The 144,179-nt window shown below is 41.6% G+C and overlaps 2 non-coding genes and 1 pseudogene across 2 annotated transcripts; all 3 read left to right on the forward strand.

Annotated features, from left to right (window-relative positions):
* Positions 1 to 4,809: 4,809 nt before the first annotated feature.
* LOC141421565 (zinc finger protein DPF3-like) lies at positions 4,810 to 120,872 on the forward strand (annotated as a pseudogene).
* LOC141422228 (small nucleolar RNA SNORA31) lies at positions 25,541 to 25,670 on the forward strand. Its single transcript, XR_012446832.1, has one exon. It is a non-coding gene; the product is annotated as a small nucleolar RNA SNORA31 (small nucleolar RNA).
* On the forward strand, positions 45,507 to 45,569 carry LOC141422234 (small nucleolar RNA Z39). Its single transcript, XR_012446835.1, has one exon. It is a non-coding gene; the product is annotated as a small nucleolar RNA Z39 (small nucleolar RNA).
* Positions 120,873 to 144,179: the final 23,307 nt, after the last annotated feature.

Genomic DNA, 144,179 nt, shown 5'->3' on the forward strand with positions numbered 1-144,179 from the left:
ACAGCTGCAAAAATTTTACCTGAAGTCAACATGAAATTTACTACATCAATTCCCTATTCTTGAAGAGAACTTACTTCCTTTTTGCCATTATAAAGAAACTAGGGGGCTAGTGGTATAGCTCAGAGATAGAATGTGTGCTTAGTGTTGCAAAGGCCTTGAGTTTGTTGAGTCGCAACAAAGCAAGAGGGAAGAAAGGAAGGAAGAGTAACTCTGATGTTAGCTAGCCCATTTTTCAAAAGTAGTTTTGTCCAGTTATAAAACTACTCTTAACAGGGTGTCATGATCCACTCCTGGAAGCTCCGGCACTTAGGAAGTGGAGACAGGAGACTCTCATGTTTGAGGCCAGCCAGGGCTATGTAGTGAGTTGCAGTGCAGCCTGAGCTACATTGCAAGATCCTGTCTCAAAATGAAAACGATCGTAAAATATATATGTATGAAATATTAAGTACCAAAAGATAAAATAAATAACCTCTGTACTCTCCCCCACCAAGAAATAACTAGTTAACATCTCCATCTAGGTTTTTATCTATTTTTTTAATAAAATTTGAGGAGGCGCCAAGCATGTAGTACAGGCAGGCAAGTTTAAGGCCAACCTGGAGTACAGTAAGACTATCTCAAAAAAAAAAAAGAAATTGAGGCATACATCTCAGGCATCAAACTGTATGCCTTATTTAGTATATGATGAACATTAATTCAATGTATTGTGCTTACTTAAAACTTCTTTATATTACACTTGACTCACAGCTGTAAAATTTCAATGAGTCAATTATGATCAATAATGCAGATATGATACAATGTACACAACATATTGTTTCATTTACAGTTAAGCATTTGGCCACTACAGGTATTGTAGAGTGAAACATAGTGAAGTTTCCAGAGCCCTTCCCACGTCATCACACTGTACCTATGAGTTTTGTATGAGTCAGACATTGCAACTCCAAAGCACAACACAAATGCCATTAAACTAAAATGACAGTGGTTTACATGCAGAAAACCCATCATGCCAAAAGTCCCATCTGAGTCCCTGTGGCTGTAGTGCAGTGTTTCTTATACTATCTATGGTTAAAGACTAGGGATTTTGTTTTTAATATTTGATAACATTGTGAACTGATTATTTTGTCATAAAATGTAATAAAACTGAATAAAGCAGCTATAAAAATGAAATTAATAAAAGCCCAAATTGTTTGTTATTAAAGTCAATGCATAAAATTACCCTGTCAAATTGCTAGTAAAGTTTAGGGTTAAACTCTTAATTTCTGCTCTTGTCACAGACTAAACCAGTGGGCCACACTGAACAGCACTGCTCTAAGACAAAGAACTAGAAGCAATGAAACCATGTTAGCAAATCCCTCCCTTGATTTTTCTTTCTCATTTGTGTAACAGGAATGATCCTCAGGAAACAAGGCCATGGGAGGCACAGGCCCTGTGACAGGCTCTCAGGAGGGAGCTCCCCAGGTGGGTATGGAGCCACAGTGAGGCCACAGAACTAACAGGAGCTGAAAGAGGGACAAAGAAAAATGGCAAAAATGGTCTAAATATGTACAGAATGCAAGCTTGGTTATTCCATCAATGATTAGAATGGAGTTGCCTATCAAACCCACAAACATGGTATTAAACTAAACCCAGGGCAGTGGCTTATCTTGTGTAGACCCCGTTTCTTCATTGTTCTTTGCTCAGAAAGAGGAAAAAAAAAAAAAGAACCTACTACTTATTGCCTAATAAGCTCACTCCTATCTCCAAAGGAAAATCCCCCCTCTCATCATCTACCTCACCCCAAGATCTTTGTCCTCAGAAAACTCACCCCCTGCCTCCAGAGAAAGGAAAACAAGGGGCAGAGGGCAGGCTAGGCCCATTTTTATTGCAGAGCCTAGGCCTCTGAGTGTGATAATGCTTTCCTTGTCTACTTATTATGAAGATCAAGTAAGAAAAGGGAGTAAAAGTACTTTCAAAAATTTTAACTTGGCCAGGTATGGTAGCTTATGCCTTTCTTTAATCCCAGCACTCAGGAGGCCAAAGCACAAAGATCATGAGTTCAAGGCCAGCTTGGGCTATATAGTAAGACCTTGTCTGAAAAAATTAATATTGGGGTGGATTCTAATAACACCACAATGATCTCCAAGTCCCATCTTAATGTTTGACTTTTTGACAAGAGTTCTAAGTATAAGCAATAATTTTCATTCCTAATGTTCCCAAAACATTTAATATTTAAATAGTAAATTGAATGTTTAAAATATTTTGTCTACCTGAACTTGAATCCAGCACCACAGAAATCAATAAAAGCTATTTGTTAGCACAAGTCAGGCAATCTCTATTCCATTGCAAGACCTTTGGGCATTCTCATTCCTCATCCTGGAAGGTTTTTCTTTCCCCTTTCCTATACCTGATTAATCCCAACACTATCTTAGGTGTTGGCTGAAGGGACTCTTCAGAGCACCGGGAGAACTACAATTTGTATTTAGGAGGGGTCTGAAACAGAGGGAAAGCTAAACCAGGAAATGTACTCACATTTGCCTAGATTTTACCTTTATTGGGGATGACATGGGAGACAGCTGAAGCCTCAAGTCAGAATTTCCCCAGCCATCCTATCTAGTCTTCCAAAATTGGGATCTTTCCCAAAACTGTTTGGTTCTTTCATATCACTACTTACACTAGTTTTATTTACTATAACCTGTCACTCTTCGTGGTAGCTTGAAAGGATGGGGGCTTTTATTCATCACTGCATCCCAGTACCTAGAAAGTACTCAGTAAGTAACAGATATTTTTAAGTTGAATGATATAAAGTATGACAGAAGTTTTTTTGCAAGAACAATAGTGATCTATACTTAGACTCATCAGCTCGTGTTGTGGGCTAATCAGATACAAGACAGTTTGGGAAGGGAGATAGGGAAAGGTGAAGATCTTGCTCCAGAAGCCTTCCTCGTGAGAGTTTCTCCGGATGTTCCTTCCACAGCCAATGAAGTAAGACCAAAAGAGATGACCCAGATAAGGCCATAGATCTTGAAGCCTGGAGCCGATCATGTGAAAATACCAGCTCTAAAGCCAGTGCTTGGGGCTTCTTAAGGGGCCAAGAGCCCTGAGACATATGCCTAGGAAACAAAAAGCCAAAATAGCAACACTGCCTTAAGAACCAGAAGGAAAAATTCAGAAAGGGAGAATGTAGATTTGCATATCCCACTGATTATTATAGTAGAGAAGGAGTTAAAGGCGGCTTTATTCCAAGGACAAAAATACACCAATCAAGAAGAAAGCATCTCACACACACACATCATCATCACCACCACCATTGTCCCTAAGCTCTTTGATACTTCAACCTCCTCTTACAATTGGAACTCCTTCCTGTGGCTCATCATAATCAGATATTCCTCTCTCTCCCTCCCTCTATTTTCCCCATCTCAGCTAAAATGTTCCCTCCTCATAGAGCCTTCCCTGATTATCCAAGCTGGTATTTCAGTCTTGTTTTCCTTCATGGAACCCATGCCTGGCACGTAATAGACAATACATATGTCGAATTAATGAAAATATTCATTCTTTTTCTCATTCAAAGATTTAATCCAGGACACAATGTTAATCCCCAGTGGATGACTAATAAAAAGAAGACTAGAAAGCCTTGTGCATTAGAATGAAGACCTGAATAAAGACATTTAAGCCAGTTGCTGGTGGCTCACACCTGTAATCCCAGCTACTCAGGAGGCAGAGATCAGGAGGATCTCAGTACAAAGCCAGCCCCAGCAAACAATTCATAAGACCTGATCTCTGGAAAAAAAAATCACGCAAAAGGCGGGGGAGGCACCTGCCTAGTATGCATGAGACCCTAAATTCAACCCCAGTTCCGCCAAAAAAAAACAAACCCAAAAACCTTGACCCAAAGTAGGAACATCTGAACCCTACAGAAACCAGCTGACCAGCTAGTCATGACTTGGGGGGGCTTCAGCACAAATTACCCTTGCTTAAATTTTCTAAATCACCAACTTATGACAAGCATATTTATATTAGCCTCTTGGCATATAAACAGGGACTAGCATCCATTGGGTTACCTGGCAGGTAACTCATTCTTACATTTTTCATATTTTTAATAAGTTCCTCGTCTGTTGAAAAGTAGCGAGAAAGAAAATGGAAGGGGATGTCACTGCCTACTAGATGCCTATCAGCAATTTCCCCTTTTTATCTTTTTTAAAAATGTTCATCTTAGCTACCCTCTCTGGGCTTCAGGGGAGGTGGGCCCAGAACCATTGGTGGCCCTAAGTCATCGGTTTTCAATGAGTTGATTGATTTTGCCTCCCAAGGAATAGTCAGCAATTTCTAGAGAATTTTTCAGTTGCCGCTACTTCAGGCGAAGCACTGTTGTCATCTGGAAGGGAATGAGCAGGGATGCTGCTCATTATCCTACCATGCATGGTCTCCTTACAACAAAGAATTATCCCACGCAAAAATGTCCATAATGCCAAGATTGAGAAACCCTGCCCTAAGGTAAACAGTGTGGTCCAATCTCCTTGTTAATGATTGGCTCCAGTAAGGGTATGTGAGGTAGTTTAGTCAATAAAACTCAGAAAGAAGTCTGTGATTTTGCTGGAAAAAGTGTTTTTCTTACCTTTAAAAGGAGGCATTCTGGAGCAGGGATTGTAGCTCAGTTAAGTGTTTGCCTAGCATGCATGAGGCCCTGGATTTGGGAAAAAAAAAAAAAGAGGCATTCATTCCCTGTTGAAATATATTTCATACTTTTCTAAATATAATCCTATTTACCATCGATCACATAAACACAAAGAGAGAGAAAGACAGAGAGGGAGAGATGGAGATGCAGAGAAAGGGAGATGGAGAGACCCAGAGAGAAACTTGTAAGAGGAACCGGTTCCTTATCTGCTGCTCGATGTCTTTCATTGCATATTGTGGTGTCTGGAACCATGGCTGTTTGAAATCCTGAGAGACTAAGAGGAGTGAGCTGAAGAGATGTAACAGGAGTCAAAGCAGCAGGATAGGAGCTACCTGCATCCTGCTGACATCGCTGAACTCTGAGCTAACCAATCCGTGAGCCTGATGACAAAATGAATTCTGTTGCTATTTAAGTAATTCGTAGGGCTTTTAACTTTTTTGTGGCTGAAAACATCCTGATCGATGTATATTTTATGTTTTGTTTGATATGGTGATAGAAATTAAAATGGGGGAGACCCAGGCCTACGCCTTTGGGAGTGAACTCTACAACTGTCCAGTAATAAATTTTTTTTCTTTTTTGTGTTTCCAGAATAATTTTGAATTAATGGTTCCAGAGGTTGGTAAAATCAGAGGAAAAGAAAAAGCCTTTGCTTATTAACGCTTATGATTGTGTCTGTAAGTAAATGAGCAAGAACCCATGTGACATTTTGAAATCTTTAAGGACGTGACATTTCCCAGTAATTGAAATTGAATTCCAGGGAGCCTGCAGCGTTACATGAGACTAGCTGGTCTGCCCTCACTCTTCTTAAACTCTAGCACACCTACTTTATAGACACCAGCTACCGCAAAGGAGGAGCTGCCTGGCTAAAATAACCTAGTTATGTGAGCTTGCTAAAATGGTCCAGGGAATAGATTTTGCTCAGAGTTGAGTTCTTTGGAAAAGCCAGGAACTTCTAATGCAGTTTTAGAGTTTGCTGACATTTTCTTACCAGGCATAATGAAGCTTTTAATGTCAAGCCTTGCTTTCAGATACTAAATTCAAAAAGCGCAGAGCTCAGATATCAGCATTTTCTTACTCAAAAAAAAGGAAAAAGAAACATGATTGTATGAATTAGTATTGAACCAGAATTCAGGTTGCCTTCAGAGTTTTGCTTTGGAAATGTTTATGGTGCTTCCACTTTGTTTAGGGGGTGAAGGGGAAGGTACGGGGACTTGAACTCAGGATCTCATGCTTGCTAGGCAGGCACTCTATCACATAAGCCATTCTGCCAGCCCTAGCTTGTCTGAACTGCACCTCTATCTGTGCTCCATCTGTCACTCTTGCAGAAAATCCCACTGATGTTTCACACTTTGCCTCTTGCCTCTTCAGCAAGATGAAATCTGACAATAATCCATATGCGTATCATTAAAGAAGTAGTCCTTACTTGAGAAGTGGAGGCAGGAGGGTTGCAAGTTCACGACCAGTCTGGGACTGGTGGAATGAATCAAGTGGTGAGTGCTTGCCTAGCAAGCTTGAGACCCTAAATTCAATCCCCGATCATAATTTTTTTAAATGTACAGAATAATGACCTCATAAACTTACCGCAGTTATGGCATCTATTGCTCTCTGCTATGGTTTGGACATGGTTTGTCCTCAAAAGCTTCATGTATTGGCCACTTGACCCCCAGTGTAGCAATATTGAAAGGTGGCAGGACCCAATAAAATAAAGAAAAACAAAAGGAAACAAGGCAAGAGATAAGGCCTAATGGGAGGTGACTGGCTCATGACTGTCCCAAACAAGGAATTCTTGCTGTTCTTTCTGAGGGGTTAGCTCTCACAGGAGTGGAACAGTTCTCAGAGAGTGACTTGTTATTAAAAGAATGAGCCTGGCCTCTCACTTCCTCTCTTGCCACCTAAGTGCCCTCATATATGATCCCACCATATGATGCCATCCCTCAGCAAGGGGTCCCTCACCAGATGCAGTGCTATGCTGTTTGAGCCTTCTGTTGAGCCTTTCAGCCACTACAATTGTGACCCAAATTTTCCACCCAGCCCCCAGTATTTTACTATAGCAACAGAAAATGGACAAAGGCACTCCCCTTTGTCCACTTTCTCTAGTTCTCTTGTCTCAGAGCCAACATTTTCACTGTCACATTAGGTGCTCCTCAATGCCCCATTGCCTCAGTGACTTCTGCCATCTGTTACTTTCACTGCTGCTGCACTGCTAGCATTCTGTTTCCTTCTCTTTTCTGCCTCTGTCCCTCCTCTATCTCCCATATTTTGTTTACTTTCTTGCTAATACGCTTGATTTTTATAGTCACCATCACCGAGGAAGATGCATATCGCTCTGTATATGATACCATTTCCCTTCCCTATGGAAGCATAGGTTCAAATCCTCTCCCTGCCTCAGCTTGTTCCTCCCTTCCCTGCTGTGTGGGGGCTACTTTTGCAAGTGCATGCATTTCTTTTTTACATTGCCAGTACTGCCAAAGCTCTAGCTCTCAGTCCTCTGAATAAAATGAATGTGTGATTAATTTGTGTGGGTACTAGATCCATTCTTAAGTTCATTAAATACGTCTCTAAATGTCCTAAATATGTTTTCACATCTGTGCCATTATGAGCATTGGCACACTCAAGTTCTAATTTTCTGCTTTCAGGAGGAAGTAGTGTTCTGATAATAAAAACCCTGTTGGAACATCACAAAGGAAAAAAATGTTAAGCTCCAAAATGACTGGCTAAGCTGGCCTTCCCTCAAGAGGCTATGCAAAGTGTAAAATGAGTAAAATGGTACTCGTCACCTCTTCCATGTCAGTCATTGCTCTGCACACGGCACCCAGAGAAGAAGTAACACAGTGGTTTAGACAACAGCTCCCCTCCACCTTCTGCAGCATCACTGCCCGGTGACTTCTTCCCTGACTCCCTGAACAAATCAGTTGTGCTCAGGGTCTGTGATCTCATGATGCTTTGTTTCCACTTTTGCTGTTACGTATAACACATGTCTGTGGGGCTCATCTTTGTACAGAGCACCTGCTCTCCCTTTGTGAGCTGTGGTGAATCTGTAAGTGGATGAATGATGAAAGAGGACAATTGCATTTACTACGTCAAACTATGCAGAGGTAAAGATACTTCATTAAGTGCCACATTTGTTGATTTTACATAGATGGAACAAAATTAAAGCGTATGACCCTCCTGAAAGGGCATCGGTTTGTGATCCTCCCCTGAGTAGTTCACTGGACTTTATTTCCAGAATGTTACCACAGTGTGTCTTGTTGGCCTTTCCCAAGGCTCACGTGGCTCTTGGTGCCTTTTCATAGCTAACACTTCTTACACGTTTTCTCCAGAGAGTCTGACGCCAAATGGTATCAAGTGGACCTTAGTACCATGGATGAGATTATAATTTGCACATTGTTGTCAAAGATAAATTATGTGAAGTCAATTTAAAAATCACTAAGTTACATTTTAATGAGTTCGTGGCAAGGGATGTTTTAAAAGCACAATTTAATATTCGTGTAGGCAGCAACTGAACCAGACAGTTTTAAATCTCCTTCCAGTCTGAGCTCCTCTCCTGCTTGTTCCCTGTCATTCTCATATAACTGAAATCCACAGCAAAGCTGACAAGTACCTAATTGTTTTAATAAGCCATTTTCCAATACTAAAGAAAACATAAGCTGGGTGCCAGTGGCTCACACCTATAATCCTAGCTACTCAGAAGACAGGGATCAGGAGGATCACAGTTCAAAGCCAGCCTAGGCAAATATATCTTGAGACCCTATCTCGAAAATATCCAAAAGAAAACAGGGCTGGCGGAGTGGCTCAAGTGTAGAGCACCAACCTACAAGTGTGAAGCCCTGAGTTCAAACCTCAGTACTGCCATATGCATATATATATATATATATATATACAATTTTACATATGTTTATAATGCATATATATGTATATATATATATATAATTTCCTTTATCATGTGCCCCTAGTTAGTTACTGGGGGAAAAGAATGAACAAGGAGGATCTGGACAGACAGAATGGAAGACTACATGAGAAATCAGGTATGGTAGTGCACACCTATAATTCCAGCAACAGGAAACAGGAGGATCACCAGTTCAACCCAGCCTGGGGAAAGTTAAGGAGACCCCACTCGAAAACGAAATAAAAACAAAAGGGCTGGGGCCATAGCTCAAGTGGCTGAGTGCTTGCCTAGCCCACACAAAGCCCAGGGTTTGCACCCTAGTACTGTGTACAAACACATGCACAAAGATGACAACATCAGAATATGTGCATACAATGAAACAAGAAAGCACAGTTAGTACTGGTGGAGGGCCTCAAGTGGTAGAGCACCTGCCCAACAAATGTGAGGCCCTGAGATCAAATCCTAATACGAGAGAAACTTTCAATCTTTTTTTTTTTTTGGCAGCACAGAGTTTAAACTCAGTCCACGTGAAGCCACTCCACCAGCCCAGCTACATGCCAACAAAACACGTGAATACACACAATTCTAAGATATAGGGAAGCTACAATTATAATAGAAGTATAAAGATGTAGGTGGAAAAGATCTACAAGGACTTCAGAATAAAAGTTACCCCCAGGAACAATGGGAGCAGAGAGGTCTAAACTGGAGCACAAAGGAGGACATCAATTGTATCTATATCATCTTTCTTCTTTTTTTCGTTGTCAGTACTGGGTTTGATCTCAGGGCCTCGTGCTTGCTAGGCAGGTGTTCTAGCACTAGAGTCACACCCCTAGCCCTTTTTTACTTTAGGTATTTTTCAAGTAGGGTCTCAAATTTTTGTTCAGTAGGCCTCGGACTGTGCCTTCTATGTAGCTGGGATTATAAGTGTGCCCCACCACTCCACTCCCGGCTTGTTGATTGAGCTGGGATCACTAGCTTTTACCCTGGCTGGCCTCCAGCTGCCAACCTGTTGGTCTCCATCTCCCAAGTAGCTAGAAATTATACGCATGAGTCACCATGCACAGTTAACATCTTAAGTAAGGAAATACTTGAACCCAATATAGCTTATTAACATTTTTAAAATCTAAGTGATAAATGCATGGATATTTGTCAAGTTACTCTGAATCTTTTTTGTATCTGCAATATGTCTTGTAAATGTAACAAGCAAATGGGAAATTTTTACTTGAAATGTTTAGGAGAGGTTGGATGTGAAAAGAACCCTGTTAGTAATACTGACATGAAGCAAAAAATGTTAAATTCATTCTTATTTTCTCTTATCCAAAAGCACTCATGAAACCCAGACTACCAGCTAAACATAAAAATCTTACTGTCTGAAACAAATAATTTGGGCTGTAGCTATGGCTCAAGAGGTAGAGCAAACCTCCTAGCAAGCACAAGGCCCTGAGTTCAAACTTCAGTACTACAATAAATAACTAGAATAGAATAAAATAAATACATAAAATAGATTATTCTTCGTTAGGTGGAGGAAATGAAGCTAAGATTCCTGTCTGGGTTTATCCTGGCCTTTCTGCTCTAATTCCACTAAAAAGATAATAACAAATTCCAGGCATTAATAAGCCACCTGGAATTTGAACTCTAGAGGCAAATGCTTCTGTAACATAGTAAAGAGCATACACACAACTGGCAATGTGACAGAATATCAAAGCTTTAGCTGGGCACTGGTGGCTCGTGCCTGTAATCCTAGCTACTCAGGAGATAGATCAGGTGGACCTGACCTATCAGGTACGAAACTAGACCCAAGCAAATAGTTCATGAGACTCTACCTCGAAGAAAAACCATCACAAAAACAGGGCTGGCCGAGTGGCTCAAGTTGTAAGAGAGCCTCCCCAGCAAGTGTTAGGTCCTGAGTTCAACCCCAGTGCTGCCAAAGGAAAAAAAGAAAAAGAAAGTAGAAAAATTCTTTTTTGGGGGTGCTAGAGATTAAACTGAAGGCCTTGCACATTCGTAGACCATTGCTCTACCTCTGAGCTACACCCCCAGCCTCCAAAGTTATTTTCTCACTCTTAAATCATCCTCCTATCCGTTTTCCTTCGGGTTGGTTCCATACCTTCTGGAATTGTCTGCAAATAATGCACAGAAATGCACAGCTGACCTTTTACAAAGCAGTACCGCAAAATAATCAAACACAGAGGAGGAGCCAGAGAGCCAAGAAACACAAAAGGATGAACCCACTCCACTCCATCCTGGGTCTGTTTTGGTGGGACTGGGGTTTGAACTCAGGGCTTCACACTTGCAAAGTAGTTGCTGTATTGCTTGAGCCATGCCTCCATCCAAGATCTTTTTGGAGATATAGCAAAGGCGTTGTGTCGGCCACCATACCAAATGTCAAATTCTTGACCTCTGCTTCACTGCAAAATAAGATTGTCGTGCTAATGAAGCCTCAGCGAGCTCTCAACAAGACACTGATAATTATCCAAATTTTTTATTTTTGCCTAAAAGGTTTCAAAGTCTGATGGAAACTGATTGAGTTCATGCTACAGTCTTAGGGCTCTGTTCTCTGCTGTAAGAACAAGGGTGTGCGGATAAAGTGACTCTTGGGGACTCAGGATGGCTCTGCAGGGAAGCTCCGAGAGCATTACATTGCCTGCTTTGTGGTGTACATACTCCCCTTAAGGTCAATGTCAAGCTACTCATATGAAGACAACGTGGAATTGGGAAGAGATGTGTCTAACCAGCTCTCATTGCACACTGCAGTTAGGAACTTTTGATGAGGAATTTACAGTAAGGGGTTAGAAAGCAATGTATCCTGTTCTTGGGCTTTTCTGCCCTTCTATAACAACTGACCCCTGACAGGAGGATCAGGAAGGACCACCTGGACCAGCGGCTCCCAGTTCAGTTGGCAAGTGGATCCTCAGTGTCTATCATCCTGAGGAGCACTAGGACAAATTCTCTCCTGTTCCTATAGGAGAGCCACATGAAGATGGGATTGGCTGAGGGAGGGATCCTTTCTCTTACGCCTCGCCTGTCTGGAGGTAGCATGTGAGCCGTTCTGGACACTGGACCCCAGACCTCCATGGCATTCGAGTTGGATATTCCTTCTTCCTTGTGATCTGGTCATCCAGCACATTCCCAAGCGATTCTTCTCAGGCCTCTAAGAACGCATTTGGATTGTCAGGAACTTAAGAATCCCTTTCCAAACACCTAAAATGTATGCATTTTTCTCTCTTTAAATTATTAAGATTTCTCTCAGCCCAAAGAACTCTCAACTGATGATCATGAAGCTTCTTTTATAGGGAACAAATTAGCCTTGATAATGCCAGCAGTTCTTTTCAATTGTCTGAAAGAATTTTGGTTTTGATGTTACAGTGGTTTAGATCTTCACATCTGCACTGGAAAGATTCTGATCTCTATTCATAGGTGAATTACCTCTAAATTGTTGTTGGTTTTTTGTTTGCTTGTTTTGGTGAAAATTCATTTCTTTTCCTTGGTGCAATTTTGACTTTCTTTTGTGTGTGTGTGGCACCAGGGTTTGAACTCAGGGCCTCATACTTGCTAGGCAGGCACTCTACCACTTGAGCCACTCAACCAGCCCTTCTTGATGCAATTTTAAAACAACTCAAAGTTTCTGCCAGTTTTTGTTCTCTCCCATCCTGGTTTTTTGTTTGTTGTTTGTTTTGTTTTAATAATTGCAGTGACAATCTTACTCATTTGGAGGCTCTTAACATAGTCATTAAGTATACCAATTAATTTACCTTTATCAGTTAATTTTTTTTCTCAGTACTGGGGTTTGGACTCAGGGCTTCCTGCTTGCTAGGCAGGCACTCTACTACTTGAGCCATTCCCTGTGTCAGTTAATTTACTATACATTCTTCATGTATCTTTCAACAAGTAATTCTGCTATATTAATCTATTTTTTCACTCTCCTCTGGGGTATCCAGTTCTCTGTTTTTATAATTTCTTTAATTTAATTTTTGGGAGAGGGCACAGTCTTGCTGTGTAACTCAGGCTGCCCTCACCCTCAGGTTCCTCCTGCCTCAGGGCCCTGGTGTGGGATACACACACTTGGCAGGTGCCACGGTGCATGGCCTGCTGTGGATGTTTTCTCCCCAGGAGCAGCACCCTACATTCCCACCTTAGCACACTTTCACCCAGAGACTGCTTCCAGCTGTTTTTATGGCTTAGAACTTGTCCCATTTGTAGTTCAGCATCTCGGACCCTTTTTTCTGTTGGGTAAGTTCACTCACTCTTCCATCCCATCCTTCACCTTCTTGGGTGCTCAGCTTTGTGCCTTCTTGAAAATCAGAATTTTCCACCCAAGCTTCTTTTAGAACTTCTGAAGTTGTTTTCACTCTTGTCATGTATTTTTGAAAGCTGTTTTGGTTGCAGCTACTTGAAATCTTATGTAGGGTGCATTTTTTTTTTGGCATGTTTTCAGTTTATTTTTTGTTTTGTTTTTGTGGTTGTTCTGGTTTTTGGTGGTATTGGGATTTTTAACTCAGCGCCTCATGCTTCCTAGGCAGGCACTCTACCACTTGAGCCACTCTACCAGCCTGAAATCTTATGTTTTGATGTAGCTTCTAAAGACTGAACCTTTCTTATAGTGACCATTGTCAGTTCACATAGACAGTAACAATTACCAATGTTAATAACAACCTCTGATTTTGATGGTTGTATCGTGATTATATAGGAGAGTGTCTTAATATACCCCGCAAAAGCATTTGGGAGTGGTTGACAAGTTATTCCAAATGGTTTAAGATTTTTAAAAGTTTTCTGTGTTGTACTTGCAACTTATCTGTGTTTCAGTTTTCTTTAATTTTACTTTTGGAGTTGTTTTTAGGTTCACAATAAAATTAAGCAAAAAGTACAGTTTCCGTACACCCCCTGTCCATACACATATAGCCTACCTGTTATGGACACCCCATACCACAGTGGTACATTGGTTACAACTTATGAGTGTACACTTATATCATTATCATCTAAAGTTCATAGTTTACTTTATGGTTCATTCTTGGTTTTTGCACCTTCTCCAAATATGGACACATGTTCTATGCAGCATTGTGGTATTGTATAGAATGTTTTCACAGCCCTAAACTTCCTGTGTCCTGCCTAGTCATCCTCTCCCCCGACCCCCTGCCCAATCGCTGGTAACCACTAATCACAAGTTCAAGGCCAGCCTGAGTTACACAGTGAGACCCTATCTCCAAACAAAATACCAAACAAACAAAAAGTGTATTTCAAGAATGTGCAGTCCAGACGCTGGCAGTGAAAGCATTATTTTCAAATGATTCCTGCATGCAGTGATGAAATGTTTAATGGCACAGAAGACCCTCAGGTGCTGCTGTTCAGAATGATAATTTTGGGGGGGCACCACTACTGAATGGAGCACTCCCCACAAGGCAGGAGTGTTTGGGCTACCTGAGCATCGACTCAGTCTAGAACCTAGTCCTGCAGCCATCAGAAGCCCAGGCCTTGTCCAGATCAATGAGTAGCTCCATCTTGTTGACAATGAAACTGGAGTGATCCCCAGAGATTGATTGATTTTAGTTGATTTTAAGCGAGTAAGAGTGATTTGGTCTTGCTTATGTGGCTGATCTGGCCTGGGCTGAGTTGCTCTAACTAATCTTGGTTAGGCTTGCTCATGTGTCTTGGGCTCAGCTGATGTAAGCTGGGATGTGATAGCTCAAGTTCAAAGTATTTCTGGGGCAGCTGGGAGTCAGTTGAGTAGGCTGACCCCAACTGTGCACCAGCTCTCCCCTCCTCCTAGAACAACGGGAAAAGCCAGTCATGTTTTCCATTGGTCATAAGGTCATAGAGGAGAGAAGAAAGCCTTTGGAGGGTAGTTATCCAGTTTGTACTTTTCATTAATTATTATTAGTTGTACACATTTGTGGGGTATAATGTGATCATTTAATACATGCACACAGTTCCTATTTGTATTTTGAAATTTTTATAGCTGTACGATGTCAGAAACCATTCTAGTGGCCTTTTCTCTCCAAGAAGTCCTCAGGAAAAGGAAAGGTGTGTGACCTGAGACGTGGATGTCCGTTTCTTCTTTTGTCCTAGGCTTCAATCCATCAGCGCCAGAACCGTATCATCTTTGCCAAAATCTGTACCTGCAACATACCTGCCCTGCATTCTCCCTTTTACTCTGTATAACTCCATTTTGAAACAAGAGCTTGAATCTAATTCGTAGAATCTCTTAGGGTGCAGACACCCTAAGAGAAAGGAAAGGTGGGGAAAGAAGTTTGGGGTTCTCTATTGAGAAGACAAGATTTCTCCTGTGTGGAGCCATGATAGATAATAGGAAGAGACCATTTGGAAGATTTTGGGTAGCCACGAATGCAGATTTTCATTGTATTCATCATAATTATCTCATGTGATCTGGCAACTCAGGACCTAACTGCTCAGCTATAGACTGAGCACCAAGAAAATCAAAACTCTTTGAAGGTTCCCTACCTCTGCTTAGCCTCCTCTCTGTGGGGAAATTCAGGCTGGCTATTTAGCCAGAGCTGCCTCAAAAGAGAACAATTACTACACTTATGGCAGGGACTTTATGCTCAGTAGTGCAGAGCTCCCCAGGCACACTACCAACTGTGACAAAAGATGTGGAGTCTCATTGGTGCAGATTGGATTCATCACAAATTTCCTGGAGGCGTGATCAAGCAGTAGAGTGCCCACTTTGCAAATGTGAAGTCCTGAGTTCAAGCCCTGATTCCACCAAAAGGCAACATAACAATAAGCATTCCAGATGGAGTATTTTAGTCTTACCTACAGATCATGAAAAATGGTGGAGATCCATAGCACCCTCATAAACTACATATTGTTATCAGAACAAAAAGTACAAAAAGATGTTCATATTGAGAAGAAGACACAATAAAGATGCCTGGACCACAAAAATACACATACTCCTCAAATTCACAAGAATATCCGTTGAAGGACTAGGGGTGTGACACAAGTGAGCACTTGCCTAGCAAGAACATAGGTCTGAGTTCAAACTCAGTACTACCCCCACGTCCAAAATCCTTTCAGTGAATGTAAAACTGCAAATGGTTAAACTTTGATAAGAATCTAGGCTCTGAAACTTCCATCAGAATCTTCCATCAGAAGAGAACACGTCTAGCGCATGCTTAAGAGCACTGGTGAATTTGTAGTGCCATGGTATCTAAAGCCTGAGGAACAGGAGCAGAGCCCTGTGCCACAGCAGCTTCCTGCTAAAAAATGCAAATCATGGGCTGACAAAGTGGCTCAAGGGGTAGAACACCTGCCTGGCAAGTGTGAAGCCCTGAGTTCAAACTCCAGTACTGAAAAAAATGCAAATAATTTTTACTTCAAGTTGATTATAAAGTACTTTCATGAAAATATATTTTAAGTCCCATTTCACAGACTTAAAAAAAAACTTTGAGTTGGCCTATAGAACTCTACTAGAGACTGAGTGGCCCAATTTACTCCCCTTTCAGAGAATCTGAAAGTGAGGGAGTAGCAGCTAACAGAAAAAGTTGGGTTCCAGAAATAGAAGACAGGCTAAGAATACAGAGTAGAGAGCCAAAGTTATCTGCTTAGAGGCGGTATTTACACAACTGTCGTGTCAGTAGACTTCCACACTATCTGGATTCTAGCTTTTTATGGAGCCTTCACAGAACTCCCATCACATAAAATGGCCTGAACTCATATCTGCTTCTGCAATCTGGAAAAGTCCAACCCATTGCACCCTCGACAAATGATGAAATGCAACACAGGGTAGGCAATTCTAAGTGTCCATAGGTTGTCCATTGGATTTGAGCTCCTAGAAGGACCCAGTTCCAGTTAACTTGCGTATCATCCCAAAGATGTAGTACTTATGGGAAGTACTCAGGAGATGCTTGTTGACAGTTGAAATGAGGGCACTAAGTGCTATGGTATCCAGAGTGTGGAACAACCACTATTATAAGCTCAGTGTGAAATGTATTCTGGTTGTCCTCCCACCCCGGCTCCATCGTCTGTTCTTTCTCTGGCCTCCTCTGTCCCTTAAAAAGATGATATCCAAGGAGGACCTCATGCTCGGTGCTCCCTTATCCTGTGGTTTCCTACTGGGAATGGCCAAAGAGGAGCATGACCCCTGCTAATGGGAGGAAGGAGACAGATGGGAATTTATTTCCCTCCACTGTGCATGCTTCTGACAGGGGTTGTGCTACTCCACGGCCATAGCTACTGTGGGGAGTCTCTCCATGGCTCCAGCTCCCCAGGTCTCTGGTGTCACTGCTTCCTTCCCGTGTCTCTTCAGGCCTGCAATAGCAATAGTTTCCAGCTTTTGCTAATCGCTGGGTAGTTCACAGTCTTTGTTGGATCCCTTATTCCTATTCACTATTTTCCTCTGAACATAGTGTCTTCATTAAACTCTTCCATGCAACCATTAAGTGTGTCATCCATTTCTTGCCAGGATCTTGACTGATACATTGTATTCACATTCTAGAAAGAAGAGCTAGTTCTGTACTTCTCCTTACTGCTTGACCTTTTAAGTGGGTCATGTTCACAGGGTCTGAAAGGAGGCACAATGCAGCCTTGTACTTCTAGCATTGCAGATGCAGGGCGTGACTCCTCTATCAGCCTCTACTCCCCCAAGTTCTCCCACTGAGGCCAGATTTCAACCTCTGTCTCTTCCCTACGGCTAGATTCCCTCTCTTTTTAAATCTTTTCTGGGGCTAGTGAAATGGCTCAAGTGGTAGATCGCCTGCCTAACAAGTTTGACATTCTGAATTCATACCACAATCAAGAAAGAAAAAAAAAAAATCTCCCTTTCTCCCGACTCCAAGGATCCATGCTTCTTGTACCAACTGTCAGTCTTCCAACATAACCTGGTTCCTTCAATCTGGAGGATCAAGGTGGAAGACGGGAAAAAAAAAAAAAAAAGGTATCCTAGGTGGTTTTCCCTCAGGTTGTGGCATCTGTAGCCTGAAGGTGTTTCCTACACTGGTGGAAGGTTTGCTATAGGCTGACCTAATAAGCATCTGATTCTGGGAAAAGGAAGAATGTGGAGGGGACTCTATCCTACCGCCTTAGAAACTACTTCTTTGAGAAAAATCGAACTTCAGTTTAGTTTTGTGTGTGTGTGTGTGTGTGTGTGTGTGTGTGTGTGTTGTTGTTGGGGCTTGAACTCAGGGCCTACACCTTGAGCCACTCCACCAACCCTTTTTTTTAATTTATTATTTTATTTTATTATTCATATGTGCATACAAGACTTGGGTCATTTCTCCCCCTGCCCCCACCCCCTCCCTTACCACCCACTCCGCCCCCTCCCTCTCCCCCCACCCCCTCAATACCCAGCAGAAACTATTTTGCCCTTATTTCTAATTTTGTTGTAGAGAGAGTATAAGCAATAATAGGAAGGAACAAGGGTTTTTGCTGTTTGAGATAAGGATAGCTATAGTGTGAGAGTCCTCTCATTGCTTTCCTGTACATAGGTGTTACTTTCTAAATTAATTTTTCTTGAACTGACCTTTTCTTTAGTTCCTGATCCCCTTCTCCTATTGGCCTCTGTCGCCTTAAAGTTTCTGCATTAGTTTCTCTGCATTGAGGGCAACAAATGCTATCTTGTTTTTTGGGTGTCTTACCTATCCTCTACCTCCCTTTGTGCTCTCAGTTTATCATGTGATCAAAGTCCAATCCCCTTGTTGTGTTTGCCCTTGATCTAAAGTCCACATAGGAGGGAGAACATATGGTTTCCACCAACCCTTTTTAGTGATGGATTTTTTTCAAGATATTTGGCCAGGCTGGCTTCAAACTGCTATTCTCCTGATCTCTGCCTCCTGAGAAGCTAGGATTACAGGCATGAGCTCTGGTGTCTGGCTTCTTCTCCCTTCCTTCCTTCCTTCCTTCCTTCCTTCCTTTCTTCTTTCTTTCTTTCTTTCTTTCTCTCACTCTCTCTTTTTTAGGTTGTACTGGGGTTTGAACTCAGGGCTTTGCACTTGCTTAGCTTTGAAGAAGAGATAAGATTAAATAAGGACTAGTGGAGTGGCTCAAGTGTTAGAGCACCTGCCAAGCAAGCATGAGGCCTTAGTTCTAACCCCAGTTTCACCAAAAAAAAAAAAAAAAAGACTAAATAATGTGTAAGAAGAAAGAGGACATTTTAGAAAGCAGGGAAGCAGATGGAAAGTGCAAGAAGATGGGAATGTGGTATTTGGGAAGACATGAGTACATCGTGTTGGATGATGTAAGAAGGAGAGGAAGATGGATTGGAGAGCTGAGTAAACCACCTATTTGGGAGGTCACACATGCCAGGATAAGGGTTTTAAAGGAGACTTGAAAGGTTCTTAGCAAGGCAGAATTTCAGAATTCACAAATTAAGAGCACTGAAAGGGAAGAAAGAATAGGTTAGAAATAAATGCAATTACCTAGATGTGACATTGTGAAGGGTGGTCCTTGAAAACATTGCAAAAGAAGAAACTACACATTAGTTACAGCAAAATGTGGTAGGAAGAAGAAAGTAGAAGGTAGGATCAGTGCAGTGTTCTGAGATGGAGAGACTGAGCATGATGTTCTTAGGCAAGAACAAAAGACTTCTTACAGAGAGATGTGGTTTGGGATGAAAGATCTTTAGGTCGGAGACCTAAATTGGATGGAAGGTACAGGAGTGAGCAGTACCTCTAAGAAAGATTACACATTAAATCAAGGGGTCAATAACGAAGTATTGCCATTTGTAACAACATGGACCAATTAGGAGGACAGTAAGTGAAATAAGCCAGTCCCAGGAAAACAAATACCACACAATCTCACTGTGATATAGAATCTTAACAAAAAGTCAAACTCAGAAGCAGAGAGTAGAAAGTGAATAGCAGGGGCTGAGACTGGAGGAGGACTGGGAAGATGTTAGTCAAAAGACAGAAAAATTTGAGTTAGATAAGAGGAGAATATCCAAGAGATCCATTGTATAACATAGTGACTGTAGTTAGTAACAGTGTGTTGCATGCTTGGAAATTGCTGAGAGTGGAGTTGCAGTGTTCTCACCACAAAAATATATGTATGTGAAATAGTACATCTGTTAATATCTCACTTCGGAACATCATGTTATATACCATAAATATGTACAATTTTGTCAATTAAAGAAATTAAATTTAAAAATAAGGTTAAAATAACAACAAACTAATCCTTTATACATGCCCACTTTTCCAGAGCTAGAGGAGAAAACAGAGCCATGAAGGGATCACTACAGAATTGGGCAAAGAAAAAAACAGGTAGCATAAGAAATCCAAAAAGGAAATCTAATACTCCCATCCGTAAGCGTGTAATAGATTTTGTGTATTCTTTTTCCAAGGAAGGAAGGAAGGGAGGGAGGGAGGAAGGAAGGAAGGAAGAAAGGAAGGAAGGAAAAAAAGGAGAGAGGGAGAGAGGAAGGGAGGGAGGGAAGAAGGAAGGAAGGAAAGAAGGAAGGAAGGAAAAAGGGCAAGAGGGAGGGAAGAAGGAAGGAAGGAAGGGAGAAATGCACGAAGGAGCTAGTTTCCAGAAAGGCTAATATTCACATTGGAATTTCAAAACATCCACTTCAGCCTATCCAAAATGACTCTTCAAGGTTTTGAAAATAAAGTTAGACAATACAGCAGTGAAGTAAAGAGTGTGAAAAAGTTATTAAATTGGGACCACTTGTCAAGAAAAAAACTTCTCTGAGGCCAGGCGCAGTGTCTCACACCTATAACCTCAGCTAACTGGGAGGCAGAAATTAAGAGGATAGAGGCTTGAGGCCAGATTGGGCAAAAAGTTATCAAGACCCCATCTGAATCAACAAGATAGATGTGGTGGTGCATGCTTGTGATCCCAGTGATACTTAGGAGGGATGCTTAGGAGTATCATGGCCTGTGGCCAGCCCTGGGCATAAACTAGAGCCGCTACCTAAGAAAAAAAAAGAACCGGAGGAGTGGGTCAAGTGGCAGAGCACCTGCTTAGGATTTTACAATATGTCCAGGCTAGCTTCAAACTCTTTGGTTCAATAGATCTTCCTGCCTCAGCCTCTCAGGCAGCTGGACTAAAGGCCTGTACCACTGTATCTGGCTTGATGTATATTATTGAACGCTGATATAACTCTGAAGTCATTGCAAAGTAATTCAGTTAAGTGTGTTTGGATGCATTTAACAGAAAACCCAATGGAAATAAGCTTCAATAATATTGCTGAATGTTTGTTGGCTCACTTTCCTGAAAAGGCCACAAGTTCTGTAGGCTTTAGAGTTGGTCCAATCTGAGGGAAATAACCCACAAGTCTCTTGGTCCCATCTTTCTCCACCAGCCAGCTGTATCCTCGGCCTGGTTTCTCTAAAAGTGTCAGGTGTCCGTGTTTTCATTTGATACTGTATTCTTCCTTGAGGTAAGGGTGCCTCTACCAAACTTACGTCAATTACTTACGTCAATAAGAATCTAACCTGGGGTCAGGGAAGCCATACATTGATTGTCTTAGGTACTCATTGAACCAATCGCTCCCATCACGATGAAATTATCTAGAATGGCCCTAAGTCAAAGGCTGCCTCTAGATGTGAGGTGTGTGGTCAGTTTCACTCACCTGTCATACTGGTTGGTAGTGAGAGAAGGTGTAAATGAAGGTTGAAAAATAAAGAGAATCCACAGAAGGATATTCAACGTTTTCATGAGGATGTGATTGGGAAGTCAAAACATCAGTGCTTAAACAAAGTCGTTCTTTCTCCTAAAAGTCTACACTTTTAAAGTACAGAATTGGTACCAAACTCTCTCTGTTGTCATTTGGAGCCCAGAATCTCCTTCTAGCTCCTGATCCTGATGGCATTCCTAGGGCACAGTCCTAGTCCTCATTATCCACGGAGGGTCTCTGCTCCAGGCATCAGGGTCACATTGAAAGGAAGGGTCCCAATAGCTGTTAGTCATCACACCTTTGTCATGTGGTCACGCCAACCTTATTGTAAGTATTCTAGGAAGCAAAGCTTTATTCTGGAGTAGTCTTTTTCCTGGCTAAATATCTTATTACTGTGAAATGAGGGGGAAATAAAGTTTAGAGAATAACAGGCACTTTCTGCTACGCTGAAGAAATGAGATTTATTGGAGTTGATTGAATGATGTCAGGCAAGGTGACATGATTAGTGAATTACTTGGGAAAGTGGTTACTCACTTGTCATCCAGCAAACGAGAGGGAGGTGACATAACAGAAAAATTCCAACTTCAAGGAATGAAGTAATGAAAAAGGGAACAGAAAGATAGGAGTTAAGATAACTGTGTTTTCATTCCATTTCTAATAGTGGGGCCATCTGTACCAAGTTGCATAAGCTTAATAAGCTTGTGACCTATCTATAAAATGGAGATAAAAAAATATCTCTTACTCCACAGAGCTAGGCAAGATGACTTGAGTTGAGCTGTAAGTGCTTTGTGAGCAGCAATGCTCATACAGATCAAAGCTATTGTTATTAATAATGAAGTTTATAAGATGTGGTGAATGTGTCAGGAATACATTAATAGAGTGGAAAGTGAGATCTGAGAATTCCATTGTCTTCCTAAGATTGTTCTTTTAACACAATTGATATTTGTGGTTAATTGAATCAAAACTTTCCTTGTCATTTTTTCCCAGTCAATCAGATCTCATTTGTCAAATTACTCAGGTGAGCAATATTCTCACTGGGCCCATAACAAACCCATGAACACAAGACCAGAAATTCCATATTCCAAAATTTCTGTTCTATTTATAGCATTAATTTCTAAAGTAAAATACATTTCTCAAAAGTAGAATGCAATTGAATAATTGTAGTCCTAAATTTCACTTCTAATGTCCTCTTTTGGGTAAGGATTGGGACTGGGGTTTGACTCAGGGTTTCGTGCTTGTGAAGTAGGCACGCTACCTCTTGTGCCATACCTCCAATCCATTTTGCTCTGGTTATTTTGGAGATGTAGGTCTCATGATCTATTTTCCCCTCGCTGCCCTTAAACCTCGATCCTCCCAATTTCAGCCTCCCAAGTGGCTAGGATTACAGATGTGAGCCACCAACACCCAGCTTCATCTGCAGTCTCTCTGACATAAAGAGTGGGAATTAGTTGAAAGAAAATGTCTCATCTGCTCTGCACAGTGCAACTGACCAGCTGTACTAGGAAGAGCAATTGGCCTCATTCCCACTCTGCAGTGGCTCAGTGAGGGTCTTGTCTGCAAGGCACATTAACTGAGTGTATTAAGACAATGGGAGCCAGGGTTCTCCTTGTCTGAGAAGGGAGGTGACAACAAGGAAGAGGAGAAAAGAAACCTGGAAGCTGTAATCTCCTGGTAGAGATGAGCACATCAACTACCCAGATAAAAGCCTCTGAGAACCTTCACAGAAAAGATGAGAGATCATTGGAGAAATGCCTCATTCCAGGGCTGGGACAGGAGGATCGCAAGTTCAAGGTCAACTGGGGCTACATAGCAAGACCTTGTCTCAAAAAGAAACAACAGGAGTCTCTACTCCCATTTCCCGCATGTGGGGCAGGAAATGTTTCTCATTTTTCCCCCCATTCCTCCCCACTTTTATCCTCTTATACTAAATGTCGTTGCTAATAACTTTACTATTACTTTTACCGTAAAAAAAGAAACAACAAAAAACTGACAAAATGTTCCTGCAACATCCTATTTTGAGTGAAAGTAAGAAAACACAGTACTCAAAGAATGAGGAGGATGTGCTAGAAAAGCAAGAGCTAGTTTGAAGGACTAGTTTTACTGGGATTTTACATGTTAATTATAGAATATAATTTATGCATCTAAAATGAGAGGGAGAAGGAGAGAATTAATGAGACAAATACGGTGAAAGATTAACCGTTGATTAGGGAATCTGGGTAAAGGGTTAAAAGTCATTTGTATTATTTTTATACATAAATTTGCTTTATTTTATGTGAGTAAATTCTTTATGTCAGACAAAAATTCATTTCTTTGTTAGAACAGTTCTACAAACTCATGTTTGCAGTAAAATAAATCACTACCTGTGAAGGCACAGGAGAAAGGAATGCAGAAATGTAAGAGTTCTTGCTTCTTTTCAACTTAATTGTAGAAGCAGGGATGTGGTCCTTATGTTTCTGACAATTGCAGTGTTACTCGGGAGGGTGTGTGGCCGTGATGCCCAGTACTTTAAGAGCTCCTCAAGCTGTGACATCTTAGCCGTTTGGACACAGAGCTCTTTGTGCCATGAGGCCAGGCTCAGGAGAAAGCTCTTTACCTGATCGAGTACACAGGCTGTCCAAACATGGTGATTTCCACTAGGTGCCCAGAGTCTACCTTGTCCACCTCTGGCAAGGCCTGGCTCATCTACGCCATTTCCAGGATGATGGGTCTGTCTGGGACAAAGATCATGTCCACTCAGTTCCTTGGACTCACCATCTCAGGAAGTGAGTCCAAGTGGCTGAAGCTGTACCCTGAGCAGCCTCTCCAGTGGGGGAGAGGCCCACCATACTGGAGCTAGCAGCCAAAAGAGCAAGCTTTGAGGCTCCCTCTGACTTCCTCCAGTCATGGGTATTATTTTTTCAATTTTCTATGAGATTGAAATTATTTCAAGAGTTGATTTTGAAAGCATAATGTAAATGATATTAAATTCTTGTTCGCTGAAAGTTACAGGGCTTAATCCCAGTACTGCCAAAAATGAAGGAAGGAAAGAAAGAAGGAAGGGTCTATAAAGATAACAGTGGCAAAACAGTTTTTAGATCTTCTCAAATGCTTACATATAAACAGAGAAATTGGAGAACAAAAGTCAAACTCATGGGTAACATTTACAAGATGATGAGCTGGCAAGGCATCCTCACAAGCCACAAAACACAAGCAGGTAGAAATACCCAACCACAAGCCCTGCAGGATGTTTCTGTTTGCATGGACAGGGAAGCAAGTGGGTGTTTGATGGTTCTGAGAACAGGGAGAGTACCAGGGAGCAACAGGTATCCCCTGCAAAGCACAAAGGGTCAATCTGTGAGTGGCAACTGAAAACTGGGAAGGATTCTGCCCACTTCAATAGCAGGCGATTGCTAGGGGACCCAGTAAGAATGAAAGGGCTGGGAGCAGCCTGGCCCTGATGAAATGCCCATCCTAACTGGCCAAGTCTCACCTCCAGCACACAGCTCTGAGAGAAGCTGCTGAGTGAGGAGTCAAAATTGATCAAGATGGAGACAACACAGATGAAGCAGAGAAGGTCCAGATAAAAAGTGAACAGTGAGCAGTGGTAGAGGCTTGCCTAGCATATGTGAGGCCCCAGGTTCCATCCCCAGTGCTACCAAAAAAAAAAAAAAAAAAAAAAAAAAAGAAAAGAAAAAAGAAAAAAGAGAAAGCAAAGAAAGAAAAAGAAACAGTGAGTGAGGAGAACAGAGCCAGGAAATCTTAAAAAGAAAGAAACTCTATGTTTTAAAACATTACACAAAGCCAAGGATTACTTCGGTGACATTAGAAAACCTATTTGAACCAAGTCTCCTTCTAAAATGCTCAGGAGAACTAAATTTACTTAAGGTCAAGAAAGAGAAAAATACTGAGGTGAATCTCAAAAAAATAGAAAAGAAAAAGAAAGAGAAGCAGAGTAACAGTCCAAAAAAAAAGTAAACTGTTAAGACAAACTCAAGAAACAGATCAAGCCAGGCACCACTCATGATGCCTGAAGTACTAACTACTTGGGAGGCAGAGATCAGGAGGATTTCAGTTTGAGGCCAGCCTGAGCAAAAAGTTAGGGAGACTTTCCCCCATCTCAACCAATAAAAGGTGGGGTTGGTGGCATGCACCTGTCATCCCAGCTATGCAGGAAGGATAAAATAGGATGATCAAGGTCCAGGTCCACCTGAGCAAAAAATTCAAAGCCTTTATGAAAACTATGAAAGGAGAAAGGGCTGGGGGCTCAGCTCATGTGGTAGAGGATCTGATAAGCAAGCAGATGAGCAGAACTAGAGTTCAAACCCTAGTACTGCCAAAACAAAGAAAAAGGTCAAAATGATAATGCAATTTTTCAAAATGAGCTAAAAAGTTTAAAGAAACCAGTACCAAATATGAAGAATGAACTTAAATCTAATTTGGAAAAACTCAAGAACTGGATGGCAGGCATCTACTGGTAGGCCTTGAACAATTTGCTGTTGCTCTTTTGGTTTGCGCTAAGGTGTAAAAGAAAATGGTCCCTGAGCTTTCTGTCTATCTTTGTGGCAGCGCAGATTGAATTGGGGAATATGTCCATAGTAACAAAAATAATACATGGCAGAACTCAAGGAGAGTCTGAAGGGAAAAAAATAATTTTATAAGTAAACACTAAACTAGTAGGAAAAGGAGCAAAGCAACAACACACAACACTTTAAGAGAAATAGTAGATGAAATGAACTTTTTTTGGTAGTGCTGAGGATTAAACCCAGGGCCTCAAGTGTGTTAAGCAGGTGCTCTACCACTAAACTACAGCTCCAGTCCCCGAAAGGAGACAATTTTAAAACTCAAAAGAAATTAATATCTTTTTTACAAAAAGAAAAAACAAAAATATTCAAGAAAAAGTGTCGAGTATTAAAGATAAGTAAAGAAGATGAAACATACATACAGTGGGAATTCCTTTTAAAAAGAAATGCAATGGAGGGAGAAAAACAAATACTAAATACTATAATTCAAGTTGTTTTGTGGTATTGAGGTTGAACTCAGGGCCTCACACTTGCTAGGCAGGTGCTCTACCATTTGAGCCACTCCACCAGCCCATTTTTGTGTTGGGTATTTTTGAGATAGAGTCTTGCAAATTATTTGCCCTGAGCACCCAGCTAATTCAAGTTTTTTGTGGTAGCTCACTATGCATGAGGCCCTGGACTTAATATCTATATAGGAAGGAAAGAAGGGAGGGAGGGACAGAGGGAAGAAAGGAAAACTTTCTCATGATCAAAAAAAATTGAGTTGGATACCGGAGGCTCAGGCCTAGAATATTAGCTACTTGGGAGGCTAAGATCAGGAATGTTGAGGTTAGAGACCAGCCTGGGCAAAGAGTTTGGGAAATCCCATTTCCAAAAATGACCAGAGCAAAACAGACTGGAGGTGTGGCTCAAGTAGTAGAGCACCTGCCTTGCAAATTTGAAGCCCAGTTTTAACCCCAGTCTCACCAACAAAATTAAAATTTGAAATTACATATTGAAAGAGTACTACAAGTAGTTGAGAACATTGATTAGAACAACCAGCAGGAAAAACTATTACTGAGATGGGTGCAGTGTGTAGCAGATGCCTTTAAGCTCACCTACTCAGAGTCTAAGACAGAAGGATCACGAGTTCAAGGTCCCTGGACAGCATGGCAAGACCTTGTCTCAAAAGAAACAAATAAATAAAATAAAAATACTGGACTTTAAAGAAAACAGATTCTTTGGCATTATAAAGGAAAGGTGATTGATTATCTTCAGACTTGAACACCAACATGTTATGCCAGAAGAAAACTGAGTGATGTCTGTTTAAGATACTCAGGAAAACAAAATGTCAGCTAGCCAGTTTATACCTTGAATAAGTGACTTTAAAGTATAAAACGTCCAGACCAGACAAGTTGTTACTGAACTTGAAGCACATCATTCCTAAGAAATATAGAGAGTGAATTTCAGTAAGATTGACTGAGAGGCAGTAACATAAGAGTAGGGGAGACCATAAATGAATACTTGCTTAAAGAACTGAGATGACATGATATATAAGTGGGAGGAAGATGATATGATTTATTGGTTATATGATCTGACAGTAGATATTACACAACTATTTTAAAATGGGAGACTAGCGTGATGACTCACACCTGTAATTCCAGCTACTCAAGAGGCAGAGATCAGGAGGATCGAGATTCAAGGCCAGCCTAGGCAGAAAGTTAGTGAGACCATCATCTGAACAAGCAAGCTGGGCTTTGTGGCTTGACTTGGGGTCCCAGGTGTGGAGGTGGATCATGGTCAGAGGCCAGTCTCAGACATATTAGAAAAATAACTAAACCAAAAAAGGCTCAGATGGTAAAGTGCCTGCCTAATAAGCAAGAGGCCCTGAGTTCAAACCCCAGTACTCCCAACAGCAGCAACAACAAAAAAGACACAAGACTCACGGCAGTAGCTGTTCCTGTCTCTGAGAGCAGCAGGTAAGGAGATCTACTGCATTTGTCATTTTAGGATAGCCTCTCCTCAATGATGTCTGGGACTTTGTTCTATTTATCACTCTTTTCCCAGTGCCTAAGACAGTGTCTGATACAGAGGAGGTGCTTAAAATGATTGGGAGTGAATAAATGATTTAATTCTCAACACGGAAAATAGACCAAATTAAAGACCTTTCCAGAAAGTTGAAATTAATTTGTAAATTTTGTGAAAACAAAAACACAAACAAAGCTATGGCCTCATTAACAGATGCAAAGATTGTAAAGTAATTCACCATGCTGTCACCTCCGGGTCACATTGTGGCCCAGTGAGTATGTTTCATATTACTGAATTTCTAGCAATAAACTGCAGGATAGTTATTTAAAGAAAATTATGATATACAAGTGCTAACCTCTATTACTTTAATGAATAATGTATAAATTAACTGCTCCTAGAAAATTGCCTAAACTTCATTTTATTGTCTAAAAATGTACTTTTGTACCTTACAGTTCTCGGACGGCAGTAAAACAGAGTTAATTAAGATCACAGGCTTTGGAGGTAGGCAGTAACACCCCATTCTGCTCACTTCCTCCTATTCTTTTGGAGGAAATTTGAATTCTACAACATACAGTGAGGTCAGGCTAGCAAAGGAGCCAGAGAGCCTCAGTTGAGTTAAATACAAACCAGAGGCTCCGCCACAACAACTGTACTTGCATGGGGTCCCACACTTCTACTTATTTCAGTTTGGCATTTTGACAGAAAAAAAAGGTGATCTCATGAGAGTACAGCCTTGAACTAAATTTAGAGTACCACATTTCATTTCCAGTGTTACCTCTGATAAGCCCTGTGCCCACGGGAAAATTATTTAACCTACATTGCTTTCATTTCTGTGTTTATATTACGACAAAACCCTGATCCTCAGGGAATCAGATAAAATGAGAAAAAATAGCATATTGGGCTAGTCTTTGTCTCAGCACATTCGGGAAGCGGTAGGGTGTGTGGGCTAAAAGTAAATGCAGATTCCAGTTCCGATGTGTCATTAGAAGGCTGGAAACTTGGGCCACAGTATTCACTCTGTGGTTAGAATCCTTTCTGCATTGACTTTCCATTCGTATAATGAAATACCTGGGATAATTAACTTGGAAACTGAGGATTATTTTGGCTCACAATTTCGGAGGATTAATCCGTGATCAATTGTCCCTGCTGTTTTGGGCCTGTGGTGAAGCAGTGTCATGGCTGGAGCCTGTGGCAGAGCAGTCCTGCTCACCTCAGGGCCAGCAAGCAAAAGAAGACTGGATAGACCCACCTTCCCAAGGGCGCCACACTGAGACCAGGCTTTTAGTGTGTGGGCTTTGGGGTCATTTGGCGAAACCATAGCACTTTCAGACTCTTTTTTAAAAAGTCTAAGAATCTAGCTTTACTCTGGGTATTGTGCAAGTCTAAAACCTTTCTGTAAATTGCTCCTTCTATTGTGACATGTTAAGGTCTTGAAGGAACCAATAACTACCACTCCTCTTCAAATTCTGACCCAAAGGATAAAGTATAGGATAAAATATAAGACACTAGAGATTGGGAGGAGGAAACATCACTTTTATTATTAATAAAGAGTACAGTAAATAATAGGACATCTACCTGTGGCCAAGTGGACCGCTCCAACCCGAACTCCACATTAAGAAGATAGTTTGGCTCATCCACGCCTAGACGTTTCTGGACTAACCCACCCAAATTCGCATGGAGTCGAGTATAAGTCAAATTTATGGAAGCGATGAGCAAAGGAAAGTATGGATTCCCTGATGAAAGCTAGATTTCCAGAGAAAGAAAGAGGATGGCATTAGGCTATACGTGCCCATTTTCTCCTCCAAATTCACCCATTCATTAAATTGTTTGAGTGGAGTGAGGCATGAATACAACCAAAAATGTTACTAGGTGAGTCTCCACATTGAGGGAGTCATCATGTTGAGAAACAAATGCTTCCTGGGCTCCCAATGTTTCCCAGATTTTTGTTTTCTTTATTCATTGATCTTAAAAGTCAAGATGGGGAAGAGTCAGCACAATTTGCTTCTACCTTCATGCAGTTGCTTTTCCAACCACAAATGACCGAAGTTTCTTCAAAATCATTCCAAAAATGAGTAGTGTTGATATTTGAGATATCTACTCCAAGTTCTTCTTCTTCTTTTTTTTTGTCTTCTCTTTTTTTGGTGCTCGCACATACTAGGCAAGTGCTCTACCACTGAGCTACATCCCAGCCCTACCCTAAATTCTTGAAATGAATAACTAAACTCTTTTGGCCACTGGTATTTGTAAAAGTCAGATTTCAATCAGGAGAAAGAACAAGTCTGTGGGTTGTGTTACAAGGAATTGACTTATGCAATTTTGGGGCTAGCTGAGCCCCTGTTCCCATAACTGCTCTATTGAGATATCACTCACATACAGTTCACGAATTTAAAGTATTCAGTTCAGTTGATTATATTATACAGCTGTCCTCAGGATCCACAAGGCATTGGTTCCAATCCAAGATCCATCACAGATAACAAAATCCATAGATAAAATGGCATACTATTTGTATATAGCCTACATCCATCCTGCCATATCTTTCAATCAGCTCTACCTTACTTATAATTCCTAATAACACATAAATGCTGCATAGTTGTTATTCTGTATTGTGGCTCATGCCTGTAATCTTAGCTACTCAGGAGGAAGAGATCAGGAGGATCACGGTTCGAAGCCAGTCCAAGGAAATCATTCATGAGACCCTAGCTGGTGGCTCACACCAGTAATCCTAGCTACTTATGAGACAGAGATCAGGAGGATCACGGTTTGAATGCAGCCTGGGCAAATAGTTTGCAAGGCCCTATCTTAAAAAAATCACAAAAAAGAGCTGGTGGAGTGGCTCATAGGCTCTGAGTTCAAACCCCAGTACCTAAAAAAAAAAGTTCTAATCTAAATGTATGTACTATAAAGCTGATCTCATAGAAGTAGAGAATAGAACAGAGCTTCCCTGAGCTTGGTAAGGATGTAAGGGAGAGGACTGGAGAGAGAATAGTTAATGGGTGTGGGGGCTGTTAGTTGGATTGGAGGAATAACCTCTAATGTTATGTGGCAGAGCATGGTAACTACAGTTGACAACAATTAATTGACTATTCCAAAATACCTAAGGGAGAGATAGGGATGTATTCAGTGGTAGAGTGCCTGCTTAATTTGTGTGAGACTCTGGGTTTGATCCTCAGCACTTCAAATAAAAAAGAAAAACAAAAAAGCTAGCAGGAAATACTTTGTGCACAACACAAAGAAAGGGTAAATGTCTGAGGTGATAGATACGGCACTTACTCTGGTCTGATCATTGCGTATTGTACACATGTATTGAAATGTCATACTTTCCCCTATAAATATGTACCATCACTATGTGTCAAATAAAAATAATGACCCAATGGGAATTTGATCAGTGAAATGAAGACTGTGGGAACTTCTATAAGACAATGACTTGGTTTTTTTTTTTTTTTCCAACATTAAGTAGAAGGAAATAAAATAGAGAGGGAAGAGAGATGTAGGTTAGCATTAGCCCCTGGTGCTTTCTGCAGCAAGGTTCTGTATTTACTCTACGCAGGTGGATATTCGTCAATAGACATGTGGCTATCACAACCAGAGAAATGAGATTAAATTAGACTGAAAAGATAGGCCAAATGCTAAATATAGATCTTATAGAAATCCCAGGTCAAAGGCTGGAAGTGTGGCTCAAGCCGTAGAGTACCTGCTTTGCAAGTGCAAAACCCTGAGGACAAACCCCAATACCACCACCAAAACCAAAATTCCTACAGTATTCCCTTTGTGGGAGTTGGGGACACTAAAAGGGCGACATCCTTGGCTGTGAGTGAGTGATTGTAGAAGTTGTGTGATTGGTACACGGGGCTTTAATCTACTTTCTTTCAACCAAAGAATATGATTGAAATTTTCAATAACTGAAAGATGTTTTTCTTTGTTTGTTTGGTTTGCATGGTTTTTTGTTTTTATTTTTGCTTTGCTTTTTTTTTTGTTTGTTTGTTTGTTTTTGCAGTGCTGGGGATTGAGTCCAGGGCCTGTACCTGATAGGCAAGAACTCTACAACTGAGCTATATACCTAGCTTGAAAGTTGTTCTTTTGGGGGAGTGTTTCCCATTTTTATTAGCATATATTCATGTACAGAGGGAACTGTGACAGTTCTGGATAGCCTGACATTGTTAGCTCACCCCCACCATCTTCTCTTCTCAATTCCCTCCCCTCCCCCACTTTAAATAATTGCAAGGTTTCATCATTGTATTTCGTATATGTCTATGAAGCCCTCCAACCATCTCCTCCTTCATCTCCTCCGTTCACCCTCCTCACTCCCACAAGTATGCCTTGCTGCCCCCGTACCTATTTTACAGTCCTGTCTCTCATTTTTAATTCCAAAGTCAGTGTTCAAAGGGGTTTCTTGATGTATCCCAGATGTGAATATACTGTACATTGGTCAGTTCAACCCCCTCTATTACTCTCCCTTACCCTTTCTCCCCTCCCCACTATTATTCAACAGTTTTCAGCACATATTATTAAGTCATCTACCTGCACAGATACAATGTGTTTCGATATTGTTGACTATCATTGTCTTTTCCTTTCCCTCCTCCCTCAAGTTCCAGAGAGTAGTTCCACTATTACAACTATGTTCTCTATATGAACATGTGTCTGATCATGTTTTGGTACTGGGATTGAACTCAGGGCCTTGTGCTTGAGTCATGTCCCCAGCCCTTTTTGTTTCAGATATTTTTCCGATAGTGTCTTGCATTTATATCCGGGCCAGCCTAGACTGGGATCCTCCTATTTACACATCCCACATAACGGGGAGGACAAGCATGAACCATCAACTTTCTATTGATTGAGATGAGGGTCTGCCTAACTTTTATCTCAGGCTGGCAAGTAGCTAGAATTACAGGCACGAGCTATCTCTCCCAGCGTATTTTTGAGGACAGTACTGGGATTTGAACTTGGGGCCTTGTACTTGGTAGACAAGTGCTGCTCCACCACTTGAAACAAGTCCCCAGCCGTAAAGTTTTTTAAAAGGTATTTGCATGGTAATTTTCCCACGTTACCTCATTAAATCATCATTTAATCATCACCTCACTCTTGTGAGGTAACTAAAATGACACCTCAGATGAGGATCTGCAACTTAGAGAGGTTAAGTTCCATGCTTGAGACCACACAGCAAGCAAGAGGCAGCACTCAAATCCAGGCTCTACCTTCATGTTCTTCTAGTGCCCCACACTTTGTATGCCAAGCTGTAAAATCACCATTGGTTGCTTGTTGGAGAGTAAGGCAAGAAGAATCAGGGAATCGTATGAGTCACCATTGCTCTTGTTCAGAATGATGGATCTGCAGCATGTGCTTCCCTAATTAGGAAGAGATTAATACCAACCACCAGCTGCTTTGCATTTAATAGGGAGAAGACAGACCATGTTACTAGCCAGGATAGATTTATAAGTTCCAGATGTGGAAGAGATCTATTAACTATAGTCTATACACTACTGACAATGATGATAAAATCAATTTAAGACATCGAGTTCATTAACTGAAATTACTGTTCTCAGCACTCAAAGAGCGTTATGAGAACGCTCCTTTTCCTTCAAGACATAGGCAGTGTGTGCTGACTAATGTGTCAGGGTAATATCTGAAACAAGGACGAATAATGAACTCATACCTGGATCTGGTTCATGCATCTGTTGTCAAATTATTTTTGTCTTTGATTGCTTATAGCTTCCTAAAAGGCCCCGTGCCTACTGGCTTATGATTTCCAATTGGCATTTACATTTCGTACATAAAAGATTTCACTACAAGGACAAAGCTCAGCCAATGCTTTAAGAAAATATTTCACTCCTTGACAATTATAACACAATGAAGTATCTTTCTTAAGATAAAAAATTTAACCACATAATATCATTCATTATAGCTAGACCTGTGGGCTTAGGCCTCATAATAGCATATGCAAAATGTAGATGAATAGTGACATATAACTTCACATACTGTAAAAAGATTTGCAAACTTTTTACTAGTTTTGTGTCAAAATGAAAGGAACAAAAAACCATGGGCTAATAAAGATAGGATTTCAGCAGTAAGAAAAACGGGGTGAAGTCAATTTTCAATTCCACTACGTGTCCTATAGGACTTGATTTTGAGAGGGAGACAGTAATGACCTTCAAGAACTTCAACTTTTTGCCCAGAACAAATGCCTGCTTCCCAAGCAGCTGCACTAATTGTAACATCTCCCTTATGGAAGGCAGCAGCCATTTCCCATTTCAGGTCTGAGTTTACCCACTTCACCTGAGGGCCAAAGTCTATGGAAGGAGTTAGGATCAGAGAGTCAGGTTAGACTGTAAATGGCAGGCAGAGATTTGTGGAACAGTAACTTCCAATAATTCAATGACCAAGAAATATTAAGTAAATGGGAGCTGTGGCAACACAAATTGTAACCAAGAATGCCTTGAAGCTGCTTGGAGAAGTGGCTTATGACTATGATAATCCTGGTTTTCTCCAATTTTATTTTGTCTTTCTATGCACCTTGAGTTGATACTTATTTGTTTTCTCTACAGTCTTCTTAAAAAAAAAAGTGTGGAGAAAAGGGTTGAAGGCTTCACCATCTTCTGAAAATCATGAAATATTTAAAGGTAAAATGGCTAGCTTTTTATAGAATTAAACTTTTCTAAAGTGGATAGGCTCTCTTTAAAGGAAATTTCACATAAATTGAAGAAACATTCATCTCAAAGCAAAAACTCATTTAGGAACGTAAGAGGATGGAAGAATATAACCCCTATCCCCATATAGTGTAGTAAATTACCAGTAGGTTTTATACCATTATAAAATGTTTTACAAAAAAGGTTGAATGTGTAAAATAAGAAAACAGCCTTTTGAACTTAAGGCCTTCCTACGAAGCCCAAAATCCTGAGTTCAAACTCCAGTATGGGAAAGGAAAAGGAAAAACAGAAAGGGCAAAGGGAAAGGGAAGGAAGAAAAGTCCCCAGATTGTTTCTTTTCAAAGATGTAAACTCATCATTCATTTATGTGAAGAAGCCATTCCTGACTTACCACACCTGCTACACTAATCGCTCACTCTGTAATTTATTGCTTATTTATGTAGGACAGCTCAGCAGAAGTCACATCTGGTTATCCTACAGGTTTGAAGTTGCAGCTTATTTTTATTTTTATTTATTTATTTATTTATTTTTATTTATTTAATTTTTTTATTACTCATATGTGCATACAATGCTTGGGTCATTTCTCACCCCTGCCGCCACCCCCTCCCTTACCACCCACTCTGTCCCCTCCCTCTCCCCCCGACCCCCTCGATACCAGGAAGAAACTATTTTGCCCTTATCTCTAATTTTGTTGAAGAGAGAGTATAAGCAATAATAGGAAGGAACAAGTGTGTTTGCTGGTTGAGATAAGGATAGCTATACAAGGAGTTGACTCACATTAATTTCCTGTGCGTGTGTGTTACCTTCTAGGTTATTCTTTTTGATCTAACCTTTTCTCTAGTACCTGTTCCCCTTTTCCTATTGGCCTCAGTTGCTTTTAAGGTATCTGCTTTAGTTTCTCTATGTTGAGGGCAACAAATGCTAGCTAATTTTTTAGGTGTCTTACCTATCCTCACCCCTTCCTTGTGTGCTCTCGCTTTTATCATGTGCTCATAGTCCAATCCCCTTGTTGTGTTTGCCCTTGATCTAATGTCCACATATGAGGGAGAACATAAGATATTTGGTCCTTTGGGCCAGGCTAACCTCACTCAGAATGATGTTCTCCAATTCCATCCATTTACCAGCGAATGATAACATTTCGTTCTTCCTAATGGCAGTTGCAGTTTATTTTTAGCTGGGATGGCATGAGAGTTTAATGCCTTGGATAAGCTTACACTGCAAAAAATTTTTAGCCAGAACTACGTTACAGCTAGTATTTTCCGGAAATGTTAGACTGACTGATAAGGAAGAGAAAGTCAACACTGTTTCCAAAGGAGGAGGAGGAAGACAGGAAGGAGGAAACATCAATCTGACCCCCAGATTCGCTGTGAACCCTGGCCCTGGTACAGTTATTAATGGCGTATTAAATAACTCAGTTTTGTGCAATTAGCAAAAACGTACAATGAAAAATATCTGGCTGTTACACACAGCATTTAGCACAGTTTCCCAAACATGTTTTCTGAGTTTAATTTGACTTTACGTTTTGCCCCTCTCATTACTTGGCAGGCAAAGTGTGTGATCTAAATAGAATCCTGATGTAGGATTACCAAGTTTCTGGACTATTAGCACAATTTGCTTTTAATTTCAGCATTGTGAAGCAAAACTAAACAACCACAAAACAAACTACGTTTGCAGCTTAAGATGGAAAAATCATTTTACTACTAAAACTGAATATGAGCCCTCCCCGCTTAAATTTCTGAGCATGACAACACACACCACAGCATGCACGGATTGGGTGCCACAAGTAATAGGGTAATAAATTGTATGCGACTGTACCAAAATCATACAATCCCAAAAGAAATCGCCATAGACAGGAACATGTGAGTAAACAAAAACCTTCCTTCACTGCCGGCTGGGTAGAGATTGTATGATATTAGCCATTTTGAAGAGCAGTTTGGCAGTGTTCTGTTAAGAGGTGTACAGACCTTACAATGAGGAGCTTCACTTTGCTGGATAACCTAGAGAAACCCTGAGATGTGCATGAGGACATATATTCAAAGTGATGTTATTTTTTCCTAGAGAAAAAAGAAGAGGGACTTAATTCAATGTTCATTAATTTTAGAATAGAAAAATAATTCATTAAAGGGAATTCTATTCCGCAGCTAAGATGGATATTCCATCTGCATGTGTCAACATGGGGAAGTTTTGAAGTGATGTTGAATAACAACAGTGCATTGCAGAACGATATGCACACAATGATGCAATTTGTATGAACTTTAAAAAAATTTCAATGTGTCACAAAACCATAGAAGTATCCTGTTTAAGGTGCTTTTCAAAATCAGAGCCAATACCTTGGTATAGTGTAGGCCTAATTTGGGTTCTTTTAAAAGTAAAGAATGAGAGCTGGGTGCCTGTGGCTCATGCCTATAATCCTAGCTACTTGAGAGGTGGAGATGGGGAGAATATGGTTCAAGGCCAGCCCTGGCAAATAGTTCTCCAGATCCCCAGCTACAAAATAGCCAGAGCGAAATGGACAGGAGGAGTGGCTCAAGTGGTAGAGTGCCTGCTTTACAAGTGTGAAGCCCTGAGTTCAAATCCCAGTCCTACAGAAAGAAAGAAAGAAAAGAAGGCCCTGAGTTCAAGCCCCAGTACTCAAAAAAAGAAAAGAAAAGAAGAAGAAGAAATGAGCCAGGCACGTTCGGCTGAGATTAGGAGGATCATGGTTCCAGAACAGCCTGGGCAAAAATGTTCGAGAGACCCCATCTCAACAGAAAAAGCAGGGTGTGGTGTCATGTGCCTGTTGTCTTGGTTACACAGTTAAACATAAAACAGGAGGATGATGGTCCACAATGGCCTGGACAAAAAAGTAAGACACTACCTTCAAAATAGCCAGAGCAAAAGGGCTGGAGGCGTGACTCTTAATTTGTAAGAGCCTGCCTTACAAATTGTGAAACAGTAACAAAAAAAGTTCAGACAAGGTCTCATTGGATTCATTACTCTTCTTGTGGACTGTTTCCATTTTTCCTGTCCAAGCGGACCCTAACACCCCCAGTGCTCATTGTCATCTGCAGAAGCAGTCATGGTGGGGGTTGACGCCAACAAATATCTGCTCAAGGTGTACAGAAAGAGGCGTTATGGCCTTGAAAAAAACCTCTCCTGAGGTTGAAGTAGGTTACAATGATGCCACTTGATCATGAGTCAGTGACCTTATTGCAGGCAAATTCAATGGACAGGCCTTCTCTGTTCTTTACTAGCAACATTAATCAGGAGGCTGGAACAGTCTGTGAGGAGTTTCTCTGCTCACAGGGTGTGTGCAGTCTTACTATTGTGACAATGGGAAGTTAATCTGTGTCAGGAAGATGCTTGCAGATCCTGTGGTGCCTTATTTTTTTAAAACAATGTTAACAATGAATTTTTGTTTCACTCTTTTTGTTGTTTTTTTTTTTCTCGAAGGACAAAGGAAAACATTTAAACCTTTGAAGCATCTGAGAAAGGTTTTAGGAACATAGAGGATCCCTAAAAATGACTGCATAGGACTTCAAGGTGGTGGTTTCCTTAGCGAGGTGGAGAGGAATGAAATGGGAGGGTATACAAGAAGCTTCAGTTGTGTTTCTAACATTTATTCACTTTTCCTTTTTGTGAATTGGGGTTTGAACTCAGGGCCTCATGCTTGCTAGGCAGGTTTTTCCACTTGAGCCACTCCAACAGCCTTTGTTTTTGTGTTGGATTTTTTGGAGATAGGGTCTTGGGAACTATTTGCCCAGGCTGATTTGAACCATGATCCTCTTGATCTCTGTCTCCTGGGTGGCTAGGATTACAGGTGAGCACTGCAGCTCCCAACTAGAAATACTTTAACAATGATAATAGCTTTCATTTATATAGAGGTTCCCAATTTTCAGAACATTTTCTCATTCATTAATTCCATTTTATCCTTAATGCAACTCCATTTGATATGGCTGTAGACACATATTATCATCTCATATATATATATATATCACAATATATATACTTACATATGTATACACACACACATACAAACTCAGGTTCAGGCCACCATGATGTGATTTGTCAAAAGATAAACATTGAATAAGTGATTTAATCAAGACTCAAATCCACTTTTAACTCTTTGCCAAAACTTTTTTTCATTTATTAAAATAACAAAGATGATATTATATATCTGAATCATTCCAACTAAATTTATTTAGGCATTTTTTAACATACAAGAAGACTTTGGGCTGGCAGAGTGTCTCATGTGGTAGAGCACCAGCCTAGCAAGTGTGTGGCCCTGAGTTCAAACTCCAGGTACTGCCAAAAAAAGAAAAAAGGGGCATTTTAATCATTGTTCTTAGAAATTATAAAACTATACATGTTATGAACATGAGATTAACACTGCTGTGTTAATCAGATTTCCAGTAGTGTAACAAAAATACACAAGATAATGAAGGTAAAAGTAGGAAAGGTTTATTGGAGCTCAAGTCTTAGTGATTTCAGCCCTTGGTCAGGTGTACTTGTTGCTTATGGGCCTGGGCCATATTATAGTGAGGGCAGGTGGTAGAACAAGCTGCTCACATCATAGTGGTGGAGGAACAAAGAGCAAGAGAGAAGGAAGGCAAAATCCCAGTGTCTCCTTCTAAGACAAGCCCCCATAGAACCTGAAGACTTCCAACTAAGCTCCACCTGTTAAGGTTCCACCATCTTTCCATAGCACTATGAGATAGGGACCAGCCTTTAACACAGGGCCACCGGGGAACACTTACTGACATCATAGCAACTGCTTTCTCTTATCTTTTTCTAAAATCTTTGAGTATACTCTGTTGTGTTTCTAATTTCTTAAGAGAGACACATATTTTATTAACCTGGAGACTTCTAATGTAAGAATTTTAGGTTCATATTAGCAAATGCCACATTTGCTATGTCCTGTAAGTTTTGATATGCACTCTTTCCATTTTCACTGAATTTTAGTTATCCCCATTTTCAATGTAATTTCTTTTTAACTGTGAGTTATTTAACAAGGAGTTAAGATTTATCATTTTGCTATAATTTCTGCCTTTATTGAATACCTATTCTTTGAAGTTTGTCGGTGCTTCCTTCACGGCCTGATATGTGATCATTTGTAACTGTCCCATGCGTGCTAGAAAAAAATGTGCGTTCTCTCACTGCAGGTATTCATTTTGTATTCATGTTTTTGAGATTGGCCAATGTCTTTATCTTATTCTGCTCTGAGTTTTGGTATCAGGGTTATACTCACCTCATAAAATGAACTGGAGTGGACTTTTCTTTTTGTTCCCCTCTAAACTGGGAACATTGAAAAAAAATTAGAAAATATGTGTCCCTTAAAGTGCTGGTAGAATTCAGTGGGTTTCATTCATGTAAAAGAATAAGAGAAAAGCAGATACTTATCTTCTACCTCAATTTGTTTATGGGCTATAGATGCAGTAGCTTTTCTAGTATTGAGTCAGCTTTTGTGAAGTCATCATTTTTCTAGGGTCTGTGAAATCTCAATTGTCATATTTTTGTTCATAGGATTTGCTTAAGATTTCTGAAATCTCTTCCACATCTTATTGTTTCTTCTTCCTCTGGCTGAAACTTTCTAGAGATTTCTTTATTCTGTTAGTCTTTTCAAAGAAGGAGATGTTGGCTTCATTACTCTTTTCCATCTTATCTTTGTTTCCTATTTTATCATTTCCTATTTCCAATTTGACTGTGTCCTTCTTACACTTTCTTTCAATAATCTGTTGTATTTCTTAGCAAGGATATTTCTTCATTACGATCATATCAACCAAAGTTTCAGATTTATTTCTAAAACTGAACTCGATCCCACAAGTTTGCTTAATTAAAATTTCTAGCTTTATTCCCATGGCCCATAGTTAGATGTTGATATAAAAATGTACCAGTGTGCATTTTTGTTTCCTTGTGATACTGACTATGGTCATATAAGCACATATTATACAATTATTGTGTATGATAAAATTGTCATTATACCATTCAAATTCCCATATCATTTTAGTTTTTGCCTATTTCATCTACTCATGATGACAGAAAAGGTTTTTAAGTTTTGTTTGTTTTGCAGTAATGAGGCTTTCACTCACGGCCTACACGTTGAGTCACTTCACCAGCCCATTTTCATGATGGCTTGTTTTTCCAAAAAGGTCTTTTAAATTCCGTACCAAGATTGTAAATTTGTAAATGTTTCCTTACTACTCCCTTTTGAATACATAAATTTCAGTTAAACTACCAGGCATTTAAATGTTCACAATTCTGTCTGGGGGCTGGTACCAGTGGGAGGGGTGTATAAGGAAAGGGTGTAGAAGGGTGAATATGGTGAAAATACTATGTGGTCATATCTGAAAATGGAAAAGTGAGACCTGTTGAAACTATTCCAGGAATGGTATCAGGGGATAAAGGAGAATGATGGAAGGGGTGACATTAACTAAGATGTATTGTAAGCACTTTTGCAAATGTCAAAATGTACCCATAGTACAACAAGCATATGAAAATAAAGACTTCAAAAGATATAAGATAAAGGATGTAATAAAATAAAAATTGAGAATTCCTCTCTTTTGTGTCATCTTTTCCTTTGATCATTATGTAACAAAACTCTACTCTTAAGAGGATTTTTCAGTGTATCTTATCCTTTATTAATATTACTCTAGCAGTTTACTTAACATTTTTCCTTTGGGAACATATTGGTGTCATTATGTTCTAGGGATATTACTTGTAAATAGTGTGGAACACAATTTTTATGAACCTAGTCTAAAGCATATGTTAAAATTTATTACACATACTACTAAATTATTTGAACATAATTTTAACATTCTCATTTTTCATCATAATCATTTTCATTTGATAAAAACAAAGCTGAGAGAATTCATTGGCAGCACATCTGCACTATGAGAAGGATTAAAGGAACTTCCTAAGACTGCAGGAAAATGAGAACAAATGGCAATTCAGTTCCACACAGGAACAAAGCAGGCTATCTGCTGTGTCTGCAAAACCAGATAAAGTACCAGAACTGTTAGGAGACTCCCTGATGCCACATTAATCAATACCTTAGATAAGGTGTCCTGCATGCCTTGATGATTCCAGAACTGATGTGTTGTGATTAAGCTTCTATAGCCTTAGGAAAATTAGCCCACCAAACCTCATTCCTTTCACCTTGCATCAAAGAATTGTTAAAGCTTGATTTTTACCTGAGTCTTTTCTTTGTGCTGACCTATAAAATAACCACTCTGGGTCAGGTCAGGCGCCCGCATTTCCCATCAGGAACGGGCAGTCCTCCCATCCCCAGCTTTTCTGTTTTATGTCAATACTCTGTGTGTTTTATTTCTCATTCCCCAATGCTCTTAGTCACATTCACGCAGCATACCCACAAAGGGCTTGGGCAATATCCTAATGAAGTGAAAATAAGAAGAAAATATGAAAGATAGAATAATAAAAAGGAAAGTCTCTCTTCAGCATTTTGATGAAGTACCAGTGGAATCTGTCTGATGGAAGCAGACGAACTGTGTTGTGGTGCAAGAGGAATTAACCCTGGCAGGTTAAGTGTGAATAAATTGGCTTTTCTACCATGAAATCTAAGTGTAGATTCAGGAATAAACAACATTAACCGCCCCCCCAAAAAAGAATAGCACTTTCTTTGGCTCTATCTATGAGGATGCCTAGATGAGCTTTAGGACATCTGAGATGTCGCTGTCCATTTTATGAAAGACAGTGTCTACTCCTGGCCAAGGTCTGGCCACTACCATGTAAATCTCCCTGGGGGGTGGTTACCCAACACTCCACGCACCCCTCACCCCCAGCTCCGCAGTGGTCTGCTCTGGTGTCAGTGTTCTAGGCAGAACTTTGAGTGTTTGTTGTCTTTCGAGGCTCAGCCTGGCCTTGGCAACCGCCAAAGCAGCCTTGAAGCGATGGATGGGCCCCAAGCTGTCCCTCCCATGCACTTGGGGCTGGTCCTGCAGGAATTTGGCAGGGTTATGACAACAGACCCTGCAGAACTGAGGCAAAAGCCCCATGATTTCCCATGGGAACTGTGATGTGTGTGACTATTATTGGACTTTTCTCTATCCCATTGTTGTTGTGGAGAAGTTTTCAATCGGTTAGAAGCCGGCTTTACGCTCAAAGAGAAACACAGCTTGCTCTAAAGCTTTCTACACTGATTGAAGAAAAATGTGAGCTACTTGACAAACAGCCTTGTGGAGAAACAGCGAGATGCAGCCTGTGGACAGCTGGACATCTCCAAGTGTAAACTGGAGGAAGTACTCCTGCTGGAAATGGAGCTGCTAGAAGAGAAATGCAAGCATTATACACAAGTTGAATTGAATGTGGAAATGTCAAAAACCACACAGTGCCTAGAAGATGAACTAAAACCTCTCACACCCAAAGTAGCTGCAGCCAAAACAACCTTAAGCACACTTCGAGTCAGTGAAGCGAATCTTAAGGACTCAACAGCACAGGCTCAGAGTGAAAATATCCAGCTGGAGGAAAGCTGCAAACAGCTGCTCCAAGAAGCTGCAGTGTGGAAGGAACAAGTGAGTCACCTTAATAAACACAAAGTAACACTTGAGGAGCCTGCGATATCTGCAGCACGAATTCTAAAAGACAAAGACGATCACCTCAGGTGGCTAACTGAAGGCATTCGAAAGCTGAAAGTCTGGGCCTTTGTTCTGGAAGAACACGGAACACATGACGGTGACTTGGACACAGCGACGAACCCTGGCCCAGAAAATCCTGCTCACTTAGATACTCAGACCAAAGGAGCTCTGCAGCACCTGATGTTCGCTGTGACGTTAAATGCGTCTTTAAAATCCCTGGTACGAGAAAGAGACCAAGTTTACACTGAGCTGCGTGAAGTCGAGAGAGCAAGCAAAGACCTGACAGAACGCATTAAAAATGTCCAGAGCGAACAAGTCATTTTACAGTCTCAACATGCACTGTTCGAAATTGAGAAGGAGAAGCTTCGGCACACAACTACAATCATTCCCGAAGTGTTTGAAGAAGGACTGAAATTCTACAGGAAATTAATGGTCGAGGATCACCGCCAGCGAGACACAGAGGAGAAACTTCCCAAAGTAAAAGAAAACATCAGCCGCAAGACTGCACAGCTGCAGACCTATAAAAAGGTAGCCAGAGAGCTCGAAGAAAAACTGGAGAGAACCAAACTTAATCACCAAAGGGAGATTATTTCCTACGAGAAGAAAGCTCACTTTAACTGGCTGGAGGCCCGGGATGCTGAAGAACATCTGCAGTATCTTAGGCAAGTCAACGCCAACAGCAGACAAAAGGTAATGGAAATGGAGGTGGAACTGAAACGTTTAGAAGAAGACCCAAATGCATTTGGGGTTTCAAATGCAGCATGCGGCAGGGAGCATTTTCCACGTGGTCCCTCACCAGTGGCTCAACCTTCATGGGAAAGGAGAGCGTTCCTCTCTCCTATTGTGTTGGAAGGTCCACTCAGACCTCCACCTTTGCTTCAGCAGGGAGGAGAAGAAGACTCAAGAAGCCCCAATAATCCACTGGAGCATCACACTGGCAAGGAAAGAGGGGACTCGAGCTGTGATGGGTTGACTGGCCACCATGGAGCACCTCCTGAGAATGGGTCCCTGTGTCCCCCCACGCAAACAGAGGGGAAGGGTGATGGTCCCTCCATCAGGAAAACCATTTACTGACCCAGCTCCTCCTGCACACAATTCAAATGTGCCTGTTGAAAGCAAGGCAGTGGGCCCTGGTTTTGTTCCTCCACTCAGAGGTCCCTTGCACCCAGTGGATAGAAAAAACATCTATGGAGCTCAAGACTTTTTTCCACCAGAAGCTAGTTTCCCAAACCATCCAAAAAGCCCACGTCTGGGAAAAGAGCCTGATTTTCCTGCTCCACCTCCTCCAGGGGATGTGTGTGGATCCCCTGAAGATAGCGCTCCAGCAGGGGAGGTTTTCCCACATGATGAAGAAAGCAATTTCGTTAGTAGAGGGGAGTCAATTCCTCCACCTGCCGCAGAAAATTTCACTGGACATCGTGAAGACAACTCCCTCCCTGGGAACACGTTCCCAGAGGAGCCCGGCTGCTCCTTTACTAGTGCCGGGAATGCCATTCCTCCTCCTCCTCGAGGAAACACGCGTGGGTCTCCTGAAACTAAGTTTCCATCAGAGGCTGTGTCCCCAAATTCTCTGGGGATCCATCCCAGCGGAAGGGGGCCTCCTTTCCTCCTTGCTCCACCAGGAACCATAGCCCGAGCTCCTGAAGCTTCTTCACGATCAGAAGCTGGATTCCCAAAGTCTCTGTGGAGCAAGTTTCTAAGAAGGGGGTCCCCTTTTCTCCTTCCTCCACCAGGAACCATGGCTGGAGCTCCTGAGGCAGCCTTCCCGCCAGGGGATGTAGTCACCAAGTCTCTGTGGAGCCAGCTCTTAAGAAGGGGGCCTCCTTTTCTTCTGCCTTCACCAGCTACTATGGCTGGAGCTTGTCACCCTTCTTTTCTGTTCCCCAAGCACGCATATCGCCAGCTCAGGAGACAGGGCCTCCCTTTCCTGCATTCTTTCCAGGAAAAAGGTCTGGGATACCTTGGTTTTATTTTTCAGCAGGGGATTTCCCTGGCCCAGCACATCCTCCCCTCCCAGTGAGAAATGTCTGTTGACTGAGTGGTTTCCCCAGTCATCTTCCCCCAAGAGCTGGATGTCCCCACTGTGTCCACATTGTCAAAGTGGAAGTGAGGATTCTGCAGGTCGATTCCACCTTGAAATGATCCAGCTACTGAACTTTAAAACCAGGAGAAGAAACCTGGCAACATTAGGATCTTCTTCCAAAGTCCTTCGGACTGCTCTCGTGTTTTCAAGATTAATAGAATTATAATTCTCATGATAGTATAGTATAGATGATTTAACTGTGAATCCTATTGTTTTATTTCCATTTATTTTATTTAGGTGGTATATTTTATTTTCATTTAAATCTAGATAGTATAAGCATTTTAGTTTTATTATTTAATCTATTATTACATAAACAGTAACTGGAGTTTGATGTATGTAACTTGCACTGGGGTTATTTTAAACCCCAGCAGCTTTGCCTTCATACCAAGTATTGTATTTACTATAACTGAAGACCAGAGAGGAGGGAAGATCTCCTTTGAAAATATTTTTGACTTCTTTCTCAGTTTGAGTTTAAATTACTACTGCTTTTACTCACTACACTTTACCTCAAAAAATTTTTTTTAAAACTTCACCTCAAAATAAAACCTAATAGCATTATAATTGTCAAGATGCTATTTCATAAATTTATGATTTAAATTCAAATCTTTTTGCATATGATGAAGCAAATGAGTATGAATAAAGTCATGATACTGTAAATGCTTTCTAAAAAATGACTGTTTACTCCAATTGTATTTTATTTTCATTTAATTCTAGATAGTATAACTATTTTAATTTGCTTATTTAATCCACTATTGCAGAAATAATAATTGGAGTTTTATGGATGTAATCTTGCATGGGGATATTTTAAACTCCAAAGTCTCTGTCTTTATTCTGTATTGTAGACCAATGTGAAAGTGATGTCTCTTTTTAAGGTATTTTGACTCTCTCTCATTTTCAGTTTAAATTCACTACTGCTATTTGGTCATTATACTTTATGTGAAATTGACGCTTAATTGAATTATAACACACAATTATATAATGTAATAAATATATAAATATTTAATTTATTATTTATTTTTAATATTAATTTTAATATTTAAAATATATAATATATAATATATTATATTAATACTATTATATATTAATACTATTATATATTAACAATATATTATATATTAATAATATATTATTAATATATAATATTGTACTATTAATATAATATGACATAGTATAATATTATTATGCATAATATAATATTAGATATATAATATATTATACATAATATAATATAACATACATATTATAATATAACATTATTATAATATAATATTAATATAATATAATAATGTTAATATTATTATAATAGTATAATATATTAATGCAATATATTATAATATAATATTATTGTATATACTATTATAATATATATAACATTATTTATATATAATATAATATATAATATATATGATATATAAATATAATAATATATACTATTATATATTATATATAATATAATTATATATATTATATATATTAGTAATATATTAATGTTATATTATTATGATGTATTATATGTAATATAATATATTATATTATTAATATTATTAAGAATATTTAAATATTAATGTTAATATTAATTTTAATATTTTATAAATATAATATTTAATACATTTTATAATTTAAATATGAGTTGATTTTATTCATGTGGTACATTTTACTTTCATTTATTCTAGATAGTATAACTATTCTAATTTGATTATTTCATCTACTGTACAAAAAAATTGGAGTTTTGTCTATGTAATCTTGCAGTGGGGTATTTTAAATCCAAAGGCTCTGTCTTTATTCCAGGAAATGCATTTATTCTAATTGTAGACAAATGTGAAAATAAAACTCTCCTTTCAAAGGACTTTTGACTTCTTCTCATTTTCAGTTTGCATTACTGCTGTTATTTAGTCATTACACTTTTTCTCAAATTGAAGCTTAGTACAATAATAATTCTTAGGATGGCATTTTATAAATACATGATTTAAATATGAATCTTATAATTTTATTTTCACTCTGTTTTGTTTAGATAGTGCATTTTAATTTCATTTTATTTCCAGAAAGTTTATTTTAATTTGATTATTTAAACCACAATTACATAACAAATAATTGGAGTTTTATGTACATCATCTTGCAGTGGGGCTCTTTCAAACTCCAAAGGCTGTGTCTTTATGCCAAGAAATGTATTCACTATAATTGTAGACCAATGAGAAAGTGCTTTATGCTCAATTAAATAACTTTTAATTGAATTAAAAGATAAAGTGCCCAGAGATCATTCAAGGTGATCATTAATTAATTCAGAAACAAACTCTGGATCATAAAACAAGACTCAGTACATTTAGAAGGAAAGAATACAATTAGAAAGAAATAGCTGCACTGGAAAGTTTTACTATGTTTTTTTTTGTATTTATTTTTTATTTTTCAAATTAAAAAAAATTATTTTATTGTTGTGCTGGGTAGGTGTAAATAATGGTCCTTACAAAGGTTCTTGTAACACATGAAATACATCAGACTTGAGTTCTCCCCCTCGTCCCCTTTGAGGAATAGTTTCAACTGCCATCTTTGTTCCATTTATGTTCATGTGTCCACAGTATTTGCACCATATTCACCTCTACCCCCTTTCCCCACCTCTCCTCCCACCTTCCAGTGGTTTCAACCCCCTCCACCCACTGAAAGGACCTGTTCCTCCCTCCTTTTTCTGATTTTGCAAACGAAAAGGAAAATAAATGACATTTTTGCTTATTTAAAATAGCTGCACAGGGAATTTCCTGTGCACTTCCATGTATATATGTGTTATAGCCCAATTTGCTTCATTTCCTCTATTTTTCCTCTTTCAATTTTAGTCCCTTTCTTATGGGTGTTTCAACCAGTTTAAAAATTCTATATTCATTCTGGTATAGAGAGTGTATCAAGCACATTCCCCTCAGCTTCCTTCTTGTATACTCCCTGGCTCCTGTGTGACCTCCCCTTGGTGCATCCTCTTTTCATTACTGCTACACTTGTGTCAGGTCTATATTCCGCATATGAGAGAAAACATGAGGCTTTTCACCTTCTGAATCTGGCTGCCTTCACTTACCATGATGTTCGCCAGCTGGGCGCAGGAGGCTCAGACCTGTATCCTCTCAGGAGGCAGAGAGCAGGAGGATTGAGGTTCAAAGCACGCCTGGAGAAATAGTTCCTGTCTCCAAAAACCCATCACAAAAAATGGTGCTGGAGTGGCTCAAGATGTAGGTCATGAGTTCAAACCTCAGTACCCCAATCCCTCTCCCCCACATAAAAAAGCTCTCTCTTTTTGCAAAACAGCAGGTGTAGCATAGTATTGCATGGGTTTTTTTTTTCTTTTTCTCATTGCTGGTGTTTGAACTCAGGCTTGGTAGGCAGGTGTCCTACCACTTGAGCCCCTCCACCAGTCCAGTAACGGCCTCTACATGAGTCACACAGTAAGTCCTTGGTCAGTATCAAAATCAAGTATCATGGACTGGGGGTTTGGCTCAAGTGGTAGAGCTCTGCTTTGCAAGTGGGAAGCCTGGAGTTCAAATCCCAATGCTGCCAAAAAAAAAAAAAAAGACCAATGTCATTTCAAGTAAGATACATCACAAGTTTCTTGGAACAAAAACTCTAATGGGGTCTAGAGTTAATGAAGAGCTTTGGCAGACTGTGAGCCCCTTCCTGCAACAGTGCTTTAGGATAGGGTCTTATTTTGATTTAGAGACAAGGTATGATTGTGTCCAATGGTGATCCAATAGGGAAGTACATCTGCATGTTTCAGTGCTGCCACTAAGTAATTATGAATCAGTGAGTAAATAATTGAAATCAGTAGGTTTTCCAATGTGTACACCCATGCTTTAGTGTTGTGTGAACATCTTTATCTTCAGGACAAATGAGACCACCCGCTACCCAGGAGGCTGAGCTCAGGAGAATCACCTTTTGGGATGTTGGCTGCATCCTTCGCACATGTGAGTGCAGCCCTCTGGAGAGGTGCACCTGACAGCCCTGAGGGTCTGGATGGTTTCTCTCCAGTTAGCGACATAGTGACTCTAACCACGGTGTACCACCTTGCCCAGCAAGACCAATGGCAACAGTGGAAGCTTCTTTCTTCCAGAAACCTCTTTGGTGTGTCAGTTCTGATTGCACTGTAACACCAACCTTCAATTCATCATCAGTGGTGACAATGGGCTTAGGGTCAACTTCAACCAAGCCAAATCTCAAAGAAGGGGATCTAGAGGTTGCTGGGCAGCCACCAGCAGATGGTCACTTGTTGCTACTTAATGCTTTCTCAAGTGCACTGTGTATGGCTATCATCTTAGCCTTTTTTTTTTTTTTTTTCTGTCAGGACTATGGTTGGAACTCAAGCCCTCATGCTTCATAGACAGCTGCTCTACCACGGGAGCTCCTACACTTTCCCCTGTAGGAGGAAATTTTTTGGGGTGGGAATTTCTCAAGATAGGATAATGCAAACTATTTGCCTGGGCTGACTTGGAACCTTGATTCTTCTGACCTCTGCCTCCGGAGTAGTTAGGATTACAGGGGTGAGCCACCAGCCCAGCTCATCTTAATCTCTTAGTTCCCTAGGGCCTAGACTCTGGGTTCAATGGGGATAATCTATATCTGTGTCATTCATTACCTTATCCTTTGGGCCTAACTCAATTCCTGGCACATGGTAGGCCGTTAGAGAATATTTGTAGAAGTAAAAAGGTGACAAAACAACCTACCTTGCAACTTCACTCCTGCTCACCGGCTCCAAATCGGTTGTAGAATGAGCATCATCAAGGGTCTTTCCCGTAATATCTTCATCCAAAATGAGCACAGGAGAGGCCGATGCACGGGGAGAAAGACCATGTTTAGGAGAAACATTTGCTGATATTGCTGATAGATATTGTCCATAGAAATTATTCAACACACCATGTACATTTGTGAATTCTAAACTATTACAGTAATGATCGAACTCAAAACTCATTTACACTGTTATTCAAAGAGGAGCTGAGGTCGGAAAATGTAAGCCTTTACTTCTTTCTCCTCTTCCCTGACCTTGAGCCATGTCTGGGTAGCCACTTTCTGGGTCACTGCAAATGGCTCCCCCTGTGCCACCTGCTGCATAAAGAGAGTTGCCAGATAAAGTTTAGGATGCCCCGTTGCATGTGAATTTCAGATATACAGTTGTTTGGTTATCTTAAGAATGTTCTAGATACTGCATGGGACCAGGTATTTCATGGATTACACTAAAAATGGTGTGCCACTTATCTCAAATTCACACTTAACTGGACATTCTCTTCTATTTATTACTGTTCTTCTGTATTTCTTTTTTCTAAATCTGGTAACCTTACAGGTAATTTCACATACCTGTACTACTTTTGTTTGCTAAAGCGCAAAATCCTGGGCTTTCTGGAGCATAAAATTCCTGACAGCAGTGCTTTTACTCTTGAAGCCTCCTCTTTCATCCTTAAGGAGTCCTTAAAAAGTAGCCCTGTGGAACCACCAAAGCTCAGAACCGCAGTGGAGTGATGTCAGGACTGTAGAAGCCCTTTGTCTTCTTTTCACATGGTCTCTTCCTACTTCCCCTCAAGTCAGCCCTGTCCTGACTTCCATGACAGTCACTCTCTGGCATTTCTTTAGATTTGATGTCTATGAATGCATCGAGGAACAATACAGTTGTTTTCATTATTTTTGTTTTGTCTTATTTTCTTTTGTTGGCTTTTAGTTTGGTTTGGTAGCCCAGGCTGGCCTCAAAGTTACCTTCCTCCTGCTTCAGCCTCCTAAGTGCTAGAATTATAGACATCACCACCAAGCCTGGCTTATTTTTGAACTTTATATAAAAGGTTACATATAAGTAACCATTGTGACTTCCTTTCCCGTTAATATTGTGTTCTGAAATTTATCCATGTTAATACACACAGCTGTGGGTTTTTAACTCTCATTCTGTACCATGTTAATACGCAGTTGTACTAAGATCTACTCATCCACATGTTTTAAGTTTATTAAATAAGCTAAAACACAATTCCAAAACCAGTTCATTCTGTTCAGGAAAAGTGCTGACCCTGAGTGCCCCCTCTGAAAATGTTGATTACTGTGCTCAGCAACAGGGCAAAGTTTATGATGGCGTGTATGCAGTGGTTCTCACTCATAGTCTCAGTTCTTTTTGCAGTGCTGGAGGTTGGAACACTGTAGTTTTTACGGAGGTTTACGTGCATATAGGAAAATGTGCGCGTCTTAAGCCTATAGCTGGATTATTTTCTACATGCATGTGCCTTATGGAACCACCACCCACATCGAAATTTAGAACATTTCCAGCATCCTTTTAACACAACTGTCTTGTAACTACATACTACTTCTGACTGCCAGCTACAAGAGTATCTGCTCTTAAGTTTTGAACATTCGCCTAATTTGTAGCTGTATGCTGTTGGTTTCTGGGTTTTGTGTGCCAGCACTTGGTGAGTATGCTGTACTGCTAGCCGGTTCCTTCATAGAAAGGCTCAAGCAATAGATTTTCAAAATGACCAGAAGCCAATGCCTGTGGCGTGTGCCTGTAATCCTAGCTAATCAGGAGGCAGAGATCAGGAGGATCATGGTTCAGAGCCTGCCTGGGCAAATAGGTTGTGAGACCCAATCTTGAAAACACCCTTCACAAGAAAAGGCTGGTGGAGTGGCTCAAGGTGTAGGTTCTGAGTTCAAGCCCCAGTACTGAAAAAAACCAAAAAGACAAGTGATGGCTGGGAGGAGTGGCACAAGTGGTAGAGTGCTTGCCTAGAAAGTGTGTGGGCCTCACCTCAAACTCAAGTGCTGCCAAAAAAAAAGTAAAAATAAAAGTGAAAAGAAATTTCAAAACCAAAATGACAAGGAATAAAAGTGACAATTCAATCAGATGAGTGATATTTCTACTAAAAAAAGTGAGAGATTTACCTTCCAAAATAGGATTTAAGGGCTGGAGTTGTGGCTAAAGTGGTACAGTACCTGCCTATGAAGCACCAGGCCCTGAGTTCAAACCCCAGTACTGCCAATAAAGTAATTGACTAATAAGATACAATAAATAGAATAGTGAAAAAGATGACTTAAGATCAGGCAGATAATGACATTGCATATACTTATACTTAAGTTGAGTGTAACTTTCTGCTTTTGTATTTAGTATGTAAAGAGGAAAATGTCTAGGTATGGTGGTCCACATACAATACCAGCAGTTGGGGCACTGGGAGGCACAGGCAGGAGAATTTCAAGTGGAGGCCAGCCTGGGCTTCATGAGACCCAGTCTCTAAAAAAAATCCAGAGGTGGAGGGGTAAGTTAGATCATGATAAAATTTTAAACTTTCATAGTGGAAAATCAATACATTCTGGGTAGATCAGATAAAACTTGAACAGGAAAAATATATTAAATTAGTAAAAGAAAGTATAAATGGGTGATTTGGGGAAAAGAACTATATACTGGGAAGTATAGGGGATGGTTGAATGAAGAAGAGTTAAGTTTTAACATTAAGGGTTTTTTCCTGTGACACTGGGGCTTGAACTCAGGGCCTTCACATTGATCCACTCCATCAGCCTATTTTTGTGAAAAGTTTTTTCCAGATAGGATCTCATGGAACTATTTGCCCAGGCTGGCTTTGAACCTCGATCAGCCTGATCTCTGCCTCCTAAGTAACTAGGATTCCAGGCATGAACCACCAGTGCCCAGCAAACTTGTTTTATTCTCAATTTTCTTTTTTGAGCCAGGGTCTTTCTTTTTTTCCCATGCTGACCTAAAGCTTCTGATCTTCCTCCCTCTGCGTCCTGCATGCTGAGATTAAACCTGTACCACTAGGCCTAGCCAAATTAAATTAAATTAACCTATTTACTCACCCATTCATTCTTTTTTTTTTTTTTTTTAGGGACAGGATCTTCCTATGAGCCCAGACTGGCCTAGAATCAGACCCTGTAGCCTCAGCCTCCAGAGTGCTGGATTAATGCCATGGGCCATCATGTTAGTCCTATTCAAAGTCTTATATTATGTGAGTGGGATATTTTCTAACAAAAATTAGATGATTTTAAAAGAAGTCTATTTTAACATAGATGTTTCAAGATGTGGTTGATATCGATATTTTAAGATGTAGTTACTAAAGAACTCATATTAGAATATGCTCCTGGTCATTAGGTCTTTACTTTTAAAATTCACTATTAAATCTCTTCCCATATCATAGACACCTACTAAAAATAGTAAACAAAACCAAAACTCCCTGTAAGTGCAAAGACCTGAGCTCAAACCTCAGTCCCACAAAACAAACAAACAAACCCCTTAGGTATTTAGATGAACAAGGAATTTACCCAACAAAAAGATACTTTGAAAATAACTAGACAGAAACACTAACAATTATTAGCAAGTGTTACAAAGTAATATTAATGAATATTTGATCTTTCAGTAAAGGAAATCATTCAAAGAAATGTCCTTTGATCCATTAAAACCATTTCCAACACTTTGCTGAGATAAGTCACAGATCCTGTATGTAATCTCTATCACACGATATGCACATTTAGTCAGAAAATCTAAACTATATGTACACAGCATGTATGTATCCAGACCCCGAATAAAGAAAGATTCACTGTAGTCATTTGGCATGGCCGCACACTTCTGTAATCCCAACACTTCCATGCTGGAGGCAAGAGGATCCTGAGCTACAGGCCAGCCTGGGCTGCATAGTGACACCTGTCTCAAAAAATTAAAAAAAATAGGGAATTCCAAGATGGTGGCTAGAGGTAGGAAGCAGAAAGCGACCCTCCTATAGTGAAATCTTGGAGAGACGCTGGAGACACACTTTGCAGGCATAATCACCGAGAAAAGGCATAACTTTGACTCCTCCACATCTCCAGCTGGCGCAGAGAATCTCCACTTCACGTTAAACAGAGAACCTAGGAGGGCCCCCGGGGCCGCCAGTGGCCGGCGCCCATACGGCCTGGGAAGACGCGGACCAGGTGAGCTTCACGGTACCGCAGTAGCCCCACAGACAAGCCTGGGCCAGAGCAGCATAGCCCCCTGGACAGACTGACCTCCACCCGGGAAAAAAAGAGAAACTGAGTACTAAGCAATAAGAACAGTTAAGACACACTGGAAAGAGGGTGGGGCGCCCTGAGCGCTGAAGATTGGGGGAAGGGAATCCTTCCTGGGACTGTAAATAAACGAGCCGGGCGGGCCGGAGAGGCTCTGGGGGGAGCGGGGCGCGCCCAGCAACCAGGAGCGGGGACGCTTGTGAGAGGAGGGAAGACCCACTTCCCACGTGAACTGTAAATAAACACACAGGCCTGACAACGCGGGGCAGTGTCACCTTTCCCAGTGCTTGGAAAGGGAAAAGCCTGTAGCAGAGGCTCCCGCACAGGAGAACTCTGAACAAACAAAGCCTGTGGGACCAGGTGAGTGCTAGCTCACCCCAGAGATCTGCATAAATAACGCCGCCAGCTACAGGCGGAGAGCAGCAGGCAGGCCACAGTTGCAGATACCACTCTCAGAACTGCCTCCAGATGCTTTTTTTTCTTTTTCTCCCTACCTTTGATGAGAGAACAACCGAATTACACCTGCAAGCCAAAAAACTTACTGAAACTGTATTGCATTTGAACTGGGGACACTTGGTGGGGCTTTTTTTTTTTTTTATCTTCTGTGTGTGTGTGAGTGTAGTTTTGTTCTACTTTATGCATCCCCTTTGATGAGACAACTACAGAACAACATCTGAGGCACCAACTCCAGGACTGGAGATTGAGATGGACATCCAAATTATTAAGACTGAAATTGCATTGCATATAAACTTGGAAGTTTTTTGTTTGTTTTTTTTTTTAAATTTTCTATTTTCCATTTTATTTTAATTCATTTTTATATATAGATATTACTTTCATATACTTATTTTTTATTTTTTTATCTTTGATTTTCAATCCTCTCTCTGTCTCTCTATTGTCTGTTCAGCTTACTGTCGATTAGCACACTAACACTCCCTGTTTATACCTTTGAAACTCTCTTGTCTGATACCTTGTTCTGCTTTCTCCCTCTTGTCTGTATATTTGTTTTCCCCTTTTCTTTAACTTCTTGCTTTCCATCTCAGCTCACCCTTCCATTCTCAATATTACCATTGTTATTATTACAAGCTAGAAAATACTTAATTACACACAGTACAGGGACAGTAACAACACCAAGGACAATGACAGGAAGACAGAAAAAACAAGGAAACCAGTTTCCCCACAGCAAAAAATTAGTACAGGAACCAGAGGGGAATGAAGAGAACAGAAACTCAGATCCAGACTCCAACAAAATGAAGATAAACTATGCCAAAGGACCCAATGAAGCCCACAAGAATAATTTAAAAGAAGACATACTACAAGTACTCAATGAGAATTTTATAGAGATGATACTGGATAGGGTCAACCAAAATGTACAGGAGACACTCAAGAAATTCCAAGACAATAAATTTAGAGAATTTGAAAAAGCAAAAGAAGAAATAAAGGAAACCATAGAAGCACTGTATAAACACCAAAGTGAAAGAGAGAACACAATGAATAAATGGATAAATGAACTCAGGACAAAAATAGACAACAATAAAGAAGAAAACAGCCAGGATATGGAAAACCTCAGAAAAAAGAACGAAACAGAACTGCAAAACAAAATGGAAGGCCAATCCAGCAGAATAGAACAAACAGAAGACAGAATCTCAGAACTTGAAGATGAAATGGTAATTAAAGGAAAAACTGAAGAACTATTAATTAAACAACTCAAGACCTGTGAAAAGAAAATGCAAGAACTCACTGACTCCATCAAAAGACCAAACTTGAGAATCATGGGCATCGAAGAAGGAGAAGAGGTGCAAGCGAAGGGAATGCGTAATATATTCAACAAAATAATAACAGAAAATTTCCCAAATCTAGAGAAAGATATTCCCATACAAATGCAAGAGGCCTCCAGGACACCAAACAGACCAGATCAAAATAGAACTACTCCACGACATATCATCATTAAAACAAGTTCAGAAACTAAGGAAAGAATATTGAAGGCTGTAAGAGAGAAAAAACAAGTAACATACAAAGGTAAACCCATCAAAATCACAGCAGACTTCTCAACAGAAACATTAAAAGCAAGAAGAGCGTGGGGTGAGATCTTCCGGGCACTGAATGAAAATAACTTCAACCCCAGGATACTCTACCCAGCAAAGCTATCATTCAAAATAGATGGAGCAATAAAAGTCTTCCATGATAAGCAGAAACTAAAACAATATGTGACCACAAAGCCACCATTACAAAAGATTCTGCAAGGGATCCTGCACACAGAAAGTGACACCCAACTTAACCATGAAAAGGCAGGCAGCACCAAACCACAGGATAACAAAAAGCAAGACAGAAGAGAGTAACATCAAGTTAGGTACATACAATCAAACCTTCAAACAACTAAGAAAACTAAATGGCAGGAATCACCACATACCTATCAGTACTAATGCTTAATGTAAATGGACTTAAATCAACCATCAAAAGACACCGTTTGACAAAATGGATTAAAAAAGAAGATCCAACAATTTGTTGCTTACAGGAGACTCATCTCACCGACAGAAATAAGCATATGCTTAGGATGAAAGGCTGGAAGAAGATTTACCAAGCCAATGGCCCCCGAAAACAAGCAGGAGTAGCAATACTTATCTCTGACAAAGTAGACTTCAAACCTACATTGATCAAACGAGATAAAGAAGGACATTCCATACTAATAAAAGGGGAAATAGACCAAAAGGAAATAATAATCATCAATCTGTACGCACCCAATATCAACACACCCAATTTCATCAAACATACCCTGAAAGACCTAAAAGCATATATAAACGCCAACACAGTGGTTGTGGGAGACTTTAACACTCCATTATCATCAATAGATAGGTCATCCAAACAAAAACTCAATAAAGAAATCCAAGATCTAAAATATGCAATAGATCAAGTGGACCTAGTAGATGTCTACAGAACATTTCATCCAACTTCTACACAATATACATTCTTCTCAGCAGCCCATGGAACCTTCTCCAAAATAGATCATATCCTAGGGCACAAAGCAAGCCTCAGCAAATACAAGAAAATAGAAATAATACCATGCATACTATCTGATCACAATGCAGTAAAAGTAGAACTCAACAACAAAAGTAAAGACAAAAAACATGCAGACAGCTGGAAACTAAATAACTCATTACTTAATGAAGAATGGATCATCGATGCAATAAAAGAGGAAATTAAAATGTTCCTGGAAGTCAATGAAAATGAAAACACAACCTACCGGAACCTATGGGACACAGCTAAGGCAGTCTTGAGAGGAAAGTTTATAGCCATGAGTGCATATATTAAAAAGATTGAAAGATCCCAAATCAATGACCTAATGATACATCTCAAACTCCTAGAAAAACAAGAACAAGCAAATCCCAAAACAAATAGAAGGAGAGAAATAATAAAAATAAGAGCTGAAATCAACGAAATAGAAACCAAAAAAACCATACAAAGAATTAATGAAACAAAAAGTTGGTTCTTTGAAAAAATAAACAAGATTGATAGACCCCTGACAAACCTGACTAAAATGAGGAGAGAAAAAACCCAAATTAGTAGAATTAGGAATGCAAAAGGGGAGATAACAACAAACACCATGGAAGTCCAGGAAATCATCAGAGACTACTTTGAGAACCTATATTCAAATAAATTTGAAAATCTAAAAGAAATGGACAGATTTCTAGATACATATGATCATCCAAAACTGAACCAAGAGGAAATTAATCACTTGAATAGACCTATAACACAAAATGAAATTGAAGCAGCAATCAAGAGTCTCCCCAAAAAAGAAAAGTCCAGGACCTCATGGATTCTCTGCTGAATTCTATCAGACCTTTAAAGAAGAACTGATACCAACCCTCCTTAAACTGTTCCATGAAATAGAAAGGGAAGGAAAACTGCCAAACACATTTTATGAAGCCAGTATTACACTTATCCCAAAACCAGGCAAAGACACCTCCAAAAAGGAGAACTATAGGCCAATTTCCTTAATGAACATTGATGCAAAAATCCTCAACAAAATAATGGCAAATCGATTTCAGCAACACATCAAAAAGATTATTCACCACGACCAGGTAGGCTTCATCCCAGGGATGCAGGGGTGGTTCAACATACGAAAATCAATAAACGTAATAAACCACATTAACAGAAGCACAGACAAAAACCACTTGATCATCTCAATAGATGCAGAAAAAGCCTTTGATAAGATCCAACATCATTTCATGATAAAAGCTCTAAGAAAACTAGGAATAGAAGGAAAGTTCCTCAACATTATAAAAGCTATATATGACAAACCTACAGCCAGCATTATACTTAACAGAGAAAAATTAAAACCGTTCCCTCTAAAATCAGGAACCAGACAAGGATGCCCACTATCTCCACTCCTATTCAACATAGTACTGGAATTCCTAGCCAGAGCAATTAGGCAAGAAGAAGGAATAAAAGGAATACAAATAGGTAAAGAAACTGTCAAAATATCCCTATTTGCAGATGACATGATCCTATACCTTAAAGACCCAAAAAACTCTACTCAGAAGCTTCTAGACATCATCAATAGCTATAGCAAGGTAGCAGGATATAAAATCAACATAGAAAAATCATTAGCATTTCTATACACTAACAATGAGCAAACGGAAAAAGAATGTATGAAAACAATTCCATTTACAATAGCCTCAAACAAAATCAAATACCTAGGTGTAAACCTAACAAAAGATGTGAAAGACCTCTACAAGGAAAACTATAAACTTCTGAAGAAAGAGATTGAGGAAGACTATAGAAAGTGGAGAGATCGCCCATGCTCATGGATTGGTAGAATCAACATAGTAAAAATGTCGATACTCCCCAAAGTAATCTACATGTTTAATGCAATTCCCATCAAAATTCCAATGACATTCATTAAAGAGATTGAAAAATCTACCATTAAATTTATATGGAAACACAAGAGGCCACGAATAGCCAAGGCAATACTCAGTCAAAAGAACAATGCAGGAGGTATCACAATACCTGACTTCAAACTATATTACAAAGCAATAACAATAAAAACAGCATGGTACTGGCACAAAAACAGACATGAAGACCAGTGGAACAGAATAGAAGATCCAGATATGAAGCCACACAACTATGAGCAACTTATCTTTGACAAAGGAGCTAAAAATATACGATGGAGAAATAGCAGCCTCTTCAACAAAAACTGCTGGGAAAACTGGTTAGCAGTCTGCAAAAAACTGAAACTAGATCCATGTATATTACCCTATACCAAGATTAACTCAAAATGGATCAAGGGTCTTAATATCAGACCCCAAACTCTTAAGTTGATACAAGAAAGAATAGGAAATACTCTGGAGTTAGTAGGTACAGGTAAGAACTTTCTCAATGAAACCCCAGCAGCACAGCAACTAAGAGATAGCATAGATAAATGGGACCTCATAAAACTAAAAAGCTTCTGTTCATCAAAAGGAGTGGTCTCTAAACTGAAGAGAACACCCACAGAGTGGGAGAAAATATTTGCCAATTATACATCAGACAAAGGACTGATAACCAGAATATACAGGGAACTTAAAAAACTAAATTCTCCCAAAACTAATGAACCAATAAAGAAATGGGCATGTGAACTAAACAGAACTTTCTCAAAAGAAGAAATTCAAATGGCCAGAAAACACATGAAAAAATGCTCACCATCTCTAGCAATAAAGGAAATGCAAATTAAAACCATACTAAGGAAATGCAAATTACCCCTGTTAGAATAGCCATCATCAGCAACACCACCAACAACAGGTGTTGGCGAGGATGCGGGGAAAAAGGAACCCTCTTACACTGTTGGTGGGAATGTAGACTAGTACAACCACTCTGGAAAAAAATTTGGAGGCTACTTAAAAAGCTGGACATCGATCTACCATTTGATCCAGCAATACCACTCTTGGGGATATACCCAAAAGACTGTTACTCCAGAGGCACCTGCACATCCATGTTTATTGCGGCACTATTCACAATAGCCAAGTTATGGAAACAGCCAAGGTGCCCCAGCACTGACGAATGGATTAAGAAAATGTGGTATCTATACACAATGGAATTCTATGCAGCCATGAAGAAGAACGAAATGTTATCATTCGCTGGTAAATGGATGGAACTGGAGAACATCATTGTGAGTGAGGTTAGCCTGGCCCAAAAGACCAAAAATCATATGTTCTCCCTCATATGTGGACATTAGATCAAGGGCAAACACAACAAGGGGATTGGACTATGAGCACATGATAAAAGCGAGAGCACACAAGGGAGGGGTGAGGATAGGTAAGACACCTAAAAAACTAGCTAGCATTTGTTGCCCTTAATGCAGAGAAACTAAAGCAGATACCTTAAAGCAACTGAGGCCAATAGGAGAAGGGGACCAGGAACTAGAGAAAAGGTTAGATCAAAAAGAATTAACCTAGAAGGTAACACCCATGCACAGGAAATCAATGTGAGTCAATGCCCTGTATAGCTATCCTTATCTCAACCAGCAAAACCCCTTGTTCCTTCCTATTATTGCTTATACTCTCTCTACAACAAAATTAGAGATAAGGGCAAAATAGTTTCTGCTGGGTATTGAGGGGGGGGAGCGGGAGGGGGTGGAGTGGGTGGTAAGGGAGGGGGTGGGGGCAGGGGGGAGAAATGAACCAAGCCTTGTATGCACATATGAATAATAAAAGAAAAATGAAAAAAAAAATTTAAAAAAATATATAGCCCTCAACCACATAGGCTTAACAGAGGGTGAAATGTTTCAGGAATTAGTGAATTCTTTCATCTTTTGTTCTCATTTTTCACTTATGGGAAATATTTACTTATCTATGAACTCTAGTTATTGTCCAAAGAAATGTTCCTTCAGTTCTTTTCAACTTTTAGGTACTAAATTTCCATCTGACTTATTAATTGCATCCATTTCTCTGTTCCATTTGGTTATTTTTTAGTTTTTGGCTGTCATGGGGTTTGAAATCAGGGCTTCATGCTTGCTTTGCAGGCACTTTACTACCTGAGCCACTCCACCAGCCCTCCCCACTCTGTTTGGTTTTCTTTTATCTTTGTTTTTCTTTTGTGTAAATGTTTCTTTTTTACACATAAGTATATAGTAGTTGAATTTTTCAGCTTTCGCTATTTGCAACTATTCTAAGCTACTATTTCTTTGTATAAAAAGCATTATTACAACACTAGTGGAAATTACAATGTAAGAAAGCTTACACAGTCAAAGCCAGAAACTTTTAAAAAACTGTTTTCTTATGATTTCACAGCACCATAAAAAATGAATGTTTGTCACCATATAGAAAAATCTAGTAAAAATTTCAGTTAACACATTTATTGCATTTCTCAGACAGATCCTAAGGGAAGAGTCCTTTCCAGCCTTTAATGACTTGCAAAAGAAAGCAAGAATAAGTGGGTGAATTTTATACTTAAATTTGCATGAGTTCTACTTTCTTAACATCACAAAATAAACATTTAGGGAAGAAAAAGGATGAATCAGACCACTGGTCCTGTGTTGTGAAGAATGTGAAATCTGACCACCCTTTAAACAAGTAGCATCTGTTGGGACTCATCTGTAATGTTCCAGGGAACATCCAACAATTCATAGTGGTGAGCAGCTAACATGCAACTTTCTTTTCTTCATTCTTGCTAATTTTTTCCTTTCTTTCTCAATATTTTGATTTATAATCCAAGGACATTAGTTAACAATCCAAGGATACCATCATTGTTGAAAATCTTTTTTTCCCAGGTACTCATGTTATTCATCTTTATCTTAACAAAATTTCCATGAGGAAAATATTGCCAGCCTTGTTTTACAGAGTAGGAATCAAGGCTCAGAAAAGATTAAATCACTTGCTTAAAGCCACATGGATTATCACCAGCAAGGTTAATACTTAATGCTGAGTCTGTGGAGCCAAAGCCCATAGTCTGTCTACACTAATTTGATTTTCACCACAATCTTGTGAAGTAGAAACTGATATTGTCTGTGCATTACAATGAATTTGAGAACAGAATTTGAGCACCTTCAGGACTAGAGCTCACGTTGTATGGTACTCAGCTGCGCTTGCTGTCACAGAATACCTAAAATAATCAATGTAAAAGGGGGAAAGCTTTATTTGGGCTCATGCTTTCAGAGGTTTCAGTCCCTAGTCCTCGGCCCTGTTGATTTGGACCTGAGATGGCACAGTACATGGCAGGAGCGCATGCAGAGGACACCTGTTCCCCTCATGGTCACTGGGAAGCAAAGAGACAGAGGAAAGGGCCAGGGTCCCCATATCTGCTTCAGTGGCACCCTCCCCGGTGACCTGACTTCCTCCCACCAGGCCCCACCCCATAAAGTTTCTACCACCTCCCGGGAGCTCCCCAGGCTGGGGACCAAACCTTCAACACTTGGGCCTTAGGAGGACTCAAGAGCCAAACTATAGCAGTAAGTCAACTCAAACTCCAATCTCAACCTTTATGTGTCCAATATTCTGTGAATGAATGAAGATTCCTGTTGCTCCTTTTCGCTATTCAGTTTCAAGATTTCAGGATCCATTTCATTGTGTCTACAGGGGAATTCCATCAGATGAGGACCATCAGGAACACACCTGAAGTTCAGCAAAGTTTGAGTGGCTGCTTGCTGGGCTATGAGAGTATCCCACCATCCTGCAGAATCCTGAGGGGCCGGGAGATCTGGACAACAGATGTTGGGGAGGGTGTCACAGCATCTGGACTTGTGCTGAATGATGCTGAGGGACCAGGGGAAGCAGGGTCAGCTCTGGATGAGTATTGTCATGAAGCAGGGGCAGGTTGACTCTGGAGCTGACAGAACAAGCAGAGCTGGGGACATCAGAGGAAAGAACAGTGAACATTGAAAAGGAGAGAGGATGCAAAGCCCAAGGAGAAACACTGTTCACCTGAATTTGGCCTCTCGCCTTAGAAACATTTTAAAGGTTCTCTTAGAACATGTAGCCTTATCACCTGTTTCCCTAGAAACTCCAATTTTTTTGTCTTTTAAAAAAATTTTTTTTTATTCATTTATTCACATGTGCATACATTGTTTAGGTCATTTCTCCACCCTCCCCCCTTCCTATATCCTCTCTCCCCCTCCACCGCTCAGTTCCAGGCTGGGCCTGTGGGGGATATTTCACATACAAATCATAACATTCTACCCCTGGCATCAAAAGGCTCATAGCTAGTCCAGGTTAAAGAATCCTCAAAGTCTGAACAATTCCAACACTGTTCAAAATTTCAAGTCCAAAGACTCCTCTGAGTCTCAAGGCAAACTGTTAGCTGTGAGCCCCTGTAAAAATAAAATGGAAAAACTAAGTTACATACTTCCAAGATATAATGGTACAGAATGCACATTCCCTCTCCAAAACAGAGGACTAGGAGAATAGCAAGGAAGAATCTGACCAAAGTGGGACAGGAATTCAGCAGAGCAAACATTAAATCCTGGTGGCCCATATCTAACATCAGGGAATGTAGTAGCAGGATGTGATCTTCCAAGGTCTTGGCTAGCACCACCTATATGGTCTTGTCAGCAGCAGCCCTCAGGGCCTGTCTCTTGAGCTGCTCCACTTGTTGCCTGCAGCTTTCCTCAGCAGACATTTCACACTCCTAGCACCTCCAACTTCCTTGAGTCTCCATTGAAATTTAGGCTTCTCCCACACAACTTCATGTCTTACCTTCTCAGGGCTACATAAAGGGACTCCAACCCTGTCTCACATTGCCTGGCCTCTCAGGCTTTCCTTTGAAATCTGGGTGGAAGCCTCCAGGATCCTGTAACTCTCATTCAGTACGCTTGCAGAACCAGCATCACATAGATAATGCCAAGGTTGGCTGTCAGCTCAAGCAGTAGCTGGGCCCCTTTGGACCATGGTACAGTGGCCTCTGAGTGCCCGGTGGTTCAACTGGGAAAACACTTCCCTAGGCTGCCTAGTGCACGTAGAGTACCCCAACACTCTGGTCTAAAGGAAAGTCTTTCAAACAGCTTTACATGCTTGACTGTGCAATGACTGGGGTCTCACTGTTTCCTGGGGCCCCAGGCATCTTTCCTACTGCCCCACTGAAAAGTACTTGGTGGTTTCTCCTCCTCTTCCTCCTCCTTCACATGTGGTGTGGGGTTTGAACTCAGGGCCTTGTGCTCACCAGGCAGGTGCTCTACCACTTTAGCCACACCCTCAGTCCTTTTTGGCTTTAGATATTTTTTGAATAGGGTCTTGCATTTATGCTTGGGTGGACCTGGACCTTGATTCTCCTATTTACTCTTCCTATGTAGCTGGGATGACAGGCATGTGCCACCACGTCCAGCTTTTATTGATTTAGATGACATCTCATGAGCTTTTTGTTCTGTCTGTCCTTGAACTGTGATCCTCCCCATCTCTGCTTCCCAAGTAAGATTACAGGGATGAGCCACCACACCTGGCATTGGTTTCTTTTTAATGGCATTAATCTCTTTAAGAACCTCAATTTCCTTGGCCCCAACATTACACATGCTTCTTTTCTGACCAAATTGCTCGATTGAAAAATCTTTTTCTCTGCTTTTTGTTCCAAATTGTCACTTAAATCTGGCTAAAAGCAGCTGGCAAAAACACCACAACCTGAATGCTGGGATACCTTAAAATCTTCTCTACCAGATTAATTAGTACATCACCTTTAAACTCAGCCTCCCACAAAGTCTAGGACATGAACAATAGGTAGACAAGTTCTTTGCCACTATGTAACATGAAAGGTTTCTAGTCCAGTTCTCTGAAGAGTCCTTCCTCAGTCCCATCTGAAACTTCATGAGCATAGTACTTACTACCCACATTGCTATCAGCCTTCTGATCTGAGCTCCCACCAGAATTGCCCATTAAACTCTGCTTGCAGCTTTCTAAATTTTCTGTAGCCCATGTCCATGAATCATTTCCAAAGGCTCTGAACCACATTGTCAGTTAGTCACAGCAATGACTACCAAAATTTTCTGTTGACTTCTGTTGCTATGACAAATACTTGAGAGAAACAAGTTAAGGGAGTAAAGATTTAGTTCGGCTCACAATTTCAGAGGTCTCAGCCTGTGGTCACATGGCTCCGTGTTTCCGGGCCTGTGGAAGGCAAAGTAATATGGTAGAGAGGGCACAGTGGAGCAGAGCTGATCACCTCATGATGGCCAAGAGGCAGAGAAGCGTAATAAGAAGGGACCAGTGCTAAGATGTACCCTTCAATGACATACCCTTCAAAGGCACACCCCCAGTGATCCACCTCCTCCAACTAGACTCTACTTTCCACAGTTCTACCACCTCCTAGCAGTCTACTCAGATTTTTAATTCATCCATGAGTGAAGCCATTGATATAGTCAGAGCTCTTATTATCCAGTCACTTTCCCCAAAGTCCCACCTCTGAACACTGCTTCACTGGGAACCAAGCCTTTCAATACATGAGCCTTATTCAGGGGATACTTCATATCCAAACTAAAACACTCGTGTACACTGTTATTCTTCCAGCAATATTAGGACCCTCAGCTACTCACTCTTGAGTACTCTGAGAGCTGGCCCTGAGTTCAGGTCAGATGACTGACCCCTGCATTTGGACACAGACCAATTCTTCTATTTGAGAAGTTGGTAACTAAACCAAGGGTGGTGAATGACATCCAGGGTGACAGATAATTCTGCCACAGGGGAAGAAAACACTACTCACGGGATGAGGTCCTAGGGGGCATCACTGTGATACCTGTTTGCATCTCTGCCGTCCCTTTCTAATTTATTCATCCCACAAATTGTCAGTAACCATTTCCAGCACATAAGCAAGCACATAGATGATCCAGCAATGGACCTGCAGGAGTTGATCACTTAATGTGGGGAAGAGAGGCAGTGTGCACATTGATCAGTGAGAAGGATCATAACAGTGATGTCAGCAGAGTGCCTTCCACATGGTCATTGCTAGCTGGGAATTGAGAGATGGCCCTGGGAGAACCTTCACCTCAGAACCAATCCTAAATTCTAAAGAGTGTTAGCGAACCAGATGCGTGAGCTGTTAGTTCCTCCATGCCATTTGCCAAGATGTAAGGATGCTTTGAGTTCATTGCCACAAGAGAGTAGCAACTGAAACAAAAAGGATTTCTTTGAAAATAAAGCAAAGCTGTTTGCTGTCAGTTTCCGTACTGGCCATTGCCAGACCAAAAACGCATTCCTCACCCTGCTGGCTTGCCATATCACAACTTCAAACTCCACGGTGTAAAGTGCAATTGTAGCCCTTTCCTCACTCGCTTGGATAGGTACTTTGTATGGCCAACAATCAATACAGATAAATATAATTGAGAATGCTTGCAAGAAACTTTTCTTCAGAGGAATTGGATCCTGCTTATTTAAACAGGATCCTGCTTCTTTAAACAAACAGGATCTCTACTCTTTTCTCTACTCTTCATTTCTGAAGTTTTAATTTCTTACAGTATTTGAGTTCTTAACTCGATAGGATATTCTACCAATGGTCTTTTGTTGGCGAATACTGTGAAGGATTGTCAGGATCTTTAACTTCTTCATTCTCATACAATCACAGGGGACAGGGCATTGGAGATAATAAGATTCTTTGGTGTCTTGGAGATTTTATGAATGGAGAGGAAATCAGATATTGCAGGAAATCTCTAAGAAGATAGGAGATAACAGAGGAGGAGACTGGATGCCCTGAGTGTTTTGGGGGGTTGATGTATTTGGGATTCTTTGATCACTTTTATGCAGGAAGCTACCTAAGTTGTGATTGTATCAGTGCATTTTACATCTCGTTCATATCAATTGTGAAACTTAGCTTGGGTTTGCTTTCAGCTCCTAAATTTAATAACCACACCTCTAATTTATGTTCACCATTTGAAAGGTTTTCATCTGTCTCATGCTTGTAGTAAGAAATTACTAAAAATGGCAAAGATGGCAATTGGAGAGGATACTCCAAAGGGACACTGGTACTTCTGGAATTGGGTGAAGCACATTTTATAGGCAGTGTAAGATTTTTGCAGGTGTACTGGGTTTGGGAGACTATCTGTAGAGACAATCGGTATGCCATGCAGCTGTCTTCGAGATCTAGTGGCTGAGGAAAGTCCATACTCAACAGACCACAGAGGGTGCCCAGCTCCTCAGCCTCCCCCAAACAGCCAACACTTTTCTTGCAGAGAATTATTTGCCTCCTTGACGATGGCAATGAATGAGTTAGAAACTGATTAAACAATCCAAGTAGCAACTGATATATGGGTTAACCCTCTGTAATGTAATTCTGCTAGCTTTTGTCTTCCGCCTTCCCCAGGTAAGTTTTCTATTCCTGGAGGTAAAGCAAAGGCATGGAGGAAAGTGAAGGCCAGAGGGAATCATATTAAAGTGGGTGAATCCGTTTATCGTTTACTGTCTGGCTGGTATTTCTGCTCACATATCTGCTTCCTTTTACAGATTTGCAGCCTGTGAGACCCTGATTAATGTTAGCCCGTAAATAATGAAAGATTGCAGCAGACCTTGGGGATCCTGAGGAGGAAGATTCCCTGCTGGTAAAGGCTGATCCCACAAATGGAAAGACTTCTTTTTAGTCACAATCAGGAAGCGTGAATGTGACAGAGAAATGTCCAAGTTAGGGAGAGAGAAACACAGGAAAATGGAAGCATTTCTCCCCTGCAAGCAACCTGTCCAAGGCTTTTCAACCAGTCCCTACAAATTGAGAATGATTTGGGTGCTCAAAGACATGAGCTGTTCCCATAAGGCTTTGTTTTCAAGGTCATATCCCAAGGTCTTTTTTGCCTTTGTTTAAGGACTTCAGCAGGGATGGGTTACAGAGTTAGTGTAGTCAGTTACGTGTGAGGGTCTTAAGCCTAAACCCAGGCTCACTAACTTACCATTTGACCCATCTCTGGCAGGATTCCGAGCTAAGCATCTAGCAAACCCGATTGCAGTTCTGATTCTAGGCACTTGGGGACTGCAGATTAACTTGTCCTAGTGTTTTTCATGATCTACGAGTCTGGACTTCGGGGTGTAGAGGGTGAATGAGAACACATACCTCTGTTCCTGTCAAGATGCTCAATAATGTCCCCAAACTTTCTCCTGTGACTTCCTGGAAATGACCAGCCACTGACCCATCCTTCCTTCCTCTCTCTCTCCTTCCCTCCCTCCCTCTCTTAGGGACAGGAGGAATATGTCCTGAATAAGAACATCTTTCTAAATGCTAGGTCCAGCCATTGGCCATTCTCTTCCTCTAGTCACCACTGTTTATGGTTTCCATCTGACGTGTGGGTCCTTGGCTTGGAGGGCTGATTAGTTGTACAGGGTTGCAAGAAGTTCACTTGACTAATATTCATTCAGAATAGTCTGTTCATCTAGAGATGCAATCAGAGGAGCAAATTAGTTTCTATAAAAGCGTAGAACTGGGGGACATTGCAAAAACCAAACTCTGGAAGAATGGCAAGGCATTAGTAGCATTGAACCAAGAAGGAGCAAAAAGAAAATCCTACTCAGTATCACAACTTGGTTGTAACAAAATTGTACGTTCTAAACTTCATATTCTTTCTGGAGTCAATTCTGCTACATTGTGGGAGGAGAAGAAGGGGCAGTAGGAACACATCTCAGCCTAAAATTGGAAGTTTTTTTAATGTTTCCACAGCCCAGAAAGGACCAGATGGGAAAGTCATTCCCAATAACTACTGTGACTTCTGCTTGGGGGGGCTCTAACATGAACAAGAAGAGTGGGCAGCCTGAAGAGCTGGTGTCCTGTGCAGACTGTGGACGCTCTGGTGAGTGTGGCCCCTTCCTGCATTGTGTGCCCGCAGACCAGGAAGGCTTCCACTTGCATTTCTCCTGCCATCTCGTGGTGGTGGGGTGGGACAGTGGAGTGGTGATGACTTTGAGTGGAGAGGGCTGTGTCTGGCTGTTCCATGGGGTGGACATTACTTTGTGTGTGTTGCTGTGGTCAGTAGCGAGGTAGAGTAGAAACACCTGGTTTCTTGTTTGGATGATGCACATGTAACAAAAAGATATGTTTGTTCTGTGGAAGCATCTAGGGCAACCTGGGGAGTACAGAAACATGAATATTGGAAAAACAGCCACATCTTGAATTGTGGGAATCAGAGACCTCTGGGTTCCCGGGTGGTGGCATCAGCATGCCACCTCCATTGGCCACTCATCTCATTTTTCATGTGGGACAGAAAAAAGAATACTTACAAATCAAGCAGGCACAAGGACAGGCATTCCTGGGGCTAATCTGGAGTTGACTTGGCTTACTGTTGTCACTTTTAACCTATCCAAAGACTGAAATAGTAACAATACATTTCCTTCATTCTTCAGATGAGTTCAGGTCTTTGTTGTGGTTTTGGCTTTCAGCTCTAACCAAACCATTTAGTTTCGCCTGAACATGGCTCACTGCCGCTACCATTTTCCTATTGTTTTATCTCATAACTAGACTAAAGCAGACGGTAGGGAGGAGAGAGGATTTCAGACTCATCTTTAGTCTTAGCAACTGCTGACTAGTAAGTGAAACATCTGGCTTGGGTGGTTGGTTCCAGCATGAGGAGTCATTTCTCCTACCACCTTTTCATCCAGTATCATTTCCATTATTCCCAAGAGGACAGAGATGACCACATTTTGGTTTGCCATAGTGACCCAGATCTTTCTTGCCAGGTCTACAAATCTTACTTGAGCCTTTTTATGCTTTGATGCCAGGATTGTTTAGGGTTTAAGACTTCCTTGAATGGCAAACCAGTAATTGGAAAGGGACTTGGCCTCCATTACACACAGCCCTCAACATTTACCTCTCAAGGGCCCTGCCAGCATGTCCTTTTTGCATAGTTCTGTCAATTAATTTATAGACCAGACATGATACCTTATGTTGAACTTTTTACTCTACTGGTGCCAACTTCTGAGATGGGGCCCTTGTGATACTGGACTCTGGTTTTTAGATATTTGTAAAGAAAATAAAACCAATGAAATTAAACTCAGTGTTATTTAAGAGCAAGCAATCAGTCAATCTCCACTGCCAGAAGCAAGATCACATGGTAGAGGAATGTTCTAAGCAGGGTGTACGGGCTGCTGTAGGCTTGGAAGGGTTAGAGAAAGCATCTGAAGATGTCTCCATTGCAAACTGCTATAATTTCCCCCTTTTCTGTCCTACAAAAGATGGGGTGCTTGAATCTGTTGAATCTGATCTATGGGCATCAGAAGTGGGAAGTTGGTTATTTCTACATCAAGCCTCTTTCCACAACCTTTGTTCAGGTTCTGTCTGCTACGTGCCTCAAGGGCCATTTTACACCAGCCTAGATATTCTCACTGCAATTGCTGATGATTAATTTTGGTGGCTCACTTAGTCAAGGTCTGACTCAGAAGTTCCTGAAATAGTTGATACCTTGGGAAAGCACAGGTGGCATTAGCCCATGGGGTGTGCCTGTTAAGGCAGGTGGGTGGATATTTCTCTGGGGCCTCCCCAAGGCCCCTCCCGAGAAGTATTAGCCTGAAGAGCTGCCTTTTCCTGCCCATCCACCCCATTGCCTCTGTTTCCTGGAGAAAGTGGGATGTCTAAAATTGCCACCAGAAGAGGTGCACTACCGCCTTGTGGGGAGGCATCCTGGGACCTGGGAGAGTGTGAGCAAGATTCAGCCTGAGTTTCACAGATTTCAGGAGACTGTAATTTATTAGGATTTTTAAAATTCAATTTTTCACCTTCTTAGTGTTGTAAGTTAGATTTGTTAATCCAAACTTTCTGGAATAACCAAGACTTGGACATATTTAGTGGTGTGGGGTGTGTGTGTGTGTGTGTGTGTGTGTATGTGTGTGTATGTGTGTACCTACATGTGGAGTATAGATCACAGAAATTTCCTCCATTGGTTAAAAAAATGAGAAACTCTTTTATTACCTACCACTTATCAGATTTTACAACTTCTTTTTGCTTTCAGTGCAAATGAACTACATGGTGTCAGGGTAGAATTGAAAGGGTTCTGAAAGAATGGGATTAGAAGCAGGTAAAAATAAAAATAAAATGGATGGAGGTTTAACCACTTGAATGGGTTATCTGACAGTGATACCTTTGTAAAGCTGACAGTCAAAGTGACAGACAAACATTGTTCAGAGACACATCAACGGAAAACATCAAAGAAATACCAAGGAGGCTTAAAACCCACTGAGAAAAACCACTGTGTGGGGCAGGGGAGGGAGGGAGTGTGCACGCATCTGTGTGCATGCGGGAGAGAAGGGCGGTCATGCCTGCACCGCTTGCTGTCGGAAGCTGTGGACATAAGTGTTATGGCAGGGATGAGGCCTTTTAGGGGAGGGGGCGTCCTCTTCCCTGCAAATGTGTGCTTTGTCTCAAATCCCTGTCACCAGGCAATGTACGTGCTTAGTCCCGTTTGGTGTGACCCTGGTTGATTATCTTGCTCTTAGGAATAACATGTAATGACGTCATGAGAATATTGATGCTGTCTCTTGCTTAACCCATGTGCTGATATATTCATCATACATGCCAGCTCATTTGGGAGGAGAAGGCAGGAAGGAGGAGGAGGCAGCAGCCGCAGCACGCACCACGGAGGACTTATTTGGTTCCACGTCAAAAGTGACACCTCAACTTTCCATGGCTTTGATGAGGACGATTTGGAAGAGCCTCGCTCCTGTCCAGGATGCCGTAGTGGCCGGGGCTCACCCACAGCAGATAAAAAGGGCAGTTGCTAAGCCCATGGGACAGATTGGCAAATTAGCCACCCCCTCTGACTCTGGTCATTGCTCTGTTTCTGATATATATATATATATATGCATATATATATATATCTTTTAATGAAAGACATATATATATGTATATATGAATATACATATATGTATATATATGCATATATATATACGTATATATACATATATATATATGTATATATATGCATATATATATATTTTAATGAAAGACAACTTAGGTTTTCCCTTTATCCTTGCTTTTTTCTTTTTCCTTTGGTTCCCCAGAGCTTGCTCCTTTATTTTGCTGGATTTCCTCTCCTTAGTGTGGGAGTGGCAGCCGGAGTGTCCTCTGGCTGGCCCGTGGTGGCCTGTGTGTGCATGCGTACCCATGTGGGCCTGGGTCTAGGTGTGGGGCTTGAGGCTTGCTTTGGCTATGGGAGGGGCTCTGTGTAGAGAAACTGGCTGGGGAAATGCTTGGCTGACTCTCTGTCCTTTGCCTGAACATAGAAGTGGAGTCCAGGGAACGGAGGTTGGAATTGGCTGTTGGCCTTGGGTAGGGACAAGGTGTAGCCACGGGCATTGCATGGCCAGGTGGTATTTCTTGCTCTGGGTATCAGTTTCACAGGCAAGGGGATGAGTCCAAGTAAAGAAGATCCCCGATTAGGTACAACACTCACTAGGATGATTGGAAGATTCTGAACTCCTATGAAGCGTGGGTCTCCAGCCTCCATGAGAACACAGGCCATGTGACACGGATTGGGTGATCCACATGGCTGCCTAGGCAACAGACCACTTGTACAGGTCCGAGGAGATCTGCTGAGACCACCCAGCCTTTGAAAAAACCCCTGAATTAGACGCTCATTGACTTAACACCTCAACCAACCAAAAGCAAGAACATGCTGATTAAATCACAAACGAACCCTTCCTGCTCCCTGGGAGCCTGAGACAGAAAGGGCTTCCACCGTTCTGTGTCAGATGGGCACAAGTGTGCCTGGGCATCGCTTTGGGTTTTGAGAGAGCGAAAGTAACAGCCCCACTCACTGTTCAGGTGCTCTGCCTGATGTCTGCGTGGTCCCATTCCTAGGGACTATGGCATAAGCCTCCAGTATGGTGGTAGTCCCGCTTGCTCACACGTGTGAATGCCACAACACAGTTGGTTCTAGTAGGTTTCTGCCGAGGAGACACAACCTGCGCTTGTACGTTCCACCTCTTCACTCTGTTTCATTGATTCAGATATTAGATTCATAGGCTTATGACTTTCCGTGGTGAAATGTGAGTTTCCGTGTCAATAAAAGTATGTTCAATCCACATGATCATTTGAACCTCGTCTTGTAGTTCATGGTCCTGCAATTATCAATGATAACTTGACTTTGAACTTGGGATTTAAAAAAAAAATCCTAATTAAAACAAATTATTGAAAGGCCACCTAATTTCTGAGTCCAGCTTATTGTTCTAATGAAGAATTAATACCAGGAAAATATTTATCTGAGGATGAGTATTGCTTGATTTTCAATCTCTCTTGCTAGGGGTGGAGACGTCCTCACCTCTCTCTGTTGGTGTAGCCAATTTGGGCCTAGTGGTGCCACTGAGCATTGCCTGAGCATCTTGTCTCACATTCCTTCTAGAATCTTTCAACAGAAACAGAATTTATATTATTTAAAAAAAAAAAGAAATAGAAGAAGCCTTTTTTTGTGTGTGATACTGGGGTTTGACCTCAGAGCCTTGCAATTGCTAGTCAGGTACTCTATCACTTTTTGTTTTAGTTTTGTTTTTTTTAAGTAAGGATTCACTTTTATGCTCAGGACAGACTAGACCACGACCCCCCTATTTATGCTGTCCGCTCTGCTGGAGTGACAGGCATGTACCACTGTGCCCACCTTTTTATTGGTTGAGATGAGGTCTTGTTAACCATTTGCCCCAGCTGATCTCAAACTGTGATCTCAGCCTCCTGAATAGCTAGGATTACAAACAGTCATTGTGCCCAGCTTGGAAGAAACTTTTAAGATGGTCAAGTTCAAATCTGTTACTTTTTAGTTAGGAAAAGTCAATCTGGAGAGGTTAAGTGAGTGAAGTTCAAGAGATATTAGAATCACCAAGAAGAAAATGATCCAATCAGTGTCCTTTGTCTTCAGCTCAGAAAAAACCCACCAGAATGCTTCAGAAATGTCACCTTGTTTTCTGAATCCCAGTCCAAAGATAGAGGACTTTCTAAACTTTCGATATCATTGGACAGTTCCTGAGGGAACTGTTGATGTAAAGGTGACTATTGTTGAGATAGGTGACTGATGTTTTGTCTGACCCAGAATAATGAAATTCTTTATTTCTGTTCCTGACAGTACTTTAAAGTCAGTAATCCAATTTGCTGCTGGTATTTTAGAGAGAAAAATTTAATAAAAAAAATCCACAATGTTCACATCAACAGTTTCCTTAAAGTCTTCCTGTTCGTTTTGCATCTCTCTACATACCTAACGGGATGCAGCCTGGTATTGCCTTCACACATCACTTGAGGGAATGCAAGCTCATTACTCAGGGAGAGTATTAAAGGCTGTTTGGACCTTCTCACTTCATGGTGGAATAAAATTAATTAATTTTATCCCAATAGCCTTCTGTTACATTGGATGAATATGATCTTGAATGTGTACTTCTAGTTTGAGCAGATTCCTGCATTAGGAATTTTTCCACAGAGGATTTTGTCTAGTCTTTGGAAGTGGAGTGGCTTATGTTGTATTTTTTTCTGAGTAAGATATTTTTGATCTGGTGTGTAGAAGCCTAGTAGAAATCAGAAGTTCTAAGTTCTGAACTCGGCTTCCTGTTTGAGTCTGTTGCCACAGAGCTGTGCCTTAGTTTTTCTCCCTAGTTGGTGGACATTTCTTTCCTTGTCATAATATGTAACCAACATTATCTCACGATGGGATAGATGTCACTTAGTCCCATTTTACTGGTGGGGAAGCTGAAGTACAGTTAGGTTAGATGGCTTGACTGAAGTTCCCAGGACAGTAAGTGCTATCTGGACCTTCTAATACTTTTTTCAGTCTATATCGACTTCCCCAGGGATCACATTTCACACGTTTCTTTGGTAAAACTAATAAAGGGCTTTGACATATTTTAAGACTTCATTGGGTTGAAAGGAGGTCTTCAAAAGCAAACAAACAAAGAAATCAATCGATTACACATTAGAATCCCGCTGAGAAGAAGCAAGGTCTAGGTTCTCAGGAACTTTCTGAAAGAATGAAGGTTGAGTTTCCTGAGTGGTCAGGGTTTGGGTGGTCAGGGATCAGGGAGTGTTTTGGTCACATGGCCAAGTGCTTCTAACACCAAAACGCTTTATTATATGACACTGCTGTGCTTACTAAAAGTGATTTGTGACCATCTACTCAAAATAACAATATAGGAAAAGTCATTCTGCTTAATTTATTTACAAAATAACAATGAATGATGGAAGACCTGAATTACCAGTAAAAAACATGGACAGTAAGTTTTCAAATTATCTCAACATTAACTCTATCTCAACATTGGCTCTCAACCAATGACTAAAACTTTTTTAAAATAATTAAATTTTGAAATAATTTCACAGTTACAAAAAACTTACAAAACTAATACAAAGAATTCCCGTACACCCTTCATGTAGATCCTCCAAATAACCACAGTATAATCATCGAAATCAGGAAATTAACATTGAGACAATGCTATAATCTACAGATTTAATTTAAATTCTTCTGACCTAAGATCCAATCCAGGGTCTGGATATAGTTGTTACATCATTTTAAAGTTCTTTTACTGAAGTTAGTTCCACAATCCACCTTTAGTTTTTATTATCTTGATACTGGCTAAGAGTATTGGCTAATCATTTCATACAAAGCCACTCACTTTAGGTTTGTGTGCCGTTTTTCTAATGATCAAAATGTGCCTTTTTTGGTAAGAATATCACACATGATGTCCTTCTCAGTGCATTGTATCAGGAGGTTCAAGACTGATCTAGCCCATTGCTGGTCATTAAGACATTGGCCTTTCATCTGAGATTTCAGGCTCATATGTTTATAGACCTTGGATGGATGTATTTTCATTCAGATATACCTCTTTTCTTTGGTGGCTGGGGACTGAGTATTAGCAGTATGCATTTGACTGCTCAGTCCTGCAAAGGATAAGATGCAATTAAACATGGAACTAATAGACTTATTGGTCAATAGATTTATTTGCCATCTAATTGAGTAGACTATATGCACACAAATAGTTCACATGCAAGTGTCGTTCTAGGGTAGTTAATGTATGATCATTTTTGTTGTGGATCACAGGAATCAGGGAGATTTTCTTGGAGGGAGCCGCCCTGATCAAAAAAACGTTCTTAAATATTGTTCTGTAGCATTTTGTTTCTGCCATTAGTTTTTCTCCTCCAATGGATGGTGTGTTCCTTGAAGGCAAAAATGTCACATCACTCATGTCCCCAGACAGTGCCTGACACCACTCAGTTTATTTGGTGAAATAAACTGAGAATAGAGCAATGTTTCTAAGCTAAATAGTGGAATTTTTATTTACTCTCACTGTATATGTAGTGGTTGCTCAATTATTTTTGTTGCCAGAAAAGTTGGAGACGTCATCTCTAGACCCAGCATCCATTGGTCAAGTCAGAGAGAGAGAGAGAGCCAGGAGGCAATGAAGTGGTGGTGAGGATGAAGGAGAGGGAACGAGGATGGCAAGACTGTGGTGAGTGAGAGCTGATGGCATGTGGAGGGTGGAAAATTAAGTCTTCTTGGAGGGATTAAGATTAGGAATCTGAGAACACAGTGGGGCATCTTCCATGGCCTATAGTTGGCCTTGCCAGAGAAAATGAGATAATGGATGTCAAGAATTCAAAGTCAGGGGTAACCAACTATTTTCTAGATTGCTTAAATGGAGCAAAAGAAAAAAAACTGTGTGTGCCCATGTGTGTTGGGGAAGTGATGGTCAGAGAGAAAATTTGTGGAAGCTAAAAATGCCTCATGATATGGTTATGAGGTCAGCTAACAGAATGGCAGATGACACCCATCCAGAGGGCTCAGAGACATTGGAAAGGGACAGAAAGACTCCTAGCAAGGGGCAAAATCATGACCAATGCCTAACAAGAGGACAATTGGCAGGCACTCTGTGGGAAGTCAGAAGACAGGCCACACTGGCTTATCTGTCAAGTGAAGGGGCTAGAGGCAGGTGGGAACAGTCAAGAGGAGATGAACAGGAGGAAGAGGAGGGGAGCCAGGCAGGGAACACCAGAGAGGTCAGACTGTGAGATGGGATCTGGTAGAGGGAGAAGAGTGAGAGCAGATGAGGAGGGAAGACTTGGAGTGAGTGGCTATGGGACCCTTCTTAGCCTTCCTTTGAAAGCACAAGTAGATGGATGGAGTCTAAGCCTTGGAAGTGCACTTAACTCAGGTCTGTGCACCTGGCCAAGGAGGGAAGCTTTGGGTACCAGAAGGAGAGATACAGCAGGCAGAGGATTTTCAACTTGGAAGGGACTGAGCTGATCATTTGGTTTTGAACTTGATTCCCACCGTAGTCATTTTCCATTCAGGTCCCTCTTGCCTTAGTCCCTCCTTCCCCATGGAGCTCAGTGTGATCTGGACTCTATTAGGGTGCCCATCTCTGTCCTCAGGAATTGCTTTTGGGGAGAAATGTGAGTGCACTTGTTTTCATTGCCTGCTCTTTATGCCTAAGACTCCATGCTAAACATAATTTAGCAGGTTCTATTTCAACTAGAAGCAAAATCTATAGCTGGCTTGTCTCTATCCAGGCTAAAGGACTCACATGGTTTGAAGTGCCACCAGGTTCCAAGGCTGACACTTGGATCACCGTGGGCCAGTAGTAGAGACTGGAAGGGACCTGGAGGCATGGTCTCTCTGTGGGCCATTCTGACCCTCTCAAATCACTTGGTGACAAGGTTAGAGGTGTGGGGGTGTGTATGAAGCAGTGTCCTTTTGGCTGTGGACCAAATGGACAAGAATCAGGTTGTCTGTGATTGTAACTGGTCCTATACCCATTTCTACTTACATGATGAGCAGACAGATGGCATCATACCGGTCCTTTCTGGGATGTTTTCACTTAGAAAAAGTTTCAGTGTGGCTTCCAAGTAGAGGAGAAAAAATATTTTTCCTTTGTGAACACCCAGTTTTGCCTGCTGTGCCATCCAGGAATTGAAAATCCAGTTGTGTTTTCTGTGTCTTGGGCTGTTCAGTGGCTGACCTGCCCCGTTCCCACCTGGTTTTGTGCTGCAGACATTGGAGGCACCAGGGAGCCCAGCCTGGTTTTCATAACCCATCTTCACAGCTTCATGAGCTTAGTCATTAGTTGGTGGTTTTCTTTTCAATTCATTTTATTTTCACCACCCTTTTAATTTTAATCAGTCTTTCTTAGGTAGCTGTTCTGTGTTATTGTTTTTTTGTTTTATCTTTCCTTGCTTTTCCCTCTGCAGTCAACTCTATCACCTGGGAACTGCACATCCTTCTTCAAGCAAGTCATTCCTAAGAAGGTGAAAAGAACCAGGATGAACACCATCTCCTCCTCCTTCTTCTCCTCCTCTTCCCTTGCCCGGCCCCATCCTGTGCATGTGTTTCAGCCTACACTGGAGCCTGGATTGTGGAAAAGTCTCTAGCACGACCACTCAGCTCAGTGAAGTCTCGGGAAAGGCCTTAGTTTGTGCAATAAGAAGATTTTTCTTTTTTAAAAATTCTTCATTACATTTTGTTTAAATGTCTGTGAGAAAATACCCAGATCAGACTGGATTTTGCTCTACAATAGAAATAACTGAACTCAACAAACTGACAAAAAAAATAGAGTTAACTGTTTTATTTATTTGAACACTTAAAAGAAAAAAGTGCTGACATTGCACAATATTTTTGTTTAAAGTACCTTCTACTTCAAAAGTTAAAAGCAATTTTGTGAAGACGTGAAATCAAAAGAGTACTTACTGTAAAATAAAGAGTGCATATAAACTCTTAAGGAAACACCCCACATTTTCAAATAAGAAAATAAAGATCAACTCTACTCTCTCAGGCTTTTTAAAAAGCCATTCATTTATGTGTGTTAGGTATTTTTATTTCTGTGAGTTGGATGTGGTAAGTGAGGAGTGAACATTTTTTTTTTCTTTAAAAGTCTATCGAAAGTGTTGGTGATGTTAAATGGTTTTGTGTTAAGACTTAACTGAAATAAATTGGACATAAATCAGCAGGGTCTGCACCCCCACTGCCCTACTTCCTCTCACCCCAGGCAAGCCCCACTGATCTGAACAAGGAGAAGCAGTAGCCTATGTCCCAGCCATGGTGTCTCGTGGGATCTGGTTCAGAAAGGAATTCCATCTAGTGATCAGATGTATTGCTGCAGGTTCAACAGATTCAAACAGAGGCAACTTAGTTTAAAATAACAGTGAAGAAAAAAGGCAGCAAAAATTCAGTATCAGCTGAGATGGTAGTGGTTCCATTGGCTAACTCCTAGGAGTTGGCTGAAGGAGCCTTCTGCTGAGCTGGCTGTAGGGACCTGAGATTCTAGAACTGTCCTCGGGACTAAGAAGTTGTCTTGAGTGATGCAGACCTCAAGTTGCTTGTGGAGGAGAAGGAAGAAGGCAAATGTTTCAACATGTTCTTTATGGGCACAGTAGTGGAAGTGAGCATCATGGCCAGTGAAATAGAATCTGGCATTGCGTTTGCGGCCTAGCCAAGGAGGTCAGGTGACGGATTGGGCTACTGGTTCTCCCCTCATGGTCCCACTGGGCTGGTCTTTTATACATGCATGCTTTTGCCTTCCCTTATGCTGGATATTCTTGTAGGCAAGGGTCGTTGAGTCAGTGTTACTGATGTGTTCCTCCCTAAGAATCTCTTTTGCCTTTGAAAGGACTTCCTACTTGTCCTTTCAGATTTCTCATTCCAGGTCAGTCCCTGGGATTGTGGGTAGGGGGACAGATATAGCTCCAAGATTGTCTTTGTATCATTCTGTAGCCCTTTTCTGTGACATTTTCTGATAGACAATGTTCCTTGTCAAAATGCTATTAATTTTAATAATAACCTCTCTCAACCAACTCCCACAAGTTATAATATGTGTAGAATTGTGATAGAGCTTTGCACACTATAAGGTTTGTATGAAGTTTGTATAAGATTCTGTTAAATAAAAGTCTGTTTCCAATGCTGTAAAATTTCCTTCACCAACCAACTTCATCCTACAGGAGTGCCTTTCACATGGAAATCCTCCTGGAAGGATTCTGCTCACTTTCCTGCTCAAGATTATTGTTTGATTCAGAAGCATAGAGTAGGACAGCAGTTGCCACTGGCTTGGCTGCCAGATGGTGGCATGGAAAGTGAACAATGCCCAGGGTTGGTGTCACCCGTCCATCATCACCACCACCACCGTCACCTTACATGGTGAAACAGATGTATTGAAGTCCTGGTTATGTTTATAGATTTAACATACCTGTTTAATATTGCTGTCATTCCTTTGCCAAGAACAGAAGTTTTGCTAACAATGTGAGATTTAGCATGTGCTTTGGAAAAAGATGGGGGCTAATGAGGCAAGTTCTCCAGTCCTGCTGTAAGTTGTAAGCTGGGCCCCTCTGGTAGGTTTTCCTGGCATACAAAATGGACACTCCTGTCTGATGTGTCTTTCAGGTCAGATAGAACAGATTAGCTTGACAGCCCAGGTTTTGCACTCTGAGTACTGCCAGCCCCCATTGGGGCTGGCTGGGGATGGACGATGACATCACAATGCTGTTGCTAGTTGGCTCTATCATATTCTTTTAGAATATATGTGTCACATATGACTTTAAACTTAAGCTTCTTAAGCAGTAAAAGGGAAGTCTCCACCCACTGCAGTATAGTACCTTCCTTAGAGTTCCTCCCTTTTTACTGTGATAAAATATACAAAAGATAAAATTTACCACTTTAATTATCTTCTATGTACAGTTTTGTGGCAAAAGTACATTTACCTTGTTGTGCAGCCATCACTCCCATCCATCTCCATCTTCTGAAACTGAAATTCTGTAACCATTAAACACTGACTCTCCGTCCTGTCCTCCCCGAGTCCCTGGTAACCACCATTCCACTTTCTGTGCCTGTGAACTCAGAGACTCTAGGTGCCTCAAATGAGTGAAATCGTATAGTATTTGTCCTTTCGTCACTGGCTTCTTTCATTTAGCATGCTATCTGTAAGGCTCATCTGTTGCAGCATGTGATATTTCCCTACTCCTTCAGACTGAGTGATACTTCATTGTAGGCATAAATTGCACTTTGTTTATTTATTGTCAGTGGACACTTGCAGCAAGAAGAAAGTTTTACACATATATTACACTTGATTCAACATTTGAAACATTGGACACAAGTCAGAGGTCACCTAGGGAATTAAATGTCTGTTTCTGGAGAGATGAGATTGCATGTGAAATTTACTCTGCAATTTACATCCTAGAAAAGGCTCTTTATCTAATGCCTGTCTTTCCTCATGACCGAGGCTTTCTTCATAGACACTATCTTTGGGGGGTGCTTATATGGTCAAAGGGTTGCTAGCACGGAGCTGCACTATCAATGGAAGTAACCAAGAATGGAGGAGATCCAGGATAACCAGGTCTTCAGTGGCAGGCCATGAGGGCAGGGGCTGCCTTTTTCAGATGCCTGGAGGTGAGCTGTTGGCCACAAATGCGTGTGCTTTATGTCTGTCTGTGGTCACTGACCGTGAGGGAGAGGGGAGTGTGCACGTGAGCTGAGAATGAGAGAGAAAAAGAAATCACTCTCCTTTTCCATAAAGGGTTAGCTCTGGGGTTGTAGCTTAGTAAGTAAAGCAGACAAGGTGTGAGGAAAGGAACAGTGCCAGGGAGATGGAGACCAGCCCTCCATGCTCAGCCTCAGTTCGCAGACAGACAACAGGGAGTGGTAGGGAGTGTGGAGGCAGACAGTAGCTGTGCTCTGAGTGGGACAGCTACGACTCAGCTTGAGGGATGCTGCATGTTTTTAAGTTGTTGATAGTACGTTAAAAACAAACTCAAGATCAATACTGTGTGGACTAAACTGGATCTGACCATATCCTAGACATATTTTCATGACTTGGGAAAGCTTTCCCTAAGGGCTAGAAGTCCGGGTAAGTTGAAGTTGAGATTGAAATGCTTGTCCCAATCCTTTCCTTAGGGCAGATCCTCATTTTTACCCAGGGATGCATCTGCTGGTACCCTGACCTAGAACTGATGTGTGGTGGGGATGGGGTGTTGGGCTGGTCTCTGGATGGAGTGGAGTCATTTTTTTGGTAGCACATGGTAAGGATTCAGGATATGGTTCCAGTAAAAACAAAATTTCTGCATCCAGGCCCTTTCTTCTGCATGTACACAAAAGATCTTCCCTTTAAAACTCTGGGTAAATTTGCACACTTTTGTTTTTCATTTCACTTTATTCTTGCTGCGGATCAGCACCTATCAAATCACACGCATCTATCTGCATTTTCTAAGAGCTCCAAATCACTCCACATGACTAAAAATGAATGAGTTTTATCTATTCCCAAATCAGCACATTCCTCTGATTAAAGTGTGTGTGTGTGAAGAGAAAGAGAGAGAGAGAGATCTATAAATGTGGATTCTTTCAGAATTTTTTATATTTAAATTTGTCTTTAAAATATTTTATATCTTATATGCATCTTATTCCAGAGGATACTTTGTAAAAGAACTGGACCAACTTGAGTTAGGGCTTTTTTTTTTTTTTTGGTCAGGGTGAGGAAGAGGTTATTCTGAATAAAGAGTTAATTTTCCTTATGATTTATTATGGGAATTGGCAAACTTTTTCTGTAAAAGCTCAGATAGTAAATATTTTAGATTTCGCAGACCAGGCATCTGTTGTAGCTGTTCAACTCTGGGGTTGTAGCATGGAAACTGCCATATACAATATGTATGTGAATGAGTGTGGCTGTGTAAAAATAAAACTTTATTTACAAAAATGGGCAGCTGGATTTAGCCCACGGGGATTACTTTTACTGATCCTTGAGTATTATACTGTAAATCTGGGGGCAGTGTTGAGTTGGTGGTAATATTTAAGGCATTTTCTAGGCCTTAGGACTAAGAGAAGTCCCTTGCATCACCAGGAGGAGGACTAAAGGTACATTTCATCATTAGTATTACAAGCTTTTTAGGCCACAACATAAAAATGTTTCAGAGCCAAAAAGTCCCACCACAAGGTTTTTGAAAGCTCTCAGTGCTGAGCCCAAACCACAATAGTGCAATGTTAACCAAAGTGTCTGAGTAACCAAGCCATACATGGCAGTGACTCCCCAAAGACATGGTAATGAGTATCACTAATTTGTAGCAACTGATGTTGTTTTTCAATATGAAAAATGGCAAGTGGCTGCTAGGGATGAAGTGAACATAGATATTTGAATTTCATCTGTATGAGATAAATGATGAACGACATTTAGTGGTGCCCACCTTGGCAGGTGTAGAGTTGCTACTAAAAGAGATGGTCTCTTGCTGGAGACCACTGATGCCTGCATGGCTGTGGCTTCCTGACATTGTTAACTATGGGATGTTGGGGATGTTGCTGAGACTTATTCTTCCCCAGACCTCAGATTCTTGTAATTGTATTCCACAACTTCTTACTTCACCTTCTAAAACAGCCCTCGAGACAAAAATTTCCTCCTTGGATGGTGGAGAAAATTTCTGACATCAGACCTACTACTGAACGGAAACCTTACTAATCACACATGAGATGGCCCTGAAGGGGGACCTGTGAGCCAGGGATACTAGGTGGCAGCAGCCAGGTCAAATATTATTGAAGAGATGCTTTTCAGCCACTGCTGAAGGGTACTCAAGTGTCTTAAGAAGATCAGTGACTTTCAGACCGAAGGGTACTGTTTAGTGATGCTTGTGGCCAAGTTTCCTGAGTTTCTTTCCTGAAAAGAGGAAGTGGTTGGGATCAGCATGTGAAGTGTCTGCCCCATTTTCTCCAGGTTCCATTCTGTGATCACAGCTGAGGTCACTCAGAAGTCAGGTATCAGGTATAGACTAGGAGGAGAAAGATTGTTCAGAGAAAGGTAGACAATCTCATTCTTTGCATTTTACAGAAGTGTGATGTGAGCAGCATGCATTCCTTGGTAACATGATTTCTGGCACACTGGAATAGAAAATACCTTAGCACAGACCCAGTTGAGCCAAGTATGTTGTCTATGTATGAGATAGATCTCAAATCCTAGTGGAACCCTAGCAAAGGGCTATTTTTAACAGCAGCTGAAGTTGGGAATAATAAGCAAGGTCTTGGTAGTAATTCTCCAGCCCGATTTATTTATTTCTTTATTTATTCTTGCAGTAGCAGGGTTTGAACTCGTGGCTTTGCACTTGCTAGTCAGGTGCTCTACCACTTGAGTCACACCAGCAGCCCTCCATACATATTTAATAGTTGACACTGTCATGGTCAAATGGGCTGAAAAAGACCAAAAAAGTGCAGAAAAGACTGTTAACGATATGGACACACCGATATTCAAGCATTTCTCCTGTGTGAAGTTATGGGTGGGGGCTAAATGACCTCTCGAGGTCCTGTCTAGCTCTGTAATGTTTTGAATTATACTTGGGGAACCTGAAAGAGTTCGTTCCTAACTCACTACCAGCAAGAGAGACCCCAACATGGAGAAAATTAGTTCCAAGAACATGTATTTTGGTCACTAATGACAATTACGTTTCTTGGCTTGTTCTATTCATCCTGAAGCAATGGCCGAAGCCTTTTGTTGACTACAATTGTCTTGGTAGTGTGAGATACCAGCTGAAAAGTGAATACAGTGTCAAGACATTTTCCTCCAGAGAAACTCCAAGTATATGAGAAAAGAACAGTGAGAAGCAAGTGAGAAGGAAGTAAGGCCAAGAGGTCACCAGGTGAAATGGTTCTGCTGTGTTCTACTCCAGGTCTCATCTCACTGGACTCCACCACATCCAGTGTCATCCCTGGGGGGATGGATTTCATAATTGCTCATAGATCTGGGTGTTATTCTTAGCTTTATTTTAGTAGAATGATCTCCCAAATAGTCATAGTTGTCTACTAGCTGTTCCCCAACTTAGGGGAGGAGAAGGATCTTATTGAAGGACAATGTTAATTATACATACAGTATTCTGCTTGGGAAAAGAAGTGGTCAGCATTCTTTCTAAGTAATTTAAATTATTTAAAAGAGAATTACTATATAAATTTTGTGTGTGTGTTTGGTTTAAAGAAGTAACAAGGATTGTGCTACATTTAGTGAGTGAGGTGAACCTTCAGTGGACCAGAATAGCAGAAGCTAGGAATGGAAAAACTGTGGGAGAGAGTGAAGGATGAATTCCTACCATGAACATTGATGCTGGAACTTGTGCTTGACTGGGTTATGGGCTCAGAGAGACTGTGACTCTTTATAATTCTGAAAACTTCTTTAGTTAAAATAGATTGTTTTATCTCCATAAATAGCAATCTTATATCCATAATTGAAAATAGATCAATGTATTTTGACCACATGCTGCTACTTTATATAAAGACTCTCTTTCATGCTACTAATCAATTGATCAATTTATTGAATGCCTCTGTGTTGCAATGCTGTGCTAGGTTTTGAAGGACATAAAAGAAAAGCAAAGGAAACCTGGAGACAAACTTTAGGGATACTTTCCATGTACTAGCGCTAGTTACCAAGTCTGACTTTTTACACATCAGCTTGTTAACGCCATACATGAGCTCTTTGGGGTTAAGATTACTATTCCCATTCTATAGAAATGGAAACTGAGGCTCAGGAAATTGAGTTGAGAAAGGTAGTAACAGCTGGGCAGGTCTGCTTTTTTACCAGTTGAGGATTTTCTAGCTCTAAAATGCTCGCTAGTACATATGACATCTTTTTGCTTTTGAGGAGAGATAGGTGGTTAGCATATCATAAGCTCATTTGTAACTAAGTGCCAAGTTGGTGCAAAGTAGAGTGTTAGACAGGTTGATCGGGGGCAGTTACCAGGGCAGGCTGAATTAGTGGGGAAGTCTTCATAGAAAGCTGAATGTAGTTATGGAGGTAGGCTGCCGAAAGCAGAGTGGAAAATAGTGGAGCAGAAGTGCCGAGGGGTGAGCTGGCACAGTAGATTCAGATAGGAGCCTGGACAGAGTAGAAGAGAGGTCCTGGGCTGTGTGAGGAGCTCCAGGCACGGGACAAGCATCCACATTATGGTGAGGTTTGATTCACAATAGAAAAATTAGGAATGGTAGGAAGGAGGGGACCTGCCATAAACTTGTGAGGAGGATGGATGTGATGTTTAGGATGGGTAAGGGAGGATGGCCAAACTTGGCCTCACAAGAAATTTGGGTTAATCTCCTCTTCCTCATTCAGCGGCCTCTGTCCTGCTGTGGTTGTAGGATCCTAGCCCATGTGGGAAAAAGCAGCAACCAGTATCCCTTCTAGGGGAGTTGGAGCAGAACCCCAGTGCTTCCCATCTTCCGTGTGACATTTGTCCTACTGTGTTCATAATTCTGCAGGTCAAAGCTTGTAGTTAACGATTCCATGGGTGTTTCCCACCCACTATTCTTGTGAAAGCAGGCAACTGCTATCACACTACCTACTGGTTTCTCATGTACTTGGTGTACATTCAGAGTGTGTATTCATAGAGGTGGGTTGACCAGTTGGTCCCAGAAAGCTTTGTGTCTAAGCAGCCTCTATCAATTTGGGGATCAAAATCTATGATTATCCTTCTAGTCAAGTTTGAAAAGAATTATTTGGGAAAGTGCCCTTTAGGCCAATGAGTCACTGTGAAGTAAGAAAAAGAGGAAATCAGGCTGAGATGCTGCTGTGGCCTCTTTTTGGGTGTAGAAGCACCTTGCAGCCTCATTTGTGTAGACACCTTAGCTAATTTATCTGCTGGAGGAATTGACAATTCCTAAGCTTGCACCCTGAGTCATTTTCTATCACCTGTTCTCTCTTCCCTTCACCTTATCGATGGCCCTGAGGCTAAAGAGGTGTCCCCATGGGTGAGGAGGGTGGATTGTGAGTCCAAAGAGCACGGGCTGGCACTTCCTGACATGCTAAATCAGTGCCATTGCACTCTCAATGTAACCTTCCTAGCAGCCTTGTCAGAAGGTATTGTCCCACTTGAAAGAGTTCAGCGACCTGGCCAAAACTGTGCAGATGTGGTTGGGCCCATCCAGATTCCATGTCTTTTTGTTGTTTGCATTAGTGTATTTGCCATTGTATGTTACTTGCTCAGAGTGTTCAGTGCCAGTTATCTTGGCTTGGGTATGGCTAAAACTGGCAGAGCACAGGACAAAAAGTTTGACAGCCTAGAACTGAAACCTACAGTACAATAATACCCATCTTTTCTCTAAGAAAAGGAAAAATAATTGAATATAGGCCTCTGGATCAGTCCCCTCCCCATCACTTATGCAGCAGGTCTTGTACAGATTTCACCAAACACTTGCATACACCCTCTTTCCTTCATCTCTCTTCAGACTGTGATGTCTGTATGGAACTGCTACAGCCTGCACTGGACCCTGGGGTCCAGTGTTAACTCTGCATTCGGAACAATGGACTATGTTCTGTATCTGTTTCATGCACCCATCTAATGTCACCGACATATGGCCTTGAAATTTCACTGAGTGAACACAGAAAACACCCCAGGCCTACCTCTGATGGTGTATTAGGCAAATCATAGGTAGCCTCAGTATTGACTGCCCTGCTGAAGTTGTGAAGGTTGACTATAAGAGAAGTTTCTGCCTGCTGATTGGCACAGGGAGAGATCTTGCCACCACCCTCTGCTCCTCCTGCATGAACTCCAGGAAACTCTCTGCAGATTGCTGCTCTTTTTACCCCCTGGTCCTTCTGGCCTCTGCAGCACTAATCACAGTTCATTTCTGCTGCATGCCTCATTTGGTGGAAGAGCGCTCTGGGGCTCCTGAAACGTGAAAAGGAAATTAAGAACATGCGGCCAAATGAGTCAACCCACTACCACTGATGAGTACCTGAGTCTGCCGCCCTCTCTGCTGCCTCTTCCAGGGCTCATGGGGAAATACTTTTCTCCTGGGCTTTTCTCTGGACCAGATGATGCCTGCTGTTTATTTTAAAGCAGAAAAAGGGAGCCAGGCTCACTGAGTGCCAACTACACCCAAGTTATCCCAGGTTCTCTACAACCTTGTGAGCAAGGGATTGGTTCATTTTACAGCTAGGGATCTCAGGTTGAATAAGGTAGAGTAACTTGCCCAAGATCAGACAAATGCATATGTCTATTTGACTTCAAAGACTGCATTTCTTCTGTTCTGATTTTGCCATTGCCCAGGGAGTGGAACCCTCCTGTGCTTCCTCCCACCTTCCTTAAACCAAGGGCTGTCTGGTCAGTCCTGGGGGGTTAGCCAGTATGAAAATTGCCTGGGCTCCCCAGCAAGAGCAAATTACTTGGTTGCAGAGCCAGCTCCTCTGGCCAAGCCCATCCATGCCTGGCAACTCTGCAGGCCCATTCCAGGTGACTGTGACCCTGTAAGGAGGGGAGCAAAGAGCCCTTTTTTACTCCTGGAGGATTCTTCTTCTTTCCCCATTTGCATTGCCTTTTAGAACCTCATTTTGGGCCACAGGCATCATTTGGTTGACCTGCTTCAAAAACAATTCGGTCTCCATCTTGGTAAATAATGAATCCAACCTGGTATTAGTCTAGTTATCTTCACAGTCCCATGAGGCCATTTTGGTACAAAAGTGACATTAAAAACATTACATTCTTGTTTCATACCCCTGTCGTCCTGCCTTACCCTCAGAGCCCAAACTGAAGAGTACTTCATGGGGACCCCTTTCTGTAAAATACCTTGGAGGTGTTTCTTCTGGAAAGTTCTCCTTTCCAGGAGGCTGGGTGCAGAGCATACAATACTCAGTTTGGTTTGTGTGGTTTTTACATGCATTTATCGTCTGGAAGGGAGGGTCGTGGAGGAGTCAGTCAGCTGGCCAAGGTCCCAAGGGCTTTTGCTTGCTGTGGTGACTGGACAGGAGAAGCAGCAGCCCGAAGCAGGACTCCAAGATTCCAGACCCCTGCTCTCCCCATGCTGGGCCTCCCTCCGTCAGGGCCAGTGCTATATTATGTAAAGATTTGGCAGATCTGGTCAGATGCCCAGCTCTGCTGCCACCATCCTCTGTGACCGTGGACAGGTCACTTCTCCTTTGGGGGCCAAGTTTCCTCACGTGTTTAAAGAAGGGCGGTGTCCAGCGTTGGCTCTGGTTCTGACAGTGTCTGCGTTGGTTAAGTAAGGAATCATGAGAATGCTTTCCTGTCCAGAAACTTGTTTGCATTTTAATTGGGGACTTGGGGGAAGTACTGTTTTTAAGCCACTGTAGCAACTTCAGTGTGAAAGTCTTGGGCACTGTTATAGGGTCTCTGGAGGGATGATTCACGTCCTCTGTCCACTCACACCACTGACTCCTTCTGACCCCCTGCCTCCATCTTGCCCTGACTGAGAGGGCAGGTGGAGAACCAGATGGATCTGGGGCACCTGGGGGCTGCACACCTGCAGAGAGGCATTGGTGTTTTCCCACCTCTGGCTTCATAGGAGCCAAGTCCCGTTGTCCTCAGGCTATACTCCCTGTGGTGGCTGCAGGTGCTGCCCTGTCCTTGAGTATTGGGTACAGAGGAGAGGCCCTAGGGCTATCCAATGGTGGAGGAAACAGGGACATGGGAAGAGTCATTGCTGAGAACTCAAAGCTTTCCAGGGGCCTGGCTGGCCCTAGTTTCTGGACTCCCAGTTGAGTGCTCTCTTACTCATGGGCATCCCCATCCAGCCATCTTCTCTATACAGGCCTTCTTTGCTCTTTTGGTTGCAGGGCCTTTAAGGCATTCCAATTCCTCACCTTTAAGTCTGTGAGGGTGGGGTTTGGCTGTGGCCCTGACCTGGTTTTGTTCAAGGTAATTATGAGGAGGCCTTTAATCCAGGATGCTAGGTTAGCTGTGAGGCTGGGATGAGCTGTTCTCCCTCCTCCCCTCCCTACCCTCTGAGTTCTCACCTTTCCCTCAGGGGCAGCTTAGGGTGTGGATAGGGATGACAAGGTGTGGAGGGGAAGCAGGAGACATCCTGGTTCAGGTGGGCCTTCATCTTCTAGCCCAGCCCCTTGCTCTGGGAGGCCACTAATGGTCAGAAGCCAAATATCAGAAAGGTATTTTCCCCTGCCTGTCTCCTGTGGCCAAGGGGTGTAGTGATTCCCCACATGGATGTTGGACTGAACTGTGGGTTTTCCTTTGCCTCTGCTTGCCCCTTGCTTTGCAACATGAGTCATAGGTTGTCTTAAGAGTTAAATGAGGAAGTGTGTTTAAAATGCCTAGCACTTAGGAAGCACCTCATTAAATTGTAGTTTCTAGTGTTAATAATACTAACACTGTTCTAGGTTAAGAATTTAATCAGAATTCTTGCCGTGTGTCCTGAATAAGCAAGGATCAATGTTCTCCTTTCCTGCTTCTTAGGCTCATGCTTTTCCCCAATTCTTCTAGCTCCACCTTCTTTGTCTTCATTCTTCCTCTTTTCACTTTCTTTATCTTCTTTGCTCCTGTCATTCTAGAACCTGCAATGATCTTTATTCTTAGTCATGGTCCAAAATGCAACCAGGTAGTTCACAAATCTGGTGCCATGCACCTCATTTTCTGCTTGCTGTGAATTCTGCTTCCTGCCTCCAGGAAGATTTCACAACCCCAGAACCAAAGCCCTCCTGACTGTCAGTGTTCCCATCTTGGACCTTTTCTATTTTTTATCCTTCAGGTTCTTAACTACTATGGCAAGTGAATCAATGAGTCTGGAATCACCAAGTGGTTCATGCTTCGGTGTAGGTTCAGAAATTACAAGTATGTAGACGATGTTTAGAGAAGTGAGTGTAACTAGACCAAAAAAGTTAGGAGTATGTGGGAGGAGGACCATGTGGGGTATGGAGGAGAGAGAATGCAGGAAGGAGATGGAGAATACCAGCCCTTTCAAGTTAGGTTGAAGGATAAACAAAGGAATTGAACCATCAGTGGGTGGGGCTTCTCAGACAGGAAGAGTGTCTTTAAAAGATGGCAGCTTTTACAGTTTATTTGCAGGCTGGCAGAATGGTTTGTGTGTGTGTGTGTGTGTGTGTGAGAGAGAGAGAGAGAGAGAGAGAGAGAGAGAGAGAGAGAGAGAAATGACAGAAACAAAGTTCCAGGGTGAGCAGTTGGGATCCTGGCCCAAGTAGTGAATTGACCTTTTGACCTTGGGTAGGAGCTGAGGCAGTTCACTCCTGGCAATGGGACAGAGATAAGTACAGGGTTGAGGTTCAGGGAGCCTGGAGGATGTAGCATGGAGAAACAGGTAGTTTGATTCTGCTTGTCTACATATTCCAACTAAATAGGGAGAGCATAAGAAGCGGATATGAAGAATGAGAGATTTAAGAGGATGGAGAGACGTGGGAGAATGTTTTGACCAGAGAAATAGAGGGTACCGATAAGATTTGTGGTCACCAGGTGAGCCAAGACTGGGCAGCAGCACAGTGGTGCATTTTCCTCTGCTTGGAGCATTGGGCTTAACCACAGTTGGGATAGGTAGGGAAGAGGGAGATATACACAAGAATGTGAATTTAAGGATGGGTGGTAGAATCTAAGATGGATACAGGAGTGCAGTGATGTGAGCAGATAGAATGTGGGAGATACGCTAGGGTCAGCTGATTAGAGAACCTGGCAAAATTGAAGATTGACGTACCAACTCACTGACCTCTGTAAGTTAGGACCAAGCTGGCTAGTACTATTACTTTTGATTCTGGCCTAGTATATGCCTCTTAAAATAGTTGAGTAGACTCTAAAATAGGAAATGGGAAGAAGCAATGCTCATTCTGGGGCTGTTTAATTCATTCATTGTTTACCTAGGTTGCAAAGAAATTCAGTGCTTCATAATAACATGAAGGAAACTATGTTCTAAGTCTATCCTGCATTTTTCTCACTGCAGTTGCATCAGTCCCACAAATATTGGGGTGGACGTTTCCGTTTGTTTTTCATAATATAGAAGCAGAATTCGAAGTGCTGTGTTGTCGTGGGGAAGAAGAGTGGATGTTGCTGTCTCAGGCTGCTGCAAGGAAGGTCAGGCCTCTTTGTGTTCTGGCCAACAGAACTGCTCTCAGGAAGACGGCTTGTGTCCGAACTCTGCCCAGTACGAATTGATGTTCTTTGCATCGAACAATCACAGGTCTGTCTGAAACACTTAAGAATGTGTTGACAGTGGGCTCTGAAGTGGAGAGAAATACAGACTTTCTGAGAATGGGATCAGAGATATGGAGGTGCCAAAACAACCAAGGAGTGGAAAACCCTGTCTTTTTTTTCTAGGTGTTCTCCAGTTTAGCAAAGCAGTAACACACACCCTGTAGCCTCGCTCCTCACGATAAGAAGAGAAGATGGGTTGGAAAGGATTTCAAAGTCTTCCTGACCAAAGTGGACTCAGGATCAGAGTGGTCAGCATCACAGCATAGCTTGCTGATCTGCAGGAGCCTCCAAATGTGGCCAGAGGACCACTTGCATAAGAGTCGCCTTAGAACACTAGCTGAATAAGCAGAACCACCCATCCTGGCACTGGTGGATTAGAAGCAGTGGGACTAGGGTATCTGCGAGTTTAAAACACTGGTGCTTCTTGTGCACTCGGAAGTCCGAAAGCCACTGCATCATCAGAAAGGTCTGGCTATGGACTGGAGAGGTGAGAGACAAGTGTCTGACATTTCCATCTAGAGGTCCTCACTCTCTAAAGGAGAATTCCCCGTCAAGGCAGAGAGGGAAAGAGATGTGCTTGTGATGTGTGTTTGAAGGAGAGCAGAGTGTGGTCTTCAGGAGGGCTAGGAGTTATGGGTAAGGAATGGGCATCACGGCTCTGAACCTAGAAGGGATCTGCTTTGGGTCCGCTCACATGAGACATCACCATCTCCAAAGCAATGTTTGATTTACTGCTTCTAACTGCAAGTTGCTGCCCCTGACAGTGGCAACGGGCTTCTGTGGGAGCCCCCACCATCCCTCCTGCTGCCATTCTTTAAGGCAGGGCCCTGCAGGTACTGACAGCTCTCACTAGTTTTGGAGTCAGGTGGTTCCACTTGATAGCCGTGCAACTTCAAGCAGGTTCTCCATCTTCCCAGAACTCTGGTTTCCTAGCTGCTTTGGAGAACAAAGAAGGCTTCTTGGAAGTGGGTCATTGGCACTGGAACTTGAAGGATGAAAAGAAGTCCTGAGAACAGGCAAATGGTAGAAAATGAGAGTTCATTATTCTTTTACTCATATATGCGTTGATGGATTCACTCATTTGATAAAAATTTTTGGTGGAAAAGTGAGGAGAGGAGCTAGATGAAAGAAAGGATGAAGACTGAGTGGGTACCCCGGAAAGGGGGAATTTAGAGCCATGCATCTTGACATTAGCTGTACTTGAAGCCCCTTGGGACCTTGTTCAGTTGCAGATTTAGATTCAGTCGGTCTGGGGTGGGCGTTCCTAACAAGCTCCCAGGTGGGGCTCACACTAATGGTCCACGGACCACACTTACTATTGCAGAGGACAGACAACCTGTGTGACATCTTTGGCTGTGAATGGGTGTTGAGAAAGGACAGAAAGATCTCTGTGTGCAAAAAGAGCAGTTTTTTTTTGGGTTGGGGGGGCATGGCTCCATTCCCTCCCTCTCTCCCTTCCTGACAGTACTGGGGTTGAGCTGAACTCAGCCCCTTTGTTTTTGTTTTTGAGATAGGGTCTCAAGCTAACTTTATAAGGCTACCCTTGAACTTCCTGTCTCCCCTGAGTGGCTGGGATTACAGGCATGTACTGCCCTACCTAACTTGCAATTACTTTTCTGGGTGGCTTCTGAATAGGGTGTAGTGATGGTTGAGATCAGTGGTGTGGAAGGATATGGATCTAAAAAAGACAGTGGTGACCAGACAGCAAAGAGGCTTACAGTGCTAAGAGTTTACTGTAGGTAGTGAGAAACAAAATAATTACTTAAGAATTACCTATTTGTTGATAGAGTAGGAAAAATATTATCCACCATTTAAAAAATATCTTTTTTGAAAGGCTCTTTCAGATTATTTTTTGTGAAAGCAGAAGTATGTGACTCTAGGAATACCATCTGTCAGGCCATCCACAAAACAAGGCCATTTGATCTGTGGTCCTAGTTGTTTTGAGAGGCCACTGACTCACAGAAAGGAAAACAGGAGTTATGTATGTATTTGATCAGTGACCTTAAAGTTTGGATCCTTAATTCTCGTGCAATGCTTCCAACCTATTAAGCCCAAGGACTCCTAGTTCACAGATACCAAGTAGGTTTCTTCTTGTGTACAGACTCATACAGGGAGGGCTGCTTGCAGTGCTGTATTGAAGGATCTCAAGGTCTTCCAAGCGGGTTGGAAGACAATGCTGAATTGATTAGTGATGTCTGCCATAGTGTGGGATAAAATGGTGGCATATGTGCTGTATATTTAGCTGTCTGTGAAGGGAAGTCAGATTTCTGGTGATGTATTCCTAATTCCCCACAGCCATTCCTCAGAACCAATTTTAGAGCTAGTTGGTGCCTTCATTTCCCTGGTTCCGGGATAGAATTGATCACTACTTATCCAAGGGCTTTGTGAATCTTGCAATAGTTGTGAGGCTCTTGCCTACATTTATAAAGTACCAGGAAAGGCTCTCCCTCTGCATTACTCTAATATGGATGGGTGTTTTTTTTAAATTGAGCAGACCGAGTAGGCTACGTGTCTTAGGGCATCATTTCTATTAAATCTGAAACCAGATATTGGTAACTGGAAATAGACATTGATTTGCTTTCTCTTGTGCTATCCTATATCTCTAATTTCTCCAGAGGAAAAAAAGAAAGCCCATGTAAAAATCCACTCCTCTGGCTTCCAAAGTAAACAAGAAGATCAATTCTCATTCATGAATTTGTTGGGTAAATATTTGTTCAGTTGTCAGGAAAAGTTGGGTTAATCACAGATGAAAATTTGGCTAGTGGAAATAGACCTGTCAGTTGGCTTGAACGAGCAAAGATATAGGAACTGCCAGGAGGTTGGGGGTTGGAAGCAAATGCTCAGGTAGTGTAAGGCCAGATGGCACTGGCTTTGATGGCCTTCCATGATGCCCCAGGGAAGTGTCTCCTTCAAGCAGTGTTATTTTGTTTTCTTCTTGTGGAGGGTTGTTGAAGGACATCAGGGACCTCGGGCTGAAGAAGCCTAGTTGTCACCATTGTGAGCCTCATTTTCCATTTTCCTGCCATTCCAATTGGGAATGTGAATTGGTGACTTGGAGAAATTGGGAGGTGAAAAGAGAAAGGGAAAAGGATTAAAGGTGCCAGTGAACTTTGGACCCTTTTAGGGCCTTGGTGGTGGGTGGTAGAGAGTGGGATTGAGTGCAATAGTCTGGTGACTGAAAAGGAGGGCTCTTCTTGTCTGCTCTTTTGTTCTATCCTAAATAAGGAACATTCCTGTCCTTTCTCCACTGACTGTGTAGTGAATGTGTCTGGGCTGGTGTGAAATTGGCTTTGGATGCCAGTTGTCTTTTATGTTCCTCTCAGTGCTTCACAACATTGCTGGTGATGGGCAATCCCTGGGATGACCCTAGGGAAGAACTGGACAACTGGCTCCATGTGAGAATAACTGACCCAGTGAGACTGAGTGGGACTGTGACATGGGGAAGGAGGATGACACCTCCTGCTGCCACCACAGGGCACTGCTGTTGAGGTTCTCAGGAGCTGAAGCCTGGTACTGCCACGGTAGGCTGCTGACCAACTTCCTGCAGCCCTTAGGGTCTCTGTGTGGGCTGGACTGGCTCACTCCTGGGCGACTCTTCCCCAGGGTTTTCCAGGATTAGTACCTGCCAGATGGTGAGGACTTGATGCCCTCCCTGCTTCCTGGGGGATTTTGACAGAGGCATAGAGCACTGAAACCCAAATAGGCCTTAGGGGATGGCTAGTACACCTTTGTGTGGTACAAATAGAAGAAACTGAGGCACAGGAAATTTCAGTGACCTATATCTCCATGATTTAGTAAATGTTTGCATAAAAAGGAAAAACATTATATATTTAGCAGCTTGAAATAAGGAGCTAAGAGGAGGTTGGACTGCTGTGTTTGGCCATTGTGGAATAAGAGGTAGTGAGTGACTAAGGACTAAGATGTGAAGACCTGGATTCTTGCTCCGTTCTACTGCTTGCTGACTGCCTAAGCCCTTCGCTACTGGGGGGTTGAACTCAGGGCCATGCACTTGCAAGGCAGGCATTCTGTCACTTGAGCCATGTCCCCATCCCTTCTTGCTTTAGTTATTTTTTGAATAGAGTCTCATGCTTATACCCAGGGCAACCTGGACCATGATCCTTCTATTTAGGCCTCCCACACAGCTGGGATGACAGGTGCATGCCACCATGCCTTGCACAGGTCATAGAAGAAAGTAGTCCAGCTCTTTTCAAAGAGATGAGTAACCCTAAACAAAAGGAAAGTTCAATCAATCCCCTCGGGTTCATAAAATACGAATCAAAAGGGCTTGTCTCCCACAAACCTCCACCATACTGGACCAGTGTTATAGTGGCAAAAGCTCTTTAATCTGTTGCCAGCTATTAAAAAGACTAGATATTCAAAAAATAAAAAATAAAAACAGACTAGAATCAAGGGTACTTAAGGTCTCACTGCAGTAGGGGACAGATGGACTTCTGGCATTAGTTGAGATAGGGTCTTACTGTTTGCCCAGGTTGGCCTTGAAACATGATCTTCTTGATCTCTGCCTGCTGAGTAGCTAGGATTATAGCTGTGAGCCACTGAACCCAGCTACGCACTGCTTTCTTTAGGTCAAAATATTGGCTGTGGATCTTGTTCTGTTCATGTCAGTTTGACTATACTTCCAGGAAGCTGCTGGCTTTCTAATAGTGGGGACTTGTTCCAGGAAACCTGATTGGAAAGCTTGTTGGAGGTGAGAGATAAGCTCAGGCAAGTGAAGTAGGGAAGAAAGGATGGGGGTGAGAAAGGAATAAAGGACAAGACCAGAGGCCAATGACAGTGGCTTCTTTGGTGGAGTGGGTCTCCTTAGGTTCACGTTATAGAAATGAGTTGGACCCAGAAAACTGAAGGTGGATGTACTAGTGTTTCTATAGATTGTGAAGGGTCACCCCATTTACTTCTTGTTACTTATCCTCATATCATCCCACTTAATCAGCTGGATTCCCACTATTAGCTCTTTTAAGAAGATCCACTAAAAATACGCCCTCCATGGAGGAGAGGGAATGATCTAAAAATCCCAAACCCTGCTTCTACGCTTCAATGTTTAGCCCAGCACTGGGGCTCACCATGGCTGGGAACACACACTGGACTCTGCCTATATGGGAGTTATATCACATGTATGGTTTTTCAGTCTTCCATCCAGACCCATTTACTGTTCCTCCTTTGCCACTGTATTAATTATCCGTTGCTATGGAACTAATACTCCCAACTCAGCAACTGAAAGCTACATTTATTACCTCACAGTTTCTGAGGGTCAGGGAATGGCTTAGCTGTGTGGGTGGTCTTTCACAGGGCATCTCATGGGACTGCAGGAGTTGCTTTCAAGCTCACTCATGTGTGGTTGGTTGGCTGTAGTTCCTGCGAGCTGTTGGATTGGGAACCTAAATTCTTTGGGCAGAGGACTCCCTCAGTTCCTTGCCATGCAGGCCTTTTCATGGAGGGCAGCAGGTGGCTTCCTCAGAGTGAGTGATGGGAAAGAGGGAAGGAAGAAATGGAGGAAGGGAGAGAGAGAGAGATCAAAATGGAAGCCACAATGTCTTTCTAACTTAGCCTGCAGAATTGCATATCATCACGTTCTCCTACTGTGTTTGCTAAAATCATTAAGTCCAGTCTACATTCAAGGATAGGGGAATAACCTCTATCTCCTGGACAGAGAAGGGGAGAATCAAAGAACTTGTGGGCATTTTTAGAGAGCACCATGGCCAGGGCACTGCTGTCTGGCCTTCACCCATCCTTGCCTTTCAGTCAGTGAGGTGAGCAGTTGCTGCTCCTGCTGCCTTTGGTTTGCCCGAACCTGATCTGGTACTGTGGGAGAAGCCTCTACCAGGACCTGTTGATGGAGCAGGGCTTAGATACCTAGGACTGAGGAATTTCAATCCAAAATTAAAAGACGCTTCCAGTGGAACTTGATTCCTCTTGTGGGGAAGATCTTTGGCCGTAGAACCTGTACCAAAAATGCCCTTGTAGTTACCAAATGGATTTGGATGCTACTCCTAACACTCTTTCCCTTGGCACTGCCAAGCTTAAACATGGTGAACAAAGCCTGTGGCAGGACATTGTGTTGAGATCGTCTGCATGCAAATTCTTCTCAAGACAATGGGGAGACCATTCAGCCATCTAGAGAGGGATGAGGAGCCACTGCCCCTAGACACTGCCTTACTCAGAATCCCCATTGTCTTGTCCAGGGCATCATGTCCCTCTCTTTCTTATCTTACCTCATGACTCACTTGATGGTGGTATCACCCTTTTCCCTTTCTAGGACTCCATCATATGTCCGGTCCAGGTTCTCCTCCTTCCTGGCCATGGGGTTTCTGTCTTTCTTGGTGGCCTCTCTTCTTGTTGCCCTGCATTACCTTATTTTCCATTAGTTAAAATGGAAGCTCTTTAATTTTACTCTGTGGTCTCTCACTGACTATCTCACCAAGTTCCAAAGCTGCTTCTGCCACACAAACCTGATAGTTTCTAGATTTGTATCTCCACTCTGATCTTCTCTCCTGAGAGGAGACACGGATTTTCTCACTGATTCCTAGACATCGCCACTGAATGCTCTATCTACATAACAAATGCCATGTGCCCTAATGGAACTCCAAAAATGCACTGAAATGACAGGGGCATGTTCTGAAAGATGTGTCCTTAGGTGATTTCAGGGTTGGATAGATGTCATAGTTAGTTAAGCTAAGGTGACTATGATGATTCTAGGTGTCACAGTCTTCCAGGGCCACCATTGTCTATGCTGTGCATCATCAGCTGAGATGTTGTTTTGCAGTATATGACTGCATGGTTTCCATTTCTCTCCTGCCTAACAGGTTTGTCCTCTACTCTGTGGTCCAACCTAGTCACCCTGGAGTCATTTTTGACCCTTCTCTCTTCACACTCCTGTCCAAATGAGCATCATGTCCTGTTGATTAATTCTACCTCTCAAATGATCCATGCTTTTATTCCCACAATTACCAGGCACTCATTACCCCTCTAAAACATCAGCTCTACAAAGGCCAGATTTTTGTCTGTGTTTTTCTTTGCTCAGCACCTACAATAGTGATCAATAAAAGTTCATTGAGTAAATGGATATTGCAACTGCTCACCCTGCCCAGCTGCCTCTACCACATTTACCCTCTGCCCTACCACTGGATACAAGCAAATCAATCCTTGCTCAAAACTTCTGAGGAGTCCTCACTACCACAGAGTCAAATTCAGAACCTTATGCCTGCAGAAGAGACCTGTCACAATCTTTCTGGCATCATCTGCTACCATTCCCTTTTCGCAGGGTTAGAACTCAGGGCTTTGCACTTGCTAGGTAAGTACTCTGTGGCTTGAGCCACCCTTCTAGCCCCTCAATTTCTTCGGAAGGAAAAAAAAAAACCTACCTTTAAGGTTCTCAGACAACTCAAGAACTTAAACCATGCATGAATTCATCTTCTAATCCATGGAAGGTTGGCAATTAGAGGATCACAGGTAATCAGTGTTGATAATCACTGCTGCTTCCTTCCAGCTACCAACCAATTACAGACATCACAAAACCCTCCTGAACCCATTGAGGACAGAAGGAGACACAGGGATTACAGCTTCTTCTTTGGCTTCACTTTCCTAGAGAAAACCCCCAACCTTCGGTAGGATCCATCAGGATGTCCCTGATATCCAGAGAGACCTGAAATGCACATCCAGTGTCAAGGATTTGTTTCTGACATTGGTGTCAGGCTCCAGTCAGGTTGGCCACCTCATCCTATTGAGGGACACACATCATTTTGGCACACGATCACTAACACTCTACAATTCTAGCTAAGAATTTAAAAGAAGAGTCAGCCAAGTTGCTTCTACTGTTGGCCCTCTTCTCTCCTCCCTGCTGTTACTAGAAGGTCAGCGCAGCTACCTTGGTTCTTGCGACTATTGGGGCCTGGGAGAGAAGAATTCAGACAAGACTTGAAATGCAGTGAAGGTGATAGTGAAGTTTATTAAAAGGAATACACTCTCAATAAACTGGAAGTGGGTTGTCTCTAGTGTGAGAAGGACAATATTAGACTTTGGAATTTGAGTATTTATTGAGGTTGCCCATGAGGAATTTTTATCCCTAGGTCTAGCCTACAGGGCTGAGGTCAGGAGTGAGCAACAGGGTCACTAGGCTAGGACAGGTTTACAGAATTACAAGTTACAAATGATTATTGGGCCTGTAGAGTATGGTTTGCCCCAGACCTGGTCTTTGTTCTGTTGTTAAAGATCTATTGTGCTTGAATAAAGCCTTTCATTAATCTTTAGGTGTGTGGGGGACTCAAAAACATCTTGTGACCTCCCATGGTCTTGATCTTAACAGCAACTTGTCACCTGTGAGTTGGAAAGTTTTATTTTGTGTATATGTGTGTATGTGGGTGTGTTTGGTGGGACTGAAGTTTGAACTCAGGACTTTGAGCTTGCAAAGCAAGCACTCTACCTCTTGAACCACATCTCCAGTCCATTTTGCTCTGTTAGTTTAGAGATGAGGTCTCTCAAACTCTTTGCCCAGGCTGGCCTCAAACTGCCATCTTCCTGATCTCAGTCTCCCAAGTAGTTAGGATTACAGGCAATAGCCACTGGTGCTCAGAAAGTTTAATTACAGTTTTCTTTCAGAGACCTTGTGATCTCTTCCTCCCATGGTCACCTCTAGGGTTTACTTGCTACTTAATATTTTTCCTCACTCAAGGACTCAAGATGTTGAACATCCTTCATCTTAGGGTCTACTTGCATATCCCCATTGCTTATGGCTAACTGCTATCTACCATCTGCCTGGTGCTGTCACGCACCCAGCTCAATTCAGGTCCAATATTCCCCATGAAGAAAACTTACCCAAGCCTCTGCCTGCCTGCCAATCCATGATGGCTCATCTGATCAATTTATTGCATGGGGATGAGTGGAGTGTTGATGAGAAGTGCTTTAGATTTTTAGATTTCTGTGCCTTTCTCTCATGGCCATATTTTTGTTGATGTTGGACTAAGACTGGGTTGGTCTCCACGGGAAAGTTGACATGAATTCTAAAAGTAATTACTGGCTATTTTCATTTCTTCTTATTTTTCTACACTGGGTTTCATGTGGCAAACTGCAGAAAACTTGTTTGAACTCTCCAACAGATAGCCAATTTGAGATCAATAATATCTCTAAGAATACCATTCGTGGGGGTCTTAGATGGACACAGATTCTTGGATAGCAGATTTCAACTTTTTAACTCAATATATTGGAAAACGAGAGCCCAGAGAGGCAAAGCGACTTGTCCAAAGGACTCAGCTGCTGCAAAATATCTCAAGTTGTGGCATTTTTTCCATGAAGTAGGGATTTGGGTTTTCTCACTGCTATATCCTCTGTACCTAGAAGAGTGCCTGTCATGTGTATTTTTATTCAACAAATACAGTCAAAGGAATGAAAAAAATGAATGTATTACCTTTGATCTTTGGCTGCAGTGACTAATTAGAGGCTGTGGAGTTGTCACTATGCCTTGACAGTAATGGGACAGATGTCCAGATGCCTGGACATCTTTCAAGTGCTGTGCCTTGGATCCAACTTGGGCCAATCAAGTAAGTCACATAAATCAAGGTCAAGGCTTCCCCATCCCATTACTTCACTCTAAGAGGACCAATCACAACACCCTCAGGTTTACAGATGACTATAGATCCACTTTGAACCATACTTGCCTGTGAAAATGGGGAGTTTCTCCAGTCATTTGGGAATGGCACCATGAGGCTTTAGCTGTTTGGTCCATCAGAAGTGCCTCTGATGCATGAGTGTACTTTGTATGGTGTTTATGATAACAATTGGTGCAGCAGCCCCTGTGGTTTGCGTGTCATGTGATACCTAGGTGCTGTAGAGCTTGACAGCTTGAGGGGAGGATAAGGGACCTCAGAGGTGACTTGAACTTGCTGTGAAGTAAAATGTTTTGTTCATGAAAGAGGCAGCCATTTTCAACACCACATGGCTCACATTGTTATTTGTTTTTATGTGTTTTTGTTTGTTTGGTCTTTATACTTTCCACTCTCTTTCTCTTCTTTCTCCTCTTTGAAGTACATAAAAATGGTAAGAAGAAAAAAGGAGCCATTCAGGTGCCTCTGGAGTGCCATTGTGGTCATCAGTTTGCAGTCTTAACATCAGAAGTAACATCCAGGCAGATAGAGGTAGGCCTGCAGGCCAGTGCAGAAGGCTTACAAAGCAAGGCTTAAGGAAGAATCCGTGAGAAGCAGTGCCTGTTAACGTACTTGTCATCACGTATGTGTAAAGAGGTTGGATTCCTGATTGCTCAGAATTGGTTCACCCTTTATAGATTAAGAGTAATGACTCAGAGCCGCCTTCCTTCCACATGATAAGCTAGGTGGAGGAGAGTGAAGGGCGAAAGGAGGAAATGAGAGAGAGAGAGAGAGATAAACTTGAGAATGAATGGATCGGACTGAATGAGCTGCCTTCCCAAAGTAAGCTAGTAATATTTTTTCCCACTCCTCAAATTTCTCTTTATCTGATGATTCAGATTTCACCATACTTTGCATAAACTCTTTAGCTAAAGCTTTACATATATTTGCAATATGTGAATATTAGAAATTTTGTGTGTGTTTGGATATAGAGCAGTGTTAGAGATTTGAGCTGTATTGTCTTTTGATGAATGCACATGGAAACTGGTTTTTGGTGCCATTTCAGGGTAGAATTGATACTATGCATTTTATGTAGTATGATTTCTCTAAACCAAGCATCAAAGCAAGGAGCATGACTTGAGCTTTGCACTTGCTTGCCTGAGATCCATGGATATTTAGGTTCTCCTTTCCTGAGAAATTAGTTTTTAACAGATCAGCATTGACAAATAAGGTAATAAAGTATAATTAGATGTTTATAATTTCTCAATGAATAAATAATAAACCATGCAAGTTCCACAGTTATTTGTATCTATTTTATTTATGTTCTCAGCACATACCAAGAAGATAATTTTTTTTCCAAGACCTCTAATTCAATCAGTGGTGTAGCTTGCTGGCAATAATGAAATAAAAATTTTAATAAGAATCATGTAAAAGAAACACCATAGTAGTTTGTGTATTTGTTTTTGCCCAGGGTTTATTGAAAATGACCTGTGTTTTCTCTAGAGAGAATAGAGGAATCCAACCTCTTTGTACATAGAGTGAAACTGACTAGTTAATGCCTTCTGTGAGCTTCTAAGTCACAATCATAAGAGTGAGCTGAGTCAACAAAGTATGTTTAGATGCTTACTTCCCTGAAAGGTTGGAAGTATTCATGTGTGTGAGCAGCTATGAATGGGCATGTAGGCAGGTATGAATATGAAGCTAACCCTGGTTTTGTCTGGATGTTTATTTGTGTGCCTCCTCACTCACATGTCATGAATCCCATTTGTCATGCCTTGAATATTCTCGGTATCAATGCACATGTTCTATAAAGACCTGGTATGTGTCCTTTGAGTGGCAAGCTAGCACTTACAGCTTCCGGGTGCCCATCTTTTTTTATTGAACTCAATAGACTGTGGTGCCATAAACACCAGGAATTCCCAGCCTTCTGGTGTATCTTCCCCTGTCTGAGAAGTCTCCCATACTCTGTAGGCTCTCCTTTTCTTCCCAGAGGTTGAAATAGCCCCCTGAAACTGAATCCCTAGTGTCTGACAACCCAGACCAAGAGTTAGGTCTCCTGCCCAGGGTAGCCATAGGTGACATTTCCCATTTCAACCTTTAGGGAGGATGGAGGCCAGTTTTGGAAGGGGTTAGGGCTCAGTCATGAATGCCTGTTTATACCAAATTCACTACTAGACCAACTAAATAAGTGGGCCCTCCTGATAACTCAGCTTTGAAATTTCACTTGGTTTTTGATGATCTGGCTAGGATAAGTCATGCACACAGCCTCACTCTCTAAATTCATTTTGTAATTAAAATCTTGTAAATGTCTTGAATCATTGCAGCAGGGGGACCTGGGATAAATTGGGCTATTTAACTAGCAGTTTAAGTATTCCTTACTTTAAGAAAACTAGAGATATGAAAAAAATCTAGATTTCCAAACAATATCTTAGAGAATTATGTTATCTTTATGAAAGAGATTAAGGTAGGAATCCTCAAGTAGTGAGTGATTATAAGTGAATAACTTAACTGCAATGCCCTTTTTTTTAGTTCCACCCTTCAATTGGAAAGCCTGTATCTGTTCTTCTCTTACTTATACCTTTAGGAATTTGTCTGGGTAAAAATAAGGAGTTCAAAACTTGGAAATGAGTTTCTACCAATTCCTTGGAAACTTTGCCCTTTGTCTAACAGTGTGCAATTCTAAGTCATTTCCATGGTGTGTAAGAAGTTTGTTCTTCTAGTTTTAGATGTCAAATGATTTTTCCAGTTTGTGGAGAGAGGCAACAGATAGCTAACCTGGTATAATGGCACAGGCAGAAGGACTTAATTTTGGGCATAGTTTTAGCACCTGCAGATGACTGCTTGAGTGACTTAACTTTTTGCAACTCCTCCCTGGCTGAGAAGTTGCAATAATATCTCTATCCCCTACTTTCCTCTTGCACTTGAGTGAGGTCCTGAGTTCTGAGCTAGAGCTGAAGCTCCTCTTAATCCTACACCTCACAAGGAGGCTGGAGGCTGTGTGAGCTTCCTCTGTTCCTCCCAGGTTGAAGGTCTTGTTCTTAAGACAGGAACTCAAAGAAAGCCCATAGGGTTTTGTTCAAAGACTTCCAATAGGCCTTTCCAAACCCCACTGCCATTCATTGATCCCAAGCTATCTCGGAAGATGTCTTGAGTTCAGCATAGTGTAAGAGACCTTGAACACAGAGTTGGCTCTCAACAAATATTTGCAGAGTGTTGCTGGATACATGAAGCACACACACCAGCCCCCTCCCCACACATGCACAGTTGGCTGTTGAGTTCTATGTCATTCTCTGGAATGTGCTGACCTTCCTTCCTTGGGAAGAGGGCACACTGCAGAGTGTTAGTATTAGAGCAGCTTTTGCTCTCATCTGTCAACACTCCCACACGCAGGAGCATTATGGAGAAATAACAACTGGAGGACCAGTGGCAGTAACACAACTGACCCTTTCCCTCTTGAAATCTCTTCTCCTGGCTACAGTCACCCCACACTTGTTCAGTTTGCCTCTTGCCTCTCTGGCCATTGTTCTGTTTCCTTTGCCAGGTCTTTATTTTGATCTTCATAAATAATTGATTAAGTTCCTCAAAGTGTAGTCCTAGATCTTTTCCTGTCTTCTCCTTTATTTTTTCCTCTCCCTTTCTCTCTTTGTTCTTCTTTTCCTAAATTCATTGATTCTCATGGTTTCAATTACCACCTAGTTAGGAAAAAACTCCTAAATTTCATTCTCTAGTCAGTACCTAATTTTAGACCATAAATGCCCATGTTCCATGTGCTGCTTGACATTTCCCCTGGAAACCTCACGGTCTTCCGAAATTCAACACGCTCAACACAGAACGAACCTTCCCCTTCTCCACTGGGCCTACACATTCTTTCTCTAGAGTTTCTCATCTGAGCATGCCATCTACTTCATTTCCTGAGTCGGACATTTGGGAATATTTCTGGTCACTTTCCCACATTCCCAACATTCAAATAGACAGACTCCTAACATGTATTTTTTGTTTCTCAAATTTCCACTCTGGTCTAACCATCCTTGTCTTTCTCCTTGTAGCTGCATAAGCCTCCTAACCAGTATTCCAGCAAAGATTCTTTTTTTCTTATGTATTATTGATTTATTGACAGTATTGAGGTTTGGACACAGGACCTTGTGCTTGCTAGGCAAGTGCTCTATCACTTGAACCACATCTCTAGCTCCTGGTAAAAATTCTTGCATCTGTGTATCCCCCCACCTCAAAGTTCTTTCCCTAGAAAGGCCTCCCTTCCCTCCCTTTCTCCTTCCTCCCTCCTTCCCGTTCTTCCTTCCTCATGATTTACATTCTTATTTGTGTTTCCTTATTTTAAAGATCTTTTCAACTACGTATTTGGAAACAATTATAGCTTCATAGGGAACTGCAAAATATATTACAGAGAGGTCCCATGTGCCCTTCACCCAAATTTTCTCCAGTGGTTAGCATCCTACATACCTATAGTACAATATCAAACCAGGAGATTGCCATTGACGCAATCATAGACCTTCTGCAGATTTTCTTGGTTCTAAGTGCTTGCACGTGCGTACACACATGTGTCTGTGTATAGTTCTATGAAATCTTATCACATATGTAACCACCAGGATACAGAACTACTTCATCCCAAAGATCCTTCATGCCACAGAATGCTCCTTTATCAGCCCAGTCATTCAGCCACTACCTTGCTTAAAATCCTTAATGACTTTAAAGCCCCAAATCCTTAAGCAAGGGCTGTAAGTGCCTGTGTAGTCTGGCTTCAGCCACCTCTCTGGCTGCCTCCTGCATACTTGAGGCTGCATACATCAAGCCTCAGCTCAATGACCTTTCTCTTCTTTTTAATTTACAAAGCTCTTTCACTGAAGGAGCTGTCCCCCTACTTGGACTCCCCCCCCCACCCCGCTCACACACACCAGCTAACCTCCCTTCGTCTGTCAGGGATTGGCTTGGAGCTTTCCTAGGGAAGGTTTTCTTGACATCTCAGATGAGGTTAGGTTCTCCTATTTGTTTTCATTGTCGATTATGCTTTTTCTTCATGGCACTAATCACACAATTGTAATAACAGATTTGTGTGGAGTTTATGACTTTGAGGTCCCTCTGGCTCAACTAGAAGGGGTTAGTGTGTGTTGCTTACTGCTGTATCTTTGTCTGGCAGAGTAGCTAAGTATTTCTTAGCAGGTGCTTAAGAAATACTTGCTGAGTTAATGAATACTTAACGTGAGTTGGCTGGTTGTGGCTGGGGTGTGGCCAGAGGCCAGGGAAGTTACAGTCACCTTTCCCAGATGGATATGTTCTCCATGACCTTGTCTTCATCCTAACAATGGAACCCTGTCAGAGAACCTGGACATCTATGGCCCATGCAACCCGGAGTCCCCAGCTGAAAATTTCTCCCCTGATTCCCACCGCAGACTTCTCTCTGAGAGGCTGGAGAGGGAGCAACCTGGCAAGTGTTCTTCTTAGACAACTTGTCTAAGAAGATATGATATGCTTTTCAGGACATCAGCTGGCTATTCACCCCGGATTTCCAAGTAAGGGTATTGCCATGGTGTCATCTTGGGAGGGTGTGGGAGTCTCTGAGTTGGATGGCACCAGAAAAGCCCTTGAAAAGCTTTTAGAGAAGCCCTCTCCTTGATGCTCCCACTTATATGCCTAAGTGTCCCTACCCCACCATCCAGTCATTTCCACCCCCACTCTTATACTCTCAGAGATACCTTGGTATAGTTTGTATTTGTAGAGGCCAAAGTTTACTAGGTCCTTATGTTGATTGAATAGGCAGTATTTCCCCCAATGGACATATGTGACCACTCTCTGAAGCTTTGAAAGGAATGACATGGGACTTCCTGCTGGGAAGTAGTGCCATGGGGTAGTGGTTCCATGCCACAGCCTATCTGCAGAGCACCCAGGTTTTGTGTGCTCTGGGCAGATTCTGACGTCATATTTCTCAGGACTGGGAAACCTGAGAACACTGGCTACTTTCCCTTCCCTGTCATGTAGATGGTCACGGGTCTTCACATTTTACAGCTCATAGCTGTCTGCTTACCGTTGGCATCTCTGTTCAGGGTGAGCGATGGTTGAGCACATAGTCCAGATGAGCAGGCCAGGCCTCAGGTGTTTCTTTGAGGCTGTGTGCTCTAAGGTCACGGGGTACTATCCTGCCCTGATTTGGCTATTGTTTTGGCTATGATACTTGGGATGGAGGAGTGACAGTTTCTTTTAGGATAGACCTGGCTGTTTGCTCTTTCTGCCAGTTCTTCTGATGTCCAGGAGACCGTTCAAGGCTTGGATTTTTGCTAGTCTTTTGCCTGTGAACATGGATACTGTACATAACAGTGCAATGAAACTTACTGCCTTGAGCACGTGCCTGGAACCTATGTGAGCCTTTTGACCTCCTCCTCTGTGTTCCAAGGCAGGGCTAACAGGAAGCCCAAACTCAAAGTAGTTCTTGGGTGTTGCTCCTGGAACTGGGGCTTGGGAGGTAATACTGGTGCCTCTCACAGTGTAACCTTGTTCTCTGTGCTCTGCAATGTCCTTTTCAGCTCTCTCTGATCACCACTTTCTGCTCTCATCAGAGCATATGTAGGGGTGGGAGGATGTGGTTCTTAGTGTGAGGGGATTGAATGGCATCTACACTTGTTCTTGTCCTTGAGGCTCAATCTGACACGACTGGTGGTGATGGTGAGGAGGCTGAATAGGGCTCTATCCAGGCCCCTGTTGGTTTCCCAGCCTCAATCCATGCTGGCACAGATGTGACTTGGGTTAATTGTCAAGGGAGACAGTCCAGATCCTCTGGCCCTAATACTGCTGCTTCTGGCTTCCTTCAGGTCACCCAACCTGCCTGCAGTTCACCTTGAACATGATCGAAGCCGTCAAGACCTACAAGTGGCAGTGCATAGAGTGCAAATCTTGCATCCTCTGTGGGACCTCGGAGAACGATGTGAGTTTGGGGCTTTCCTTGTGGGAGGGGGGAACCCAAGGAGCTGGAAGTCCTCTGGGGAGTGAAGAGCAAGGCAGGACTCTTGGCACTCGGTTCCTGGGAAAATGTCACTCAATTTTTTTCATCTCCACCACTCTTGGGATCCTTGTGCTTTGGGGACCATGGGTACTCTTTATGCTGTGGAGAGAGATGCACAAGGTGCCTGGCAGGGGCTGCATTTATGGCCTTTGCTCTTCATCCTAACACTTGAGAGCACCTAACCATTAGCCCTCAAAGGTTCAGAGACTGGAAGTGGTAACCATGACACTTATGGTTGGGATGTACTTGGCTGTGTCTACCACATTCCACATCTACGATCTCATTTGGCCTACATGTGAAATATGATAAATGCAGAACCTTCAAACACTTTTTGATATGGAAACTTATACAAAAGTAGAGAAAATGAAACTGATACACTCCATCACTAGCTTCAACAAAGGTCAATATAGCCCAACCTTGTTTCTTAAATACTATTACTTTCTCCTTCTTAATCCTGGTCATAGTATCAGTCTACCTATAAATTTTCATATGTATCTGAAAAAGGCAAGGCCTTATGTTTTAACCAAAATATTAATGCAGCTAGACATCAATAATTCCTTAATATCATCAAATGTCTAATAATGACTCCTATTTTCTCAACTGTCTTAGAAATGTTTTTATTTGAATTAGGAACCAAATATGGCCCATATATAACAGTTAGTTGATAAGTCTTTGAAGTTTCTTTTAATACGCATGAATCTTTCTTTCCATTTTTCTCCTAAATTCTGTGTGGAAGTAATCAGATCATTTGTTCAGTAGGGTTCCTATGACTGTATTTTACTGAATGCATCCTTGTGGGGCTGTTTGCTATTTCCTCTTGTCTTATGTATTTCTTGTAAATTGGAAGTTAAGCTAGAGGCTTGACCTAGGTTATCTCTGTCTTTTCTCTCCCCTCACTGTCTCTGTGTCTGTCCCTGTTTCTTTTCTGGAAAGACTGCTTTATAGGTGGTGGTGTATCTTTAATCAGGAGGTCTACAATGCCTAGTGCATCTCGCTTTGTGAGAGTGCATGTATTGCATGTATTGATGGTCTCCAGTTAGATCAACTATTTCATTAGGGGTTGCAAAATAGTGATACTCTTGTTTGATAATTTCTTCTTTGTTTATTAGTTGGAGTAATTCTATAGAGAGAAACTTGCCTAAGCTCAGGTGTAGATCATATAGAAAAGGCAGGATAAATGCTTGCTCCTTTCCCTTTATCAGTTTTTTAAATGACATGGCAGTTAAAATACCTACTCATGATTAAAAAGAAAACAGTCAAAACAGGAATTATAGGATATCTTCTTAAAAATGAGAAAACATTTATACCTTAGAACTAAAGCCAGAGTCTTTTTTTTTTTTTTGGCAGTACTGGGATTTGAACTCAGGGTCTCACCCTTTCAAGGCAGGTGCTACACCACTTGAGCTACTCTGCCAGCATGTTTTGTGTTGGATATTTTTAAAGATAAGGTCTCATTAACTATTTCCCCTGGGCTGGCTTCGAATCACCTCCTGATCTCTGCCTCCTGAGTAGCTAGAATTACAGGTGTGAGCCACTGGCATCTGGCTAACTCCAGAATCTTATTTAATGAGGAAATGTTAGGAACCAGATAAGGACGCTCACTATACTACTACCATTATACATTATTCTAGAGACACTAGCCAACACCATTAGATAGGAGCAATCAATAAGAAGCATAAGAACAGATAAAATATAGGTTGAGCATTGCTAATAAAAAAGAATCCAAATCTAAAATGCTCCAAAAACTGAAACTTTTTGAGTATCAACATTATATCATAAGTGGAAAATTCTATACCTCAAAACTTTGTTTCATGTGTAAATTGCATAAAATTACCTTCAGGCTATGTATATAAGGCATACATGAAACATAAATGAATTTTGTCTTTATATTTTGGTTCCAGCCCCATTACGTGTTTTCATAATGTAAACATAAATATTCTAAAATGTGAAAAAAAACCAAATCTGAAGAAAATTGAAAATATGAAACAAACACCTCCGGTCTCAAGCATTTCAAATAGGGGCTACTCAATCTGTAGCTACAGGATATCTGAAGAACCTTCGCGAATCAATGATAGTGCTAGCTCAAGCATAAAAGGTAACAGGTATCAATTAACATATAACTAATACCCGTCATATACACAAGCAATACCCAGTTAGAAAGCATAATTCCATTTATAATGGAATTACAAATACTTATAAATTCCTAGGAAATGCGTACAAATGTACTTAACAAATTTGCAAAATGTATATGAAGGAAAGTTCTAAAAATGTTTGAAAATATACAAGGAACAAATAAAAAGATGTCCCATGATCTTGGATAGAACAACTCAACACTATAGACATGGCAGTTCTGCCTAAGTTATTTTACAAGTTTATTTCAGGTCCAATAAAAATATCACAAACTTTTTAATGGAGTTAGACAAATTGATACTCCAATTCATATGGAAAAAGAAACATGCAAGAACAACCAAGAAATTACTGACAAACTGTGATGGAAATAAGTGCCACCAGACGTTGAAACTTTCTAGGGAAGCCTCTACAGTTGAAAAAGGGCGGTACTGAAGCATGAGTAGACAGATAAACCAGTTGGAATGGAATAGAAAGCCCATAAATAGACCCACCTACATAAGGAAAGACAGTATAGGATAAAGGTGGCATCTAAAATTACTGTGTCAAAGATAGACTTTTAAATGAATGGTGCTAGTACAGTGGGGGAGTCACTTGGGAAAAGGCAAAATTAGATTCATATCTCACACCAGACATAAGAACAATATCCAAATAGACAGGACACCTAAATGTAAAAAAGTTAAACCATACCAGTACTAAAAGAAAGTGGGTGAATTACTCTTTAATCTAAATATAAGGAAAGGTTTTCTAACTGTGTCTCAAAATTTAGAAACATTGAAGTAAGCTATTGAAAAATTCGACTCTAAATATTTGTATAGTCAAAAAACGTGATAAGGTCAAAATGGTATCTGGGAGAAAGTACTTGCAGGATATACCATAGATAAAGGGCTAATGTCCCTATCTACTAGAGGAAGAACTCCTAAAAAAGAGGGACAAAAAAATGAGGGACAAAGAACCAGGAACTTGATAGAAAATGAAAAAAATGTGTAAAGGATGAGTCACAGAAGATATAAAAATGAGTCTTAAACATGTGAAATGAATGTTCAAATGCATTCATAGTTAAAGAAACTCAAAACAAAGCAAAGTCCCCATTTTTTTACCTATCCAACAGGCAAAAATCAAAGGTATGACAATATGTTCTGTTGGTGAAACAATGGGGAAATTGGCACCTTTATATATTGTTGGAAGACATATACAGTGGTGTGACCTGTCTGGAGAGAAATAGCAATGCATAATAAAACTACTCTGTACTTAACTTCTGACTCAGCAATCCCATCTATAGGAATCTACCCTGAAAATGCCCCCAACACGACAGAAATACAGCTGCATAGGGTTATTTATGGTAGCATAATTACAAAATATTGGAAACAACCCCAATATCGACACATAGAAGAACGATTGAATAAACAATGGCACAGCCACACAAAAAAGTATTATGTGCCTTCAAGAATAAGGATGAGATCTATGAATTGATATGTACTCATTCTATGATATATTGTTAAATGAAAGTTCAAAGTAAAGTATAATGTCTGCCTATATCATGCTGCCTTTTAAAAAAGAGATGTAAGAAAATTGACATCTATGCACTTGCGTAAAACAAATAAAGAAAGAATAAACTGGAGGTGAATAAGAGAGGCTTTCTATAGAGGGGGAACAGGAAGAATGGTGATATGGAAATGAAGTCATATGGAAGGATAAGGGATGCGCATTTCTTTGATAATACCTTCTTATATAGCTCTGACTTTCAGAATTAAGATAAGGCTGCAAATAACCCTCAAACAGATATATAGTCAGCCAGGATGTGGTGAAACCTTAGATGGAATATAAACAGTAACAAATTAACCTAACTATAATATAAATGAACAACATAACCATACTGAAGAGTGGGAGGAAAAGAACTAGCTTAAGTAATTTTGGAAAAGAGTATTTTTGATGATGAACTAGAAGGTTAAAGACAAAAATATGCACCAAAAATATTACACTCTAGTTTGTACATTTGCTTTCATAAGTATATGGATTTGTGATTCTGAGACTACTTTACATGTGTGGTAGGTTTGCACTAATAACTGTATATTGTGACGAATGTAAGGTTTCTCAATGTCAGAAAAAAAGAATAACCTCATAAAGGGGGACGGGACTGGCTAGAAGAAATCAATATGAATTCATGGTTTGTAATGTAACATGTGAAATATATCTAGCTATTTGTGTGTATATACACATTGGATAGATGCAGAAATACATTTAGATGTACGCATGTGACCGACACATATATTTAATTCCCAGATCAGTTGCCAACGAGGAATGTATTCGTCAACTTCGCATTATGACAAAATACCTGAGCCAGTTAATCCATAAACAGAAAAGGTTTATTTAGTTCATGGTTCTGGAGGTCCCATTGCTTTGGGTTTCTGTGAGGGCACTTGTTGGCAATGCCAGGGAATCCCTGTTGGAGTAAACTGCTTAGATCATGAACTAGGAGGCAGAGAGAGAGAGAGAGAGAGAGAGTGCAGAGGATACCGGGGTCTCATAATCCCTTTCAAGAGTGTGCCTGCAATGTCCTAAGTACCTCCCACTTGGTGCTACCTCCCAAAGGTCCACGGCACCTCCCAGTACTACCACCCTGGGGACTAAGCCTTTAACACATAGACTTCTGGGGAACATTATCTGTGCTCAAACCACAGCAAGAACCTGGAAACAAAGAGGATATATAGCATTTAGATATTCCTTTTACCCATTCTCTAGATAAAGGAACTTGGAGAAATGACTGATTTCCAGGGCTGGGACACAAAGTGTACAGGATGAGCCTGGATGATCTTGTGGTACCAGAAGGTAAGGCAATGTTCCAAAAACGACAGGGCTTGTCTAAAGGACACAGGAGCCAACCTGAAAGAGTTCCTGGTGGCCAAAACCAGGAAAAATTAAGAAAAAAGATAATGTTTTTGGATTATAGCTTAAAAATAAAATAAAAACTCATATTTACATAAAAATTGAGTTGATAGATAAAAAATAAGTAAATTAAAACAGGAGAAAGTAAGTTCTTCTTTAGAGCAGAATTCTTTAGAATGAAGAGGGAACTCACCATTACGCAAATGTCATAGTTAGGATTGTTATAAGCAAGGACTTAATCCCTACAAAAATCAGTGGGCAAAAGTATGATGGGAAATAAGATATTTGCATAATCTGAAAATATCTTTCCAACAAGATTACTTATTAACATATTGTAAAGGGGAAAATAGTTCTTTTATAGAGGGAAACCTGTCCCCCACTGCTTTAACTGTATAGTCACAACTATATTATTAGTAATGAGACAAACCAGTGTCAATGTCCCCTGATGTGTGCCCTGAGAAGGATATGACATAACTTTAGTGAGATTCTTGCCAAAAACCATGCACACTTCAGTCTTCTTATGAGAAAAGATCCAGCTCAAACTGAGTAACATTTACGAAATCGCTGACTTACACCTTTCAGAAGTGTCAAGGTTATGAAAGACAAAGAATCGGAGGAACTGTCACAGATCGAAGGACAATAACAACACAGGTACGTGCTACATGGGATCCTTTAAGCTTTCCAGACACATGCATTGCTATTTAAACCATGCCTCAGCTTTTTTGTTTTTATTTTGTTTTGAGATAGGGCCTTTCTAACCTTTGCCCTGGTTGGCCTCGACCTTGTGATCCTCCTGCCTCTGCCTCCTGAGTAGGTGGGATAACAGGTGTGTACCACTATGCCTGCATCCTGCTTTATGGTTCTACTATGGTAGTATAAGATGTTAATATTATGGAAAACCAAGTAAAGTGTAGACAGAAACTGTCTGTACCATTTTTGCAAATTTTCCTGAAAATTATTTCTAAACAAATAAAAAATAGTATGATGTCTCCCTAACATCTTCTTAAGGTGACTAAGTTTTTTTAAATCACTGTCTTTATGAACTCATCTTTAAATATATTTTATTTGTTTTAATCCATTGCAGTTAAAATGGTCCCATCTTTGGCCAATAGAGACATATTCAAGCTGGAATCTAGTCCTTATGACGTGATCCTGACGGCATTTGATGGTTTCCTTGCTTCCTAATATGTAAAGATAGGCGCCAGACCTGGAATTACCTGTTTCGGTAAAGACTCCTGGCCCTTTCAGTAGGCAGTGGTGTGTGTGTGTGGTGTGTGTGTGTGTGTGTGTGCTGGAGTTTGAACTCAGGGCATAATGCTCACTAGTCAGGTACTCTACTACTTCAGCCACTCTGCCAGTCCCTAATGGTCTTTAGAGAACATAATATAGATGCTAGAGGTGCTAATTTTTATTGTATTTGCCACTGTTTTGAGATATTTCCTATTGACAGAACTATAAAAACTTTGTGTGTTTTAATATGAGTTTGTACTAATTCCTCCAATTTATATCCAGGACTAACTACAGAGTTTTTTAACTTGATCTCCTTGATCTTGCATCTGTATGTTTGTTTAGTCATGTAAAAGAATTCTTGGTTCTTAATGATACCAACATAATCAGTCATTTGATACACATACAACACTGTCAATATTCTAATTCCAGTATGATCACCCACAATATAATTGCTGAAAAAAATGTGCATATTTGCATTTATTTTTGTCCTTAAGATATATTCTACTAAGGAAGTACAGTCAAACTTCTTATTTTAAAGTCACTAGGAATAGTTTCTGTCTGTGTGGTTATGCTATCAGCTTAATACACAGTTATATTCAGTTATGTTATTTTTTTGTTTTGTTTGTTTTATGGGAAAGATTACAATTTTAATTTTGTTTCCTGATTATGCAAAACAGTTACTGGTTCTATAATCAAATCTATAAAGAAATACTATATTCAAGAAAATCTAGCTTCTATCCTTACTTCATATTATTCTTTCACTCTGCTTATGGGTGAACATTTGGATAAAAATGTATGGCTTATCTTTCTATTTTGTTTAAATGTAAGCGTATGTGTTATACATAGGACTCCATGAGAAAAAAAACTAAGATACATATATGTTTTTTTCCCACCTTTTCCCACTGAATATCTTTAGATTATTCTAGAGCAATCTACAGACATATTCTTCATTCCTACCCACAGCTCCATGGTTCTTCATTAGCTTATTCAGCAGTCCCTTATCAGCAGGCATTTAGGTGAATCTGATCCTTGACTTTACAAATAGTGTTAGTGAAGAGTTTTGTTGTTGACATGGCAAAGCCTTAGTGTAGGAGTCAGGGGATGAGTCTAGTGTTGGGAGATTGCTTGGGTATTTGGGTCCCTTTTACATGGTCAGAAATTCCCCGTGTACCCCAAGATGAGATTCCCATTTTAATGAATCTGTAGCATAGGTGGATTCTGGTTCTTGGACACATGGGCGTAAGGGGTTTTTAAATTGTGTTTCTCATGGGAGTTAGCATGAGCTGAGCGTTCTTGGTGGTTTCAACAGGCAATTTTTCTGAAAAGCTAATGGAAAAGAAGGGAAAATAGTGCTAGACAATGATCAGCTGATGAAAAATGCATTAAAACTCTAGATATTTGGTTTTCCCTTGGGAAAGTCCAATCCAGAGTTTTCTACCTTCTTGTAGTTCTGATGTCATCACTATAGTAGCGATTGTTAATGTCTTTAGAACATTAGTAATATGGTTTCTAACAAGTTCTCTCCACTTTCTGCCCCCATCCTAACTTGTTTCTCTTGGTGTTATTGCTAAATCATCATGTCATAGTTTACTTCAGTTCTGACATGATGATGTAACTTTCAGGGGGTACACCTCAGTGTACTGGTTACCATCCTGCTTCCCTGACTGTGCTTCTTAATCTCTTTGTTCTCTACCTGTCCCTTAAAGTTGTTGTTCCTCAAGGACCTGTTCTTGGCCTTCCCAGTAACCTCTTTTGGGTCCTTGATCTTTCAGGGAATTCAATGAAAGCTATAGATTTACTCTTTGCTCAGAAAATGAACAAAATTGCGTATATTATTTCAAGGGGATCAAGGATACCCCTCCATGAGCACACGTTCAAAGACATCTTGCTGCCACACTCTGGGCTTCTTCTCCTAGCACCTTCATTTGCCATCTATTCACCAATGACTTTCAAATCCATACTTTAGTCCCAGATCTCTCTCCTGATCTCTGGCTGCCCCAGACCATCTGTACCAGGTGGTCTGTAGATCTGTGGAACGTGTCTACAGCTGAGGTTCCCCCACCCACATGGCTTCACTCTCCTGCCCATGTCTCACTGGTTGGCTACACTATCTGGCTTGCTGACCAAGCCACAACCCAGACGCCATCTTGGATTTCTACCCTCTCATTCTTTGTAGCTAATCAATGACTCATAAGTAGGAGCAAGCCTGTTTCTCTCCCCTCACCACAAGTTTACTTCAGACTATCATATCTCACCTGTGTTGCTATGGCAGCCTCGTAACTGGTCTCTGTAACCAACCTTTCCTATTATCTCACCTGGGATCCAGCCCTCAGCCTGTGAGGAAGCTTTTGAAATCAAAGGATGCCACTACTTGCTTCTGTCTACATGTACATCATGAAACCCTGAAGAGTTTCCACGGAGTCAATGGATGTTACTGCCTAGTATAGCTGATTCCCACTCCAGATAGAAAGAGTAGAGTTCAGAGGAATTCAATTAAAATTTTAAAATATTTAAAGTACACTAGGCAGTCATAGGAGGAAGAGAGAAATGCATAACATCGGTTTTCTGCTTTTGGAAGCAGTTATTGGCTATGAGTTCAGAAGAACAAGGAATCCCTGTAAGCTTGGATATGAGGTGGTAGCCAAAGATGGCTTCTTGGGCAAGGCCCTAGAATGAGGCTAGGATTTGTGTAGTTTCGAAGGCAAAGGGGGAAATCCCAGGTGTGGGCCAAGTACAAGCCATGTCAGGGGACGATGAAGATTTCAAATGCAGCCTGGAAAAAGGTATGGGAGGGGGCAGTCAACCTATGGCAATAAGGCTAGAAAACAGATATTGTCCCTAGTAATTGAATTTCTCTTGCCCCACCTCTACCTGTTCTGTATCCCACCAGGACCAGCTACTCTTCTGTGATGACTGTGACCGTGGCTATCACATGTACTGTTTAAATCCCCCAGTGGCTGAGCCCCCAGAAGGTGATGACGATGAGGTCAACAATAACAACAACAGCAGCTACTACTTCTCCCTCTTATTGAGCCCTCACTATGGTGCAGACCTTGTGCTAAGGGCTTTTCATGTCTTGTCTCATTTAATCATCACAACCCTATGAGGTAGGTACAACTACAACCATATTACACATGGAGAAACTGAGACACAGTTCAACCAGCTGAAATTTCAACTTGAGGGCCAAGGAGATGTTTCTCAGACATGTGGCTGAGATGGTAGGGAGGTGTGAGCTTCCAGGGAACTAGCCCAGGTCTTGTGAGGCTGGTTAAGAGGCATGACCAAGGAGCAGGATTCTTTACAACAGTTCCTCTGATCAGCTCTGAGCATTTACTTTCTGCTGAGTGACAGTTTCCAGCCATGTCTTCAGGACTTCGTGGTCTCTGAATTATGAAAGTCAAAAGAAAATAGGCTTTGTAAGCTATTAGAGCCACTGGGCTGGGGCTCAAGAGTTAGAAGGGCTGCTACTAATGCCGTCTTGTCTCTTGTAGGAAGCTGGAGCTGCCACTTTTGCTGGGAACTGCTCAAAGAGAAAGCCTCAGCCTTTGGCTGCCAGGCCTAGGGCCCCAGGTCACAGAATGTGACTTGCTGCTGGAGAGGCTAAACCAGAGCCCAGTTCAAATCAGATGGAACCCTTCTCCCACACATCCACACAGACCAACTGTAAGAAAACGAATAGTTACAGAAGGTCATGGACGTGTGCAACCAAGAGGGCAAGCTATCTACTTACCTCCCACCCCACATAGGGTACCTCAGCCAGCACTTCCTTGTGTTTACCAGAAGGATCTTGCACTTTTGAAGAACAACCCCGGCCCCAGCCCTGGGGAATCCCTCTCACTTTTACCCTAGCACTACAATTCTCTCACTAATTCCCATTCCAAGGGAAACCATTTTGTGAACACTCATTGATCACGTGTGTATAGTTTGGTGGGGTTTTTTTAATCTAATATAGTCTAAGAAATCTTCACACAGCCTCCTTACTCAGCTTAGACTCTTCATCTTGAACTCTCACCAGAGGAACAAAGTGCTGTGGAGAAGTCATTTATTACAAGCCTCACTGGAAACTTCTAGGCTTGGATCCTGAAGGCCACCGTGAAGACGGAGCCTTGAAATCTCTTCTTGTTCCTTGGTCTCTGAGAAGAGGAAAACCTCAGCAGTGACATCCACAGCTGGAGTCATCCTGATATACTGAGTTGCCACTTGATGGGGGGGTGGGGAAGGACTGAGAGATGGGAGAAAGCATTGGGAATAATACTAAAGTCCTACCATGACCAGGCAGTATCTGTTATTCACCAGGAGAGACTTCGCAAGGGCTCAGGCTGGCTCCCTGACATTCGAGCTGAGGCAACCTTGAGGTAGGACAATCCAGTCTAGGGACAGAGGAAGGTGCTCAAGACTGTGCCTCTTAACCCCTCTGGGTGTGGGGGCCTGGCTGAGCTCGCCCTGGTGGGACACAGGCACCAGGAAGGCAAGTGGATGTTCCCCAGTCAAGTGTCCAAAGGTTGGATACAAGAGACTGCAGCTTTGAGAAACCTTTCAGTATTGACGTGACCTTTGAATTCCTTTCGCAAGCAGTTCCTTCCTTCCATATGGTTATGTTTGCCATTGGCTACTGAGACCTGACTGGAAATTTTAGGATGGAGGAGAGAGGATTGACGTGATTATTTGTGATTAAGAGGCAATGGTTCAGAACCCAGCGCTCATGGGCTGTTCTTATCTCCAAATCTCCCCAAAATGAGCTGGACTCTTGTGTGGTTTTTTTTTTTTTCCCTCTTTCTCTCTCTCTCTCTTTTTGTAATGTTTCTAGAAGAAAGAGGTGGGGAGGCCTAGATTCCAAGAACTCTGTTGGAAGACAGCCCTGTGGGCTGGAGTGGATTGGACTGTCTTTGAATCCCAGCAACAGCTCAATAACTGACATAGTTCTGGAAAAATCATTTGCCCAAAGGGCAGGTCTTGGTGAGCTGGACCCTCGCACATGCTTGGCCTTCGCTCTGTGGTCCAGCAGCTTACAACAAAGGCCTGGGTTATTTTGAGTCCTTTAGCCCCTGAAGAAGCTCTCCTCCCCAACCCTAGACTTGGCTAGTTGGGCCACTTCTGCCCACTGCAGTGTTTGCTCTGAGACTCGGCAGGAGCCTTCGTCCCCCTGGCTAATTGCTCTTGGCCAGTGGAGCCAGGGCAGCTTGGCATGGAGCCAAGCAGTGTGGGTCTCCCCTACTCCTTTGCAGAGTGACCTGTGGTGAGAGTATGCGGGTCACTCTCCTGCAGGCCCTGTGGCCTTAAAGTGAGTTACATGCATACATAATTGTCTCATTTAAATGGCCCTTGTCCAGATGGGGTTTTCATCTTCCTCATAAGCTGTTTGCTTCCTCCTGCTGGCTATGGAGCCCATCTGGAATCTGAAGGCCAAGGGAAGATTAGGAGGGGCCCATCACAGCTGAGGGGCACATTTCTTCTCCTGACCACCCTGGCTCTCTCTCCTCACACAAAACCCAACACAGGCTGTCCTCAAAGGCTAACTGTTGATTGGGAGATTCATTTAATATTAATTTTAGAAAGAAATATCCCCCAATTTTTCCAAATGAAAAAGCAAATCTGAAAGCAAATGTTGTGACTTTACAACTGACAGGTCTCCATTTGGAGCAGGTGCAAATCTGTTCCCCCACAGAAAGCAGGTGAAGGGGTGCCATGTTTTCTGTCCAGCTATGTCTGCTCTGCTCACAGAGGATGAGGGTGGACGAGCCTTCCAAGCCAAGGTAGGGGGCTGGAGCTTGCCCACAGTGCTGGGGCTGGTCAGCACTCGGGGATGGTATTAGGAAGCCCCCAGGATTCCTCTCTCAGTTTCCCCATGCTTTCTTGTCTTTTACCCACCCTCCATCTCCTCCTTCTGAAGCTCTTACTCATAAAAGGATGGCCAAGAGATGTGGCGTCCAGGACTAGAAATGCCTGCAAATGGAGGTTTTCCTTTTATGCCTTTGAAGACTTTTCCTACTGGACCTTGGGACCAACACCACATTGCCTCTTGCTGACTGAACGTAGAGTTTTTGCCTTGAGCTGCAGGACTAAGGCTGACACACCTTTCATGGGGTTAGAGAAAAGGGCTGCGGATTTGAGAAACTGTGGGTAATAGTCTGAAGATGGTATTTCCATTTGGCTTCTCTAAAAGGCAACCACAGCAACAAACAAGAAGCCCTATTCCTTGCTCCACTAACTGTCTTCTTTCAGGTGTGATGTGGTTGCTTGTAGTCTTGGTCTATAAGTGTGCAGGTACCACTCTTGTCCTTTGTCTTCTAGAGATGCTCCTTTCTCCCATGTGTCAATTCCCACGTTTTTGTGTCTCCTACTGTGAAAAGTGCTGTGATATTTCTCCCTTGTCTCAGGGACATACTATCCCTGTTCTGTGATTCATTAGCAGTGTTGACTACCCAGGTAGCAACAAATCTTTTGTCTGTAATGTAGAGAATGTGTAAACAAGTAAAAGGCTTTAAAGCTCTCAGGAACTCTTAGTTATTTCCCCCAATCTTTAAAACAATTGCGAATGTGTAAGTTTATAAATGTTAGGGTGTGCCATGGGACTGTGTTGTGAGAGTGTGCAGTTCCGCTTCCAGAAAAGCACCTAGTGCTTACATGTTTGCAAGGAGACTGCAGGAGCAACAAATTTCAGGTCTCGGTTGCTCCCTGGGGATGAAATTCTGACCCCATCATCCACAAGCTCTGGGGAAGCCAAGGTCATGGCAGTTTTCATGGGCATAGCAGGCTGTACAGTTGCAGGCCTCAACCAAGAGCTTCATTTGTGGGAGTGCAGAGAGGCTCATTTTCTGGAGACTCCCTCTCCCCTGTGATCTGATCACAAGACTCTCCGAAGGGAGCCCACTGGCATTTCTGGGAGAGGGGAGGTTAATGATTCAGAGATAAGTCTTGGAAGAGGCAGGGAAAACAGTGGAGAAAAGAGAGGCCGAAGGTTCAGGATCTTCTAGAAGCTAGCTGAGCCATATTCCTTCCCTCTGGGTCAAAGACCACCTTCCATAAAAGACGGTGAGCTGGCAGCACTGGGCAAGGAGCAAGAGGCTTCTCAGAGGATGCGCATGCCCTGAGAGGCCCCAGAATCTGCTTAGTTATAGGCTTAAAGGAATAGCTTATGGGTGCAGGACTTCTGGTCTAAGTGGGAATTGGTTTCCTGAGGCTGTAAGTGAAGAGACGGTCTTCTAAAACTAACTAAAATAAATCAATCAATCCTCTACTATGAGCTGGGCACTGGGGACACAGCAGAGAAGACAAAGCTGTGACCTCACAGGCCTAACAATTTTGCCTAGCAGGCAGGCACCAGGTACCAGACAGGCAGTAAAACGATGGCTGGTGGTGAAGGTCAGGGGTTAGCTAAGGGAGCTGGAAGAACAGCCTCAGTCAACATGCTTTTAATAGGAATCTCCTTTTGACTTTCAGGAAGATGCAGGCAGGCAGGGCAGAGGAGAGACACCAAGTCTGCTTTGTGTCCTCCACGGAGTAGGCCATGGAGCCATTCCTGTTTCTGTTCCTCCAGGACCCATTCACCCACCTCCAGCTTTTGAATTGCTCAGCACAATGTGGCCTATTGATTGAACAGAGGACCATCCTTGGTGGCTGCTGCAGACACAGGCCATTGAGCAAGTTGCAGAGCCTTCCCTACAGAGGGAGTGAGGTCCACATCCAGGGACCAGAGAAGAAAGGCCAGGCCTTCACCCAAAGTGGCCTCAGGTGACAGCTAGTTTGCAATGCTGATAGTGGGTGAGGGTTGGGGACCTAGGCTCAAAGCAAAGTTCAGGAGGAAAAATCATGCAAACATCTACATGCAGGCTGTCCTCTACGTGGAGGGCTCTGCATGTTTCTGCTCAAACCCCAAGGACAGCGGTGTCACATCCCCTCTGCTATGAGCTGAGTGGTATGACCCCCCTAAGCCCTTATGTTGACATCTGCCCCCCAAGTCACTGTATTAGAAGGTGGGGCCTTTGGGAAGTTGCTAAGACATGGAGGCAAAGCCCTATAGCTGGGATCAGTGGGGTGGAGGCGTGGTGGGGATATAACGCAGTTCCCCCTCTTTGGTTAGGAGGAAGAATATAGGGAGAAAAGCCACAAGTTCTAGATCTTGTAGTATCTAGCTGGGTGACTTTTGACTTTTATAGATAAGGCCGGAGGTTCACCAAATCCAGCCCTAGATTCAGGCAGGTTTGGGTAAAGAGTTGAGCAGATCAAGGCACAGGTGCACACAATTCTCCTGTCCTTCAACACCCAGAGCTGGCCCCAGTCAGAGGCCGTCTGGGGCACTTGACAAACCTGTCTTTATGCAGACCCTTGGGAAGGCATGGGGTGGAATGGTGCCAGAGGCTTAGGTTGTTCCAACTCAATTCTACAGAGGCTTAGGATTCTGGGATGGATTTGTTAGATGCCCACAGACCCTGGGGACAGAAGGTTCCCAAGCCCCAACCTTTAACTGTAACCATTGGCCAGCATAGCTCTGCTTTGATCTGTATTACATTGGTGGTACTGTTGCTTTAAAAAAACAAAACAAAAAAACAGTAAGAATTTGAAACCATCTTTGGGGCTAGATGATGAGAGGAGTGTCCCCTGAGGCTGCAGAAGGCACTGTGATGATGAAGTAGGCCAGAAGCAAATAGACATAGTCTGTCCAGTCCTCTCCAAGGGGGTCTGACTTCCACCTAACTTCTTTTGGGGGTTTCTTTTATGCAGAGGGGAGGGACACTAATACCATCACCAGGAGGTCTCACTTGGTCCTCTCCTGGTGTCCCTGCAACCCGCAGCACTGACTAGCCTCCCCACCCCCACCCTGATGCTCTGCTGTCACAGCTTTGTCATAAGCCTCAGCCCAGCAGAGCCAGAATAAACGTGTGTCCACCAAGGCAGGTGGGTTGAGAATGTTCGGGCTGAACTTTAGGTACTTAGCATAGTTAATGCTGTTCTGTGATATCACAGCTATGAGCCTCATTAAAGTGTTATCTAGGGGGAAGCCAGCGATATTCAGGTGTCAGCCCTGCTCTTCCTGTAAGTGCTGCCTGCCATCTCCAAGCCTCTGCTTGGGGACTTGGCTCCTTCCCAGACCTTGCTCTGCTCCTGCTCCCTGCTTCCCTCACCTGGGACTCGCTCCTTCCCACCCCTTCTCCAGTGTGGAAAGCTCTGTCACCTGGTTTCTCCCCACCCCTCCACCACCCAAAGAGAAACGCTCAGAGCAGAGAGGGCCATGGCTGCTGCTGGCTCTGGAGCAGCTTTGAAAGAAAGGGTTCTCAGCCCTGGGAAGGAACCGAGCCTGGGCTCTGCAGCATTACGGCATTGGATCTAGGGCTTGTACCCCCCTTTGCCCTCCAGAAAACCCAAGACCTGCCTGGTATGTCACCCTGTTGGCTGGATTTTCTGGGCTTGAGTGGCATCTGCTCCAATGGCCCCTCCTCAGAAAGAAACCCGAGTCCCTCTGGCTTCAATTTCTGGGGTCCCTGATTCCTGGGAGGGAGGCAGGGGACTATTTGCCAAACACAGAAATCTGAGATGTTCTTCAACCCTCAAACCTTGAGGACAATAATGGCTGCCCCTCTAGGTACTAAACACAGCCTTAACCCAAAACAGAGATGGAAAACCCAATTCCAGAGCCTCTCTGGTGTCTGGGAGAGTACAGGAGGGGCTGTGGGACCTAGACTGTTAGTTGCCTCTTTTGTGCTTTTCTCCAACCCCCAGGTCCTTTCTGTGCACAGAGATGCTCACAGAACTGTTCTGCACCATCTGTGATGGGTGTTTCTTGACCGTCCCATGTGGATGCAGACTTGGAGGATGCAGAGAGCTCAGTATCAACACAAAAGCCTCCAATGGAAGCAGCGGGCTAGCTGAGGGGGAATATCACGTACACTGGTGACGTTAATTCAGGATGGAATGACTGACATGTGGGCCCACAGTTACACCAGAAGGAAATCACATACAGAAGGGTTTCATGCGTGGATGTACTGGTGCAAACTGTGAAGGCGCTTTGGGTCAGATCCCAGCCCCAGGTCTTCCTTGGGTGTGTAGGACTTTGACGGCAGTGATTTGGGCTTTCCAAGTAGAGAGGGTAATGCAAGCAAAGGTCCCTATTTATTCTAGGGGCATTGGGCTGGGCTGGGACCTATGCCTTGGACACTGACGCCCAGGTTGTACCCGAGATCAATGCAAACTCTCCAGAGGGCTTCTTCTGTAGCTGAGAGTTGATGTCAAGTGGTCTGTTTAAGTCTTTAGCCTGTGAGGAATATGGTGAGATCTTCCAGAACCTCGCCTGCCATTTTGATTGATGTGTGGGCTTGGATTCACATTCCATAGTTAGCTGAGAGCAGGCTCCTATAAGAAAAGGGCAGGACAAGACATATTCATCGGCTGGGTGGGAATGGCTAGGGGAGTAGGAAAAGAGCTTTATGAATGCCTGTCCTGGGGGGAAGAACCATAGAGAAGCCAGGAGAAGGGGTAGCATCACAGGAGAGCAGTGGTGCTGCCTGAGGAGACAGGAGGACAGCAGTGATCACCTCCACCCATGTATAAGGTGCTTGTTTGCTCCAAACACCAAAAAGAGCACCATGTGCATTGTCTGCTCATGTCACAGTTGAACAGTTGCCAATTCTGTCCTGTCCCCCAGTGGCAGCCTCCCAAGTCCTACGCTTAGACAGTTCAAGGCACTCAAATTAGACACACACACACACACACACATCAGTAGCCATGAGGACATTCAACAGAAATGATGATGATCTCAACTAAATCTTAACCTAGACTAGAAGCTCCCAAGAATACCAAGCAGCAAATATGCTAACAGAGGGTAACTGATTGATTTCACAATCAAAGTGTGACTAACTCTCCTTTACTAAAATCTAGGCATGCTCCTCTCCTGCTACTCTCTTCTTCTTTTTACTTTGTTAACTTGGTCTTGTCTTGTTGTAGAAAGAGCTGCCAGGTAGAGAAAACCAGAGAGTGAAGGAAAACTGGAAAACACCCAGTAACTGACCCTCAAGTAATTGCAGCTCTCATTTATGTAGGTAATTCTCCATAGGTTTTGAAAACCTACAAAAGAATCATTGAAAGGGATGTAAGCATTAAGAAAATATTTCCAGAGTAGGTAAGTAAGAAAAAAAGAAAAACTAACTGCTCAGGTGAATGAGTGGTTAATGGGTACTGGAGTCAGGAGACACTGATCCTCTAACACTTCTCTTCAGAGAACATTCTGGGTTTTATTGGCAGAGAACTCAGAGACAATATAAGATTTAGTATTCTGTTATTTAAAAAGAAATTTAATGATATTCACCATTCTCAGTTTACCTAGACAGGAAAGTGGGCTCATGGCAACAACTCCATTTTACAAAGCATCCTCCAGGCAATGACAGATAACCTTGGTACTCTATTCTCTGAGCACTTAAACTAATTGCAGTTTTATTGTACAGATGAAATACAATATTTTCTTTCTTCAGTGTAGCATTGATGCAGCACAGATACAATTTATTCATTTTTAGACTTGGGGACGTCTCAAGAGACTAAGCAGCTGCTTGCAGAGAGAAAACTAGTGGTGTCAAATTTCAATGTGTCACTTAATTTCCTCAGTCATTTAATTTTCTCTCTCAAATCGGAAACCCATCATGTTCTCTAGTGATTCATGTTAGGAAATCAAATCGCTTTGCTTCACTTCGGTTTGTTTTCTTCAGCTGGATTATCTTAGTCACGTGTGCTCCCAGTCCCCCAGCAGTTCCTGCCATAAATGTTTGATTAACAAAGTCATCAATGAGGAAGGGCCTGGCTATGCTGCAGTGTTTTTGGTTAGATTTTAGGTCCCCAGAGGACAGAGATTGGGTTCAAACTCAGCATTTTGGGTTGTTTTTAACTCTTTATTTTGACAAATTTGACATTAGTTAGACGTAAAGAGCTCTAGGAGATAGGTCCTATAACCGTCAGCAGAAATCATGGAAGCTGAACTTACTGAAATAGTTCTTGATGTTTTCTCCCTGAAATTCCCTTTCTGCTTTGTTTGCTAACATTGTTTGGTCCTCCTGGGGCTCCACCTCGGAGTCTTTGTAGGGGGGAAAGTACAGCACCAGAAGATTTTCTAATCCCTCCCACAGTTCAAGCCCATTCATAGGGTGATGCTGTGTTCAGAGAGAGGCAGGAGGGAAAGAAGCTTCTGGAGAGTAAGAGGGGAGATGGACTAGGCAGTGATGGAGGTGGGAATGCTGCACATTCCTCTTTGCCTTACCTGTGGGACAGAGTGACAAGGGACCTGGTAGCAGGCTTCCAAGCAGTGACCCAGAGAAGTGACACAAATAGGGTTGGCGATATGACACACCGAGGGAGGCAGGGCCCTCGAGGGAGGCCCTATATTTAAACAGCCCCTCCTGTCGTGATAGGCTGTGGAGAAGGTAAAGAGACAAAGCCTGTCTGTCCATGCAGGTCACTTGAGCCTGGCAGAGGCCTGGTGTGTGTGCCGCCTCCATTCAGCCTGTGGAAAGCCTTCTACCTACTGAATGTTCCTCTTCCTCACTGCCAGTTCAAGTCTGGTTTGCTCTGCTAAGTGTTCCCTGCACTCTCGCCCACTCAGTTCATTTATTCTCAGAACTCCCACACTTACACATTGTCCCACACTGACAGGCATTTTGTGGTTAATTGTCCTAAAGTCTTTTTTCTTTTGTTCATTCAACAAGTATATTGAATCCCTGTTGTGTGTGAGGCTCTGTTCAGACACTGGGGAGAGCAGAATGCACACACAGACTTGGACCTTGTCTTCATGGTGCTCCCATGCTAAGGTTGGGGACAGCATTGTGGTGCTATAGTCCCTGTTCTTTAATGTATGCCAAGATCTTGTCCCAACCTAATTATAGGGAAGGCAAGGAATTGTCTTATTTAGGTTTCTTCAAGAATGAATGAGTCATCATTCTTTGCCCTCAGGTGGGCAAAACACTCTTCTAGAAGAGGTGCTTCAAAACTCCTCCTAATGTGCTAGAATATCTGGACAGGCTAGGTAGTTTAGGAGGGATGGCCCACAAATGCCAGTCAGGATCCTATAAAGCTCCAATCTCAGGCCAAAAAGATTTCAGATTTTTTCCATCTTATTATTGCTAAAGACAAATGAATTTTTGGTATAGTTCCTTTAACCTTAGAAGAGTTGACAGCTTAGTAAAAAGGCTATTGATTCTGAGGTGCTCATATAGCACATGCCCCTCCATGAATAAGGAGTGTCTCTCCAGCTCAAGGCTGTGAATGCCCAGTTTATTAAAGGGACAAAACCACCCAGAAGCCAGGGATTGACAGATCAATTATGACTAAATACCTTCCCAGGCCTGAGATTTTATATTTTAAAATCTGACTCCTTTGCCAATAAAAATAAAACACACAAATATGGCAAAATAAGAGTGGGTGGTGTTCTTCCAAATTATTGGCATTTTCAGTTTCTTTCTCTACAATATTGAAAGCAAACATGCCCCTGGAGAGAGGAGCTCTGCCTGTCCATGGAGTATTGAAATGGAACGATGGATCAGTGGTTTGTGAGACAGTCATCTTACATTTGCTATTGGGATCACATGGCTCAGACCATCACCTATGAACCGTGCCTGATGACTATCATTTTGTGAGGCAGAGGCCCAGCCATAGAATTAGGAATTGTTTTATTTATATTTCTTACAATGCTGTGTCAAAAGTAAAGAAAGAAAAGTCTAGAAGAAGCAGGGTGGTAAGGAAGAGATATTTACAATCATTATCATGGTTAAGAAATAATTATGGATCTGAAACCACAGGGAAAACCAGCAGTCACCAGCAGTTGAGAGGACACCTGGCTGGGTATGTACGTGAGATAGAGTCTGTCCTTGCCAATGCCTCCCTTGTAAGTGGGGCTTCAAAAAAAGACAATTAGGGCTTCCAAAGTTTTGCTTGCAAGTTGGCATATGATATTTTGTTTAAAAACAAGAGGAAGGGAAGTGTACACTATAAAGACTCTTTTCCCTTGTGCCTGTATTTTGTATTACAGAAATATTTCTATAAAGGATGTAAACTAGGACTTATTTCCCATTTGAAAGTCAATTATTTGAGACTGCATGCTCCACAATGAGTTTTTTTTCATCTCTTGGAAAGCTGACTCAAGTGAACTACATCTTTTGGTCTGTCAAGCCCCTGATGAAAGAAACATGCTTGCTGGAAGAATGACTGGATTAATTGCTGTATGTCAATGTCGTTCCAACATCTTTTCATAAATGATGCTTTGTGTCAGATTTTGGGGCCCTTGAGCTTCTTCCAGTCATGTGGAGAGGAAGCCACAGTGATGGGCTCCTCCAGCTTTGTAGTGTTACCCTTTTCCATTTTCTTATCTTTTCTCCACAAAGTAATTGATCATCTGATCTGAAGTGGTACACTTTTCAGAGTTCTGTTTTCAAGGTATTCACAGAGTTGAAAATTTGATCTGTCAACAGGGATGAAAATGGAGGGAGGGTGTTCCAGGTTGCTCTGTAAGTAGGATGAATGATAGGGCTGAACCAGCAGATGCAGCAGAGCCCAGGAAATGTCAGACAGTCTGGAGAGTGCCATTCCTGTTGTGGCATAATAATGCTAGGTTGTCTTAGATCTACTGCTTTTGTATTTCTGCTGGGAGGAGGAATTGATTATATCATCACCTTGTGGACTTCCCACAGATGTTACTTCTGCTTCAGCCCAAAGCCATTATTTAAGTTCACTGCATAGTGAACCAGCACCGTAAGAAAGTTCACCATGCGAATGACTGAGAACTAATTTCCAAAAGTTGAGCTGGACAATAATAAAAAATAGATGAACAGATGACATTAACCAAAAACAGTGTGAGTCACAGAGAACAGAGGCAAATTAAGTACTGTGAATAGTATTTGGTGACCAATAATACAGAACACTTTTCATTTGCTTGGAGAAAAAAGAGAAGGAAAGAGCAAAAAAATTGCATTGCTATAATTCCTTGTTACGATGCAATTTTACATTTCAGTCACCTTGGGATTGCCAACATCCCATAAATAAAGAAAATTCCAGAAATGTGTGATTAGAAGCAGAACTGTGTCTCCAACAGACATTATGAACCATTTATCTCTATGTGGTGCCCAGTACACATTCACAGCAGCAAAGGACTTAGGAAATTAAAAAAAAAAACCAGCTGGGTAAATGTCAAACGCTTCATGGTACACCATGTTCTAGGGACATTATGGTCTTGGTTTGTCTCTTCCTGACCCACAAGTCTCCCGGCTCCATACAGTACTCTCACGGGTCAAGTTGGATTTTTACCTGGGTATTAATTCTGAGCCTCACCATAGTCCATACTTACTGAAGAAAGTACTTTTAATTTCATCAGTCCTTTCAATCAATGTTTGATTATGATTCTTCTTTGTTCTCTCATTTAGGGAGTTCTTTTTTTTTTAATAAAATGAAGTCTTACTTTTATGTAAAGATTTCAAAACAAGCCCAGAGAAGGCTAGGTGACCCTAGTTCTGTTTTTTGTTGTATAGCACAGTCACACATAAACACACAAGCAAATGAGTGAATGGTGATCACCCCAAACCAGTTGACTAGGCCATAACTTAGAGAACTTACATGATAAGTTCTCAAAACACTGAGGGAGAGTGCCTGTCCCTTTCTACACTTCTGGTGCCATTTCTTGGCATTTATTTTCAAAGCCATTTTGCTCTGTGAGCACGATCATGTTGCAGCATGAAAGATCAGACAAGCCTAAAGCTTGGCTCTGCTAATAGATGTCATGTCTGGGAACCGACCTTCCATTTTCCCAGCTCCCCAGCAATCCTTCATAAAGTGCTGGGATTCTTTTGTACCAGGCACTGTACCTGGTGAACAAGGCGCAGCAGGTAGAAAAATATGCCAAGAATGAGGGTAAGCAGGGAGTCACAGAAGCTTCTGTGAAAGGCAAGGGAAATCTCTCAGGCAGGTGAATACTCACTCAGTGTTGCTGATGCTCCTGTGCGTTCCGGGAAGCTGCGCCTCTGTTTGAGAGCCTGCAGCATGACCTCCTGCACTGTGCAACCACTCCCTACATTTCTGTGTGCTGTGCCATCAGAACCCTCCAAGTGCTGTAACTGGGTCTGCAGGAATTTTTCTGTCAATTGCTTAGTTGTGACAACTACATTTTTGTTGTCTGAAGAGAGCATAGGGCTGAATCATGCGGACTTAAGGGCTTCTGTGCTCTTCAGTCTTGTGTACATGGTCAAGATTTAGAAGAATTAGATGATAGCTTCCAAATTTCTCTAACATAATCAGAGACACAATGTGAACTAAAGAGTGCCTTGTTCTATGCTAGCACCCAGGGAAAAAACAGCATTACAGTTAATGAGAGGTCATCTGCTTAGATGTGTATATTCCTTTGTGCTCCATATTTAGTGGTCTGGCTCTAAACAAATATAATTAAATTGGACTCATAACTGTATATGCTACATTATTAGTTAGCATTATTACTTATTACTTTGTACTAAGTGTTGATAAACACAAGACTACACCTCAATCATACAGCCTAAAAGTCGCTGTATGATTAATGAACAGGAATGAGTAATTCCAGGTCTAGGAGACCTTGCTGCATCACCACTTCTTGCCAGAAAAACTCTGGAACAAGCAGGTGACCCATAAAGTCATTGGGCACTTTTTTAATACTGTGTTGCCTTTCAAGATAACTTACCTCCATCTAAATTCTAGCCCACAAGTGTAAAAACGTGTATATCAGTATTCCTCTGTGTTGTAAATATGACTCCAGTGGACTGCACATGGCAAGGGGACAGGGATGAATTATCAAACCCCCAGACAAAGATAAGCTCTGCTAATTAGTATATAGGGGCGCTCAAGGAAACGGAGTCATGCAGAACTGGATGCAGCCCTAGAAAGCAAACATGCCGTTGGCTTCATCACTAGTTTCAGCTCTGTAAATGGGAGAGATTTCCCTTAAGCCTTTTCTAAAAGTGAAATTGTGGGAGTGCTTGCTTCAGTAAGCATGTGTGCTTTGATGGTCGTCTTAGTTACTTTATCAAACCTGATTCTGGTTGGTATGAACCTGTGGGTTTCAAGCATGGGGATTTGCAAAGATTTGAGGGCCGCAGGGCTTGGGAGTATGGATGAGTGGGTATTTTTTTCATTGGTGCCAAGGTTTAAACTCATGGCCTCGGGCTTGCTGGGTCAGTGCCTCACTACTATAGCTGTGCCCTCAGCCTTTTTGGTTTGTTTGTTTTACTTATTTTTTCAGCTAGGGTCTTGAGTTGTTTGTCTGGGCTGGCCTTGATCATGATCCTCCTACATATGGCCTCCTGTGTAGCTGAGATCACAGATGTACACTGCCATGCTCAGCTTCCTGGTTAAGATGAGATCTCACTAACTTTTTGCCTGGGCCAGCCTCAAACTGAGATCCTTCTGATCACTGCCTCCAGAGTAGCTGGGATTACTGGTGTGAGCAGCCATGTTGCCCAGCCTTTGACGACATAAGCTTCAGGGGCAAATTCCTCCTGTGTTTTCAACGAGGGCAGGTTTGATCTTTATTGTATATTGAAATTCCATGTAGGCTTATTCCTTTAGGGAGAAAAAGAGGGTTTCACTGCTTTAAAATATGCTTGAAAACAGCTTGTAGAAAGCATTGCACTAAAAGAGTAAATAAAACTACATGCTTAAAGTAAACCATCAGAAAATGAACTTTCAAAATGGAGTCAGTGCATGTCAAGGCCCATGGCGATGAGCCAAAGTCAGCAATGTGCCAGACCAAGGGAACGAAGCTGACTAGGCCTGAGTGACAGAGGTTGTGACAGTTTGGGGAAGCAATTCACAGGTGTGGTATGATGTCATGAAGAATGTATATTAGGTCTGTGTTCCTGGTTTCTGGCACAACTCCCGAATCTCTTGTAATTTTTTGAGCAATAAGTAGTAAGACATGCCAAGTATACCTTTGTTACATATTTAGTCTTTGACCCTGGTTCTAGGCATAGAACTCCTAGTTCCTTGGAAATTTTTGGGTGATAGGAACAGCTTTTGTTCTAATGAGGTAACTCTTGGTTGGCTTCTGGATGGGGACACATAACAAATGTTTAGCCAGGCATGGTGGTGCATGCCTGTAATCCCAGCTGTGCAGGAGGCATATTGGGAGGATCACCCCATGAGGCCAGCCCAGGCAAAAAGTTAGCAAGACCCCATCTCAACTAATAAGACAGAAGTGGTGGTATGTGCCTGAGATCCTAGCTATAGGGGAGGCCATTTGGAGAAGGATTGTGAACCAAGGCTAGCCCTGGGCAAAATCTACCTGAAAAATAAGTAGATCAAGAAAAGGCTGAGGGCATGGCTTAAGTGTTTGAGGACCTGTCTAAGAAGTGGAAGGCCCTGAGTTCAAACCTAAGTAATGCCAAAATAAAATAATAGATCTTTAGCCCCATATTTCCACCCCCATTCTCTGTGAAGGAGATGGGCTAGAAACTGAGTTAATAATTGAACCCTCCATAAAAATCTCTGAGCTATGACGTTCAGGGAATTTGTGGGATGCTGGACGCAGGAAGGATGACATGCCTGGAGAGAGTATGAACGCTCCCCACCCCCCCAACCCCGTCCCATCCCATCCCCTCTCACACCTTGTCTTGTGTACCTCTTCATCTGGATGCTCATCTGTGTCCTTCATGTACCCTTCATAAGGAGCGAGTAGATGTAAATATTTTCCTGAGTTCTGTGAGCCATTCTATAAATGACTGAAACTGTGGAAGGGGTTGGGGGAACCTCTGAATTGTAGCCAAGAGAGACAGAAGTTGTGGGTAACCTGAGGACCCAACTCTTACAATCGGCCTCTGAAGTGGGACACTTTCATTGGACTGAGCTCTTAAACTGTGGGTCTGTATTAACTCCAGGCAGCTAGTGTCATGATGAAATTGAATTACAGGATTGAAAATTGGTCAGTGTGGGAAAACCCTACACCAGAAGTGAATCACTGAGTGGTTTAAGTATTGCAGAAAGGAAAATAGTCTGGTTGCCCACATTATACATGGATAAACCTGTACCCACCTTGCTTTGGAGGTTAGCATAGACGTCTTTGTTAACTCCCAGATCACACCGAAACATGGAACTGGCAATGATGGTCTTGCTTTAATGCCAACTGCAGAGAGGTTACTGCTTTTGGGCATTATTTTACTTGAAGTCAGTGCAAATGGATGTAGAACCTGAAGCATTCTCTGTGGTGAAGTCCACTCATAGGTGTTCACCAGAATCCTATTTATTTATTTATTTATTTGGGCTATACTGTGGTTTGAACTCAGAGTTTCACACTTGCACAGCAGGCGCTCTATCACTTGAGTCACACTCCAGTCCATTTTGCGCTGATTAGTTTCAAGATAAGGTCTGTTGAATAATTTCCCCAGGACTGGCCTTGAACCACAATCCTTTCTATGTCAGCTACAATTACAGGTATGAACCACCAACACACAGCCCAAACTTATTTATTAACCTGTAGGCTACAACTTAAGGATTCCTGCTTTAGGGAACAGTTTTCTCTTAATGAAAGAAAAGACCAATTTGTATTCTTTGTTCTCAGATTCAAAAGGAATAAGTTTAGGACTAAAAAAGATACTTTAAAAAAGAAATTCTACGGCAAATTGTTTTTCAATGGGTATAATGCTTCTGTTTTGCAAAGTGAGTAAGTTCTAGACATCTGATGTACCCCACAGTACCTGCTGTCAGCAATAGAGTTTGGGCACCTTCAGATACGTTAAGAGGATATTTCTTTTCTGTTTTGTGGAGGCAGCAAAGATAGGTGCCTCACCATGATGCTCAAGACGACCTGGAACCCTTGGGCTCAAGCAGTCATTCTGCCTCAGCCTTCCTAGTTGTGGGAACTACAGGTGCACGTCACCATGCCCAGCTAAGAAAGAATAGATCTTATAATAAATGTTCCCACCCTCTCATAACAACTCCAAATAACCAAAACAAACAAAGCCACAGAAGAAGACAAGGACATTCTGGAGGTGGTAGATCTGTGACCTAGGGTGTGGGGGGTGGCGTTATGGGGACATATGTACATACAAACTCATCAAGACATACACATCAACCGCGTGTCTTTTTGCATGTGAATTACAAAGGAAAAGGCTGAAACATAAAAACAAATTTCTAGTTATTAATGATTATCCCAGGGCAGACCATCAAGCCATAATTCTTTTAATGTCAAAAGTTAATCAAGCAATGCGAGTCAACTCCCTGTATAGCTATCCTTATCTCAACTAGCAAAAACCCTTGGTCCTTCCTATTATTGCCTATACTCTCTCTTCAACAAAATTAGAGGTAGGGGCAAAATAGGTTCTGCCTGGTAGCGAGGGGGTAGGGGGGAAGAGGGAGGGAGTGAGGGGGAAGGGAGTGGGCAGGGAGAAGGGGGGAGAAATGACCCAAACATTGTATGCATATATGAATAAAATAAATTTAAAAAAAGAAAAAAAAGAATAATTGAACTTAAAAAAACAAAACAAACAAACAAAAAAACTAAATCAACATCTTTGTTCACTGGATGACAGAAAGGTACATTTTTCTATGATCTGTTCTCACAGAGGAGAGTGTTGAATGTTTTACAAATAGACTTGTCCAGTAAATTCCATTATGGAACATAACCCAGGAAACATTTATAAATTAAAGAAAAAGTTTTATGTATAAGAATGTTTCAGCTTTATTTGCAATTAAGTAAAATGGAAAATGACAAATAGCTACTGAAAGGTATTCAGTTAAATTATAGTACATTCATTTATTGGAATGCTCTGTAGCCAATTAAAATACTGTTTTTGAAAACAAATGATGTGAGAAAATTTTGATATAAATGTTAAGTACATTTATTGAATATTAGTTTAAAGTAAATCTAGTGCTAATATTACTAAATGTGCATTGAATTGAATCCCTAGTGGTTTAAAAAGCAAAGCTATATGCCTAAAAATACAATAAGGAAATCCATCTAACTATTAATAGCAGTTATCTGTATGTGTGGAGTTAAGGATAAATTGAACATTTTTTTCCTGCTGGACCTTCATTTATTGCGTACATTCCTTCTTAAGAGAATGCATTGTGTCTGGTATCAGAAGAGAAGGTAATTATGGAGCAGGTTTAGGCAGAAGTTGACACGGGTCAACTTCCTGTGAGAGGATGCATGGGTAAAAGGGAGTTGAGTCAGGAGGGAGGAGAAAGGTATTTTGCCTGAGGACTCCTGGAGCATCAGGAGAAAGAAGAGGCCCAGATCCTAGACCTTCTCTCTGACGCTCAATGTGACTGAAGCTGTTTGCGTAGCTCCCTACCATGACAGAGCAATGAGCGCTTACACACGACATTAGAAGGATAGAAAGAGGCGGGATGAGGGATGTTGTCTAAGAAGATCATGTGCTAGGTCTTAGTGAAGGAAACAAGAAGAATTTGTCCTGACCCATGGAATTCGTGGCTTGGACTTAATGCTTTAGACCACAGAAAGCATCCTTGGGACTTGTTGGTATCATCAAAGGGGTCTCTCTGATAAGGAGAGGCATCCTTTATGCACCTAGAAGCAGGTGTAGAACAGGACATAGCATCTGTCATTTAAAAAATATAAATAAAGGGATGAACGTAGCTAAGAATATGTGGATAAGATGAAATGTTGTGATAGACTGGTATTAATTGAGGTGAAAAGATATAATAAGTCAAGAATTATTAAAACTGGAAAAATCCCCCAGTAATGATACAAATATCAAGAATATATGATTAGCAATAAAATAATTAAAGAAAACCCAGGGCTGGGGGGTAAGCACAAGGCCCTGAGTTCAAACTCCATACCACAAAAAAAAAGAAGAAAGAAAGAAAACCCCAGATAAATATTGCTCGTGTGTGGTGTATACTTTTGAGTTTCTCCATAAATGGTATGGTACCATATATAATTGTTTACAACTTGTTTAAAATTACAAATTACCAGATGGTATATCAACAAATATAGATCTCTACTCTATAACATTTCCACATCATGGTTTTAATGACTATAGGTTCCCATTTTATGGTGTAGTGACAGTTTGTAACATTCCGATTGTGGTGATGAAACAGGCATTGGGATTATGATGGTGAGCAGGATCTGTCTGTAAGTAGAAACTTTCCTCTACAGATGTTTTTACTCCTCTCTTCTGATAAAAATACAACGTTCGGGCCATACTCAAGTTCAGAGTTAAAATAATGAGAATTCTCAGGAAGATAACTGTGAGTGTCAGCAGGACCCAGACAGAAGAACATTCTGTTTTATTAGACTTGTCTTCACATATTAGATAAAACCGTTGGAGCCTGTTAGTTTGGCCCATTCTCCTCTTCCTGGGTCTTAAAGTGAAATACATTTCAAAGAGACTTTCCCTTCCCCTTCTGAGGTAACACGCTTGAACTGAGGTATTAGTGAATGAAAGGCTATTTGATGTCAGAAATCTGGAGCAACACCGTAAATGTTCTCAGTCCTGGACTCAGTCAGTATTACTTCTATCCTGCCTGGATGAAACTTAGCCCAACCTTTTCCTTCTGGACATTCCAAGTTGGGAAGCCAATGCAATTATGTTTAGGATCTATATAGGAGGAGTAAAATGCATCTTTTTTGAAGGGAAACACACCTTAACTTACAAAAGTCTTTCACTAGGAACAGGAGGAATGGATTGGGGGGTAATTATCCCTGGGAATAAAGTATGGCTTTTGTTTTATTCTTCTTATTATTGACAATGCTCCTGATGAAGCTACACATTCCCAAGCTCTTAACTCTTACGTCAGGACTTGAGTAACAGCTACAGATAGGAACTTTGTGTAGACACATGCAGATGCTGCCATTCATACCAGATCTCTCTGAATGGTGGGCTCTGGGATTGGAACACGAACTTCCTTCCAGGCCCTGGATGCAGAATTTCACATGCTCCCAGCAAGATGTCCCCTCCCCAAGTCTGACTGCAAGAAGCTCAGCCCTTGGCGTTTCTTCCCCGTCATGTTGACCCTTGGTAGAAGATCTTTCAGAGCTTAGTTGTGACATCAAATAGAGGCAATACTTGTTGAGGAAGATGCTATCCAAATGCTGGGGCAATTCTATGAGGCTGAGCGTAAGTAATATGTTTGGGAGGGAAGCCCAGAAAACACTGGTAAGAGAGTGGAGGAAAGTGAGAATTGAAGGAAGATGATAAAGCAGAAATGTCCATGCATATTAGTGCTGTGATAACGGAGTCTCAATTCCACCTTGGGATTTGGGGAGACAAAGTGGTGTATGCCTTACAGTTCTTCTCTTTGAGGGATGAGAGAACTGAAGAAGTTGTTCATCAGTGCCCCACGTGTTATTGGTCTATAGCAGCTCTCAGGGGCAATAACTGACACTTCTGCCTTGCCGTGCTTGGTGTCTGCCCTGCTCCCAAAGCCAGCCTAAAGGTCTCAGAGAGCTAGGACTGGGCAATATCAACAGCGTCTGCTCCAGTGGTCACCTACACCTAGATTTTTCAGGTATGTTAGCTGACAAATTCTGATTTTTTTGGTCTTGTTATGAATTGGAATTTACATTTTTAAATTTAATGATTTTTTTTTTTTGGCCATACTGGGATTTGGACTCGGGGCCTAGCACTTGTGCTTTACCACTTGAGCAACACCTCCATCCACATTTTAAAAAATTAGGTGTTTGATTAACATATAAAAATTATATATGGTACAATAATTGTATTAGGTACAATGTGATGCTTTGATTCATGCATACATCGTGTAATGATCAAATCAGGATAATTAGTACATCTATCATCCTATACTTTTATCCTTTCCTTTTATGCTGGGTACATTCAAATCATCTCTCCTAGCTTTTGGGGATACACTATATGCATTAGTGTTAGCTATACTCTTCCCGATTTTTGCTTAAGAAAATTTGAAGTGCAGGTCCGGTCTGGGGGCTTGGTACCAGTGGGCGGGGGGAGGAGGTGGGAAAACGGTGTAGGAGAGTGAATAGGGTGCAAATACTGTGTACACATGTATGTGAATGGAAACATGACACCTATTGAAATTATTCCAGGAATAGGGGGAGGGGCGATAAAGGAGAATGATGGAGGGGTGAATTCAACTATGATATATCATAAGAACTTTTGTTAATGCTACAATGTACCTTCAGCACAACAATAAAAACACTTGAGTTGGGTTTACATCACTTTAAACCAAACAAATTTATCATAATGCATAGGGCATACATATTTTCATACGTATATATTTAACATATATTTTAAAGTATAATTGCTACATATACCCATGAGATTATTGTGAGGAATACAATATGAATGACAGTCAGGACCCATATCAAATGTAATAATCACTATAACTAATAATAGTTAGCACTTATCACCCATTAGAGTTTGAATTTGAATTTAGTGGTCATCTATTTATTGGTTCCTATGCTAATAATTTATTTAATAAAATGCAGTTACTTTTTATTAAGCCTTTAATCCGAATCATATTTTTTTTAACTTTCACTACCCAGGAATTAGATGTTATTGTTCTTTTTTCTTTTATTTTTGTTCAGCAAAGGAAAGCAAAGTTTTCAAAGGTTAAGAACTTTCCCAAGATCAAAGTAAAGGGAAGAGATGGGATTTGAACTATTCCCCTATAGATGGGACTGAAGCTGGGAATAATTAGTGACTTGTTCAAGGTCAGATAACCAGAGATTATAAATCATAAAAATGACTATTTGATAGATATTGTATGCACCAGGCAGAATAACAGCTCTTCAGAAATGTCCATTTTTTATCCCAGGAATATGTATGTTGTGTTTATTTGTAAAGAGAGGAGGTAAGGTTGCCAAAGAGCTAACTTTGAAACAGGAGATTAATTTACTCTGTATTTTCAGGGAAGATGAATGTATTCTAGGGTCCTCGTCAGTGAAAATGGGAGTCGAGAGTCAGCTTTGAAGATGTGTTTCTGGATAGCTTTGAAGATGGAGGGAGAGGCATGAAGCAAGGATCTGTAAACTGACCAAGGCAAGGGAATAGATTTTTCCCTAAACCTCCAGAAGGAACAGTCCTGCTAACACCTTGGCTTTAGACATTTTGAATTCATGACCTCCAGAATTGTATCATAAATCTGTGTTGGTTTAAACCACTAAGATGGTAGTAATTTGTTATAGTAGCAACAGGAAATAAATACATTGTAACTAAAGGGAAGGAAACAAACTATGGAAATGGCCACTCCCCCAGTTCCAGAAAGAACTATGGTGTAGAGAAGACATCACTTTGAAGGGCTCTCCATCGACACACAGATGCTGAAAGGGCATTGCCTAAGTGCACCATGGTAAAGAAGGAGATTAAAAAAATATTCCATTTACATGTAGGATTGCTTTAAGATGTTTTCTCTGAGTGCAGGCCTACCCTCATAAGCTCTGGCCTAGTCTTGGGTGAAGATTTTTCCTGGGAGTTGTTTTGTTTATATTGGCATAAGAATATCTTTTTTGACAAGTTACTGAATGAATTTTCTTTTTTTATATACACTCTCAGAATTTTTTCCTCAGTCATAGAGTACAATAAGAATAAAAACGAGGAGCTGGACACAATGGCTCACACCTATAATCCCCAGTACTATGGAGGAGAGAGCCATGTGTCTTAGAAAGATATGCAAAGGGGACAAGGCCAGGCAAATGTCTGCTATTATTACCACAAGCTTCTTGTTGGAGATGCCCGAGAGCCAGGCTACACTTCTGTCAACTACTTCTTTTGTCTAACCTAATCCAGAGGAAATAGATGACTGAGTCAGGGCACTCTTTTCCCTCCTGCTCTGAACTCATGCTCTCTAGTTTGAGAATATTAAAAGGCTAGCTTGATGTCTAGAGATGTCTTTCTGCAGAAAGGACAGTGCTGAGTTGCAGCAGACCCTTGCTAATGTAACCTTCCAATCACAAGGAAAGAAATTCCTGGGCAAGCACTTTATTGACCATTCTCCCCAGTGGTGGTCAGTGGAAGTCCTTGGATTTCAGTCATTGCCACCAACAATCCTCTATTAAGGAATATATTCTGAGAGGGGTGGAACAAAGCAAATTTTTTGAGCATTCTGTGGTTTATAAATTGAAGTAGTTCAACCAGAGAAGTTGATTTTCCCTTCAAGGAAGGCTATTAAACAGCATTTGAAAATATTTGCCCATTTTCCTCCCTTTGGGACCATGTCACCACCCCTTGTAATTGTGTCTGGGATAAAGATTTGGCTCTTTTAAAAACTCAGTATCTCATGGATTTGCCTTTCAAAGCTTGTATAAGGGCATGGTTACACATGCTTTATAGTCGTGTTCTGATATGTCTAATCCATAGGTCAGGGTCATGGAAGCGAACCGGTAAGGGAATAACCCAAATAAAATTGCATCAGTAATGTAGAATGCGCTGAGTTGGCCACCACCATACAAAGTTAAACAAAAAACTGTTCATGGTAGTTACCAAAGAAATGAAAGCAGTAGTATCAGTTTCTGCTTGTTCCTAAAGCTCCTTACAAGCTCCAAAATATTTAGTAGGCATCAGCTATCCATTTCCTACATGTTTTCCTAATTCTTCTTTATCCTGTCACAAATATGTTCTATCAGTTCTTGGTTAGAACTTCTTCAAAGTTAATCACTAGTCTTTGTTTTCAAATTTCTAGAGAAACATCAGGGCATATAAGAATTTTATATTGAAAGCAATTTTGAAGAGTCAAAAATTTTTCAAAAATTTAGGATTTCTAGGCGAAAACTCTTATTTTTTCGTACTAAGATTGCTAAAACATTAGTATCAGATCCCACTAAATTTAGAAAATACTGCAAACCCACAATCCCATGTAATAATCACAAAAGTTCATTTAGGTTTTTTGATTGTATTGGGTGCCATAAGATCATTCTAACTACAATTTAAGGGAATATTTATGTGATGTTCCTTCAATAAATAAAAAATATGGAAAGTCATTAATACAGTATCTGTTCTGGATTAGATACTCTAGAAATGAAAGTTTAAAACATGTTATTTTAAATATTGGTTTGCCTATTTGTCTCTCCTCCTTTTCTCTGTGTGGATGTCTTTTCCTCCTTCCCTCCCTCCCCCCTCCCTTTCCTTTCCTCCTTTTCCTTCCCTTCTCTTCCTTCCTTCCTTCCTTCCTCCCTCTCTCTCTCTCTCTTTCTTTTTGCATCCTGAGTCTCTCCCATGATACTAATAGAAAAATTCAGTAAATGCTTGCTAAGTGAATTAATGATGAGTAAATATATTGCATTGCTGAGGATTTGGCCTGTACCATGAAAAACATGTAATCAATTAATATGAAATATGATACAGGATTGTAAACTGAATATCCAATTTTTAGAGAGAAAAATGTTTTCTCTCATAATTTATGTTGGAATGTCTCTGAACAAAATGATTTTGTTTATAAATTGATGTCCTGACCCTCCAAAGGACAATTGCCCCTCCTATCCTTTTGGAGAACCAGTGGTACCCACAGTTGGAGGTGGGAGTGAGGAGGTCACAGAGCAAAAGAACCATGTCATCTGGTAGATAAAGTTAAGCTGAAAGAGGTTTTTTTGTTTTTTTCAGCACTGGAGTTTGAACTCATGCTTGCTAGGCCCTGAGTGCTCTATCACTTAAGTATGCTCCAGCCCTTTTTTTGCTTTACTTTTTTTTACCAGGGTCTTGCATTTTGTTTTGCCTGGGGCTGCCTCTAACTGTCATCCCCCTACCTATGCCTCCTGTATAGCTGGAATGTAGGCCTTTACCACCAAGCCAAGACTGTTTGGTTCAGATGGGGTTCTGCTAATTTCTTGCCCAGGCTAGTCTCAAACATGATCCTTCCAGTCTCTGTCTCTGGAGTAGTTGAGATTACAGGCGTGAGCCACTGTACCAGCTCCTGATGAATAATCTTTTTGATGTGTTGTTTGACTTAGTCTGCTGATATTTTATTGAGTATTTTTTGTGCCAATGTTAATCAGAGAGATGTCACATAGTTTCCTTGTTATGCCTTTGTCTGGCTTAGGTATCAAGGCGATGACATCCTCATAAATGTGTTCAGAAGTATTCTAATTCTCTTTTTGTTTTTGAAGTTTAAGAAGTACTGGTATCGTTCTTTAAATGTTTAATAGAATTCAGTCATGAAGCCATATGTTCCTCAGATTTTCTGGTTTTGGAAGGCTTTTAAAAATTACTTCCTCAGTCTTTAACCTGCTGTTTGTGTAGGCTTTCTACTTCCTGAATCAATATTGGTTGTAGACTCTTTCTAGACATTTTCCCATTTTCTCAGGTTATTCAATTCACTGGCACATAATCTCCCTTATGATAGCTTTTTCAGTCCTTAGGTGTCTGTTGTAATCTTTTACCTTCATTTTTTATTAGAACCTTCTTTCCTCTTTTCTTAGTCTACCTACAGGTGAGTCAATCTTGTTTAGTCTTTAAAATAACTTAGTTTTATTGATTCTATGATTTTTCTGTTCTCTATTTGATTTGTCTTTGATTTTCATTGTTTTCTTCCTTCTGCTATGTTTAGATTCAGTTTATTTTTTCTAACACCCAAGTCATAACTATCTGAGATCTTTCTTCTTTTTGTAACATTGGCATTTATTGCTTTAGAATTCATAGGTTTTGACTTGTTGTATTTCCGTTGTTCTCTGTCTCAGTCATTTTTTCCTATAGTAAGTAGTCAAATCAGAGGAACCTGAATTTTACCATTTTATCCCCAGATTTAAAGAAAAAGTCTTATCCTCCTAGAAATATACCTTTAGGTTGAGTTTAGTCAAAGTCTTCTTATCTGTCTTAATTGCACTGCCTCTGCTTGTGAATTTGTCTCTTGATCCAGTGACTTTCTGCAGCTATTTGAGACACCTATGGACATTCTAAATATTATCAAGAGAGTCAAGGACAGTTACCCAAGAGTGTGCTAGCTCAAGAGCTCTTTCCTGTAAAGTGAGTTATGACTTGGATTTCCACATTAAACACAGCATGCCCATCAGATTAAATCGTCACTTCTGTAGTACTCACCTGCCATCCAGAAATCCAGTATGAGCCTGAGTGCTGCTAGTTACAGATATGGTGATTGTTAGCTCAGCACAAGATGTCTTTCCATATCTTAAAATTGAATTCATTGCCATAAACATCTTATTTCTATCAAAAGTAGTAATAAAGGATAAAATGAAAAATAAAATTAATGTTTCTCTTCCCCATGAGGCATTCCCACTCTGCTTCAATTTGCTCTCATTACAGATGTAGAGGGACAGGGTTCTCTGTGGCAAGTACTAGTCTACTAAAGCAGTGAGAGGAGAGAGTGAACCATCCAACTGCCAGCTGCTCAGCCCATGGTACAATGTTTGGATCAGCTCACACCCCAAGAAAGTGGGGTATGGACAAACTGGTGACACTCTAAGGAGAGCCATCAAGATAATGATGGGGATGAAACCATGACACATAGGAACAGCTAAAAGCATCTAAAGCTCTATCTAATGCTCTTTTGCCTTTGCAGATTTTCAGACAAGTGGAGGATAGTCTCTCATCAGTAATGTTTAGGAGGTGTTGAGCATTAGATGATAGTTGGACCAGAACACTTTCAGTGTCTTGACATTCTACTCTTCTAGTATCCTGTGAACTTTGGAGAAGTAAAGTAGAAAATAAACACTATTCCTTCAAAAGGGATGTATCTTGTTTTGCAATCTTTCCTTCTTGTATGCTACAGTTTTCCTGTACTGACTTTTAGGTTCCTTTGTAGAAGACAAGTTTTGTGT

This window comes from Castor canadensis, chromosome 3 (genome assembly GCF_047511655.1).
Source record: "Castor canadensis chromosome 3, mCasCan1.hap1v2, whole genome shotgun sequence".
Classification (NCBI taxonomy): domain Eukaryota; kingdom Metazoa; phylum Chordata; class Mammalia; order Rodentia; family Castoridae; genus Castor; species Castor canadensis.